A 144,179-nucleotide genomic window follows, 5' to 3' on the forward strand; every position below is an offset into this window, starting at 1 on the left:
TTTATGTTTTTATCTGTGTGTGTGCACCTTTGTCATCAATGCTAACAGTTGTTATTCTTAAAGTTTTGTTTAAATTCTTGTTTGTTAACACAGTATAATATTAGTTTCAGTTGTACAACATAGTGATTCAGCACTTGGATACAGTGCCTGGTACTCATCACAGGTGCCCTCCTTCATCCCTATCTCCTGTTTTCCCCATTCCTGCCTCACCTTCCTCAGGTTTTTATTAGTTTATTCTCTATAGTTAAGAGTGTGTTTCTTGGTTTGCTTCTCTCATTCCCCCTACCCTTTGCCAGTTTATTTGGTTTCTTAAGATCCACATATGAATGCAATTGTATGGTGTTTGTCTTTCTCTGACTCATTTCAGTTAGCATAATTCTTTTTAGGTTGTAAATGGCATCGTTTCATCCTTTCTGATAATTGAGTGATATTCCAGTGTGTATATTTACCACATCTCATTTATCTATTCATCTGTTGATGGATATCTTGGCTGTTTCCATAGTTTGGCTATTGTTGATAATGCTGCTATAAACATTGGGGTGTATGTATCCCTTCAAATCTGTACTTTTGTATCCTCTGGGTAAATACCAATTGTGCAGTTCCTGAATCATAGGGTAGTTCTATTATTAACTTCTTGAGGAACCTCCATACTGTTTTCCACAGTGGCTGCACCCACTGCTGTTTGCATTCCCACCAGGAGGGTAAGAGGGTTCCCCTTTTTCCCCATCCTCACCAATACCTGTTGTTTCTTGCATTGTTAATTTTAGCCATTATGACAGGTGTCAGGTGATATCTCATTGTATTTTTTTAATTTATTTTTTATTGGTGTTCAATTTGCCAACATATAGAATAACACCCAGTGCTCATCCCATCAAGTGCCCACCTCAGTGCCCATCACCCAGTCACTCCCACCCCCCACCAGTCACAAGACCTCCCCTTTCACCACCTCAGTGCCCATCACCCAGTCACTCCCACCCCCCACCAGTCACAAGACCTCCCCTTTCACCACCCCTAGTTCGTTTCCCAGAGTTAGTAGTCTTTCATGTTCTGTCTCCCTTTCTGATATTTCCCACTCATTTTTTCTCCTTTCCCCTTTATTCCATTTCACTATTTTTTATATTTTTATATTCCCCAAATGAATGAGACCATATAATGTTTGTCCTTCTCCGATTGACTTATTTCACTCAGCATAATATGGTGTCCATCGAAAGATGAATGGATAAAGAAGATGTGGTTTATGTATACAATGGAATATTACTCAGCCATTAGAAACGACAAATACCCACCATTTGCTTCGACATGGATGGAACTGGAGGGTATTATGCTCATTGTGGTTTTGATTTGCATTTCCCTGATAATGGGCGATGTTGAGTGTCTTTCCATGTGTCTGGTGGCCATCTGGATGTCTTGTTAGAGACAATGTCCATTCATGTCTTCTGCCATTTTCAATTGGATAATTTGCATTTTGGATGTTGAGATTTATATTTTGGATAATAACTCTTTATTGGATTTGTCATTTACAAATATATTCTCTCATTTTGAATGTTGCCTTTTAGCTTTGATTGTTTCCTTCACTGTGCAGAACCTCAGAACCTTTTTATCTTGATGAAGTCCCAATAGTTTATTTTTGCTTTTGCTTCCCTTGCCTCAGAGGCATATCTAGAAAGAAGATCCTATGGTCAAGTCAAAGACATTACTGCCTATCTTTTCTTCTTTTTATGGTTTTGGGTCTCACATTCAGGTCTTTAGTCCATTTTGAATTTTTTATATATGGTGTAAGAAAGTGGTCCAATTTCATTCTTCGGCATGTGGCTGTCTAGTTTTCCCAAAACCATTTGCTGAAGAGACTATCTTTTAACCATTGGATAGTCTTTCCTGCTTTGTTGGGGAGTAATTGAACATAGAGTTATCGGTTCATATCTCATTTCGGTTTTCCATTCTGTTCTATTGATCTACACGTCTACTTCTTGTGCCTGCACCATACTCTTCTGATCACTAGAGTTCTGTGTCATAACTTGAAGTCTGAAATTGTGATGCCCCCAGCTTTGGTTTTCTTTTTCAACACTGCTTTGGCTATTTTCAGTCTTTCATGGTTCCATAGATATTTTAGGATTATTTGTTCCAGCTCTGTGAAAAATGCTATTGCTATGTTGATAGGGATTGCATTAAATGTGTAGATTGCTTTGAGTAGTATAGCCTTTTAAACAATATTTGGTCTAATCCATGAGCGCTAAATATCTTTCCATTTTGTTTGTGTCATCTTCAATTTCTTTCATCAATGTTTTATAGCATTTACTGTACAGATCATTCACCTCTTTGGTTAGGCTTAATCCTACATGTCTTATTGTTTTTGGTGCTGGTATAAATGGGATTGATTCCATAATTTTTCATTCTGCTGTCTCATTATTGTTACATAGAAATGCAACATATTTCTGCACATTAATTTCATATCCTGCAACTCTTCCAAATTCATGTTTGACTTCTAGCAATATTTTTTTATGGAGTCTTTTAGGTTTTCTACATAGAGTATCATATGATCTGCAAATAGTAAAAGTTTGACTTCTTCCTTGCCTATTTGGATCCCTTTTATTTCTTTTTGTTGTCTGGTTACTGAGGCCAAGACTTCTAGTACTATGTTAAATCGGAATGGTGAGAGTGGACATCCTTGTCTTGTTTCTGAGTGTAGGGGAAAGACTCAGTTTTTCCCTACTGAGCATGATATTGGCTGTGGATCTTTGGTATATGGCCTTTTTGATGCTGAGGTATGTTCTTTCTATCCCTACCTTGCTGAGAGGGTGTTTTTTTTTTCAAGAAAGAATGGTGTATTTTGTTGAATGCTTTTTCTGCATCTATTGACAGATCATATGGTTCTTATCTTTTCTTTTATTAATGTGGTGTATCACATTGATTGATTTGTGAATGTTGAACTACCCTTGAAATTCAGTAATAATAAAAAAAAGAAATTCAGTAATAAATCCCACTTGATTGTGGTGAATAATTTTTTTAATGTACTGCTGAATTTTATTTGCTAGTATTTTACTGAGAATTTTTGCATCCATGTTCATTAGAGGTATTGGTCTGTAAAAAGTGGGGTCCTTGTCTGGATTTGGGATCAAGGTAATGCTGGCCTCATAGAACAAGTTTGGAAGTTTTCCTTCCATCTCTATTTTTCTTTAAACATTTGAGAAGAATACATATTAACTCTTCTTTAAATGTCCAGTAGAATTGGCCTGGGAAGCTATCCAGCCCTGGACTTCCATTTGTTGGTAGAGGGTATTTACCCCAGATCACGATGAGAGCTGAAGGCAGATGCTCAACCTCTGAGCCACCCAGGTGCCCTGTTGTGAGGATTTTGATTGCTGAATAAGTTTCTTTGCTAGTTATGAGTCTGTTCACATTTTCAATTTCTTCCTGTTTTAGTTTTGGTAGTTTGTACATTTTTTGAGATTTGTCCATTTCTTACAGGTCTCCCAGTTTGTTGGCACATACTTTTTCATAGTGTCCTTTTATAGCTATTTTATTTTTGTGGTGTTGATACTGATCTCTTCTGTTTGGTATTTTATTTATTTGGGCCCTTTTTCTTTTTGATAAGTCTGGCTAGGGTTTTTATCAATTTTATTAATTATTTTGAAGAACCAGCTCTTAGTTTCATTATTCCATTCTACTGTTTTGTTGTTTCTGTATCATTTATTTCTACTCTAATCCTTATTACTTCCCTTCTTCTGCAGGCTTTAGGCTTTGCTTGCCGTTCCTTTTCTAGCTCCTTTAGGTGTAGGGTTAGGTTGTGTATTGGAAACTTTTCTTGTTTCTTGTTCTTCTGTATTACTGTGTACTTCCCTCTTAGGACTGCCTTTGCTACATCCCAGAGGTTTGGACAAACACATTTTCATTTTCATTTGTTTCCATATATTTTTTAGATTTCTTCTTTAATTTCCTGGTTGCCCCATTTATTCTCTGGTAGGATATTCTTTAATCTCCATGTATTTGTGGTCCTTTACATTTTTTTCTTGCAGCTGACTTCAAGTTTCATAGTATTGTGGTTTGAAAATGTACATGGTATGTTCTTAGTCTTCTCGTACCTGTTGGCCGATTGGTTGCCCATTTTGTAATCTGTTCTGGAGAATGTCCCATGTGCACTTGAAAGGAATGTGTATTCTGCTGCTTTAGGATGAAATATTCTTAATATATTTGTTGAGTCCTTCTGGTCCAGGGTGTCAATCAAAACCATTGTTTCCCTGTTGATTTTCTGCTTAGATGATCTTTCAATGGGTGTGAGTGGGTGTTAAAACCCCCTGTTATTGTATTACTATCCGTGAGTTTCTGTATGTTTGTTGTTAATTGATTTATATATTTAGGGACTCCCATGTTGGGGGCATAAATATTTACAATTGTTTGATCATCTTGATGGATAGTCTCCTTAATTATGAAATAATGTCCTTCTTCATTGCTCATTATAGTATTTGTTCTTTCTCTTTTTAAAAAAGATTTTATTTATTTGTTCATGAGAGATCCACAGATAGAAGCAGAGGCAGAAACATAGGCAGAGGGAGAAGCAGGATCCTCAAGGGGAGCCGATGTGAGACTTGATCCGAGGACCCTGGGACCACACCCTGAGCTACAGGCAGACACACAACCACTGATCCACCCAGGTGTCCCCAATGTTTGGTTTAAAATCTAGTTTGTCAAGTGTGGCTCCTCCAGATTTCTTTGATGTCCATTAGCATGATAGATGATTTTCCATCCCCTTTCAATCTGCAGGTGTCTGTAGGTGTACAGTGAGTCTCTTGTAGGTAGCATATAGATGGATCTTTTTAAAAAGATTTTCTTTATTTATGAGAGAGAGAGAGAGAGAGAGAGAGAGAGAGAGAGAGATGGGCAGAGGGAGAAGCAGACTCCCCATAAGGAGCCCAATTGATCCCAGACTCCAGGATCATGCCATGAGCTAAAGGCAGACACTTAACCGCTGAGCCATGCAGGCATTCCGGATCTTGTTTTTTAAGCCACTCTGATATCCTGTATCTTTTGATTGGAGCATTTAGTCCATATACATTCAGAGTGATTATTGAAAGATATGAATTTAGTGTCTTTGTGTTACCAGTAGAGTTGGTGTTTCTGGTGATGTTCTCTGGTCCTTTCTACTCTTTGTTGCTTTTGGTCTCTTCCTTTCTCCACTAAAAGAGTCCCCCTTAAAATTTCTTGCCAGACTGGTTTAGTGGTCATGAACTCCTTTATTTTAACCTGTCCAGAAAATTCTTTATCTCTCCTCCTATCGTGAATGATAACATTGCTAGATAAAGACTTCATATTTTTCCCATTCAGCATATTGAATATTTCCTTCCACTTCTTTCTGGCCTGTCAAATTTCTGTGGGCAGATCTGCTGTGAACCTAATTCATCTTCCCTTGTAGTTAGAACTTCTCCCAACCCCCGCCCCAGCCACTTTCAGGATTCTTTCCTTGTCTGTATATTTTGTAAATTTGACTATGATGTGCCTTGATGATGGTCAGCTTTTGTTGAATTTAGTGGGAGTTTTCTGTGCTCTTGGTTTTGGTGTCTGTGTCCTTCTAAGAGAAGTTTACATAATTTGTTCAAATAACACTTCTGCCCCCCATTTCTTCTGGGACTCCTATGATATGAGTGTTACGTTATATGATGTTTTATATGATATGTTGTTTATATGATATGTTTTAATAAGTTGCTGAGTTTCCTAAGTCTGCCTCTCTGGTCCATTACATTTCTTGTTTTTATGGCTTCCACTTGAGACTTCATCTCAGTTATAGTATTTTTAGTATTGGCCTGACCAGATTTTAATTATTTATCTCTACAACAAGGGATTCTCTAGTGTCTTCTATGCTCTTTTCCAGCCCAGCTACTATCCTTGTAATCATTGCTTTAAATTCTAGTTCAGAGATCTTACTTATATCTGTATTGATTAACTCCCTACCTGTGAGTACTACCTCATGTTTTTTTTAGGGGATGAATTTCTCCATCTGATTATTTTGTCCAGAAAAGAAAGAAGAAAGGCAAAGAAAATATAAGAAAAATAACAATAACAAAAAACCCACAAAACTAGATCCTGGGTGTGTTTTGGCCTGCTTGCTAAAAGGATCTAAATCCCGAAATATGAAAGAAAAAAAGTAAAGTACAATGAAAGTAAACAAAGACGTAAAGTATATACATAAAAATTAAAATTAAACAATTAATAAAAAAGATTGAAGAATATAAATGAAAAATAATAAAGAAATAAAGAACAAAGTACAAAGGAAGCTAGATCTTACTTTCCCCACAGAGCTGAAGCTTTGCAGCCCTCTGTGGTCCGTACACTTGGTGGGAGTGAGTTTTCTGTGCGGGTCTTCTGGGGGAGGGGCCCATGGCGCTGATTGTCAGGTGTGCACCTTGCCCTAGTGGAGATGCACCTGCAGGGCTCAGAGGCGGGCTGGGCATAAGCGCCTCTGACCTCCACCAGGCGGTGCTGTGCTGCTCCCCCAAGACTCAGCGCTGATGGGTGGGATGAATGTGGGAGCGCCCGGTTCTCTGGCCCTGGGACTGAATATCCCACCCCCCCCACCCCCCCGTCTGCAGTGAGCCTTCACAGAAGAGCCATCAAGCCCTCTTGTCTCCGCAGTTTCTGTCAGAACCCTGCATTCACCCTGCCTGTGTCTGAGGTTTTTGTTTTGTTTTTGTTTTAATCTCAGGTAAGGGAGAGGCAGGGCAAGATGGCAGAAGAGTAGGGTCCCCAAGTCACCTGTCCCCACCAACTTACCTAGATAATGTTCAAATCATCCTGAAAACCTACGAATTCGGCCTGAGATTTAAAGAGAGAACAGCTGGAATGCTACAGTGAGAAGAGTTTGTGCTTGTATCAAGGTAGGAAGACGGAAAAAAATAAAGAAATAAAAAAGCATCCAAGGGGGAGGAGCCCCCACGAGGAGCTGGGCTAAGGGGGGCGGCGAGTGCCCCCAGGACAGGAAAGCCCAATCCTGGAGAAGCAGAAACTTTACCCATCTTCCCGGACAGAAAGGCACTCACAGGGAACTCGGGCAGGATCCCAGGAGGGGCAGGGATGCCCTCAGACTCCCAGGGGCACTAACGGAGGAACCGCACCTTGGGGAGAGCGGCCACACCCCGCAGGCTGAGCACCCTAAAGGCCTGGAGCACGCGCCTGGTGGGGCCCCGGGAGTAGCTCAGGCAGCCGCTGGGTGGGCAGCTCCACTCGGTGGGGGCTGCGTGGCCCCTGGAGCGCGATTCCAGCAGCGCAGGTCCCGGAGCCCAGGGTGCCAGGGGACACAGCCCAAGATCCAGAGCTCCCTTCAGGACAGGCGGAGGCTGGGAGGACACAGGGCAGCAAGGACACTCCTGCCGCCTGGCAGCCCCAAGCTGTACAGATCAACGGCCCCCGCCCCCCGAGCATCCAGGCCCCTGGGGACTGGGAGCTACCGTAATTACTGCCAGAGCTATCTCCAGAGCTAGAGAGCTGGCCACCGCCACTGTTGTTCCTCCTGGTGTCACCTTGTGCCTGGGACTGAGCAGGGGCCTCACAGGATAAACAGCTCCCACTGAGCTGTGCACCTGGCAGGGGACTGGGCAGCTCCCCCAGGTGCACACACCTGATAATCAGCACAGCAGGCCCCTCTTCCAGAAGACCAGCTAGAAGGACAGGTGAAAAGCAAGTTATTGACCAAGCAGCGCTGGAAAGTTCCAGGGGAAGTCGGGGGTTCACAGTGTATAGAATCAGAGGATACTCCCCCTTGTTTTTTGTTTTCTGCTTGTCCCCCCCCCCTTGTTTTTCTTTTCTCTCTTTTTCTCCCTTTTCCAGTACAACTTGTTTTTGGCCACTCTGGATTGAGCAAAATGACTAGAAGGAAAAACTCACTACAAAGAATCAGAAATAGTACTCTCTCCCACAGAGTTGCAAAATTTGGATTACAATTCAATGTCAGAAAGCCAATTCAGGAGCCAAGAGCAGAATCCCCGCGGTGGGGCGAGACCCACTCCCCGGCGCCGCTCGTGGGGGGCCCAAGTCCTTCTGATCGAGGCCCAGCCCGTGGACAGTGTGAGGCCGGTAGCGCACCCCTCCCCCACGCGCCGGGCTAGGGTCTTCCCGCAGTCGGGTTGCTTGGGAATGCAGCCCAATGCGGGTGGTAAACTCCACCTAAGGCTAAATACCGGCACGAGACCGATAGTCAACAAGTACCATAAGGGAAAGTTGAAAAGAACTTTGAAGAGAGAGTTCAAGAGGGCGTGAAGCCGTTAAGAGGTAAATGGGTGGGGTCCGCGCAATCGCCCGGAGGATTCAACCCGGCGGCGGGTCCGGCCGTGCTGGGGGCCCAGCGGATCTTTCCTGCCCCCGTTCCTCCTGAGCCCTCCACCCGCCCTCCCTCCCCCGAATATTAATCTTTCAAAAAAAAAAAAAAAGAAAGCCAATTCAGAAGCACAATTATAAAGCTACTGGTGGCTCTAGAAAAAAGCATAAAGGATTCAAGAGACTTCATGACTGCAGAATTTAGATCTAATCAGGCCAAAATTAAAAATCAATTAAATGAGATGCAATCCAAACTGGAGGTGCTATGACGACGGTTACTCAGGTAGAAGAATGAGTGAGTGACATAGAATACAAGTTGATAGCAAGGAAGGAAGCTGAGGAAAAAGAAAAAACAATTAAAAGATCATGAGGATAGGTTAAGGGAAATAAATGACAGCCTCAGAAGGAAAAATCTACGTTTAATTGGGGTTCCAGAGGGTGCTGAAAGGGCCAGAGGGCCAGAAAGTGAACAAATCGTAGCTGAGAACTTCCCTACCTTGGGAAGGAAAACAGGCATTCAAATCCAGGACATAGGGATCCCTGGGTGGCGCAGTGGTTTGGCGCCTGCCTTTGGCCCAGGGCGCGATTCTGGAGACCCGGGATCGAGTCCCACGTCGGGCTCCCGGTGCATGGAGCCTGCTTCTCCCTCTGCCTGTGTCTCTGCCTCTCTCTCTCTCACTGTGTGCCTATCATAAATAAATAAAAATTAAAAAAAATATTTAAATCCAGGACATAGAGAGTTCCCCCGCTAAAATCAATAAAAACCGTTCAACACATCAACATTTAAGAAACTTGCAAATTCCAAAGATAAAGGGAAGATCCTTAAAGCAGCAAGAGACAAGAGATCCCTAACCTTTATGGGGAGAAGTATTAGGTTAAGAGCAGACCTCTCCACAGAGACCTGGCAGGCCAGAAAGGGCTGGCAGGATATATTCAGGGTCCTAAATGAGAAGAGCCTGCAGCCAAGAATACTTTAGCCAGCAAGGCTCTCATTCAGGATAGAAGGAGAGATAAAGAGCTTCCAAGATAGACAGAAACTGAAAGAATATGTGACCACCAAACCAGCTCTGCAAGAAATATTAAGGGGGACTTTGTAAAAGAAAGAGGAAGTCCAAGGAAACAATCCACAAAAACAGGGACTAAATAGGTATCATGATGACAGTAAATTCATATCTTTCAATAGTAACTCAACGTGAATGGGCTTAATGACCCCATCAAAAGGCGCAAGGTTTCAGACTGGATAAAAAAGCAAGACCTGGGATCCCTGGGTGGCGCAGTGGTTTAGCGCCTGCCTTTGGCCCAGGGCGCGATCCTAGAGACCCGGGATCGTATCCCACGTCGGGCTCATGGTGCATGGAGCCTGCTTCTCCCTCTGCCTCTCTCTCTCTCTCTGTGACTATCATAAATAAATAAATTAAAAAAAAAAACCAAGACCCATCTATTTGATGTCTACAAGAGACTCATTTTAGACCTAAGGACACCTCCAGCCTGAAAATGAAAGGGTGAAGAACCATTTACCATTCAAATGGTCCTCAAAAGAAAGCAGGGGTAGCAATCTTCATATCAGATAGATTAAAGTTTATCCCAAAGACTGTAGCAAGAGATGAAGAGGGACACTCTATCATACTTAAAGGATCTATCCAACAAGAGGACCTACCAATCATGAATATTTATGCCCCTAATGTGGGAGCTGCCAAGTATATCAATCAGTTAACAACCAAAGTAAAGACATACTTAGATACTAATACATTTATACTTGGTGACTTGTACACAGCGCTTTCTACAATTGACAGATATTCTAAGCACAACATCTCCAAAGAAACAAGAGCTTTAGATGATACACTGGACAAGATGGATTTCACAGATATCTACAGAACTTTACATCCAAATGCAACGGAATACACATTCTTCTCAAGTGCACATGGAACTTTGTCCAGAATAAGCCACATACTGGGTCACAAATCAGGTTTCAACTGATACCAAAAGATTGGGATTGTCCCCTGCATATTTTCAGACCACAATGCTTTGAAACTAGAACTAAACACAAGAAGAAGTTTGGAAGGATTTCAAACACGTGGAGGTTAAGGATCATCCTGCTAAAAGATGAAAGGGTCAACCAGGAAATTAGAGAAGAATTAAAAAGATTCATAGAAAGTAATGAGAATGAAGATACAACCATTCAAAATCTTTGGGTTACAGCAAAAGCAGTCCTGAGGGGGAAATACATCGCAATACAAGTATCCATCCAAAAACTGGAAAGAACTCAAATACAAAAGCTAACCTTGCACCTAAAGGAGCTGGAGAAAAAACAGAAAATAGATCCGACACCTAGCAGAAGAAGAGAGTTAATAGAGATTCAAGCAGAACTCAATGAAATAGAGACCAGAAGAACTGTGGAACAGATCAACAAAACCAGGAGTTGGTTCTTTGAAAGAATTAATAAGATAGATAAACCATTAGCCAGCCTTATTAAAAAGAAGAGAGAGGACTCTAATAAAATCATGAATGAGGGATCCCTGGGTGGCGCAGCAGTTTGGCGCCTGCCTTTGGCCCAGGGCGCGATCCTGGAGACCCGGGATCGAATCCCACGTCGGGCTCCCGGTGCATGGAGCCTGCTTCTCCCTCTGCCTGTTTCTCTGCCTTTCTCTCTCTCTCTGTGTGTGTGACTATCATAAATAAATTAAAAAAAATAAATAAAATCATGAATGAGAAAGGAGAGTTCACCTCCAATACCAAGGAAATACAAATGATCTTAAAAACTTATTATGAGCAGCTATGTGCAAACAAATTAGGCAATCTAGAAGAAATGGACGCATTTCTCAAAAACCACAAATGACCAAAACTGGAACAGGAAGAAATAGAAAACCTGAACAGGCCAATAACCAGGGAGGAAATTGAAGCAGTCATCAAAAACCTCCCAAGACACAAAAGTCCAGGGCCAGATGGCTTCCCAGGGGAATTCTATCAAACGTTTAAAGAAGAAACCATACCTAATGTACTAAAGCTGTTCGGAAAGATAGAAAGAGATGGAGTACTTCCAAACTCGTTCTATGAGGCCAACATCATCTTTTTACAAAACCAAAGACCCCACCAAAAACGAGAATTATAAACCAATATCCCTGATGAACACAGAGGAAAAATTCTCAACAAGATACTAGCCAATAGGATCCAACAATACATTAAGAAGATTATTCACCATGACCAAGTGGGATTTATCCCCGGGATGCAAGGCCGGTTCCACACTCGTAAAGCAATCAATGTGATTGATCGTATCAGCAAGAGAAAAAATGAGAACCATATGATCCTTTCAATAGATGCAGAGAAAGCATTTGACAAAATACAGCATCCGTTTTTGATCAAAACTCTTCAGAGTGTAGGGATAGAGGGAACATTCCACAGCACCTTAAAAGCCACCTACGAAAAGCCCACAGCCAATATCATTCTCCATGGGGAAACACTGGGAGCCTTTCCCCTAAGATCAGGAACACGACAGGGATGTCCACTCTCACCACTGCTATTCAACATAGTACTAGAAGTCCTAGCCTCAGCAATCAGACAACAAGAAGAAATAAAAGGCATTCAAATGAGCAAAGAAGAAGTCACACTCTCCCTCTTTGCATATGACATGAATCTGTACATAGAAAATCCAAAAGACTCCACCCCAAGATTGCTAGAACTCATACAGCAATTCAGCAGTGTTGTAGGATACAAAATCAATGCCCAGAAATCAGTGGCATTTCTATACACTCACAATGAGACTGAAGTAAGAGAAATTAATGAGTCAGTCCCACTTACAATTGCACCCAAAATCCTAACATAACTAGGAATAAACCTAGCCAAAGCGGTAAAGGATCTCTACCCTAAAAACTAGAGAACACTTCTGAAAGAAACCGAGGAAGACACAAAAAGATGGAAAAATACTCCATGTTCATGGATTGGAAGAATAAATATTGTGAAAATGTCTATGCTACCCTGGGCAATTTACACATTCAGTGCAATCCCTATCAAAATATCATGGAGTTTCTTCACAGAGTTGGAACCAATAATCTTAAGATTTTTTTGTGGAATCAGAAAAGACTCTGAATAGCCAGGGAAATAATGGAAAAGAAAACCAGAGCTGGGGGCATCACAATGCCGGATTTCAAGTTGTACTACAAAGCTGTGGTCATCAAGACCTAGACACAAAACATCTGGCACAAAAACAGACACATAGATCCATGGAACAGAATAGGGAACCCAGAAATGGGCCCTCAACTCTATGGTCAACTAATATTTGACAAAGCAGGAAAGACTATATACTGGAAAAAGGACAGTCTCTTTCATAAACGGTGCTGGGAAAATTGGACATCCATGTGCAGAAGAATGAAACTAGGCCATTGTCTTACACCAGACACAAAGATAAACTCAAAATGGATGAAAGACCAAAATGTGAGATGTGAATCCATAAAATCCTAGAGGAGAATACAGGCAACACCCTTTTTGAACTTGGCCACAGCAACTTCTTGCAAGATACATGTATGAAGGCAAAGGAAACAAAAGCATAAATGAATTGGGACTTAATCAAGATTAAAAAGCTTTTGCACAGCAAAGGAAACAGTCAACAAAACTAAAAGACCATCTACAGAATGGGAGAAGATATTTGCAAATGACACATCAGATAAAGGGCTTGTATCCAATATCTATAAAGAACTTATTAAACTCAAGACTGAAGAAACAAACAATCCAATCATAAAATGGGCAGAATACATGAACAGACATTTCTCCAAAGAAGAAATACATGTGGCCAACAAGCACATGAGAAAATGCTCTGCATCACTGGCCATCAGGAAAATACAATCAAAACCACAATGAGATCCCACCTCACACAAATGAGAATGGTGAAAATTAACAGGATGGGAAACAACAAATGTTGGAGAGGATGTGGAGAACGGGGGACTCTCTTGCACTGTTGGTGGGAATGTGAACTGCTACGGCCACTCCGGAAAACAGTGTGGAGGTTCCTCAAAGAGTTAAAAATAGAGCTGCCCTATGACCCAACAACTGCCCTGCTGGGGATTTACCCCAAAGATACAGATGCAGTGAAAAGCCGAGACAACTGCCCCCCAATGTTTATGGCAGCAATGTCCACAGTAGCCAAGCTGGGGAAGGAGCCTCAGTGTCCTTTGACAGATGAACGGATAGAGAAGATGTGGTGTATATATACAATGGGATATTAGTCATTAGAAAGGATGAATACCCACCATTTGCTTCGACGTGGATGGAATTGGAGGGTATTATGCTGAGTGACATAAGTCAATTGGAGAAGGATAATCATTATATGGTTTTACTCATACGGGGAATATACGAAACCGTGAAAGGGATTATAGGAGAAAGGAGGGGAACTGAGTGGGAAAAATTAGAGAGGGAGACAAAGCAGGAGAGACTCCTAACTCTGGGAAAAAAATAAAGGGTTGGAGATGGGGAGGTGGGCAAGGGGGTTGGGGTAATTGGGTGACGGGCACTGAGCAGGGCACTTAATGGGATGAACACTGGGTGTTATACTATATGTTGGCAAAGCGAACTTCAATTATTATATATATATATATTATATATATGAAGGTATTAACTTCCTTGATCATAGAACAAAACAAGGCAGAGAAAACAACACAAAACAAAAGCCCATATCTCGTATATTTCCCAAAATTAAATTGAGTATGTTAAAGGGAATCTAGAAGTGGAAAATATATCTAAGACCTATAATTGTAGAAATATGAAAGTCAAAAAGGAAGAAACTTAAAAATGAAGAGGTGATAAAATATGTAGTTAAGGTGGAAAAAGAGAACAAATATTGGAAAGTTTTAGTGTGATATAAAAATGAGTCATAATGGAAAAAGGCGGAAAAAAGGGACCGTCTAGTTCTATATACTATTCTCCCTCAGTCCTGGAGTTTTCCAGCGCTGCTTGGTCAAGAACTTGCTCTTTCCCTGTCCTTCCAGCTGGTCTTCTGGCGAGGGGCCTGATGTGCTCTCAGGTGTGTATACCTGAGGGAGATGCCCCCTCCCACCCCCACCCCCCCCACCCCCCGCGGATGCCGGGCTCCCTGGGAGCTGTTTACCCTGTGAGGTCTTTGTCCCTTGGCGGCCCCGCCTCTCCCAGGTGCAATGTGAAAAGAAGAGATATTAAAAAAAAAAAAAAAAAAAAAGCTGCAGCCTGATTTCTAGGTCTGGAGTGGAGCTCCCAGTGAGGAATTAACTGCAGTCTCCCAGTCCACAATGGCCTAGATGCTCCTTGGGGCAGGGGCAGGTGCGCTGCTTGCTTGCACAGAGGCAGGAGAGTGCTTGCTTTCCTGTGCCCTCTCCACTTCCTCCTGTCCCAGGTGGAACATAGGATAGCCAGCTTTGTGCACTTCGGGACTTTGGAATCCAGGGCCCTGTGCCACTGGACCCACACTCCCTGGGGCGCCTCTCCCACAGGGAATGGAGTATAGTCGTCTCCATCCGTTGCCAGGTTCTAGGGTAAAGCGAGCTCTGGGCAGGCCTAAGGAACTGGTGGGCTTCTCCCAAATGCCCTAGAAGGTTGTGGCACAGCCCTTTACCAAAGTGGGAACGGGATTTGTGGCATGCTTTACCCTGGGGCGCCCCAGTCTTACAGCGTCTCCGGGAATCTTCACGCTTCATGCCCCTCTGGCGCTTTTGACCAATTTCACTGCTAAACACATTTCCGTCAAGGAAAACTCAGGTGCAGATTTTTAAGTTCTCCTGTGTCGGGGACTGGGCTTTCATGACCCAGAGGCTTTTGCCACTCAACTTTTGCCGGCTAGTCTCAATTCCCCTCCCCAACTTGATTTTTTATTTTTCTGCCTTCCTACCTTGTTAGAAGTGAAAACTTTTCTCTCTGTAGCATTCCAGCTGTCCTCTTCTTTAAATCTCAGGTCAAATTCGTAGGTATTCAGGATGGTTTGAACGTTATCTAGGTAAGTTTGCGAGACCAGATGAGTTGAGGACTCTACTCTTTCTCCGTCTCACCAGTGTTCCTGGGAAAGCTTGTTTATCAGAGCTAACTATATCACATTTCCATCGCACCGCCACTACTACTGTTGAGCTAGGTTCTAACTCCCTTGTGCGAGAAAGGTTAGTTGAAAGCTGCATTCAAGGAATGCCTGTGTCTTAGAGTTAGGGAATATTGCATTTCCATTGCACCTCCACACCTACTATTGAGATAGGGTCTAACTCTCTTATGTGAGAGGGTAGTTGAAAGCTGCATTTAGGAATTTTTGTTTCAAGAGACATGTACAGTGCATTTTTTTTTACACCTCCACATCTACTGTTGAGATAGCATCTAACTCCCTTAAGTGAGAGGCTAGTTGAAAGCTGCATTATTAGCTGTTACTGTTAGTGTGGCAGCAGCTCCTAATCACCTGAGGGAAAGTAATGGTCTCTGATCAAGACTGCCAAGGAATCTGACTTAAACACATTCTACTTACCTCTAGCCTCTTCCACATTTTTGGCATATTTTAGATTTGTTAGCATTTAATTAGGGTATTGCTATCTAGTAGCTGAAATGTAGATATCTGCAAATCCAGGTGAGCAAATTTAATGTTTTAAAAAAACACCACAGCTAAATATCAGTTATAAAATAAACTGTAAAGGAGCATAAGCTTTCAAACATGTTTATACTAATTTGACTGTGAATGTTATATGGTGTATCATACTCAAAAGATAAAAATCCTTCATTTTTCATCAAGTATTAATGAGTGCCTACTATGCTAGGTACTGAAGATTCAGAGAAATGACATAGACCTTCCTTTTTTTTTTTTTTTAAAGATTTTATTTATTCATGAGACACACAGAGAGGGGCAGAGACACAGGAAGAGGGAGAAGCAGGCTCCCTGCAGGGATCCTGATGTGGGACTCGATCCTGGGATGGCAGGATTACGCCCTGGGCCAAAGGCAGGTGCTCAACCACTGAGCCATCCAGGCGTCCCCTAGACCTTCCTTTCAAGGAGCTTTTGGGAGTATTGCGAATAAACAGATGACAAGTGCTCATCATGCTGGTGTGGGACTATATAGAAGGCATGCCCAAACTTTTCTTTCATTCATTCCTTCATTTAGAAAGGGAGGAAATAGTATTTATTGAACACTTGTTTGCCAGACATTATACTGTGTGTTGGGAATAAATACAAGTTCTTTGGAGCTTGCAGTCTACTGAGAGGAATCAGACAGTAAACATGCAAGAAACTATAAACTGTGCCAGGAAGTGTTATGGAGAAAAATAAATCAAAAGGAGGGGGATGAAGCAGATGTTGCTATTTTATACAGGCTGTCAAGAAAGGCTTCTCTAAGTAATAATGAAAGACCTGAAGAAAGTGAGTGAAGTACAGAGGGATGTTGTAGGAAGAAACAACAGTAGAGGTTCCAAAGAAGCAGCAGAGTGCTTGGCGTGTACAAAGGAAGCCAGAGCAGCATGTGCTAGAGGGGGTACTGAGTTTAGAGTTGCAATCAAGATTGATCTAGAGCAGGGTTTCTCAGTCGAGGCACTTTTAACATTTTGGGCTGGATAATTCCTTGTTGTGGAGGCTGTACTATGCATTGTAGGATGTTTAACAGCATCCCTTGCCTCTACCCACTAAATGCCAGTAGCACCTCCGACCCTCCAGTTGTGGCTACCAAAAATATCTCCCAATTGCCAAATCCCCAGGGAACAAAATTACCACCCCCCAGTTGAGAACTACTGATACAGAACCACTTGTCCAAAATCACTTTGAGATCATGAAAATATTCTTTATCTGTGTTGTTCAGTACAGTAACCATCAGCCACATTAGCTATTACATTATAGTTATAATGTAGTTATAATATCGCTAGTACAATCAAGGAACTGAATTTTAAGTTTTATTTGAATTTCAGTTAAATTTTAATAGCTATATATGGCTAGTGGCTACTGTATTGAATATTGCAGATATATACCATTGTATAGAGTTTGGCTCTTACCTTTTACCTGTCTTCATTTTCTGCTATTCTTTCAGTCTCTTGCTCCAAACTAGTCACAGTGGTTCCCCTTGCTACTTGTTCTTTAAGCTTGCCTGTTGTTTTTATTTATTTACTTGAGAGAAAGAAAGCAAGAAAAATAAGTGGTAGGGGAAGGCAGAGAAGAGAGGGAGAAGCAGACTCCCCTCTGAGTAGGGAGCCCAACCCTGGGATCATGACCTGAGCGGACTTTGCTCACTGCACCAAGGCACCGTCGAAATTTAGCATTTCTTTCTTTCTTTCTTTCTTTTTTTTTTTTTTAAAGATTTTATTTATGAGACAGAGAGAGAGAGGGAGAAGCAGGCTCCATGCAGGGAGCCTGACGTGGGACTCAATCCTGGGTCTCCAGGATCAGGCCCTGGGCTGAAGGTGGTGCTAAACCCTGAGCCACCCAGGCTGCCCCTAGCATTTCTAACAAATTCTTAGGTGATGCGAATTTCGCTGCTCCAGGACCACACTGTAAAAATCACTGCTAATAGAAGAAAATGAAACATCAGCCACCTATTCCTACCTTTCATCCTTTGTCTCAAAAACCACTGATCTTCAGGCAAGTCTGACACTATTTGCACATATTAGAGCCACTCATACTCTATATTTGTAGGGAAACCTGAATGCAGAGGAAAAACTGCATGGCATTAGTTTTAAAAAGACACATCTGATTTTTCAATCCCACCTTTCCTGTGTGACTTCAGTCAAGTTATTTAGGTTGTTTTTGAACCTTGGTTTCTAAAATGCAGTGTTCATATCTTTTGAGTTATTTTAACAAATAGGAGGAACACATACAAAATAGCTAGTAATTTAGTAAAACAGGAGACATTTCTCCTCCAGTGTGTAGCACTCATAAATAAGGCATGAACCTCTATCCCACTTTTAGTTTTAATTCTATGTAATACTGGATTGCCTCCATTTGACATCTTTATATAGCCAAAACTTCTAACCCTTTTATTAGTTGATTCTTGAGACTGGTATGGAACTTGTATTTGCTCTGACAAGCAACCTCATTTGTTTTTCTTGGAAGCATATTTAGTAATATTTGGTGACTTTCCAGAATTCCTCAAGTCTCAGAAAAGAAAATATTTACAACCTTATTTCAAAGTGACTTCCCAGTGTTTTTTTTTTTTGAGTTCCACCAGATGCTCTTCATCTTTGAAGACTTACCAACACAGATAAATCCATCCACTGTCTTTCATTTAGAGAGTTCTGAGATTTGTCTACCTATTAAGTTTGCAGAGGGTACCCAAAATAACTTTAGTAACCAGCATTTAGTAACTTGTAATTCCTGCATGTGGACATTAGTTAAAATAATGTCTAAAATGTTTCATGTAAATTTCTAGATCTATTTTAAAATGTTTTTAAAAATTAATCATCTGGATATGAGAACATTAATTGGAATAATTCATTATCTCATAAGACATAATAGAAATTTCTTACTATAAACCTTAAGCCTAATTCCTTTTGAAGCAGTATGCTACATAAAACTGAACACTTCATTACCAACAAGGACAATGTTTTATTGAACAGGTCTATATACAGTACAAAAAATTTCTTGAAATGAGACGCTATTGTTGAATTATTGCAGTTCAATGGCTCAGTTTTAATTTGTACTCTTATAAAATGCAAACTAAAATAATTTAATGTTCAACAAGGAAGCACAAATTTCCTTTCTTGCTGAATCTGTAATATCTTTCACATATTAACAATTCCAAAATGCATATGCAGCATTTAGGCATTCTGAAACGGTGTTTTACAGTACCAAATAAATTAAAAGATAAAACTATCATCCCTTTTAGGTTTTCCATCCATACAACAGTTTAAACCAAACATGAAAGGAGTACGCCTGAACCTTCAAGTGTGATTTGAAAAGAATCACAAGTTCAATGTTTTAAGTTATCTACTCATTATATAATTGGTGGTTTAAAAAAATGAATATGGCTAAAGCCCAAAGTACCAGTGTCCTTGTCCACGGAGATCCCTCTTTTCTGTAATATCTGAGCAGCAAAAATTCATATTTGCTCTTTCCTTGACCTTACTAAAATAGCAAAAAGTTTATATTTAATGTTTTGAAGGAAATTTTTATTCAAAAAAATAAGGATTGAAACTTGGTCCATGTAAGATAAACATATCCTCAAAATAGAAGGAATTGAAAGTAAAAGAGAAGAATCTGAGGAGTAAGAAAGCTTCCTTTTCTTCTGAATCCCAAATTAAAATTGTTGGAAGTTTATGCACCCCACAAAAGCAAAATGATGTTAAGTTTATGCTTTTTAAGACATACATAATAAAATGTACACATACTTTCAATAGCAATTATTTGATTAAAGATAAAGAGGTTTAGAACAGTGTGGTCAAGTAGATTTTTATAAAACATTCCTTGATTTATGAAGAGAATGATTTGATCTGTTTCAGAAACAATTTTCCCTTAGCAACATAAAAGTAGGAACAAAACCTCAAATTAAAGACAAAATTAACAAGTGGAGTATGTATGTTTAAAATATCTTGGTATGGTACAAAATGCAGAGTGAATGAAAATAATGTGCAGAACATGGATTTATGTAAATAACTACAACTTACAAAAAATAAGTTAAAAAATGTGATAAAATGTTAAGTTGTAATTTTAAACTTCTGGAAAATGTACAAAGCAGAAAATTATATTTCAAAAACACTTCACTGTCCAAATGAACTAGTTCCAAACAGACTCTTTATTACATGATGTATTTTATACTGAACTGAAGTAGAACTCAAGCATTATATTTTTAGTATTAGGAAATATGGAAAGCGTTGTGTTGTTTTTGTCTGGTTGGGTTTTTTTTTTTTTTTTAGTTGACTTTAAAGTTTTTAAAATCTGATTGAGTTCTGTTTACTTATCTGTTATTTAAACATTAATTCCACAGCCTAATGTAGGCTACACAAACAAAACAAAAACCTCAATTTGATTGAAATGGACTCGTGACTACCAATTGCATAGTAGTGAATGAATAAATAAACTAATAAAATTGAGCAATTTTTTTGAAATCTTTCATGACCTGGAAATCCCGATTTAATAAAGTCTGGATGCTACTGTGGAAGGATGTCCCCTTCCTTAGTAACTTCATTCAAGAAGCTTTAATACCCAAAAGTTTGTAATAGAAGGGTCCAATAAAATTATCTGCTGAACAAAATTATCGGTTGGAATAACTGAAATATTTGGTTGACCATGGCACATAAGTAGCTCCATTTTTTAATAACTTGCCTTTGCATTTTTGTTCATTTTATCTCCGCTACAGATTAACAGGCTTACAGGTAAAAGAAGGTCTATGAGCTTCCTGTTTTAGAGAATGTACAAGTGGAACATATCTGAGAGAGTATCTTAAAAAATATTTTTGTGTTTTAACAATTCATTGACTAGTAAGTTAAAATCTTCCTTAGGAAAATCACTGGTCATCCAGGAAAATAAAAGCATCAATATATCTTAACTGTGTTCTTGCTGTGCAAATTTTTGTGTAAATATTTCCTTTTATATATAAAAATTACTATTCAGACCAAATTCATCACTAATAAATAAGAAAGCGTGAGTAGTATGGCTTATAGTAGAATTAACTCTCCTAACTGAATAAAACCAATGAATTCTTGACCTGATTCTAGCTGACATTTTTTTTACAGCCAATTATTTTTATAGGACTGTACTTAGATAACTCACATTAATGTCTAAAAGGACCTTACTATGAATCATCAAGCAATGTCCTAACACTACTCTATATACAAATAGAAATATCCCAGTGTGCTTATACCATTATTCACATTGAGTTATTTGCAATTCAGTGTTTTCCTTCAATTAGATAGCCTTTAATGGTCTTAGATTTCTCCCATCTCTCCCCAAAGTTACTGATGGTACTTTTTCTATTTAATTGACACTACTGCCTTTAAATACAATTCACTGGTATTACAAAAATGGAAAGTGAAATGTTCTATCAAGAGCTTATTAGTGAAGCATTGCTGTTTTGTTTTCTTTTGTTTTTGTTTTTTCAGTGCTGGCATGCCATTCATGGAACGCTGTCCTGTCTAATCAATCAACCTGGGAACAACTTACAATCTTTTATGGATAGCATGGTGATAAATCAAGTTTTATTTCATGTATCAGTTTCTAAATTATAATAAACCAAATAGCAATATTCTCTAAATCATGTTTGAAGAGAAGGGAGGACATAATCTGATTATGCATGACAAGAAAACAAATCTCATTTGTAGAATACTTTAACTTGTTTATTGTAAACCAACCCCTTCCCCCCTTTTTTATAATGGGTTAACTTTTCCCTTTCTGTAAGGCCATAGCTGGTTTTTCTTTGACTAGTTCTTTGAACACGATTCTCACATAACTGAAACTGAACATGCTGCATTAAGTCATCAGCTTTTTAAAAAATGTGGTTTTCTGGATAACTGGTACTTTGGGAGTTTTGTAATAACCCTTTTGGAGTCTAAACCAGCACATCTCCTCTCTGAGTTCATTCTAGAAAATGTGCTTTGTCTTTATCTTTAGTAATCCAAGACCGCTTGAAAATTAAGGCCATCAGGAAAATAGCAAATTGATGATGCAATTTCTTGTAGTGCTTTTTTCACACTACTACTTGATCGACAGATCTTCCTGAAACATTTTTATCAGGCACCTGTAAAACAGAACATATCTGTTAATTCAAATTTTATAGTTCAACTGGAATTCTGTAAGTCAGATTCCTGTTTATACTCTTATTAAAAAAATATTGATGTTAGTAGAAAGGCAAGACTTTTGCTCAATTTTGTCTTTTGATTATTTTCTGGTTAAACTTTTGTTTCTGTAAAAGCAGTCAAACTTCACTTGACTTATATTTTGGCATGCAAATGAAAAGCACTTTCATCACAATTACTGTTTCTAAAACTTTTATAACATGAAACTTGGAATGAAGAAATGCCTCAGACACAGTGAATGAGTATGTCAAAGAGTATGAAAAACTGTCCAAGTTCTGTCTTCCACAGAAAATAGGCTATACCTATGCACATTACTTAACTTGTGAAATTTCAGTTGCTTGATCTATAAAACAGGAGTAGTAACATCACCTCATAGTGGCTGCATGGATTAAAAGAAATAATGTATGGGGTGGTGCTTTATTATCTGTGCTATACAAATGTTAACTTTAACCTCATAAAGATCTATGGCATTTTCTATTTCTACAGATATACCTATCGAGAAGATAGAAGACTTACTTTCATCATCTGAATCAAATCCAAAGAGTGTCTGACATTTCTTTTGTGCAAGGTGAGCCTCAAGTGCTTCTGCATTACAGTAGGTGGTCAGGCATTTGCCACATCTTAATCTTTTCACGGATTTTTTACAAACGTTATCTTGATCAGAACAGGCATCTACTCTATCAGTCAGAAATTTTCTGCGTTTTGGCATACTAAGGTACCGTTCATCAAGGTAACTGGGAGGCAGTGGTCTGACATACGGCTTTGTTAAAATTAAGCCATATGAAGTATGTTCACTCGTCAGATTTGGTTTGGAAGGTGCCTGAGATACTGGCAGGGTATTATGTTCTTGTGGTACAACACTGGGTAAAATGGAACCATTTTCTGTCCTGATTCTATTTGTATCAATTTTCAAAGCAGTTTCTGACACAACTAAAGGTGTCTGCTCTATTCCACTGTGTCCATTGACTAAATCACTAATACTACAATTATTTTCAGAATTTGGCTCTATGTCAGGCATCTTTTGGTCTATCAAGCTTATATCAGAAACAGTGTCATCAGAATGTTCATTTCCATTCTGAACTAAACCATCTGTTTTCTTTTCCATACTTTCTGTACATGTCTTTGGTTCTGTGGAATCTTTCCTTGATTTGCTAGTAGAAACTGTCAGACTAATAGTTTGTTTCTCATTACTAGATGAGTCTTTTTCCTGATGATGAGGATTTGAGTCTGTAAGAACATCCCAAACAATTGTTTCACTTGGTTGTGTAGATGATTCTGGTGTTTTACTTAAATAGTGCTGAGCTTCATGTTCATATAGCAGCGGAAGATCTTCAAAAAGCTCATGGCATTCTGGAAAACTACACTGAGCTTGAAATATCCTGTGACTTTTTGTGTGCTGAGCAAGCTGGAATGGTAACTTAAACGACTCATTGCAATTAAAATGCAAACAAAAGTACACATTTGGATAGCTGTGTCTATTAAGGTGATCTATAAAATGTTGAGAATCTTCAAATTGCCTTTGACAGAATTTGCATTTTCCTTTGCTCCACTTCATTACCGTTTGCCGCACGTTTAAATCAGTTGGATGTACAGTCCTTGCGTGTTTATTTAGAAATCCAATTCTTTTAAATATCCTGACACAACCAAGAGCAGGGCATTTGAAGTTTCCTTCTTGATCTGTGGCATATATTTCTTTTGGATGGCACACAGTTCCATTGATTTTATGAAGTACTGAAGTTTCTTGATTCAGGTCATAATCATCTTCTTCATAATCACCTTCTTCATCTTCTTCCTCCTCATAGTCATCCTCACATATAGTCAAAGGCTCTGAGACATTATGTAAAGAAGTATCAGGACTCCCATTTTCAATCATGTTTTCAATAACATCTTCTGATACACTCACGGGAATTTCAATGAATTCAGCCACATGTGCAGGGATGATTTCTTTGTTTCCATCACTGGAAGCAGTAATTGTCTCTATTTCCAAATTCTTATTTTCAGAATTCCCATTTTCAAATGAAATGAAAGTATCAGAACAATTTATTTCTTCCAAAGCAGGGATTTCCTGATCCTCCTGTTGAGCTGCAGCAATTTGCTGTCTTTGTATTTTCTTAACATGATTCTTTAAATGCTTCTGCATAAGTCCTCTGTTTCTAAATTTCCTACCACATATTACACATGAAAAACTGCCCTTTTTCTGATGAGCTTGGGCATGCCTTACAATGTGACCACCTAGAAATTCCTTGTTACATAACATACACCGATGCCTTGGGACATTGTGATCTACTTTGGAAACAGTAAGAGCCATAAGATTTTTCTTTGTATTAATGTGACTCTTAGGTTGCACTTGAGATATATCATCAGGATCAAGCTCTCCAGTGCTCTGATCTGTAAGAGAGTCCAGCCCTTCATCTAAACCTTGCTGTTCCACTGCCTTTTTTAGATTACCTGTAGAATTTTCCAGTGTACTTTCATTTAGAAATCTAACTGCTGACTTATCAGTCAGTAATGCTACACAGTTTTTCTTAATCATTACAAAGTTCCAGAATTCGGGATCAAAAAACAATCCCTTTTTCAAAATTGGAAGTAATTCAAAACGAACACGATTTTGAACACTACTTGTGCCTTCGTTATATTCCTCATCTGGACGTTTATAAAGCTCTTCAACAGTATGATAAGCTTCCAAGGAACGCTCAAGAAAAAATATTGAGAGTGCACAAATCCTGAGGATCTCCAAATCATTTGGCAAAAAATGTGCAATTGTTTTATAAATTAAACACTTAGTTTTGGGATCATCATGAAGATCTAGTTGTAGAGCACAACCACATATTTCGACACAAATTTGTAAGCCATCTTCTTCAACCTGTAAAAGGAAAAATATCATCACTAAATAAATACCTTTGTAAAAAAATTATTATACTTTTATCATTTTAAAATACAACTCTGAAATGAAGGCTGCATAAACACAGTATTCCAAATGTGCAGTTTCCCTCAACAGGTAGCCTTGTTTAAGTCTTTTTTAATATATAAGTAAATCTTTTTTAACTTGAGAATAATCTGGAAGATATAGCAGTTTAGCTTCCAGTTTGTTTAATTTTCAAATTTGATAATCTCTATGAACTATAATATAAAATGGTTCATAACCTTATGGTGATTAAGGTTTCTTACAAATATAGCCCCCTGTGTATTAGGTACCAATCTCACATTTTGAGGCAGAAGGTTAAATTAAATATATTTAAAGTATTTATCAATTTTAACATTTAACAGTGTTGAAAAAGAACTATATACTTTTTATAAAAAACTGCTTGTAGAAATTCATAAATCTGCACTAAAAATATTACTTATTAAGTAATATTATCTCTCCAAGTAAAAGTGTGGCCCACATGAAAAGGGCAATTACAGTCCTTCCAAATCTAATAAAAATCATAATAACAAAACCTACATGGAAGTTATCTGAAAATTATTCAAGCTTTGAAACTTTTACTGATGACTCCAGGATAACTGCATTGGGAATCTACTATCCATCTACCTTAACTCAAATGATAAATAATGGCCCTAGTGATGTGGAATGATAAATGCTTGTTTGAATAGAAAAAGACACAATGATAATATGTCTTTACAAGTGGGTGCTTGTGTGTGTACTGCCTGCATATGGTACACTATGGATGACAGGAACACTACCTTGCCAGCCTCTTGTCTCTTACATGCTGTGTAACCCTGCTTAACTACTTATAGTTCTACAAGCAGACCTTAACTTTGCTCATCATAGTCCCCCTTTACCTAGCCAGTAAATTCCTATCTATATCCTATTCATTGAGAATAGGTTTAACTCTGAAAGTTTTTCTCCTCATTCATTTTGGCCCCAGCCCTGGGACAGAGTTAAACATTTCCTATTCTTTCCACGGAGAGTAGCTTATACTTATTTATAAAAAGCACATACATAATTGTTTTGTAACTGTGTATGCCCCTGCCCCCTGACTTTGAATTCTTAAATCACAGGTAGTATCCTCCCACCATTAGCATAGAAGTTGGCATATAGTAACCTTTGAATAAATGTTTGTAAATGTGAACAGGATCAGATCTGTTCTACTAATGACTATAACTTCCTCCTGTATATCCATCATTTCAGCTTGGAATCCTTTTCTGAATTCAAATTTCTTATTTCTGTTTATCTGTTACAATTAGATATTTGCACCTAGATTTTCCAGATTTAGTGAATTCAAAATTCACTGCTTCGAAACAGAATTCCTTCTCTTTCTCCTACCTTTATCCTTTCTATATCTTTTGTCTTATCATGTATCCAGTTGCTCAAGTCTAAAAATTTTGAGATCATGACAAAAGACAACGGGCTACTTCCTTACCTGAAATCCTTCAACAATTCCAGCACATTGACAGACTGAAGTTCCAGCTTGCAGTGCAGCATGCAAGTCAAGGTCTTAAGGATTTCCAACCACCACCCCTACCCCTGCAACTTCCTGGAGTCTCTTTGATTAGCCTCCTCCCTACATTTCTCTACCCTATTGTTTTTTTTTTTTTCTCTACCCTATTAATGCTGAAGGACAGTTGTGAAAGAACAAGTAATACAAGGAGGCAAAAAATGCTCGGTAAACTACAAAGTCCTCTACATGTTAGTATTAGCCTGCTCTACCATTCAAAACCCAGCTAAAGCATCTTCTTCTGTGAAGCCTTTCCAGATATGTCATTTGTAATGTCTCATTCTTCAGAACTCACACAGCATTGTGTCTCTTTTCAAAGCACTGAGGCATACTGAAGCATAAATGGTCTATTCAATCAGTAAAGATGTTTTTAATAGAGTATAAATAGTTAAGCACATTTTAAAATATTTATTTCATCTTTGAATTTTTCCTCTTACAGTCTTAAGATAACTAGACATGTGAATATAAGAAAGCTTTATGGTAACTTTATGAACTTCACCTATATTGTAAACTTTTTATAACAAAAATCTTTCAATTTTTGGTACAAATAAGAATCCTATGTAAAAAATATACATGGGTACATTTTATTTTATTTTTGTTTTTAAGTTTTACAGGTGATTCTGATGCACTTCATATGTTGAATCCTTTTCATATGTTGAAAAGGATTTCATAGCATAGTTTGGTGTTTGGGTTTTTTTTTCCGTTTTTAATTGGGGGTACAGGTTAACTTTGACAGTGCATTTGAATAAAATTTCACTATTTAATAATGAAACTATGAATACAGATAGTAAAGTAAATAGGAAATTTACAAAACTCTCTGAATGCAATGTTGCTAACTTTATATCATGAGGATGTAATTATACTACATGGTCATACATCTTACAAGTGATAATGAAAGTGGTAACTGCATAAATATATCAGAAAAAGTAAAATATATTATTTAATGGATGCCTCTTATATATTTAAAAGTAACCTTCATAAAGATTCAGCTAAATGGAGCTACCTAAAGTACAGGGTAGTTTTATTTCCTTATCTTTGTATTCAAAGTTCAGTTAATATTTGAGGGGAAAAAGTTAAAGGATCTGCAGGATCCAATTTCACGTCTATGTAAGAGTCTTAGGTTGAAATGTACCCACATTTAAGTGATCCATGAAAAACTTCCTTCAGAACTATTTTTAAAAACAGGTAGTGGATTTCACTATTACTTCAAATATATACTTTAAAAGTTTGTCAGGTTTCAAAAATGCCTCAAAATTCATTGTTCCTTTTCACCTGAACACCAGACTTAAAACTATGAACCCCCATATTTTTCTGTGGAAGTGAGCAGGCATTACCTATGGATATACAAAGTCCATTTGCAAATAAGTTAAGATTCTACAAACAGGATTTAGGACAGTGTTAAAAGTGACAAACATTTAATTTTAAGGGAAGAGATAATAGCTTCTTATGGAAGCAGTTGTTCCATATTAAATTTTAAGTAACACCAAATTGGCAGTTGTTCTCTTTTTTTCAGTTACTTTCACTCATGTATACCCTTAGTACCATGTTGAGAATTTGAGGTTGGGGGAAGGGAAAGATGTAATACATGGAGAATGTGGCTTTAAAATCCTCCTTCCCTTCAAATAAATTTTATCATAAAAGATTCAAGTTTCAGTAAACTGTCATTTAAACTTATTTAAAATTAAGGGATAAAGATATCCTATTTACCTCATCTTTAATGATTTTCATGAAAGGAAATATGACTCTCACATTAGTTGCTGTTCTTAAAAGCTGGTAGCATTGATCTACAAAAACTTGTTTTGAAGGATTAGACTTAAGCTGAAGTTTACTCCATATGAAAATCAACTCCCTGTAAATGAGAAAAATAAGAAATATCAAAAATACAGTTTATTCAAATACAGATATTAGCTATCTTTTGCTGATTCTATAGTACCCTGGCTGGGATGTATACAGAGTGGGCGTAAATGGATATTATGGTAACCTCCAAACTACTTCTGCTACCTGTATGGGACTAATAGAAGTCAGCAGAGGTAGGGGTGGTGGTGGTGGTAAATCAGAAACTGTAATCTTATAGTGGTAAGGAATGAATTCTAATCATTTGCTGATAATTCTAGGCACCTCTAGTATGTGAAAACAAAATCTAATCCCTATGTACCACTATTAATGATACTACTTTAAAAAAATAAACTTTGGTCCTGAATACCTACTTGTAAATTTAGAAATCAGTTTTGTATTCTTTCTGCAAAGAAATATTCATATTTTTCATTTTCAATCTATTAAGATTGTACTATAGGTTACTATAGTTATAGGTTAACCAAAGTACTATAGGTTAAAAGTGTATGATACAACTATAGTACTGATTCTGAAATTTTATGTTTAGGATCATCTGCTCATCTATTAAGATGGGGTACTTTTAAACAGACAAGCTACGGACAACCTAAAGGTAGATTCTCTTCTAAAATATGGCCAAAGTTATTAGATAGACAAGATAGGAGGAAAGGAGTTTTGAGGTAAAGGAAATAATAAGATATAATTGATATATTTAGATATCACATGCTAGTAAATTAGAATTCTTTAAAATGTGTCATGTGACATAAAGCATGATAATATAAAAAGTATTAAAATAACTGACGAAAAAAACTTTTAAGAGATTTACTGAGTATGTATTTTGAGCCCAACATATGTAACTATTAAGTCTGAGATAGCTTGACTACTATCGTGAAGGTGCACATGTTCCAATACAGAAAACACAAAAGAGAAAGTGATAGCAAGCAACGTTGAAGAAATAAAACCAAAATTCTACTTCCATTTCCTTCTCTCTGTGAGCATTCATTTTTCAGTCCACAACCCCACTTTTTTTTAACCCCACTTTTTTTACATACATAAATGCTTACCAGGTTTCACACCTTTGCTCCCAAACCCGAGCTCTGACTTCTCTCCCAATTTCCATTCCTGCATATTTCAATTTACATTGCTATCACCATAACTCACTTAGAATGAATGATACTCCTGCAAAACTGCTTATCTTTTCTCTAGGTGAGTCAATGATACTAAACATTCCTCAAACCTGTTTGGTTCTAATCTGTCAATTTCCCACAGCCTATGTATTTTTTCTTTTCTTTTTAAAGATTTTTATTTATTTATTCATCAGAGACACAAAGAGAGAGGCAGAGACATAGGCAGAGAAAGAGGCAGGCTCCATACAGGGAGCCTGATGTGGGACTCGATCCTGAGACTCCAGGATCACACCCTGGGCCAAAGGCAGGCACTTAATTGCTGAGCCACCCAGGTGTCCCAGCCTATGTATTTCAATTATATTTTTGCCCACAACCATACCATGCTTCTCAGTGCAACTACCTTAGGCTCTCTACGTACTTCTACTGGGGTTGCTAAACTGATCTGTTTCCAGACTTTCAAATCATTTCATTCAGTGCTTATTCCATATGTCATATAGTATTAATAGCAACAGACACATGGGTTTTGGCATCAGAAGGATAGGATTTTAATCCTGGGCACTCTTTGAGGTTAATTAGTTAATGTGCTTTGTTTATTCTCCTTAAAAAAAAAAGATTTATTTATTTATTCATGAGAGACACAGAGAGAGGGAGAGACACATGCAGAAGGAGAAGCAGGCTCCCCACAGGGAGTCTGATGTGGGACTGGATCCCGGATCCTGAGATCACGCCCTGAGCAGACGCTTAACCACTGAGCCACCCAGGCATCCTTTCTTTTGTTTATGCTGATTTACTGTATTCGGGGAAACTACCTCATTTCTAAGATGAGCTTATCTTTCAAAGTCCTTATCAACTACTCGTTCTTCATGAATGCCTTCATGAATACCCCAAACTAAAGTGATAACAGAGGGTCCTTTTCAAACAGAGGGTCCTTTAGAACAGATCTTCAGAACAGATCTTATCCCTCTGGTTTGTTTCATGCCTTTCATATATCCTTATTGATATTTTGTAGGTCCTGCTCCCCCAACTATTACTACATTGTAAATCTCAATGACACATTGTATAGTGGCGGTAGTGGCAAGAACATGAGACTGGGAGTAAGAGACTTCTCAAAAGGGCATTATACATTAACTGGTGTGTATTACCCAGTTCTCAATGAGCCATCTTTCTCTGGAACTAGCCCTACTACACAAGGTTAGAATCCCAATGGCCATATTTCCTATGTGATCCTCCACACTAGGAAACCGACCCCAGAGTTAGGCCAGTCAGAGTCCCTGGAATGTTCTCAGCTCTAAACTATGAAGGCTGGAGACTGTTGACATTCCTTCTGGTCTGCAACAGGAGAGAATGAAGTCAACTGGCAGAAAAGAGAAATCCACATCCCTGGTAGCAGTTATATTTGGGGACCTACTATATCCCTTTTTATGTCATACCCCAGTATTTTTTCCACATGTAATACTTTTTCCCTAAACTAGTTAGACATAGGATGTTATCACTTGCAAACTGACTAATATAAATTCCAATGTCATCTTATTCCTAGCTATGTGGTTTTTCTTTCTTATCCAGTCTTCTTATGCATAAAAAGAATTGAGGTCGGTAAAATGTCTAGTATATACCAATGTTTAATAAATCACCAATTTCCTATATTCTTTCTTTATCTTTATAGTCATAATGGTACCAAGCACTAAGATTTATTCAATAAATATTTGGTAGTTAATAAACAGGTAAAAATAAATATAAATAAAAATATATTCCTAAATGCAGCACTTAGAGGGAGCCTGTTAAAAATATATTAAGAGAAACTACAGACATAGAATGGTATAAAAGATGATGGTGGACATTCTATATAAGGGGTATTTTATGATCAAGGGGTTGAGGAAAGCAGATTAACTGTGTTTTAAAAGACATGCATATCTACAACAGATTTAAAGAGAAAAAATAAAAAATGATATTTGGAAGTTATGGCATTGCATTCATTTTTATACAGATGAATGTTTAACATATTAGAAATGTATATATTCCCCAACTTGTTCCAAAAAATAAGTTGAGATTCCTTTTTTTTTAATTTTTACTTATTTATGATAGTCACAGAGAGAGAGAGAGAGGCAGAGACACAGGCAGAGGGAGAAGCAGGCTCCATGCACCGGAAGCCCGACGTGGGATTCGATCCCGGGTCTCCAGGATTGCGCCCTGGGCCAAAGGCAGGCGCCAAACCGCTGTGCCACCCAGGGATCCCCTATTTTTTTTTTAATTTTTATTTATTTATGATAGTCACAGAGAGAGAGAGAGGCAGAGACACAGGCAGAGGGAGAAGCAGTGAGATTCCTAATATACATCCTTAGGGCACAATATTAGTTTTCTTTTTTGAAGAGAGAGATCTTATTTTCCTTTGTTTCTGCTAATTCAGGATGAAACTTGGTGAACAAAATGTAATCTCAAGAGATAATAAATCTGCCAGGAAAAGGCTACCAATATGGATTTTAGTTTTCTAGCAGGCAAAGAAGAAATATCAGGATATAGTTATGAAGCTCCATTTTGACTGAATTTACAAAAGGGTTCTCAGGTTTTCTTGTATAATGGTTTTTGAAGGAAAAGAAAACACCCTGAAAACCACTGATAGTCTTCTTTGCCTATAAGCAAATACTGTTTATGAAACTTATATTTTCTTTTCAAACAGAGGGTCCTTTAGAAAACATAGCACCTATATGGCATACAAACACATTTCTCAGGTAGCTAACTACAAATAAAATCATCAAGTAACAAGTTGCAGAGAATGCAGGCTATAGCCACCCTTATAACATAGCTTTATATATATAAACTATGTATAGTAAGTAGTATTTAATAGCAAAGACTGTGAGTCAGGCTGCCTGGGTTTGAATCCTAGCTTCATTATTTACTAGGTTAGGCATAATACTATCTACCCCATAAGATTACTGGAATAAATAAGACAATGCAAATACAAAGTACAGACTATGGAAAGCACTCAATAGATATTAGTAGCTGCTGTCAGCAATGGTGAAAGAAATGGGGTTGGTAGCTTGATCCATTGGCTTCAAATAGAACAAAACTGTACTCTGGATCAGGATCTGTTCAGAGCAGGAGATGAGGTTAAGCTGGTTCATAGGGAAGGCCAAAAGGAAACAGACAACACAGAACCTGTAGGCTGGAAAGAATCTTGCTCCTCAATTACGGTGAATATCAATCTTGAAGCAAGAGAAAAGGACCCCACCATTCAAAATATAGAGGAAAGGTAGAAGAAATAAGAGAGCAGGCAACCAGAACTCTGCCTACTCAGAAGGAAGGATAAAGGAATAGTCAGGCAGCTGGGAGTTGCATACCCAGCTTCTATTCTTAGAGGGTGCCAGTGACTGGGGGCAGGAAAGATAGACACTCTTCTATTTTAGGTCCCTCCCTAAACAGTAAAATGGTTAGTCAAAAGAAGGAAATATTTTCTTGGTCTTTTTGTTTGTTTGTTTATACTTGAGATTCCTATTTATTTATGAGTATATTAAAATGAAAAGGCTAAAGATATCCTGTTTAAATAGGTTAATACAGCCATAGTCAGAACATTCCTTTCCTCCTTTCCCCATAGGAAAAGACCTACTATAACAGTCATGACTGTATTCTGTTTCAGAATAACTACATTTCAAGAAATAATAATACTTCCGGGGCACCTGGGTGGCTCAGTCAGTTAAGCGCCCAACTCTTGATTTTGGTCCAGGTCATGATCTCAGAATTGTAAGACTGAGCCATGTGTTGGCATGGGATCTGCTTGAGATTCTCTCTCTCCCTCTCCTTCTGTCCCTCCCCCTCATGAAAGAAAGAGAGAGAGAAAAAGAAAGAAGAAAGAAAGAAAGAAAGAAAGATAGATAGATAGATAGATAGATAGATAGATAGATAGATAGAGGGACCCTGGGTGGTTCAGCAGTTTAGCACCTGCCTTTGGCCCAGGGTGTGATCCTGGAGTCTTGAGATTGAGTCTCACATCAGGCTCCCTATAGGGAGCCTGCTTCTCCCTCTGCCTGAGTCTCTGCCTCTCTCTCTCTCTTTCTCTCTGTCTCTCATGAATAAATAAATACAATCTTTAAAAAAAAAAGAAAACAGTAATACTTTAAAAACTATTTAAAATTTTATGTCTTACCACTTTCTCCTGATTCATTCTATTTAAAATTCCAACTTCATGGTAACTTTTTAATATAAATTTACATAATCTAACTAAAAATATACTCTCCTAGAAGATAAGTCCATTAGTTTCTAGACCCAGCTTTGCTACTAATTAGCCATTTGACTGTATCTGAGTCTAAAGATTTTAATCTCTAAAATAGGAAAATTAAATGAGTTTATCATTAAATCCATCTTCACACTTTTTTAAATATTTAAGAATTTAGGTCCAAGATGGCAACATAGGGAGACCTTGAATTCACCTTCTCCGAGGACATACCAAATCTACACCCATTTATAGAGCAATTCCTCCTGAAGAACTGAGGACCGAATGAAACTTCTGCATAACAAGAGATAGGGAAACCCCATAGAGAACAATAAGAAAGATGGAGACATGGAAATGAAGGGCACCCCCACTCCCAAAACTGTGAACGGCAGGGGGAGGGGTAGTACTGAGGGACTGTAAGCAAATTCATCTGTCCTGAGGCATAAAAACAAAAACAACCAAAAACCAAAAAGCTGCAGTTTAAAAGGGCAACTAGAACTTAAAGGATCTAGCCCTAGAACTTTGCCAAACAGCAGCGACACTGATGAAACTCTCTCTACGTCAGTGGGGCTATCAAACACTACAGTTTACATTCCCTATCCACCTTGACGGCATGGATAGGAGCATGGTCCAAGCCCCCTATTGCCTCAATGAGCCCTGGTTCTCCCATACCAGCCCCAAATGTCCCACCAAGGCAGCCCCAGTACAGTGCACACCAGGACACCTGTAGTCAGTGTTCACTATAACTCCAGACTACTTGACAAAGTACAAAGGCACAAAACACCCTGAAATAGTCCAGGCTTATACCACTTGAGCTCCAGACAACTTGCCAGGGCACCCCTGGAGCACAGCATCCTAGGGCATTGTGCTCCACACCTGCTTCTGCTTCAGCCACCCCATGAGGGCAACCACCTCCACAGAATATCCCAGGACACCTCTGCCTGTACGCACTTTACCATCTGCTGTCACCTTCAACAGAGGAGAGCCCCGGGACCATCTTGCACCCATTTCAGCTTCAGCTGTCCTGCCAGTGTGCCTTCTATGCAGAGAAGCCTAGGACCACCCCAACTCACACTTGCTTCAGCTCTGCCCTTCCCAACAGTGTGGCCCCAGTATAGAGCGGGCTAGCCACACCTCCAGCTAGGTAGCCAATGTCATTAGGCACACACAGTCTACATAGGACATGACCACACACAAGACCATTCCTTCAAGTTTAGTTCCACCTAATTCATAGAAACAAACACAAAGTCAAGCAAATGAGGGGACCAAGGAATACGCTCCAAAGGAAAGAACAAGAAAAAAACCTCATAAAAAGAACTAAATGAAACAGATAATCTATCTACCTGATAAAGAGTTCAAACTAATGGTCATAAAGACGCTCACCAGAGAGGAGACAAGAATGGATGGACTCAGTGAGAACATCAACAAAGAAACAGAAAACTTAAAGAAGAACCTATCAGAGTTTAAAAGTGCAAAAACTTATGAACCCAAGGAGGTCCACACCACTACACATACTAATTAAAATGTCAAAGAGGAAAGATAAAAAAGCAGTTCCTTACTCAGAACTATGCAGTTAAAAGCTCAGAGAGTAGGCACGAAAACCTACATTAAATAACAAGCCCTCTGTGACCATGTGCTTACTAAAGTTTTTGAAGAGCTATTTGATATTAGAATGACAGATTTTAAATTCCTTAAGGTTGCTTAATGCATGTACCAATTTATGTGTATACAGTGGTGTTGAGGAGTGATAGATGGGGTGGAAGAGTACTAAAGTATGATAGACCTGACAGTATGGGAACTAGTTATGAAAATGACAGTTTCCTTGAGGGTAGAGAGTGTGACAATCAGGACAATAGAGAAAAAGATATATGAACAGGCACTGGCTACTAAAATGTCTTATGGTAAAAATAAACAAACAAATAAATAAAATGTCTTATGCTTATGCTGCTTGATGGCTGTGGTTTACTACATAACTCCTTCTGTGAAATAAACCCTATTATGGTGATAGTTTTCAAAAACTATTACGAGAAATAAAGTAGACTGAAGCATATAATGTAAAACATGTACTTAAATTTGACCAATTCCTAAAAGTAATAGTTGCTGTTTTTAGGAGTGTGGTATCCTCTGAAAGCCCAAATATCTCTTGATTCACTATTCTGTATACTTTTTATCACCACCAGTCACTCTCAAACCTATATATAACTTTAACTAACAAGCTGTAGCCACTAGGTTAAACAATTTAATTAAACTAGCAGTTTATCTTATTTCTTAAATTTCTTATCTTCAGTGACATTAGTCCTGGAATTTCTCTCTTCAGAGAAACAAACTTGAAATATAAGACAATATATATACTGAAGGCTTTCTACTCTATTAAAACCTGCCACTAATGTTAAGCTTATCTATTAAAGAGAATGTTTGTGAAAAATAAAATACATATTGCAATCAAAAGTTTTTTTTTTTTTTGCAATCAAAAGTATTGAATAAAAAATGCCTATAGTTGGGGCACCTGGGTGGCTCAGTCAGTTAAGGGTCCCACTCTTGATTTCAGCTCAGGTCATGATCTCAAGGTTGTAAGAGGAAACTGCTAAACTAATGAATGAAATCAAATAACTAAGTAAATGGAGAGATATTCCATGTTTCCATGGATAGGGAAATTCAATTGAATTGACAAACTCAATTGTCATGATGTCAGTTCTTCCCAACCTGATCTACACATTCAATGCAATCCCAATAAAAAAAATGAGGAGGTTGTTTTATGGATATCAACAAATTGATTCTAAGGTTTATATTGAGAGGCAAAAGACCCAGAATAGCCAATATAATACTGAAGAACAAAGTTGGAGGACTGATGATACCCTACTTCAAGACTTATTTATAAAGGTAAAGTAATAAAGACAAGGCTGTATTGGTGAAGGAATAGAACAAATATATCAAGAGAACAGAACAGAGAGCAAAGAAATAGACCCACATAAGTATAGTCAACTGATCTTTGACAAAGGAGTATAGGTAGTACAATGGAGTGAAGATAGTCCCATTAACAAATGGTGCTAGAACAACTGGACATCCACATGCAAAAAAAAAAATTGAATCTAGACATACACTTTGTATCTTTCACAAAGTTTAACTCAAAATGGATCACAGACCTAAACATAAAATACAAAATTGTAAAATTCCTAAAGATTAACATAGGTGAATACCTAGGTGATCCTGAGTATGGTAATGCCTTTTTAAAACACCATAGTCATGATCCATGAAAGAAATAATTGGTAAGCTAGATTTTGTTAAAATTAAACTCTGCTCTGTGAAAGACAATATCAAAAGAATTAAAAGACAAACCATAGATTGGGAAAAAATATTTGTAAAAGACATCTGATAAAGGACTATTATCCAGAATATACAAAGACCTTTTGAAACTCAACAAAAAGAAAACTAATAATTTGATTAAAAATGAGCCAAATAACTTAACCAACACCTCACCAAAGGAGATACATAGATAATAAAAAACAAGCATATGAAAAGATGCCCCATATCATAGATCATCAGGAAAATACAAATTAAAACAGGATACCACTACACACCTATTAGAATGGCCAAATTCTGGAACACTGACAACAGCGAATGCTGGTGAGGATGAACAACAGGAACTCTCATACACTGCTGGTGGGAATACAAAATGGTACAGCCACTTTGGAAGACAAGTTTGGCAGTTTCTTACAAAACTAAACACACTCTTACCAAACATTTCAGTAATTGTGCTCCTTGCTATTTACCCAAAGGATGTGAAAACGTACATCTACAAAAAAAAAATGCGCAAGGATGTTTACAACAGTTTTATTCATAGTTGCCAAAACTGGGAAGCAACCAAGATGTCCTTCAGTAGATGAATGTATAACTAAACTGGTACATCCAGACAATGGAATATTATTCAGCACTAAAAAGAAACAAGCTATCAAGCTATGAAAAGACATGGTGGAACCTTAAATGCATTATTACTAAGTGAAAGAAGCCAATCTGAAAAGAATCTGGAATTATACACTGTATAATTCCAACTATATGACATTGTGAAAAAGAAAAAACAATGACAACATATAAAAAGATCAGTGGTTTCCAGAAGTGAGGGGTGAGGGGTGAGGGGAGGAGATGAATAGGTGAAGCACAGAGGACTTTTGGGGCAGATGAAAATATTCTGTATGATATTTTAATGATGTATAACATTATATATTTATCCAGACCCATACATTATATAACACCAATAGTGAGCCCTAAGATAAACTATGGACTTTGTTTATGATGTAGTACTGTAGGTTCATCCTTGTTTTGTTTTGTTTTGTTTTAAAAAAGGTACCATTTGGTGAGTAATGTTTTTTGTTTTATTTTTGGGTAATGCTGATAATGGGGGAAGCTATGCACATATGGGGATGGGGATATAATGGGAAATGTGTGTACTTCTGTCTCAATATTGCTGTAAACCTAAAATGGCTTTAAAAAATAAAGTCTTGGGATCCCTGGGTGGCTCAGCAGTTTAGCACCTGCCTTCAGCCCGAGGTGTGATCCTGGAGTCCCGGGATCAAGTCCCACATTGGGCTCCCTGCATGGAGCCTGCTTCTCTCTCTGCCTGCCTGTGTCTCTGCCTCTCTCTCTCTCTCTGTGTCTCTCATGAATAAGTAAATAGAATCTTAAAAAATAAAGTCTTGAAAAACTAACACTCCACATTTAATTCAAAATATAATTGTTTCATTAAAATGAAACATACTTTATAATATATACTGTCAATTACTGGTACATAGTAAGACCTAAAAAGGTCTTACAACTTACTGTTGTTTCTTGAGCAATAAATTTTTAAAAAGTAACATTTTCACATAACTTTTTGAAAAACAAAGTCCAGACTCTGCTAACCAATTCTTCTTCTGTTCCTCATCTTATCATTTCAGTTTCAGCACTAGGAACACTTACCAGATACAGTACATATCCCCATTCTGGAGCTGTGGAATAAGAAAGGATTCACAGAGTTGCAAGGCTAACATAGTCTTGCCTTCTTTTTCAGTGTTACAAATGATATCAATCCCACTCTTACAATCAGTTTTCAATAAATGCTACAAAAGGAAAAGAAAAATCAGTTCATATCAACTAAAAATATCTAAAAAGGCTAGTTGCATTAAATATATAAAGTTGACATTCAAGAAAAAATTAGATTTCTGGTTTTCTTCTACAAAGACAATGATACAGAAATATTTTTCATAGTTTTACTACGTAGCACCTACAGTTTCATGACTACTTTTAATCCCATTAATGTCCATAACTTGTAGATAAATAGGTTCTATTATTAGGAAAAGATTAATTATTTCACCTTAAAAAAACCCAAAATAACAAACACGAGCATTTAATTTCTTAGTATTTTATTTAAAAGGCAAAATACTTTATAAAAGTATTTACCCAAAAAGTGCTGAATTTAAATTTTTCTTTAAAATGAATCTCAGTTTTTATTTAACCTCTTATTTGTCACATAAGAAGCTCAACATGAACAATGCTTATTGATGTTTTGTTAATTTCATCATTTATTAATATCAGATTGTCTAATTCAACAGAAGCTCAAAGAATGGTGCCAATGAGAACACATTTAGATAACGTATTCTTAAAATCTTTGCTGTTACTGTAAAAGGAATTTAATAAGAATGGGCTACCTTTTTTTTTTTTGGTAAGGTTAAAAGAGGAATAGGCAAATATAATCTCAAACAATACCTCCCGGAATAGCTGATCTTCTACAGGTGACATAAACAGACATGTGAAGAATGCTTGATGGAAGTACAAGTCTTTGCTGATTTCTGGGTGATTTATACAAGATTTAATAAGAGCCATTGCTTCAGGTATGCGTTCACAAGCAATTAGGTATCTGGCACGCAGTTCAAAAAACAGCGGATTTTCAGAACTTAAATATTTGTTCACTATATTAAAAAGAAAATACTCTTATTACTCTTAAGAAAAGATTCTCAAAGTTGTTTGAAATTTTGCCACTAACATGTAGTATCTAATTAGATTAAGTAGTTATTTAATTAACATTTTCCTCAGTACGAGTTTGTGAAAAGAATTCTCAGTTATATGATTGGAAAAATGAAAATAAGAACACCACCAAAACAGTGCTCAAGAATAATCTATTGATTTCTTTTTAGTCTAAAAAGTGAAAAAAAATTTAAAAGGAAAATAAAATGAAATATTCTCTTTTCAGTTCACTAATATGTTAAAATGTTTCAGATAAATAGGGTCTGGAATTTCTAGTCTATTATATGCTTTATTATTTTACTGCCCAATGTTTTCATTACTCGAACATTAAAAGGCTGAATCCTGATTTGTCAGTAAAACCACACTAATTTATATTAACTATAGAGAAAAGTAACTTAATTAATGAAAATGTAATATATTTTATTATATATATTAATAGTAGTGCCAATAGGACTGCTTATTAATATATGCTCATTTGTCACTAAGAATAATTACTAATACTTGCTTTTACACAATTTAAAAATATATAAACACCTTTTATCTACATAAGTTTATTTAGACCTAACAACAACCTATGGCAGGTATCATACTTCTTTCACAGATCACAAAACTGAGTCTCAGAGAGGTCAAATGACTTGCCCAAGGACAAAGAACAAGTTGGTAGAGGAGGAACAATGACCCATATTTCAAATCCAAAGTGTTTTTATTAGTTGTGTATGTTTAATCAGTAGCTCCTAAAATGCCTATGAGTGATGATTTATTTGGGCTTCAACGTTTGCCTTACAATTCTGTTTACTATATATGATAAGCAGACAGTGATTTGTATAGCTATTTCAAGGATAAACTTCAAACTAGTCTTCACCCTTATAGTCACCAACTAGAGGAGAGTCATCCATGTTAATCAGGCCCCAGAGCAGCTTTTCCCAAAATGAGGTATGCTAGTGGAGGTATGAAAAGAGTATTTACATAAGGACTAGAAAGAGAGAGAGAGAGATGCCATCAGCCCTCATACCAACAACAGATTTGTACTAACTCCTAGTCAGAAAAGCTTCAAAGCTTCCCTAAAAGTCCAAACTTTCTTCTTTGTTCTCACTCCTTTTGGAACTCTTTGTCTAGGTCCTGACTGCTCTGGCCACATTTCCCAGTCTCCTCAGTTTTCTTCAGTCTATCACTGTCCCCGCCTTCCCTACATGGACTCTCAATACTTTTCTTCAGAGATCCAACTCTTTCTCTTCAGTTACAGTTTCCTCCCTCTTCAGTTTTTTTATTCCTTTCTGAAACCCTCACATCAAGTTCTAGTCTCCTTTGTATTCTCCTGGGTATTTACCACTAAACCACTGTCATATGTACCATAGCTCTCTCCTCCTACTCTGATCCTACCTCTCCTTTCCATCCCACCACTTTGCACTACTTCTCCTCATCTTCATCTTCTCTCACATCTTTGTCACAGTCCTCCACATTTGTATCTGGGGTTGGCTTGCTCTTAAGCTGGAGAAGCATAGCCCCTTCTCCACTCAGCTCTACCCAAAGCCCACCTGCAATCCTTAACCTAAGACAAATGGAAAGATCCTAACCTGCTCAGCATACTATGTGGTATGAAGTATCCTCACTGGACCAAGGCCTGAATGGTTCCAAAGCTAGGAAGCCTTATCTTTTCTTTTGCCATCTTATTACTGCACTCCATGGGCTCTCCATGCTTTCAAATCTTCTCCAGTTTTTTGCTTATACTACTGCTGAGTTTACATTCTAGGTTTGATGATCCAAAATGTTCTGGGGCTCAAGAATTATATGGCAAACATTTTTAAAAAGAAAAGTAATTGACAGCCTCCTGCCTCAAAAGGAAATTTTGGCCCACAGGAAACACTGTGGATCTAAGATGAAGAGGAGGTGATATCAAAGAAGTATGCAGGGGACTAAGGGAATATGAGATAAAACTGAATTTCTACTAATGGATAAAGTTTGGGAAATACTGCTCCAGAGTATCTGGAATTGAAATTTACTTATTCATTTACTTATTTACTTATTCATTCAACTAATCACTCATTCACTTACACATTCAACTAATCACTCATTCACTTACACATGGTCATTCATTCAGTTAACAAATACTTATATTGAGCACCTACTTTGTACCAGGCACTGGGCTGGGTACAGGATATATAGTAGTGGTGATAAAAATTGGCAGAGTTCCAGCCCTCACAGAGTTTCCTGTATAAGGGAGATTCCATGTGCTTAAGCAGGGTGTTTTTTTAAGGGTGTTTGTTCCTACTTAAATAGATTTTTAAAATATAACAAGTGGTGAAAACCAAATCTTAGTAACATTTGAATAGTAAAAGTGTTAACACTCTGAATTCCCATTAGAATACATGGGAAGTTACTGGAAATAAATGTACCTAGTCTGGTGTCAAAAGTCATTCTTGGGCTAGGTTAGTATAACAATTTAAACACATTTCATGTGAAAATACATTACTCTTATTCAGTATTAGAAGATAAAGAGAAATCACTATTACTGCTCTAATTAGAAATGAAATTGCGCTTGCTTCTCACAAATGTTGGTTTTGATTTTGAGTCTCCTGAAGTACCTATCTCCTGAGATGCTGGCTGGGCTTTAAGAACAGCTTGCAACACTGGATCTTCCCATGGGCCACCATCTCTAATGATTCGAGTCACCAGTTCCAGATTCACATTTCCATATCTGCGGAGGTGATTCTGGCATTCCTAGGAGAGAAAAATCATTTTGGCTTTGTGAATTTAAAGGGGTTAAAAACTAAACTTGATCATCCTTGTCAATAAAATGACTGATGGTCAATGAGGCAGCTATTAAATTATAAGAGAAAGGGTTGCTATAGTAACCTAAGTAGGGTGTCAAAACCCCATCAGTACACAAATAGGCTTTAATGCCAAAGGTTACAGAGTTTTTACATAATTGGACTTAGAAAATCCAATTACAGTAGGGATGAAGTGTAACCCAAGGGAAAAACTTAAGGGATGCATCATTTCTAGGAAAAGAACCAGGTTGCAAAACCTAAGGGAAAAACTTACAGGATGCATCATTTCTAGGAAAAGAACCAGGTTGCAAAAATGTAAAACTTAAATATTCAGTTAAATTTATGTGAAGGCTCATAAAGCTTCTGTTAACAATGGCAAGCAAGAGCCTGACTATAAGAAGGAGGTAGAGGGGTTCCTGTCCAATACAGTTTGGGGTTGGCAGATAGACACAGGTCCCTTGCTCTGATCCCAAATGTAAACTCTAAGTTGTGGTGAAAGGCTGGATGGAAGATGGAAATTCTATTGCATTTTGTTGTGTTAGCAGATTTGTAATCTTGGGATGAAGAAATGGTAGACTGAAGGAATGAATCCAACCTATAATAAGAAAACTTCACATTTGTTTTAAGATAAAGAAGTATTGATAAGTTGGGCATTAATTGATCATTTGTCCATGCATTTTTCTGGGATGTTTTTAAGATGTTTGAAATGTTTTTAGAGAATGTTAAACTCGTGATTATAATATGAATTATGTAACAAGTTTGTAAACAAATCTTAGTAATTAGGAGAATTTGGCTGACTGAATTTAAATGTATAAAATTTAGATTTATAAAATTTAATTGTTTGATTATGCTTTTTAAATTCATTATATACCTTGGTATTGTTTTTGTAACTGTTTCAGGGAATTTAATGGATAATTTTAAAAGATTAACTGAAGATTTAGTGAAGGTATGACTAGATTTATTTTTTAAATGCATACACTGAGCTTACAGCCTTAAAAAAATTAGATATTGCGATTGGCAATGTTAAAAATCTGAATAAATTGCACATAAATTAAAACAAAAACAACTGCCAAATTTCTTTCTGTGCTCAAAATATCCCTCTGACATTAAAAACATTGTAACAGTTATAAAGCAAAGTTTCAGTATAAAACAATACATCATTACAAATTTTACTTATGACATAAATCATCAGGCTACATATTCAAGGTGGCAATAAACACTTTGCTTTATGTGTCATGTTCTTTAAGTGGCATCTATATACCACTTTTTATTCCTTGTTAAAATACACAAAAAAGAGGTTTTATTTGTTTTATAAGACAAGGCAGTAGAAGAAATCAAGTTTCAAGATAAATAATTATTTAGTCAAAGAAGTCAAAGGATCATTAAATCATAACATGAAAATAAATACCTTCTTAAAGTTATTTAGAATATTCCCAAATTAGAATGAGCAAGCAAGCAAGCAAACAAACAAAAACTTTATAAATTATGGGCAAGTTACTTAACCTCTCTGTGCTCCTTCAGTTAACTCATCTGCAGAATGGATACTAAAAAACCTACTTCACAGGATTGTTGTGAGGTTTAAATATACTGAAAAATGCTTGGTACAGTGCCTGGCACATTGTAAGCACTTCATAAATGTTAGCCATTATTTCTTCTAGTATTTTTAAACAATTTTTAACAAATACCTTAGCATAAAATTAATTTCTATTTCCATGTGTCAAGCATGTTATAGCATTCTCAAAAAGAAGGTATAAAGTTTTTGATCAGCCATGATATGTTTTACACACATGGAACATAGTAACAATCTGTGGTAACAGCTTTATGATTTAAAACAATCATCAATTTCAAACCTAAAGGTAAACAAACAAACTACAAACTCCTGTTACTTTAGACACATATACTACTACCACTAAAATTCAACTACTATAAGCTGGCTCTTGGTCCAATAGAAGCACAAGAAATAAGGTGAGCTGGATGCTAACCCCTGAATCACTGGTGAGCTTTGGCTTGCTGCTGAGCTCTTGGACAACCCATGTTTCTAGCTGTCTTAGTGTAGATAAGGTATTAATTGTACAGCTATTAGTATTGTGGGACCTATAGGTCCAGTTATAACTGGACTTAGGCCCAAGTAAAGATATGGTGCAATAGATCTATTGCTAATTTCCTAAATATGGCTGAGAAATAAGAAATACTTGGAGGTCTTGTTAAAAAACAGATTCCCAGACACCAATTCAAACATATTCAATCAAAATTTCTAGAGGGAAACCCTGAAAAACAGTATATTTAATAACCCCCAACCCACAGACAACTTTGGCAAACTTTTCAATTGTACCTTTTCTACATTTAGAGTGTACTTTCATAAATGTTAATACTAGAAATTATATACTTGTACTCCTATTGACCCTTCTGTTAAAAATTAGCCAATTAGCTGAAGTTCATTTTTCTAAGATAAAATTTATAAGGTAGAGTTTTGATTTGTGTATGTGCACTTCTTGAGCCAAGTGCACCATATTTTGGAGACCACTTTTATGGGAAATAGTTCTGGACAGAAATAGAGATGAAAAGTATATTTCATTTTGGCCTACTTAAAAAAGACATGGGATGAAAGAGAACAAGTAAGTCTGTAAATATCTTTTGGCTCCTCATTCCTTAAGTAGTATGGTGGCTTCTGTGGATGATACGCAACTTAAAAGCCTTGAAAGTGAAAAAGGAAGCACTTAAACCACGGTAGAATTCACAAGTTATCTTTCCTGTATGTGTGTATGTGTGTATATATATATTTTAGAATGCTTCATTAAAAACCTGTACCTGTATATTAACCTGGTCCTTTATTAAGTCGTCCATCTACTATCATTGATATTCACCACAACAATGCTAAATATAATTCCCTCAGAAACTTCCATTCAACCTTGTGTTTTTGCCAAAGGTAGAGAGAAAACACAACTCCTTCCCTCACTCTTTTTTCGGAATCTATTGTGATTTGTTCTATTGTGCCTTTTGGGGACGCCTGGATGGCTCAGTAGTTGAGTGTCTTCCTTTGGCCAAGGGTGTGATCCTGGAGTTGCAGGATCAAGTACTGCATTGGGCTCCCTGCAGGGAGCCTGCTTCTCCCTCTGCCTAGGTGTCTGCCTCTCATGAATATTGTACATTTTGTTCCAGAAGAATTTTCTTCCCTGAACTTGCTGCCTCTTTAGAACTGACACCTACAACATGTCTGCAAAGCTGTAGACCAGTTTTCTGTCCATTCTATATACCTGATCTGAACTCTTCAGCAGCTTATAGGATGACTTTTTTTTTTCATAACATGAAATTCTTAATGTCCCAACTTCATATTTAAGGACCTCTGGATATACCTCCCTAACTCATTCACCTATTGTACATGAATCCTTTCCTCTAGTGTCATGTCTTCCATGTCTCTTAGATTCATCATGCACTTTCGTGCTTATGCTTTTCTTATTATCACTTTCTTTCTCCTTCAACTTCATATAAACCTATCTAAATCCTCCCATAAACCAATCTAAATCTTTTCCTATCTTTTCATAGTCCTACTTTTCCCTCAGAACCCTCTGCTAGCTACCTCAATCCATAATAAGCTTAATTCCTTCTCCTGCCATACCAAAAATCAGTTCCAGTCCACTCTTGGTATTTATTATAAGAGAGGCCTTGTATTATTAAGGGTTGACATCTTACTTCTTAGGTAATCAAAAGCTTCTTCAAACAGAGCCAAGAAAGGAAAGGTATACCAGAGAAACTAAATTCTCAATAATTAACTCTTTAATCAAAATAGGGTTTATGGAAGTCCATGTAACCAGAAGCACTATGAAATATTTATCTTATACTGAATGAAAGGCAGGTTCCAGAGTAAAATTACACTACCATGTCAAATTCAATCATAAAACAAGCTATTGTAGCAAATCAAAGCAAAAATATTTAAAAAGGTCTTCAATGTGGTTAATGTTATAGAAACAGAGCTTTTAAAATAGTAAAACCTTTACAATACTTTGAAATAAGATACAATCATATTTATTATCACACTTCCATTGGTTATCTTATGGCAAAGCATTTCAAAAGTTGTAAAATTTAAAGATATTACATAGTTTTCTTTTACAAAAAGACAATATCACACATTTGCTGTTCTTTTCTGCAATAAGTTCCTAAGGAATATTTACCTGTTTTTAAAAAGTAAGCATTGTGAGTTTGCTCATATAAAGTAAACAGGACAGTGTTAACTGTGAAAAGGTTACTGCTTTTCAAAGAAAATTCTTATGGAGAAAATAATTTTAAATGATTGTTTGGAAGTGTTTGCATTTTTACATCTTTGCAGTTGCCAAAAATCAGTGCGTCACCTATAATGTTTGTATCTGTGCCTGGAGCATTTTAATGGGTTTTCAATTCATACGTTAAAAATGGTTAGTATCAAGAAAACACTGATTTCAGTAACAGTAGAAATTTAGTAGTCAAATTTCGACAACTCTAAATTCGGTGAAAGGAATTTAAAACTAAGTATCATAGTTTACAAGATTTTTCATTTGTATCTACCAAAGGTATCTTTACACCTATGACAGCTACTAAACCCAAGTATCAAAGTAAACTGAACTTAAAATCAGACTATGAATTAATATATGACCTAGGGTTAAAATTTTTCATAATAAAACATATTTAATCTCACTGCTGTCATTAGTTTTTACAGTTAAAACATTGCTTTTATCTTTTTAAATTGTTTATGTTTTAATGTATATAAGTACATGTACATAAATATACACATATTGATAAGTATATATTTTTTTAAAACCTGGATGGCTGTCCTATCAAAAGTCTAGATATCCCTGGTTTTATGTATTATTTGTTTTTATATTGGATTTGGAATCAAATATTAAACTCACTGTCTTCTACTAATCTTAATATTATGTCAATTTTATTTATTATCTGATGTGCTTCTTCCTGTTATTACTAGTGTTACACTCTAAGCCTAGGCTTTCATCTGCTATCATTTAGATAACTCCATTAATTTCTTCTTCTTCTCTCTCCCCAGTAAATCTTTAGAAGATCTCAAAATTTAGAACACAAAGCATTTTATAAAGATAGTAGTATAAATGAAACATTTCTTTAGGGGAGCATGGCTGGCTCAGTTGGAAGAGCATGTAACCCTTGATCTCAAGCTCCATGTTGGATCTAGAGATTACATAAGTAAAATTTAAAAAAAGATTTCTTTAAACCTATTGTTTTGACATTTATTTTACTGAAAACACATGCTTATAACAATTCATAGAACAGATTAGGTGTTAATACTGGTTGAAGCTAAGACTTAGGTCCTTGTTCTACTTCTGTATAAACCTCAAATCCACCAGAGCTTAATTTTCTGATCTGTAAAATAAGGTATTATGGGATTAAACAATTTCTAAGGTGACGCCCAATCTCAAAGTTATAAAAATGCATGAATGCCTATAAATTACATAAATCTGATTTTTTTTCATAAATCTGATTTTTAAAAATAATTAGAATCATGTACTTAGTGAAGTATTTAAGATGCCCCATTTGTGAACTTCAGAAAAAAATGAATATTTAAATATAAGTAATTGTTCCCTTTTTAGTAAACATGATTACATTCTAATACATGTAAAAAATCTTAAGGAGTAAATGTAAATGATACTTAAATTAGCAATTGCAGTTTTATCTGAAGGGGAGGCCAGTCATAAGTACAGCAAAACCTTCAACTGAGAGTATAACCAAATTTCAGAATTGGTGATTGCCATGCTAATGAAAGCAAACCCTATTAACATTTTCAATTGGTAAAGAAATAATATAGACAACAGAGAAGTGCTATTGTTATGGTTCTAACCTATAAGACAGACCCTGAAGCAGAATTAAGGTGTGCACAGGATTTACTTGAATACACGTTCCCACACAAAGAAATATAAAATCTGATTCAACAGATTTAACGTGATTTAACAAGTCACATTCTGGCAACACAACAAACTGGGTAAATTAATCTCCAATAAATACTGAATGGATGAATGAGTGAATCTCTGTGTCCTTGCTTTCATCATGTATTAAAGTTAGGTTGGACTTAATGACATTTACTGTTCTTTACAGCTAAATTTTCTATAATTTAGTATTTTATCTGGGAAAACAAACTACTCCAAGTACTAATATGTCCATAATTCTAGTTATTATGTATTAGGACACTACAGAATCATCTTTCAGTGATCAATGAATACCTTAATGACCCTGATGTGCTTTCAGAGGTATTTTCAAAGCATTAAGCAAAATCACTGATTTTGAAGGCACTTGCCTGTTCATGACAACACAAAATTGTTAAGATGCTCAGAACATAAGATCTTTGTTTATAGTTGGATAATATGGTATGAATAACTATCGATTCACAAGGTTTAATGCCTGCTTTTGAGATGACCATCATCCTTTGTGTCAGGGTATACTGGCCTTTCCTGAGATATGCAACTTATTGATGCTGACAGCTCTTTGTCTTAGAGACTTGCTCTTGTTCCCTTGAGCTTAACTGTCTCAAGTTTATTTATTACATTATGCTTGAAATAACTCTGGCCCTTCAAAACGATTACAGAACTTTAACAGTTGGGGTAAGGTATTTCCTTTTTTTATTATTTCCTGAATAATAATTCAGATTATTAAAAAAAAATACATTGAGAAAGTGAAAATATTTGAGGTGGTAATATACAAGAATTATTAATAGGAGTAACAATTTCAAACATAAAAATGACAGTGAAAAAATACCAAAGCTTTACCCATTTCAACACAAGATTTATCTAAGGAATATAATTTTTATGAAATGATTTCAGAATATGCAACCTTAATTTTAACATCAATCTTTTTCACTCCCAAGTGCTAAATATGTGGCATACTTGTCAAGTATGTTCCTTTCATAGATAACGAAATCTTTTTCCTTATACTTTTCTCACCATTAAGGAGACTTCAATTTCTCTTTTTTCTAACACTGTCAGAGTAGAATCCACAAGTAAATATTTAGTGGTTTCATCCCATAAATGCATTGGTTGATCTGTCCTTCATTTCACTGTACAGTAGTAACCAATGGACCATGAGGTAAATTTCAGAAACTATACCTCATTGTTTCTTGTTTTGTAGAGGTCAACAATGGGATTTTTTTTAAAAGAAAAAAATGTCTATGGACTTCTTTATCCTTCATTTGTGTTGCCAAACCTAGGAATACTGTGGGCTAAGACTACTAAGTGCTAGAGACAAAGGAATGAAAATAGTCTCTACCCATGAGATCTAACGGCATAGCTGGAGAGACGTATCAAACCACAAATAGAATACAGAGGGATTAGTGTCTCAGTAACAGTAAAAAAGCTTGTGGTGGAGGAAGTGGGGTGGCATCATATGTAGTCAAAATGAATTAAGTAGAGACAGGAGAAAGCTTCTATTAGAGAAGAAACGAATATGTGAACACAATTTTGAAACTGCTCCTTAAAATGTCTTGCTATTATTAAGTTGATATGATTGTATTCTTGAAAAGCCTTTTTTTAAAGATTATTTATTTATTTATTTATTTATTTGACAGAGAGAGAAGGACAATGAGTGCACAAGCAGGGGGAGTTATAGATGGAGAAGCAGGCTACCCACTGATCAAGGACCCCAATGCGGGGCTTGATCCCAGGACCCTGCCATCATGGCCTGGGCTGAAGGCAGTTGCTTGACTGACTGAACCATCCAGGTGCCCCTCTTGAAAAGCCTTTTAACCAGTATTACAAAGGTAGTTTGAATACCAAGATTTTTTTCCAAATAGTCTAGGCAGGGAACATAGTCCAGAAGGTTTTAGGAGAAAGTCAGTTCTTCATATTAGGGGCTCCTGGGTGGCTCGGTTGGTTAAGTATCCAACTCTTGATTTCAGGTCAGGTCATGATCTCAGGGTTGTGAGCATGGAGCCCAACACTCAGCAGGGAGTCTGCTTGAGATTCTCTCCCTCTCCCTGTTCTCCTCTCCCCCATGGGTACTCTCTCTCAGACAGGTGCTCTCTCTCTCTCTCTCTCTCTCTCTCTCAAATAGAATAAATCTTTTAAACTTCTCATATTAGCTAAAAATAAAATTGGGGCGGTATACTGGGCTATAATGCCAATGAATATATACTCCGACTTCTTGGGGAAAATCAACTCTTGCCCCAGTGAAACAGATAGACATGACAATTTATTTAAACTTCTCTCCTGTGGCTGGTTCTTTTACTTTTGATTCCTTTTGTTCTCCTTTTAAGATGCTATTGCAATAAGATAGCGTTGGGCCTCCTCCTTTATGGGAGGTTATATCCCTATCTCCTCCCATTAGCTTCCCCCAATTATCCAAAGAAGGACACGCAGATTAAAAAATAGGGTAGAGTCTCAGGAAGGAAAGCTTAACTAAGGCCTACTTCTATTCTGAACAAAAAATATCTTTGTGATTTACACATTGACCCCAGGGATGAGGATAGAGTTTTCACTGAGGTCAGGGCAGGCTTATTAAAACAACCACAAACCTAAGGCTGTTGGATTATTGGTTGGCATTTTGGTGACTACTCCAGGGTCATCTTCTTCTTCTTCTTCTTCTTTTTTTTTTTTTTTAAACTGAGAGTGAGGAGGCTTTATAACAATCTATTTGTCTCTTGATTTATAAAAGTAATACATGTTCTTGGTTAAATTTTTAAAAAAGCAAGAAAGATAAAATACAGACCAATCAATCTATCACTGGGCATTAGTACTTGCATCTTCCAAAAATACTTAAAATTCTACCTAGAATGAAGTTATCTTCTTTCTATAGCCTGTTCTTTCTCCTATAATGACCTTTCTTTCCCCTATGATCACTGCCCACTTAGTGAATGGCACTACTCTATATGGTTACTTCAGCTTAAATGCCCCCAAATATACCTGATTCTTCATCTCCCTTACCTCCATCCAATCAATACCATAATCTGAGAATTTAGTTCCATATCGTTATGTGTGCGCTTGTGTTTTCTTTTTCCAGAATCATTCCTAACACATTAACAGAATTTTCATTGTAGCCATATTAACAACAGTCTACTAATTTTTGCTTGTTTCCTCATGTTAGTCCTATTTTTAAATTCTAAAACAACTCTATTTGTAAATTCTTTGTTTTGACCATTTCTAAATCAGCTGGCATACTTTTTTTTTTCTGATAAAAGACTTGTAGTTGCTTTGTTTCTCTAGTATTTGGACTATTTCTTTCTGTTGCCCTCTCTCATAAACTATAGGGCTTAGGAGCTGTATTATTAAATATTTTTCCCTTGAAAAACTTGATAGACATTAATTTATTCCGGTATTTGTTACAATGGAGAAATTCATTGCCAGCCTGATTTTATTTTTTCCTTTGTTAGGATCCTGTTTTACAGGAGTCCTGCATTTGTAGGAACTTTACCTTATCCTGAAAATTGAAGACTACAAGATATGGCTGCACGTAACTATGAATTGAAAATATGTTTTTAGAGATCTTTTTCCTTCACTAACTCATTTTTTTTTTCTGGAGCGAATCTACTGCTAATCGCCTACTTTTAATTTAGTAGTTTCATCTCCATACAATATTTTACCTCTGTAGCTACTCTAAGTTAGTCCCTTCTTTTCAACTTCACTTCGTTTCAAGGAGGATACCCTGAGCTCAACCACAGAAATAAAACTGGATCTTTTTTTTTTTTTCAACTGTCCTCTCATCTTAACCAAGTAACTGATGGTAACTGGCATTAATCTCTTTATCCTAGAATAGCTAGATCAGAGAGCTATTTTATTATTTTACTAATGGGTAAATAGGTTTTTGTTGACTCCTTTAAGTTCAACCAAGATAGAAGGGAAAAGTTGTAAATTTAATTTGTCAGATCAATGGCCCATGAGGCAGTAAAGAGGAAGCTACATCGGGAGATAGCCATACCCCTTTGCAAAACTTTCTAACCTCTGGATACTGCAGCAGGCTGCATTTAGTTTGGGTCACAGTCTCATTTTCTCAGTGGCTTTGTGAAGAGCCATACATTCCATTTTTAATGTTGACAGCTTAGTTACATTAGTATTCCTGTTCTGTATGCTCTGCTTCACACCTGGTGCACTTTCAAGAATGAGATTGGCCATATACCTAATGCCCATCTGGTATTTCTTCCAGTCCCCACTGTTACAAGCTGATAGGGGTAGGGGGCATTACTGGGTCGCATTTGGAAGATCTCCCCCTCTCCTTCCCCTATTTAATCACATTCAGTTAATCAAATATTTTTTGGCCTATTACTCCAGATGTGAGTGCTTGATACAGATCCTGATCCTAGTTTCCAACATTCATAAGGAATTTTGTTCTCATGTTATTTTTGTCATTTCATTGAGAATCTAAATTTTATTTTATTACATTAATGGGATTTGGAGACCCAGTGTATGAAATCAATCACAAGCCTATGGAAAGCTCACCAATGGACAGATTAAAAATAATAATGAGATAGGTGCATCATATAAGAAATGTGCCATCTTCTTTTTTTTTTCAGTAAAGAAAAATTATTGGAAGATAAAAATTAAGAAAGCAAGCTTTAAGAAGCCAGCAAATGGAACATCTGGCTCTAAGAATGAAATTTCCTCTTGGAATAAGGTAGAAGAAAAATTATAGTCAGTCAATAACAAGATTTAAAATTTCTATTTAAGGGATCCCTGGGTGGCGCAGCGGTTTGGCGCCTGCCTTTGGCCCAGGGCGCGATCCTGGAGACCCGGGATCGAATCCCACGTCGGGCTCCCGGTGCATGGAGCCTGCTTCTCCCTCTGCCTGTGTCTCTGCCTCTCTCTCCTCTCTCTCTCTCTCTCTCTCTCTCTCTCTGTGACTATCGTAAATTAAAAAAAAAAAAAAAATTTCTATTTAAGCAGTTCAGATTTTAGGAGATCAGAAATCAATTGAACAAATAAGAATAAACTCAAGGGCCATGTTTTGGTATTACTGTGCAAACAGAAATCCAGGTAGTATGACTTCAGAGCCCACACCATGACAGGAGGGATAACTAAAATCCAGCAAGGAATGTTAATCCCTGTTAACTCAAATTGTGATCCAAAGGCAAGCACCAGAGGCATCACTTCTGAGCTTGGTGTAGACTCTCAGGCCCCCACCCCAGAACTACTGAATCAATATGTGCATTTTAACAAGATTCCCAGGTACATTAAAGTATGAGCAGCATTATGTTTGTACTACTTATGGTAGAGGAGAATGCACAAGATCTGAAGCTGGTACATATCTTTATGAAAGATAGATAGTAATAAACCACTTGGGGAAATAGGGTTTGCATTAGAAAATATAAAAACAGGGCAATCTGGGTGGCTCAGTGATTTAGCACCACCTTTGGCCCAGGGCATGATCCTGGAGACCCGGGGTTGAGTCCCATGTCGGGCTCCCTGCATGGAGCCTGCTTCTCCCTCTGCCTGTGTCTCTATCTCTCTGTCTCTCTGTTTCTCATGAATAAATAAATAAAATCTTAAAAAAAAAAAAAGAAAATATAAAAACACTTCAAAAAGTGATACTGGGACTATCACGGGACTATCAAATATAAGTCAAAAGGCTGGGGAATTTACAAAGCTTAGCAAATGCAAGAGTTTAGGGAATTGTATATGATGACCTACATGTTGGCCCTTCCTGGGTCCCTAAGGGCACAGGCTGGAAACACCAAATAGCAGATCGGCTTAGAAAATGGAGGATGAAAGGTGGCGAAATCTTTCCTAAGAGGCAGGAGTTAGAGGCTCAAGAAAATTCAGAGTAGGAAGAAAGAAGCCAGAAGTAGGAAAAAGCCACAGGAACAAAGTGGCAGAAGTGGCATAGAGATTTTAAAAACAAAAGAGAACAAAAGGAAGGGTGAGCTTTAGAAATTGAGCAGGCAATAGAACAGGGTATAAAACCAAGAACTCTTTCCTAAGGAATTATTTTATAAACTGTATGGAAACCCTGCTCTAAATAAATAAACAAACAAATAAAATTATCCCTTCACAGATGTTATGATTTCACATATTTAAAACAGAATTCAATACTATCTCTCATCTCTCTACAAACATTGCTTCAGAAGTTCCCATTATCAGTGCTCAGTTAACATCTTCATGAGGCATTTCCTGACTATCTCATTTAATACTGAAATTTCCTTCCCTAATACCACCATGCTAGCACTCCCTATCTCCCTGGCCTGCTTCATTTTCAAGGGAGTCATTTGTCACTTTCTAAAATACTCTTACATTTACAAAGATTTGATTTATAGTCTTTCTGTCTCCACAATAGGAGGGTTTTTCTGGTTGTGGTTACTACCGTTTTTCCCAGAGCTCAGTGCCTAGTATATACTACAGACTCAATAAATATTTGCCTAATAAAAATTCCAGGATGGATTGCCAAGAACACAAGCGACAAAGAAAAAGTGGAGTGGAAAATTACAAAGTCTTAAATAGTGAATATAGACTTTAGTTAGAGCGTAAGCTCCATAAGGAGGTGCCTGGCTGGTTCAGTTGGAAAATCAAGGGACTCTTGATCTCTGGGTCATGAGTTCAAGCCCCATACAGTGTGTAGATTACCAAAATAAATTAATAAATAAAATAAACTTAAAAAAATTAAGCTCCATGAAAATAAGTATTTTTACTCTTTTGCTAAATATAAGGATGGATAAAGTAGAATGTTTAATATAAGTATTATTGATTCAAAGAGGAGTTTTTTTTTAAATATGATGCATTTTTTTGGTTTTTTGTTTTTTACTATTTCTACAACTCTAAAATCAGAGTATGTTTTATAAGCAATGCTATCTTAGAATCCAAGTCAGCCTGGTAATGGTTACAATGTAGTTGTCATTCTGTATCCATGGACATTCAAAGAGACAGCATGAAAACCTGCAATAAGGTATATTGGTGATTCAGAATAAAATCCAAAAGACTAGCAGAGTACTTGTTTAACTCTTGGGAAGCAAATACTATGGGAGGAATATATATCTGGCAATTGATGTAATTTAACAATACTTAAGCAGGAGTCAAAAGCTAGCTGGTTAAACAGAACCATAAAACCAGCTTAGGCTTTTAAAAGCCTAGTGCCAGTGGCTTTTAGTTCTTTCATCAATAATTTTAGGAACTGCTACCTCATCAATACTTTTGATGGCACTGAGACAAAATGGGGTAGAAAAACAATGACTGAGTGGAAAAACAAATCTAGAGTCAGATTCGAATGTGAAGAAGTTTTAGATATATCTTAGCCAATTAAGTCTGCTTCTAATTTGCCTATTTCTATGTACGCACCAGAGTAAGCAATCATAAAAATCTATTTTAATACAGTCTAAAAGCTCTCTTTCAGTAAGTATAAAAATTCTAGGTGAGAGAAAAGATTGCATACTTTTATGTTACTGTGCTGATCTCCTTCCTAAAAATTGACAGTAATACTCCTAGTTGACCATAATCTCTATTAACACATAATAGGAATATAAAATGTCTGAACACTTCACCCCTAGAGGGAGCTCAAAGTACATCTTTCCTTATTCTACCTCAAAGAATAATGAGATAAAGACAAGGACACATTACTGAGCCACAGTTACTAGTTACTGTTTCTCAAGTAAATGGTAAAAAGATCTAATGTTCTTGGGTCTACAGATGAGGTCTTGGATCTTTTTCATTCTTTTGGATTTACTCTTTCCTTTCATATAGCACCTGCCCCCCCCCCCCCCCAAAAAAAATCACCTCCTATCTGGGGGAAGACTATTGAGAAAATCAGAATATAGCCAAAGGTTACAAGTGACAAGGAGACAGGCTATGCAGGAAGAGTCCTTTTTATACTAGGGCTGAATTCTACACAGGGCTTTGAAACCAAAGCCTGGAGCAATAAAAAATGTGAGTATATGTGCCAGATGTGCTTAGAAATCTACAAGGGTGGTAGCAGTAGGCTCTGGTCTAGCAAATGCGGAATTAGAATCTTAATTTGAACTGCTTTTAGAAATACAGCTCGAAGTTAATTTTAAGAACCTTCTTTTCCTCCTAGTAAAATATATTGGATCCTAAGCATTGCCATCTTACTAAGTATAAAAACTTAGAAGCAATAAATAACCAATATACCATTTTTAGGGGGAGAATAAGGCATGTGTTAAATGTAGACAAAATGTGAAGGAGTAAACTGTTTTACCTGGAATGATCCGAGAATATCCTTTAAGGGCTCTTCATAAAACTCATCTCTTCCAAAGAACAACAGCAACTCAAAGAAGCTCCTAGAAAGAATAAGTGAATAATAATTTTCACTGCTTCTTTAATTTTTTTTGCCCCAATTTGAAATATTTTCAAGACATAAAAGCTAAGGAATATCAGGTATTTTGTTTCAAAATAGCCAGATTTGAATCATTATACTGATCATTTAAGATTTATGTTAGAGGACACCTGGGTGGCTCAGTGGTGAGCATCTGCCTTCGGCTCAGTGCATGATCTTGGTCCAGGGATAGAGTCCCATATGGGCTCCCTGTGAGAAGCCTGCTTCTCCCTCTGTCTATGTCTCTGCCCCTCTATCTCTATGTCTCTCATGAATAAATAAATAAAATCTTTAAAAATAGAAAAAAAGATTTATGTTAGGTTTTCAGTAAAGTTTTAATAGAAATGTCTTCAAAGAAAATACAAAGAAAGAAATATACTGAAGTTCTAGAACTATAGAATGAACAGTTATATTACTCATGCCTACCACTGTTCACACACAATACAAAAAAAAAATGTAGTGATATACCAGGTGGCATAAATGTTGCTACATATGTCAAGATGATTTAAAATGGGTCCATTTTAATGGATAAAATTAACACAAAAGTATAAGAAAATTAGAGTCACTGTGAAACTCAGCCAACATTTATATTATAGCAATATCACCAATTAGGTATCTTATAAGTGACACATGAGTTCTCAAACTCTAGGCTTACCTTGATTATCCTACTCATGACAGACTGCCCAAAATCTGTGGTTCTTCCTTCTTAAATAATTGTTTTTGGAAAATGTTGTTACTAAATACTTTATGTGTCTTTAATACTTCATAATTCATACAGGAAAAAAATGACATTTTCTAATCATGAGCATGAAAAACTATGAAAATTATTTAATATTACTTAGTAATCCAAAAGTAGGGCAAAATGACAAATACCTCAAAATCTTTAGCTTTTAATTTACTGACAAGGCACTCAACTAGGAATACCTAAAGTTGTATTTTTTAATCACCTTTGCCTTTAATCCATATTAATCTAAGAATGCAGTTTTTAGCATGCAAACATACCTATGGGACTATAGAGCTTTAAAAAATTATATAAAAGTCCCAAGTGTGGGACACCTTGGCTCAGTGGTTGGGCAGCTGCCTTCAGGTCAGGTCGTGATTCTGGGATCCAGGATCCAGTTCCACATCCCGTTTTGGGCTCCCTGCGAGGAGCCTGCTTCTCCCTCTGCCTGTGTCTCTGCCTCTCTCTCACTCTCTCAGTCTGTGTCTCATGAATAAATAAATAAATCTTTAAAAAAAAAGTCCCAAGTGTTACACAATAATTACAAAGACTCTTCTAAATATAATAACCATGCCCCATAAACATTTTATAAAAATTTCACTACTTAAAAATTTTAAATGTCAACAGACCAAAAAGCATAAATGTAGTCAAAGCAAATGATACACTGAGAAAGAATCTTTGTTGATTTCCTTCATGAAAAAGCTTTAACAGCTGATTTTTACTTTTTTTTTAATTTTTTACTTTTTGTTTTTTTTAAGTAGGAACCACACTGGGTGTGAAGTCCAATGCCAGGTTTGAACTTAAGACCCTGAGATCAAGACCTGAGCTGAGATCACAAGTCAGACACAACCCACTGAGCCATCCAGATGCCTCTGACAAGTAATTTTTAAAGAGTTAACAACCTGGCAAAACACTGGGAGAGGACTACTTCACAGAAAAGAAATACAAGTGAATTTTTTTCTCAAATATGAAAAGATGTTCTACTTTACTCAAATAAGTAAAATTTTATAAAGATGAAATACCTTTTCTATCATATTTACAAAAATGAAAATGTTGATTTATTCTAGGATGACTCTGATGTATAGAAATAGGCTCTGATATCTTGTTGGAGGGATGGTAAGAGGTACTTTCAAAGGGGAACACAGTTAATTGTTATCAGAAAATGTATGATGCACCCACAATCATTTGACTTAGCAATTCCACTTATAGAACTAAAGCAGCCAGATACACACACATTAGCTCAAATAGGGATATCCATCCATAAATGATTTACAATAGCAAAAGAATAGAAACATACTAAATGTCTATCACAGGGGACTGGGAAAATGAATTACAATACACCCAAACAATGAAGTATAATGCAAATGTTAATGAGAATACATATACATATATATGTGTGTGTGTGTATTATATATATATATGTGTAAATAGATAAGGGGAAATTCCAAGATATACTGTTAAGAAAAGATGCAGAAATACATTAATTACACTATCATTTGTGGGAAGGAAGGGAGGGGTAGAAGGCACATGAATACCAACTATCTAGAGGGATATGCGACAAACTGGTAAAAGCAGCTGACACCACATAAGTAAAACAGAATCTGGGTGGCAGGAATATAAAGAATTGTTTTGCATTATTAACCTTTTTGCAATTATTTATTTTACTATCAGTGAATATGAAAAAAACCCCATCAGTGTACCTCTGCAATCTTCTCTATCCTTATTAACAAACCATTTATTCACATTTACTTCATTTTTAAGCTTCTAATAGACCCTTCCTATCTCCAGTCTTGCTATTCCACATTTAAAGTCCATGCTCAATATAGCTGCCATTTTATTGTTCTAAGATACAGAATGATTTGACTATTTAACAGACATTGCAAACTGCTGTCTGGATTGTACCATTTAAAGCAAAGATCTTCAGCTTTTTTTTTTTTTTTTTTTTTTTTTTTTTATTATAGTCACAGAGAGAGAGAGAGGCAGAGACACAGGCAGAGGGAGAAGCAGGCTCCATGCTCCGGAAGCCCGACGTGGGACTTGATCCCGGGTCTCCAGGATCGCGCCCTGGGCCAAAGGCAGGCGCCAAACCGCTGCGCCACCCAGGGATCCCAAAGATCTTCAGCTTTATTCAGTTGTTAATATTTAAAAACTGTGCTACTTCAGATTAATCTAGATTTCTGTAAAAAATCAACCTCCTTTCCAATGTGCCAGTTTCCAACTACCTCTACTACCTGCTTACCTTATTTTTTACTATCATTCTCTTCCCATTCTATGTAGGTATTTGAGATTGTTAATCTAAAGCAGGAAATACAAATTCCTTATCATGATATAAGAACTTTTATGTCTGAATCAAAACTATACTTATACACAGAGCTTTTATCACATATTTCATGTTCTCCAATTACAATAAACTTTTCCCCATTCCCTTAATGCCTGTACTCTTAAGGTACAGGATTTATTGCTTCCTTAAGACCTATTTATACAATTTTACCTAGGAATCTGGTTTAAAATGCCCTTCCTTCTCTCCAAATATATAGCTGATTCTGTCCTATCATATTATTATACTTTATATATATATCTCTAGTATAACATGTTGAAATTTGCACTAAGTAGAAGGGAGAGGGATTGCATCATTGTATTGAATGGATAGTATTGACTGGTAGGGCAATTAATTGCATTGAAAGAAGGCTTTTAGTAGAAATGGAATGTGCTATGTAGTTATATTTAGATCTAAGTATGCAGATGGGCGTGACCTTGTACCAAATCCAATAAAATATGCAGAATTATATGTCTGAATTGTGGCGACATGAAAGGGGAGCCAACATTGTAAAAGATCTGTGCATGACCCAATATCAGCTACCTCAGTAACAAGGCCCAACTCCATGATAATGTTATTAAAATGACAGAAAGTACATGCAAAGTAAGAGTAAATAAAGACAAAACAACATATAATCTAGCTAGCTCTGCCTTAGGGCTTCAGGGAATTAAACAAGTATTTATGTAGTACTGAAATCACTAGGGGAAAAATCTAGATTATATACAGAAGTAGAAACTTCAGGTTTCAAATCTGTTGTATTTCCTATTGACTAGTATAAAGGATCAACTAAACGTTTGGAAATCAAGTCTAGCCCTCATGGAAATAAACACTATATGGTGGAGGGTGAGTCCAGAATAGAACAAAGTAGAACCCCAAAATATATGTAGCAGTCTAAACCAGGGATGGCAGACTACCATCCACAGGCTAAATCTGGCCCAATGACAGCCTCTTGAGTAATGCATGATAGTTAGCTATATTTACATTGTGTGAAAGAAAGAGAGAAAGAGAAGAAAGAAAGAAAGAAAGAAAGAAAGAAAGAAAGAAAGAAAGAAAGAGGATAACCTGGAATAATATTACATGAAATTCAAATATCCTGTCAATAGATAAGGTATTATAAGAAAACCATACCCACCCATTTACATCTTGGCTATGGCTGCCTACACACACTACAGTGACAGAACTGAGTAGTGGCAACAGAGACCTTATGAGCTAAACCTGAAATATTTACTATCTGGCCCTTTAGTCACCCTTGGTCAGGGGCACAGTATTTGAGTTTCAATCTGAGCTCCAGCACTTTCTTGATCTGTAACCTTGGGCAAGTCGTTTACTATTTCTATGTCTCAGTTTATTTATTTATAAAATAGAAACAATAATAGTAACTATCTTTTGTAAAGCACTTAGAACAATCACTGGTAGAGTTATTGATGCTTGTAATAATATAATACTGTTAATTTTTATTAAACTTTATTAATTTAATAAAATTTTTATTAATTAATTTTTATTAACTTTGCCATCAAAGTTCCTCCTTCAATAATCTAACAGGAAACACAAGATCTTCATAGATTTGTTCTCTGCTATGACAAAGTCAATTTTGTTGAAACACAATACACCAATTTTTCCTCACTTAAATTATGAAGATTTTTAAGATATCTGACTAAATTCATCAAAAGGTTTCTAAAAATTTATTAGTGTCTGTTTATATCAGTTTTTAATTTTGAATATGTTTAATGTCTGTATAATAATGTATATTTAATATCACCAGTTTATATTCAAATCAATTTATAATTAACCTTAGTCCAAGTTATGACTTGAAGTTCATTTACATAAACTGATATAATTATTCAAAATAGAATTACTTAAAATGATTTATATAAAAACATTACTTAGGACAAATACATGATAAATAGCATGCTTTTGAATTAAAAAAATTATACCATGTATAATCATACTTTACTTTCTTCAATCAGTACACTACTATGTGTTACACAAGTTTAAATAACTAGAGTATAGCCACAGTCCCCATTTATGAAACACAGTATATTCCATCAGGAGGCTGGGAAGTCAGACTTTTCTCTCATGGAAATGGAAATGAGGTACCAGACTTCCTTAAAATAAGACACACATAGTAGATTGGTAGTTATAACAAGAATTACTATTCTTTTTTAGGTCTCTGAAGCATAGAAGTAATTTTCATCCTGAAATACAAGAATGTGGATTTGTGTATTTATCTACCATAGGAAAATTCCTCTGAATTATGATGCTTAACCTATCCAAAAGCAAGAAATCCACTTACTAATTAGAATAATACAATGTAGAGAGACAAAGAAATGGAAAACACAAGCAGGAACTGGAGACACATGGAATGGAATGTATATGTCTATGATATCTAATTATAGTTGCACAAAAAATAGAGACAAAGAGAAAGAGATGAGGTAAAAATAAGGTAAGACTTTTTCATAATTGATGAAAAATACCAACCCTCAGATCTAGGAAGCCCAGGAAATCCCCTAAGGATTGATAAAAATATGTCTACATTTAGCTAATCACAGTAAACTATAAAACATCAAATACAAAAACAATCTATAAACAACCACAGAAAAACAGAAACTGTTTTCAAATAGATAGAAATTAAATTAGCAAGAAGGACCTCAGATAAAAATTAGTGGATATATAGGCTACAAATTTTTATTTAAGATTTTATTTATTTATTCATGAGAGACACACACAGAGAGGCAGAGACACAGGCAGAGGGAGCCTGCTGTGGGACTCGATCCTGGAACCCCAGGATCATGCCCTGAGCCAAAGGCAGATGCTCAACCATTGAGCCACCCAGGTGCCCCTAGGCTACAAATTTTGACACTATGAATAAATAATTTCATCGTGGCTTTAAAATACAGCAAAAATACATGACATAAATAGCATTTAAGTTGCAAGGAGAGATTTTACCATTATTGTTCCAGTGTCCTTGGACTGGAGGAAGGTAAAGAACATATATAGTATGTACTTGAGTAAGTTAAGCACCAAATTCTCCTTAAGTAATTTAAAAATTTACATACAATAAAAGTTCTTGCAAGTTTTTGTTTGTTTTTTAAGATTTTATTTATTTATTCATGACAGACACAGGAAGAGATAGGCAGAGACATAGGCAGAGGGAGAAGCAGGCTCCATACAGGAAGCCCGATGTGGGACTCCATCCTGGGACTCCAGGATCATACTCTGAGTCAAAGGCAGACAACTGCTGAGCCACCCAGGCATCTCAGTTCCCAAAGTTTTGTGTAGGTAGGCAAGTTGATTATCTAGAAGGTTGAATACCTAGAAAAACCATGAAACAGCAAGAGCAATGGAAAGGAGCCAGCCGATATTAAAACATTTTGTAAAGCCTCTATAACAGAACCAGCATTGTATTGGCAGATGAACAAATAGCCTAATGAAATGAAAAATCCAAAAACAGACCAACTGAATGTGAAAAGTGCATATATGACAAAGGCAGCATCTCAAGTCAGTAAGGAAAAAGTTGACTTCTTCCTTATTAGATACTCAAATGTTCTAAGACAAAATTGGTTCACTCCAGCTTCCAAAAGAAAAAATTCAAAATGGATCAAAAACTTAAATATAAAAAATTAAACAAAAAAATTAAACATTATAAATATCAGATAAAAATCCTATATAACTTGGTTATAAAGAAATCATTTTTCTTTAAATCATTCATAACTAAGATTCAAGATTCAGGAGCAATAGAGGAATACTGACAAATTTTAATTACATTTTAAAATGTCTAAAAATACAAATAACATAAGCAAAATCAAAAGATAAGTGAAAAAATAATGATTTGTAGAGATATGCAAAACGATGTTCAACTTCACTCACAATAAGAAAAACACAAGTTATTGTAATTTTTAATGATTTTATTTATTCATGAGAGACACAGACAGAGAGAGGCAGAGGCGTGGGCAGAGGGAGAAGCAGGCTCCCTGCAGGGAGCCTGATGTGGGACTTGATCCTGGGACTCTGATTCACACCCCGAGCCAAAGGCAGATGCTCAACTGCTGAGCCACCCAGGCGTCGAAAAATACAAATTAAAACTACACTGAAGAGCGCCTAGGTGGTGCAGTTGGTTGAGCATCCAACTCTTGATTTTCACTTAAGTCTTCATCTCAGGATCATGAGATTGAGCCCTGCAATGGGCTCTGCGCTCAACACAGAGTTTGCTTGAGATTCTCTCTCTCTCTCTCTCTCTCTCTCCGTCCCTCCCACTTGTGCTCTTTCTCTAAAATAAATAAATAAATATTTTTTCGATCAGCAAAAAATAAAAAAATAAATAAAAAGTCTTATAACACAAAATTGGTGAGGCTGAATGTAAACAAGGCCTAATTTTGTGGATGTGAATGCAAAATGTTAAGAGCTGTTACAGAGGGAAACTTTGGACTACTCAACAAAATTATGTATCCATTCTTTGACACAGATTCTAGGAACCCACCCCAAAAACCTACTGGCAAAAATTTAAAAATGCATGCAAATGAATATTAATCAGAGCACCACTTAAGTAGGAAAATAATGGAAACTATTCAAATACATATTATTAGAAGATATGACTGAATAAACTGGTATATCTGCACAATAGAATACTATGAGGCATAAACAGGGACTTGAACTAAATCTGTATCTCCAAGGATATAATATTAAATTTTTTTTAAAAATGGTAAAGTGTGTCTGTTTACATAAAAAAGGACATGGGTACAGTTATATACCTGTTAGTGGATCTTGTTTTTTTCTATCCAACCAACTGAATTTTGTCTTTTTTTACAGGTTTTTTAGACCATTTACATGGAAAATCATTTTTGATGTGCTTGGATTAAAACCTCTTCTCTTAACAGTTATTTTCTATTTCTTCTGTCATGGTTCACTATTGCACTTGACCTCTTCTTCCACCTATTTTTGGACTGAGTAACTTCCAAATTTACTCAAATTGATAGATAATTCCATTTTATTTCCACTTAGCCTTAATATATCCAGATTTGTATTCAATGTTTTTAGTGGTTACCCTAGAATTTACAATATATCTTTAACAAATCCCAGCATGCCTTCAAGTATTATACTTTAGGTATAATAATCTTTGTGCTATTCTTGTCATTTATTTTCATTTTAAATATGCTATAAAAAATGCTTCATTATAATTCTTGCTTCTAAATGCTGAGGCATTTAGAAAATATGATCCATAGGCTGGCTACTAGTTTTTGTAAAAGTTTTTTTGAGACACAGCCATGTGGATTCATTTATGTCTATGGATACCTTAGTGCTACAAGAGCAGAGTTGAGTAGTTACAACACCCTATAGTCAACAGGTCTAAAAACACCTGGCCCTTTAAAACAGTATTTGCCAACTTCTGCTTTAGACAGTTTTACAGTGATTAAAAATAAAAATTCAATTTTATATTTTATCTTCAGTTTTTATCATTACAGGCTCTCTTCATTTCTTTGGGTAGATTTTCTATCTGACGTCATATTTGTACTATATCTTTTATAGTTCAGGTCTTCTGGGGATGAATAATTTCAGCTTCTGCTCCCCTAAAAACATCTTTAATTATCCTTCTTCATTGGAGTTTTTTTTTTTCTTTCAGTACTTTAAAGATGTCACTTCATTGTGCTCATAGTTTCTGAGATGTCCGCTGTATTTCTTTAGTCTTCTAAATTAGCTTTTTTTACTCTGTGGCCTTCAAGATTTCTTCTGATTATCAGAGTTTGAATGTGATGCTTCTAGGTGATCTAGGTGGTACTGTAGTGTGTATATGTTTGAAATTATCCTGCTCGTTCTCTGAGGTTCCTGGATCTATGGTTGGATGTCTTTCACTATAGTTGGAAAATTCACAGCTATCCCTTTATCAATATTTCTTTTTTTCTTTTAAGATTTTATTTATTCATGAGAGACACAGAGACATAAGCAAAAGGAGCAGACTCCCTGCAGTGAGCCTGATGTAGGAGTTGATCCCAGGACCCCGGGATCATGACCTGAGCCAATGGCAGACCATCAACTGCCAAGCCACCCAGAGTCCTATCGATATTTCTTCAGCTTCATTTTTCATCACCTTCTAGATTCTAGTAGGCATATATTACAGTTTCATATTTTCCCAAAGTTCTTAAATGTTATTAGTTTTTCTTCTCTTTTTCCTTTTACTTTTAGTCTGGGTAATCTCTATGGACTTATATTTAAGTTTATTCATTCTTAACTGTGTCAACTCTAAGATATGCCCATCAAATAAACTGTGTTTATTTCTAGCATTTCCATTTGAATCTTTCTTAAAGTGTCCCAACTCTCTGCTAAAATCCCCAATATGTTTAAACCATGTTATCAACCTTTTCCCTAAACCATTTATATCTGAATTTAGTTCTTCTAATTGATTTTCTCTTGATAGTGATTTTTCTTTCTTGCTTTTTTTATGTGTCTGTAATTTTTAGATAAAAGCTGGACTTCATGATATACAACAGAACAGACTGATGTTAATAGTATTTATGCCTGGGGATAGATCCCTTTTCTTCCATTACCCTTCATTATGGAAATTTAGTAAATCTAGTCACGAATTAAGTGGGTTTGTGTTATGTTGTTGCTATCACGACCTCTACTGTATCACCAGCTTCAAATTCTTCTATTGTTTTTTTTTTTTTTTAAGATTTTATTTGTTTACTTGACAGAGAGAAAAGGGGAGGGGAGAGTACAAGCAGTGGGAACAGCAGAGAGAGAGGGAGAAGCAGGCTCCCTACTAAGCAGGCAGCCCTCTAGTCAGGGCTCAATCTCAGGACCCTGGGGTCATGACCTGAGCCAAAAGCAGACACTTGCAGACACTTAACCGACACTTAACGAGCCCTCTTCTACTGTTATATTGTGGTTAGGGTGGAGGTTGGCTTGCCAGATAATATTTTAGGCTTGGGAGGCCATATAAGATCTCTGTCACATTTTTAACATCACTGTTTAAAAATGCAAAGACTGGGGCGCCTGGGTGGTGCAGTTGGTTGAAGGTCTGACTCTTGATTTTGGCTCAAGTTGTGATCTCAGGGTCATGAGATCAAACCCTGAGTTGGGCTTCATGGTCAGCAGGGAGTCACTTGAGATTCTCTCTCTCTCCCTCTGCTCCTCCCTCCATGTGCGCGCTCTCTCTCTCTCTCTAAAATAAAATAAATAAATCATTAAAAATACAAAGACTGGGCAGCCCCAGTGGCTTAGCAGTTTAGTGCCACCTTCAGCCCAGGGCGTGATCCTGGAGACCCAGGATCAAGTCCCATGTCGGGCTCCCTGCATGGAGCCTGCTTCTCCCTCTGTCTCTCTCTCTCTTTGTGCGTCTCTAATAAAAAAAAAAAAATCTTAAAAAAAAATTACGAAGACTATTCTTAGCTTGGAAGCCATATTAAAAAGGGAAAGGGGGCATGGGCAGCATTTGACTCATGGGCCATAGTTTGCCAACTCCTAAAGTAAAGAATAACCATGTTATAAACATATAAAAGACTCAAATAAAACTTTTATAGATCAAAAAATAGAATATTTGAGATGAGAAATATATTACATGGATTAATATCAAACCAGACACTGCAGAGGATAACATCAGTGAAAACAAGACAGGGTATTATTAAAATAAAACACACCAAAGGAAAAGGAACTGATAAAAATGAACAGAACCATGAGTAAACTGTGGGTCAACTGTCTATTCTCTTCAAGTATCATCCCTTTAGAAAACATAATGACACTTCCAAAATTATTTTTGAGGGTGCTTGGCTGGCTCAATGGGTATAGAGTACAATTCTTGATCTCAGGGTTGTGGTTCAAGCCCCACAGTTGGTATAAAGATTACTTAAAAATAAAAATCATTTAATTTTTATAAAGAAATATCCCAAATTTGGTTAAAATTATAAATCCAGGGGTACTGGATGGCTCAGCTGGTTAAGCATCTGCCTTCAGCTCAGTCATGATCCTGGGATCGTGAGATCAAGCCCTGTCAGGCTCCCTGCATAGTGGGGACTCTATTTCTCCCTCTACCTGCTGCTCCCTCTGCTTATATTTCTATCAAATAAATAAATAAAATCTTTTTAAAAAAATTATAAATCCAAAGATCCAAGAAGCTTAGGATCAAGAAAGATGAAGGAAACTACACAACACAAATTACAATCAAATTTCTTCAAACCAGGAATAAACTTCAAAAGATACCAATAAGAAAATGAAGACAGGCCAGAGTGGAAGTATTTATTAATTGCTTATCTGATCCTGAATATATAAACAGAATATATAAAAAATCTTATAACTCAATTAGGTAAGTAATCCAACTGAAAAATGGTCAGAAGATTTAAATAGACATTTTCCCAAAGAAGATCTGCAATAGCAAATAAATACACAAAAAGATGGTTGTCATCAACAGCACTGAGGAAATGCAAATTAAAGCCAAAGTGAGATACCACCACACAACTACCAGAATGGCTATTATAAAAAAGACAAAAAAAAGTGTTAGTTAAGATGTGTAAAACCAAAACCTCCTTAGACGGCTGGTTAGAATTACAAAAGGTATAGTCACTTTGGACCTGGTTTGGAAGTTCTAATTTAAAAAAATGTTAAACATAACATAACATCTAGCAATTCCATTCCTAGCTACTCAAGAGAAATAAAAACATCTGTCCACATAAGACTTGCACACAAATGTTCAAAAGCCAAAAACTGTGGAAACAATCCAAATATACATCAATTGATAAATGCATAAACAAAATGTACTATATCCATACAATGGAATAATAGTCATCACAAAAAGGAATGAGCAAGTATGAACCTCAAAAATATTATCCTAAGGGAAAAAATCACATATAAAAGCCTATATATTGTGTCATATTGTTTATATGAAATGTTTGGAAATAACAACTCAATTGAGATAAATCAGTAGCTGCCTTGGGCTGAGGAGGGACTGTGGATTGATTGCAAATGAGCATGAGGAGCTTTTTGGTGTGATGAAAATGTAAAACTGGATTGGGATAACAGCTACACATCTCTATAAATTTACTAAAAATTATCAAATTATACACCTAAGAAGCAAGAATTTAGTAATATGAAATTTATACCTCAGTAAATCTGTAAATGAGAAAAAAGATAACTAGAAATGAGTGAAGAATGGGGATGTACAGAGAAAACAAGATTGATGATGTGTTGATAACTGTTGTGCTGATGATAGGTATGGCAGTTCATTTTAATATTCCTTCTACTTTTGAATAGGTTTGACAACTGTGATAATTAAAAAAAATTTAAATACAAGTATTGACAAATGTGTAGGGAAACAAGTACTCTTAGACTGCTGGCAGTATTATAAATTGGCTCAACCTCCATGGAAGAAATTTGATATTATCTATCAAAATGACAAGTGTCAAATTCAGTGATCTAGCAATTCTATGATACATCTGCAATAGACAAATATCCTTGTCCATATTCCAAGGGCCACTCATACATGGTCATTCATTAAAGTGTTATTGATAAAACAGTAACAGATTGGAACAAAAAGCAAATACCCTTTAATGGGGAACGGGTTAATTAAATTAAATTTCCATGTATCCATAGAGTGAAATGCTCTGTATCCATTTTAATGACTGCTGAAACTCTTTCTGTGTTGATGGGGAAAGATATTCAGGTAACAAAAGGAAGTACAAAAGTGTATGTACTACACATGAAATTTTGCAAAATAGGGGGAAAGAAAATGAAATTTTTTTCTTGTATATGTATAAAACATCTCTGGAAAGCAACCAAAAAATAACAATTACATTGATTTCCTGTAGAAATGTAAACACAAATTGCAGGATATCTTATTGTATACCTACTATACTTTTTGAATTTTGAACCATAAGCATGTATTACCTACCCAAAACTTAAAAAAGAAAGAAAAGGTGATGAAGGAAATTCTTAAAAGTAGCTTCCCAAAAGGGCACATTATATACAAGAGCCACAAAAATAAGAATGAAAGTGGACTTTTCATGGGTGGGGGGGCAAATAAGAAAACAATGGATGGACATCTTTAAATACTAAGGGGAAAAAACTATCCTATCAACCGAGAATTCAATAATCAGTAAATATTTTTTAAAAGCAAATCTATCACTTTTATAGAAGCTAATTAATTGGCTTCCGGTTAGTTTTGGCAATGGTGGAAAATGAAAGACTGGAGAAAGCAAGCAGTGACAAGCCTTTTCCCTCTGCCCTTCTTCTGAGCCATTTTTAGCAGTAATTACAGCTCTTCTAAGATCCCCTCTCATACAGGTCAATGGTTCTTCCCCTCATCAACTATCTCTAATGTCTTTACCTTGTCCTTCCATTTCTATGGCTAACAGTAGCTTATCAGAATTGCTAAGTCTGGGTTCACCATCCTCTCCTCATCTATCCCTCAGATCTTCTAATAATATTTTAAGTGGTTCCTAGGAATTAAATTCCTTCTACTGAATTATCTCATGTGATTTACATTTCCCTAACTAGATCTTGATTGAAATTACCTATATAGGGCAGCCCTGGTGGCTCAGTGGTTTAGGGCCGCCTTCAGCTCAGGACCTGATCCTGGAGACCAGGGATTGAGTCCCACGTCAGGCTCCCTGCATGGAGCCTGTTTCTCCCTCTGCCTGTGTCTCTGCCTCTCTCTCTCTCTCTCTGTCTCTCATGAATAAATAAATAAAATCTTTCTTAAAAAAATGAAATTACCTATATATCTTAATCAAAAAGAAAAAAGGAAACAAATATATGACAAATTATTTTCTATCCCTCTAGTTATAAAATTAAAATGGAAAACGTATTCAAAATATTGTGGTTTAAGTGGCACCTGGGTGGCTCAGTCAGTTAAGCATCTGACTCCTGATTTCAGTTCAGGTCATGATCTTAGGGTCCCAGGATAGAGTCCCACTTTGGGCTCTCTGCTCAGTGATGAGACTGCTTCTTTCTCTCCCCTTCTGCCCCTCCCCCTATGTTCTATTTCTCTCTTTCTCGCACTTTCTCTCTCAAATAAATCTTAAAAAATTTATACATATCGTGAGAAATAGACTCTTAACTCTATGGTCAACTAATCTTCAAAAAAGCAGGAATGAAATATCCAATGGAAAAAAAAGTTTCTTCAACAAATGGTGCTGGGAAAATTGGACAGCCACATGCAGAAGAATGAAACTGGTCCATTTTCTTACACTATACACAAAGATAAACTCAAAATGGATGAAAGATCTAAATATAAGACAGGAATCCATCATCATTCTAGTGGAGAACACAGGCAGCAATGTCTTTGACTTCAGCTGCAGCAACTTCTTGCTAGACATGTCTCCAAAGGCAAGGGAAACAAAAGCAAAAATGAACTACTGGGATTCCTCTCAAGATAAAAAGCCTTTATACAGCAAAACAAACAGTCGACAAAACCAAAAGACAGCCTATAGAATGGGAAAAGACATTTGCAAATGTCTTATCAGATAAAGGGCTAGTATCCAAAATCTATAAAGAACTTATCAAATTCAACATCCAAAGAACAAATAATTCAGTCAAGAAATGGGCAGAAGACATGACCAGACATTTCTCCAAAGAAGACATACACATGGCCAACAGACACATGAAAAAAAGCACCAAGGAAATACAAATCAAAATCACAATAAGATACCACCTCACACCAGTCAGAAAATTAACACGTCAGGAAACAACAAATGTTGGCAAGAATGGGAATAAAGAGGAACCCTGTTACACCACTGGTGGGAATGCAAGCTGGTACACACTAGAAAACAGTATTGAGGTTCCTCAAAAAGTTAAAAATAGAACTACCCTACAACTTACCAATTGCACTGCTAGGTATTTACCCAAAAGATACAAACATAGTGATCAAAGGGGCACTTGCACCCCAATATTTATAGCAGCAATGTCCACAATAGGCAAACTATAGAAAAAGCCCAGATGTCCATCAACAGATGAATTCATAAAGAAGATGTGGTGTATATATACAATGGAATATTACTTAGGCATAAAAAAAAAAGAAAGAAACCTTACCATTTGCAATGACATGGATAGAACTAGAGGGTATTATGCTAAATGAAAAGAGTCAATCAGAGAAAGCTAACTATCACATGATTTCACTCATCTGTGGAATTTAAGAAACAAAAACAGGGTCATAGAAGAGGGGAGGGTAAAATAAAATAAGATGAAATCAGATAGGGAGACAAACCATAAGAGACTCTTAACTATAGAAAATAAACTGAGGGTTGCTGGAGGGGAGAGGGGTGGGAGGATGGAGTAACTGAGTGATGGACATTAAGAGGGCATGTGATGTAATGAGCACTGGGTGTTATTCACAACTGATGAATCACTGAATTCTACCTCTGAAACTAATAATGCATTTTATTGTTAATTAATTAAATTTAAATAAAATAAAATTTTAAAACATGTGGCTTGAGAAAACTGTAATTAATAGCCTCGAGCAAGTAAGTCACATATTTATTATTATTAAATATTTTAAAAATATACATTTGTCTTGGTGCCTTAATCCTTGGGGAATTATTTTTTTTCTGAGATATAATTGACATATAACATGTATTAGTTTCAGGTATACAACATGATTTGATATTTGCATATACCGCAAAATAACGAGTCTAGTTAACACTCATCACCACACATGACACAATTTGTTGTTGTAGTGTTAAGAATTTTCAAGATCTACACTCTTAGCAACTTCCAAATATACAATATAGTATTATTAACTATAGTTGCCATGCTGTACTTTATATTCCAATGATCTATTTATTTTATAACTGGAAGTTTGTACCCTTTGACCATCTTCATGAATCTGGCCCAACCTCCAATACCATCTATGACAACCACCAACCTGTTCTCTGTATCTCTGACTTTTGTTTTGTTTTAAATTACACATGCAGGGCAGCCCGGATCGTGATCCTGGAGACCCGGGATCGGGATTGAGCCCCACGTCGGGCTCCCTGTGTGGAACCTGCTTCCCTCTTTGCCTCTCTCTGTGTGTTTCATGAATAAATAAATAAAAATTTTTAAAAATTACACATAAGTGAGATCACTTTCTCTAACTTCTTTCACACAGCAAAATGCTTTCAAGGTCCATCCATGTTGTCACATATAATAAGATACCTTCTTTTTTGTGGTATCTATAGGAGATATATATACATTCTATGTTTATATAAACATATATATGTTCCACGTGTATATCACATTTTTTTTTTAACTCAAATCAGTGGGCACTGAGGTTCTTTCCATATCTTGGCTATTGTAAATAACACTATAATAAACATAGGAATAATAATATATTTGCAAGTTAATGGTTTTGTTTTCTTTAGATAAATACTCAGAAGAATTGTTGGATCATATATTATTTTTACTTTCAATTCCCTGACAATGCTCCACACTTTTTCTCATAGTGCCTGAAACAATTTATATTCCCACCAATAGGACACAAGGTTCTGTTTTCTCACATCGTTGGAAACACTTATTATTTCTTGTATTTTTGATACTAAGCATTCTAACAAGTATGAAGTGATAACTCGGTGTGATTTGATTTGCATTTCCTTTTTTTTTTTTTTAAGATTTTTATTTATTCATGAGAAACAGAGAAAGAGAGAGAGAGGCAGAGACACAGGCAGAGGGAGAAGCAGGCTCCACGCAGGGAGCCTGATGCGGGAATCAATCCCGGTACTCCAGGATCATGCCCTAGGCCAAAAGCAGGCGCTAAACTGCTGAACTACCCAGGGATCCCTGATTTGCATTTCCTGATGATTAGTGATGTTGTGCACCTTTTCATGTACCTGTTGGCCAACTGTATGTCTTCTTTGGGAAAAGTCTATTCGGATCCTCTGCCCATTTTTTAATTAGATTGTTTGATTTTTTTTACTTTTGAGCTATAGGAGTTCTTTTTAATATGTGGGATATTAACCACCTCATCAGATATATGATTTGGAAATATTTTCTCCCATCTAGTAGACTGATTTTCATTTTGTTGACGGTTTCCTTTGCTGTGCATAAGCTTTTTAGTTTGATGTAAGCCCTCTTGTTCATTGTGCTTTTGTTGCCTTTGCTTTTGGTGTCAAATCCAAAAATATAACTGCCAAGACAATGTCAAATACCGTATCACCTATGTTTCCTTCTAGGAGTTCTATGGTTTCAGGTCTTAAGTTCAAGTCTTCAATGTATTCTGAGTTGATTTTTGTCCATGGTGCAAGACAATGGTCTAGATCCATTCCTTTGCATGTGGCTCTCCAGTGTTCCCAGCACCATTTATTAAAGACTGTCCATTCCCCAACATATTCTCTTGGCTCCTTTGATGTAAATTAAATAACCTTATATGCATGGATTTATTTCTGGGCTCTCTATTCTTTAATGTTAATCTATATGTCTGTTTTTATGCCACTATCATACTGTTTCGATCACCACAGCTCTGTAGTATAGGGTTTTTTTTGTAATATAGTTTGAATTTAGGTCACATGATGCCTCTAGTTTTGTTCTTCCTTCTCAAGATTGCCTTGGCTATTTGGGATCTTTTGTGGTTACATTCGAATTTTAGGAATTGTTTGTTCTATTTCTGTGAAAAATGCCCTTGAATTTTTGATAGAGATTAAACTGAATCTGTATATTTCTTTGGGTGGTATGTACATATTAATAACAATAATTCTTCCAACCTGTGAACATGGAATTTTTCCATTTACTTGTGTCTTCTGCAATTTCTTTCATTAATGTCATATAGTTTTCAGTGTACAGGCCTTTCACCTCCTTGGTGAAATTTATTTCTAGATATTTATTCTTTTTGATATAGTTGTAAATAGGACTGTTTTCTTCATTTCTCTCACAGTTCATTATTAGCACAGAACAATGCAACCTTTTTATACAACAATTTTGGATCTTGCAACTTTGACTTTTTTTTATTAGCTCTAACAGTTTTCTTTATAGTTTCCTATGCATAATATCACGTCATCTTTTTTTTTATTATTATCATGTCATCTTCCATAGAGACAGTTTTACTTTTTTTTCTGATTTGGATGACGTTTTTTTCATGAATGGTCTGGAGAGGACTTCCACTACTATGTGAATGAAAGTAGTAAGAATGGGCATCCTTGTCCTAGAGGGAAGACTTTCAGCTTTTCACCACTGAGTGTGAGTTAGCTGTGGGCTTGTGATAATATGCGGCCTTTATGATGTTAATGTATGTTCCCTCTATACCAACTTTGATTTTATCATAAATGGATATTCAATTTTCAATAGCATCAAGATGCTAAAAATCATTTAGCATCTATTGAAAGAATCATATGATTTTTATCCTTTATTTTGTTAATGCAGTGTATCACACTGATATGTGAATGCTTGAACCATCCTTGCATCCTTGGAAAAGATCCCACTTGATCATGGTGTATGATTTTTTTAATGGGCTACTGTATTGAGTTTGCTGATATTTTGTTGATTATTTTTGTACCTATGCTCCTAGGGATACTGACTTTTATTCTTTCTTTTATTGTAGTGTCCTTGTCTGGTTTTGGTATTCAAGTAATGCTGGTCTTATAAAATGAGTTTGGAAGGGTTCCTGTCCCTTCAATTTTTTGAGAGTTTGAAAAGGATTGATATTAATTCTTCTTTGAATATCTGATAGAATTCACCAGTGGAGCTGTCTGGTCCTGGACTTTTATTTGTTGGGAGGTTTCTGGTTACTGATTCAATCTCCTTTCTAGTAATTAGTCTGTTCAGATTTCTATTTCTTAATGATGCAGTCTTGGTAGATTATGTGATTCTAGGAATTCATTTCTTCTAGGTTCTCAAATTTTTTGGTGTGTAACTGTTCATGGTGGTCTCTTATCCTTTGTATTTCTGTGGTATCAGTTATACTATCTTCTCTTTCATTTCTGATTTTGAGTCTTCCTTTTTTGTTGATGAATCTAGATACAGGTTTCTCAATTTTGCTTCTCTTTGCAAAGAATTAGCTCTTAGTTTCATCAATCTTTTCTTCAGGTTAGTCTCTCTTTCATTTCCATTCTGATCTTTGTTATTTATTTCCTTCTATTAACTCTGGGCTTCATTTGTTCCTTTTTTTCCTAGTTAAGATGTAAGGTTATTTATTTGAGCTCTTTCTTAATTTTTTTTTAATTTTTATTTATTTATGATAGTCACACAGAGAGAGAGAGAGAGAGGCAGAGACATAGGCAGAGGGAGAAGCAGGCTCCATGCACCGGGAGCCTGACGTGGGATTCGATCCCGGGTCTCCAGGATCACTCCCTGGGCCAAAGGCAGGCGCTAAACCGCTGCGCCACCCAGGGATCCCATCTTTCTTGCTTCTTGAAGTAGGTACTTATCTTTATGAACTTTCCTTTTAACACTGCATTTGCTGCATCCTGCAAGCTTTGGTATACTGTACATATATATCCATTTCAATTTGTCTCATGGTATTCCTGGTTTCTCTTTGACTTCTTTTTTAACCTATTTGCTCAATAGAATGCTGTTTAATCTTCACATATTGATAGTTTTTCCAGTTTTCTTCTTGTAATTGATTTCTTTTTTCATACCTCTATGGTCAGAAAAAGATGCTTAATATGATTTCAATCCTCTAAAATGTATTAAGACCATTTTGTGGCCTAACAAATGATCTATCCTGTGCATGTGAGAAGAATGTGTATTCTATTTCTTTTGGATAGGATATTCTGTATTTGTCTTTTTGGTCCATCAGGTCTAATATGTTGTTTAAGGCCAATGTTTCCTTATTTTTTTGTCTGCATAATCTAACCAATGATTAAAGAGGGATATTAAGGCTTCCTACTACTATTATATTGCTATCTATTTTTCCCTTTAGGTCTCCTAATATTTGCTTCTATGTAATTTTGGTGCATCTAAGGGAATGCTTTTAAGATTACTATATAGGGATCCCTGGGTGGCGCAGTGGTTTGGCGCCTGCCTTTGGCCCAGGGCACGATCCTGGAGACCCGGGATCAAATCCCACGTCGGGCTCCCGATGCATGGAGCCTGCTTCTCCCTCTGCCTGTGTCTCTGTGACTATCATAAATTAAAATAAAAATAAAAATAAGATTACTATATAAGGTGCAATGGGCAAAACTTTGTCATCTTTTCAATAATTTCAGAAGCATTTCATTTTTTTTTCTTGTTTTATTCCTTAGTGAAAGCTGACAGTATGATGTGGTCCAGTTCTATGAACCAAAGCTATTAGGAGGAAGAGAAAAAGAGTTTAAAATAGTTCAGATCTGTAGTTTTTCGGGAATCTGGCTTAGCCCAAAATAAATAGATTCAAATTCAGAAAAATTCTAATATGTATTTACACCATTCATGATGACTACATACATTTTACTCTAAAGAATAATTAATCTTCCTAATCGCAGTGGAAATAGTAACAGCTTTTAGTCTACTGCTTTTTCTCTCTAGTTTTTGTGTATCTCCACTGACCAAAAGAATTATCAAGCCTTCCTTCGATTATATTAGAAAAGCAGTAAATACCATTTTATAAACTATACGTGTATATACCTCTAGGTTCTAACAAATGCCAACATGGATGGGAACAGGGTATGTCATCATCACTTCTCATCTCTGTCAATACAAATATAGCATTTAATAATCCCTCTCTCTTTGCCAATAAAATAACTATTAAATGCCAGTAAAATGAAGTCTCAATTGCTTCACCCCAAAATTAACAAATGTAGAATAAAGACCAAAATTATAAGGAAAAAAGATTCTAGGCTACTAGTAGCACCAAATGAAATGCCGAGTTTCTAAACATGGTCAATATAAACGCACACAGGTTTGTCTAATGTTGACTTTAGCTACAACAAATCCTGGAAACAAAATATTATAATGTAATAGTAAAAAAAACAAACCAAACAAACAAACAAAAAAAACAAACCAAAACAAAAAAACAAAAAACAAAGCAATCCTAAGGGGATTTAATACAGGAATTAAATTAAGACCACCAGTTGCGGGGATCCCTGGGTGGCTCAGAGGTTTGGTGCCTGCCTTCAGCCCAGGGTGTAATCCTGGAGTCCTAGGATCCAGTCCCATGTCGGGCTCCCTGCCTGGAGCCTGCTTCTCCCTCTGCCTGTGTCTCTGCCTCTCTCTCTCTGTGTCCCTCATGAATAAATGAATAAAATCTTTAAAAAAAAAAAAAGACCACTACTTGCCTCAAAAAGGAAATAATTTCTTTTAATTAATTAATTAATTAATCTTTAAGTAGGCTCCATGTTCAATGTGGGGCTTGAACTCATGACCCTGAGACTGAGTCACATGCTCTTCTACTAACTTAGCCAGACAGGTGCTTCAATAATCACTTTTTTAGAGAGAGAAAACAGCAGGCAGATAGCCTAGATTTCTCTATAAAATAAATGAGATCACCTGCCACAAATGATTAAATAAAGATAATAGATATAACATTAGAGAAGGTTTTGAATAAGTGTTGGTCAAAATAATTAAAAAGTCAAGAAGCAGTAAGAGTGATATATGTTGCAGAGAAAGGATATACGGATTGGGGCCATAAGACAAACACCTTTTGTAGAGCCTGGCCACAATCCAAAAAACAGCCTTTTATAAATATCCTTTCTTCCTTTAATTTCTAGGCTATCTCCTAATTTAGCTGAAGCGTAGACCTAAGTTATAAATACAACCAAATAACTTAAATCGAAGTTAGACACAAATTCTATGTTTGAAATGTAATTTAATTTAGCAACATAGTCAGAAAAGGTTACTGATCTATCATTATATGTATGGCCTAAAACATGAATGTCTAGCCACTCTAAGTAAGACGCTGATTATACTCACTTAATTCCATGAAAGAGAAGGCTTTGGTCTTCTATTCTAGGCAGTTTGACATATTAGGGTATACGTTTTTAGTATTTGCTACTACACAAAATAAACACTACTAGCTGAACTTAGTTCCCTCTCCAGAGACCCATACATTTTTTTGGACCTAATGGCTGCCAGGCAAATAGACTGTTCATCACTGAAGCCTGTGTGGAATGCTAAAATCTATGAACATTTACTTTCTGTTGGGCTAAAAGTGGTGGGGAAGGCAGCATTAAAAGTTTGCTTTTATTTTATATAAAACTGGTATAGTCTAAGTTCTCTGTCTGAAGATCCACTACTACTTTCAAGGTGTTTGGCTCTGTTCTACCGATACAACAGAATTCAGTGTTTAACGAATCTAAGATAACAATAGGAGAAAAAAAACAACAACAACAACTCAGTTTTGCAAAAGTTCCCTAAGCTTCTCAAGCCTCAATTTTCTTATCTAAAAAGAGATTTAACCTGAGGTCCTTTTTAGTGCAAATACAGATATACGCACACAACAAAATCTTCATTTCTTTAAAAATACAGCTTTCAAAAAGAGTCAACCTAGGTAAAATCGTAATTAGTCAATTTAAAACAACTCTCTACATGACTATATTCATTTCCACAAAATTAAAAAAAATCAAGGATGAATAAAAAGAGAATCCATCTTCCTTCCCTATAAAGACCTTCACAAACTGTAGTTTTTCCCAGTCTAAAGAAGGCACATCTTCACATATGTATAATTTACAAAGTGGAACAGGCTTTTATGAAGATGGACACATGGACCAGACAATATTGCCACAGAATATAGTAATGTATATGCTTAACATATATTATACGTATGTGTGTGTGTATATATATATACACTATAAAACGAAATCTAGTAGATAGTTACTTAATTCTTTAGCTCACCTATATTTTTTAGTATATTAACTAAATTAAAAAGTGTTAAGTACATGATATAGATCATATATAAGAATTCAACAAACAGATATGAATTACAAGGAAATCCATTAATATCTTGACATCCTCTTCAGTCACCTTGAACATCTTATTTGCCATCCCTGGGAGGCTCTTCTCCTTCATCTAATTTATTGCTATCATTCATTCAGAGCTCAGCTCAAATGTTAGCTTACCCAGCAAATTTTCCCTGACCACCCAGACCAAGTCAAGTCCCCTGTTGTACTATCTTTTTGTACCCTGTAATTCTTTCATAATTATAATTATATAATAATGTGATTGCTTATTTAATATATTTTAGCTTTATAAGGTCTTTGAGAACAAGGACTTATCTTATTTTCTATTTTAGCCTAGAACTAAGCACAAGAGATTTACAGAATGAATGAATGATTATGGAATTGTTACAAGAATTTTCTGGTTTATATATTTATTTAAATAAATCAAACACTGTAACAGACTCATTCTTTTAATAGTATCACCATGTTGCTATTTTCTTCCTTTTTCTTCTGGTACTAAAACTACAATTAACTTTTCTGTTAAAGCAAATTCAAATAATGCAGAAAGTTTTCCTTATAAGAAACATTACTCTTTGACAAACCACTAAGATGGTTTACTTTCTTTTGCCTAGCACTCTACATCTCAGATAAGATTTGCTTCTGCTTAATACATTATTTTTTTATTAGCAGTAGTAAAAAAAAGATAGCAAACAATGAAATAGAAATTAATAAATGAGTTAAATATAAAAAAAATAATAAAGTACTTCTGAAAACCTTAAAAGCATTTCTCATTGTAACACTAATGTTAAAAAGATTATATAGATGAAAGGGGGAGGTGGAAATCCAAACAGGCACTGAAACAAGATTAATACTTCTTGCTTACAAATAATGTATTTCTTTTAATACTTTTCCTCAGAAATCAAGAATAACTAAAATGGTTTTAGTAGTTTTCAAAACGACACATAAAATTATTCTTTGTAGCCAACATCTGTTATGTTTGTTTACCTAGCTAGCTAGCTCTCTTTCATACTACCTCATTTACTTCTTGAGGGAACTGCTTACCCCTCCAACATCTCTATGGTTCTGATTGGGCTGTCAATGTAGTATCCTCATTCTTCCCAGCCATGGGGTGAGTTGATCATCAACAGACTCTCCTAAACACGGCTATTAGTCAAAGCAGTAGGCACATAAGTTGGCAGGACTCAAGTTCCCAAAAATATTTTGAGGATTACAAATGGGAGAAGGGATTTCCTTCTCTCTTGGTTAAAAAACTAAGCTTAATCCCAGAACAGTTAGCAGCCATGAGTGAATGAAGACAAAAAAAAAAAGGAAGACACAAAGGGGGAGAACAGTTCTAGAATATATTTTATTGTCTGGATTCAGAAAATCCTGAAACTAGTTCTAGTCCTTGCTATTCCATGGTTTAGTCATCTAATAAATGCCCCCCACACTTCCTCCTCTTTTGCTTCAAGTAGCTTAAGTTTGTCAATTATAATCAAAAAGTCCAATTTTATCTCCCAAGTTGGGCATCATAAAAAAATAAAATAAAATAAAATATTTTTAAATAATAGTTTTCTTTACATTGCATTGCTCTTACAAACTTCTTCTATAAGGTTATATTTTAAATTCTCTTTCCTCCTACATTTTATTTTTCAGTTTCATTAGGGTATAATTGACAAACAGAAATTGTATATATTTAAGGTATACAACTTGATCTTTTAATATGCAGATACAGTGAAATTATCACCTAAATTGAGCTGGTTAACATATCCATCACCTCACACAGAGAGACACAGAAAGAGAGAGAGAGAGACAGAGACACAGGCAGAGGGAGAAGCAGGCTCCATACAGGGAGCTGGATGTGGAACTTGATCCCGGGACTCCAGGATCACACCCTGGCAGCACTAAACCACTGAGCCACCCAAGCTGCTCACTGTATATCTTTTATATTTACTGTGCTAAGCATTTCTCAAGTTGAGTCTGGAAGTTAATGACTTTCATTTCTGGAAAATTATTTTTTCTTTAAAATTTTCCTCCAGGGATGCCTGGGTGGCTCAGTGGTTGAGCATCTGTCTTTGGGTCAGGGCATGATCTTGGAGTCCTGGGACTGAGTCCCACATCGGGCTCCCTGCATGGAGCATGCTTCTCCCTCTGCCTGAGTCTCTCATGAATAAATAAAATCTTTAAAAATATATAAAAATAAAAATAATGAAATTCTCCTCCAATATATTTTCTATAAGTTCTTTTTCTAGAACTCCAACTAGTCAGATAATGAACCTCCTATATAAGGGCACCATATCATTTTTTTTTTCTCTGACACATTCCTTCTCTTGGTTCTCTTTGACATCCTGGATTATTTCTCCAACTTGACTTTCCAAATTTCTTACAGAACTTTACATTTTAACCATCATTAGATTTTCTTAATTTCCACAAATTCATTTTTAGTATGTCATTATTCCATTCACACAGCATGATATGTTGATGTTTTAATGCTACACATATCTCAACTCTCTCTGAAAATGTATACTATATAATTTTTATTTCTCTTAATTTTTAAATTTTCTTCCAATTTTTTTTTGTTTTTACTGTATTTTTTTGCATGTTGAAGGTATTCCTCAACTGTCTGAGGATTCCAGAATCCCCATTAATATTTAAGAATAAGTCCATCAGCAGACTAATTGGGAGCTCTATGAGCATGTCTAGACCTTGACGACTGAGAAGTTTTTCTTCAGGGTAATTAAGTGATTAGTGAGCTGTCTCAAAGAGGAAACTTTTAACTACCAGAACGCAAAGGTCATTGCTCCAAAGTCATTTTAATTCTTTAAGAGGGGGGGAAAAAAGCAGCAACTCTGTTTCCCTACCCCAACTTGGTCCTAAAGTCTGGCGAGTGGCCTGAATGGAAAAACTGCAATTAACTCCTTTATCTGCATTTTCCCAAAGTATCTCATACCCTACTCTCTATTTCATGCTCTGTATATTCAAATTCTACACCTTTTTACGATTCTGGGGGAAGGGGAGCAGGACAAACTGTTTAGACCTTCTATATTATAAGGAAGGGGATGATTCTGTTTTAACTGCTACAGTTTTGTAAAATGTTTTACAAATAATCAAGTATATACATACATAAAAATAAATATATAAAACAAGAATTTCACTAAATAATACTGATCCTACAAGACATTCTCTGATATATTTTCTAATTGTATTTTCTAATGTTGATAAATGATTTCACTACATGTTATTGTGACTTGTGATTTGAGTCACTACAAAAAGCAAGTGAAGTTGTGGACTGCACTGTCATGTTTCAGTAACCACTCTATGTTCTCTCCCCTAGAAAATTTTTTAAATCTTTCCTTCACTGATGGCTCTTCTCTACTTTCTTTTCACTGTATTTCTGTCTTTTACGTCTTTACTATAACAGATTTACGAGAGCAAAAACAATAAACACAAGTGCTCAATGTGATCTTTAACTTGAATTCCTCTACAAGTATTTTTAAAAACCAGGAGTTTCCCCAAGTTCTTTCTGGCCTGATTTGAGGTCCCTCTGCTAACTATGATGGCCTCAATTGCTGTATTTTGGGACTTACCATTAAAGCTAGGGAATTAAAAAAGGAAAGTGATGGTAGTGACCATAAGAATCTATGCAAAAATTCTTATCTAAGTATGTCTTAAGTTTGGTTATTAATTGATAAACTTGGCAGCTCCCACACTAGGGGCATAAATATTCATGATTGTTAGGTCCTCTTGTTGGATAGATCCTTTAAGTATGATATAGTTCCAATTAACTCTAAAACTAAACATAAATTTATGGTTTTATGTTCAAAGTTAAACCTAAAAACTTAAATGAAAATAGACATTTTTTTCTTTTCTTTCCTTTTTTTTTTTTTTTCATAATCCAGGGTTTGGGAAATTTCTTTTCGAGGGAAGACATTAAGAAAGGCTCCTTCCACAGAGAAAATAATCAAAACCCAATTCTCAAATATGTCAAGAAAAATAATACTTTTATAGGAAGTAAAAAGTACTTACAAAGCAAGGCTACTCAAAACATACTGTACGTGCTCACATTCATCTGGGAATGATGCACTGGCTGATGTAAAACAGCAAAGTGCAGTCTGAAGAACCTGAAGCTGTGGCAAAGGGACCTGCCATCTTCCAGCATAATCTTCAACCACCTGATAGGGAAATAATCCAAAAAGTACGTTATTATAGAAAATGTTCTCAACATCTTGAGTTTAAAAATTTGATGAAACAACTAGTTAAATTAAAACATTAATTCAGCATGAATACAAATGATTTAGAGAGGAAAAACATTATTGTTTATTTTAATAGTATACAATTGAAAATAAAATTTAACTATTATCTTTGAAAATGTGGGAAAAATAGCGTATGAATAATTTTACTGTTGAAATGCCGAATCTTTAATTAACTGTACCACATATCCTTCATCTCCCATATCCAACCTTTGTTAAAACATCAATTATAAAATATTAAAATAGCTAGAGAGTAGAATATAATAACAAAATTAGAAATAAACATAATTATCATTACTACTTATTAAAGATTAAATTCTAAGCATTTTGGCACCAATAGGTATTAAAGATATAGTAGCATGATGCTCCAATTATTAAAGTTGAAGTTGTACAACATGATGGAGGAAAGGGTCCAGAATATAATTAGTCTTGGCTCTGTAACTTTACTAGCTTTATTAATTTGGATAGGTCATCTTCCTTCTCTATGCATTAGTTTCCTCAGTATAAAATAGAGATAATAGGGCTGCCCGTTGGCTCAATGGTTTAGTGCCACCTGGCCCAGGGCATGATCCTGGAGAGCCGGGATCGAGTCCCACGTCAGGCTCCCTGCATGGAAGCTTGCTTCTCCCTCTGCCTGTGTCTCTGCCTCTCTTTCTTTCTGTGTCTCTCATGAACAAATAAATAAAATCTTTAAAATAAATTAAAAAAAATAGAATAGAGATAATAATGCTTATCTTGCAGGTTTACTGTGAAGCTAAATTAGGATAAATTATGAGAGAGCATATTAGAACTATCAATGGCTATAAATTGTTAATTATGATTTCTTATATGCAAAACTATTATATTAAAACAATGTATTGTATTTTCAAAATTCATCATATAAAACTGGTTGGCAAACTATGGCCTGCAGGCCAAATCTGGCCTGCCAGCTGTTTTTGTATGATCCACAAGCTAAGAATGGATGCTACATTTTTAAATCGTTGAAAAAAATATTTTGTGATGTCTAACTATCATATGAAATTTAAATTTCAATGTCCCTAGAGCTTTACTGGAACAGAACCAGACTCATCCATTTATATACTATCTATGGCTGTTTTCCTGCTATAACAATCAGTTACATAGTTATGGCAGAAATCATATGGTTCACAAAGCCTAAAATATTTAATATCTGCCCCACTACAGAGAAAGTTTTCCAACTCTGTTTTATTTTATTTTTTTTTTTAATTTTTTTTTTTAATTTTTATTTTATTTATGATAGTCACAGAGAGAGAAAGAGAGAGAGGCAGAGACACAGGCAGAGGGAGAAGCAGGCTCCATGCACCGGGAGCCCGATGTGGGATTCGATCCCGGGTCTCCAGGATCGCGCCCTGGGCCAAAGGCAGGCGCCAAACCGCTGCGCCACCCAGGGATCCCCTCCAACTCTGTTTTAAAAGCTGAAAAAAATAGAAGATTACAAAAGCCAAGACATTCAAGAGCTCAAGGACGTTTCACTCTCATCACTTTCTGTTAGGAGACAATTTTCCTTGGGTCTCTTGTATTTCTAGTTTTTCAAAAAAAGGCCCAACTGCCTTCATTTTTTCAAAGATAATCATAGGCAATAGCCTTGAAAAATACAGATGATGTCTCCCTCCTCAGAAGTGAGCCTGTTTACTATTTAGCACAATCCCAGTGTCATCTCCCTCTAGAGCAAAGGCTAGGCAGACACTCTTGTAAACCATTATAAAAGATTAGGATTCCTTAAAGTATGGCATTGAAAACTCACTGTGAGTAGAGAATCCACCTATGCCACTTACATCACTTTTATGAAAATTGAAGGTCAAGGGAAACCACTGGCCATCATAAGCATGAAGCTCATGCTGCTTGCAGTACATAAGAAATAAAGTCCATTATCTCTGACCCAGGAGTTTCATGTTTTCTGCCAGTATTCATCAAACTCTGGCAGGCTAACTTAGATAGACTCTTAGAACCTTCATGGCTCTCTGACAATTTCAAATTGCAATACCAGAAAGCTAACTTGACATTAAAAATTACTACTAACTATAATGAGCCCAAATAGGACACTCTTCTAAACTACCAAAGGCAAAAAAAAAAAAAAAAAAAAAAAAGAGTTGGATAAACTGTGGTTCCCTGACTAAATTTCCTCTTCACTAAAGTGTTTGACCAGTTTATTAAGCTCTTTTTGGCCACCATAACACCATTCTGATGCCACCTAAAATATAGGTACCTGACAGTCTCATGTTTTCCTATCTTTCATCTCCAACAGTTTGCCCTAATCCATATCTGCTTATAACCTTATTCACTTCTTATTTATGAGATGAGTTTATCTCCTTAGAAGAGAAACTTTCTATTTTCTCAGCTTCTATTCTTATAGCTTTCCTCACTCACCAAGATTCTGCTACTAATACACTGCCTAATCTAGCTGAGCTCAAACCTAACAAAATAAAAGTCCCTGTGGGCAACACCTCCAATAGTTTGCCAGAATACCTTTGAAGGGATATAAACAGAATTATTGAAATTTACATATCTTCTTACACTGTTCAATATCATGCCAGACACTGCTAACACACTATAACATTAATATAACACTTTAAAACTCACTATAACAGAGCCATTGATGCAACCACAATGCCCAAATGAAAGAAGCAGAATCAGCAGCAGCCGCCGCCACTGCAACAGCCCCTGCTGCCAGAGCGGGAGGAGACTGGAGACAAGGAGGATGGGAGTCCCATTGGACCACCCAGCCATCTGGGCTCTCCCCCCATGGCCAATGGAAAGCCTGATGACCCCAAGTCAGCTCTTCACAGAGGTCCTCCAGGATCAAGGGGACCAATGACTCCACCACTGCTGAGCCTCCCACCTCCTCCCAGGGGCAGAGGCCCAATCCAGGGAGGCCTGGGCCCCAGGTGCAACCCATATGGTCATGGCTGGTGGAGGGCCAATACTGAACCTCCTTTCCCTGGACCAGTCCCAAAGGAGGCTTTCACAAAGAGCAGAGAAATCCCCGAAGGCTCAAAAGTTGGTCGGTCTCTTATTAAAAATACCTGCCTGCCCAAGGATGGCCCCCAAGTTATGGAAGACAAATCCAATCACCCTGTCTGCTGACACTTTGCCAAAAAGGGCCACAGTTGATATGAGGACCTCTGTGCCTTCTACCACCCAGGCGTCAATGGACCTCCTCTATGAGACTGTGCTGGAAGGAGTCCTCTGACCTAGCGACCATATATTTCCCTGTGGCCCTGTGATGGCTACTGTGAAGCCAGTCAGTGACACCCACCCCCATCTGCCACCTCCCCCATTTGGGGTCCAGAGTTGTGTTTCATCAATGGTGCCCAGCGTGTGGGCTTTCTTCCGATCCAACCTCCAGACTCGCCTTTGGGACCCTACCTTTGCTCTCTTCAACTGCCTCCTGGATCCTCTTCCCCTTCACTGATTGACTGCTGAACAGGAAACCTCTTTGGTGCTGTTTCTTGTGCATCTGTCCACCCAGCCCTCGGTACTGCCCTCGATTCCTAAGAGCCCTGGAGCAGTTTCCTACCATTCCCTTCTTCTAGCTGCTTGTTTTTAAGTCCTTTTTATGTGACAAACCCTACCCCCAAAGTTGCTAGTTGCTCTGTGAAACTCACCAGGTTGACCTGGGGTCAAGTATGGATGACAGGTGCAGAGTTACTTCCTGAAAGGCCACTCTCCCTGCTTTTGGATTTTGTAGATCCTGCGTCAGTAGCATGATCCCCACCGCTCTGGCCTGTGACCACTGTGCTTTGTGAAAACTGTGCATCCCCTCGTACATAGCCTTTTTCAGTGTCCATGGCAACATTGTGACTTCCCAACACTAGAGTAAGTTTTTCTGCCAAAATGAGTGAGGCTCTTGATGCCCTCTAGACTTTCCACCTCCCAACGTGGGAGAATTGTGAAACTTTCCACAAGACTGCCTCCCTGGTCTCCCCATTCTCCTGGTGTTGGTTTTTCGGGGTTTGACACAAGCCCATGAGATGTCCTCTAAAGCCTCTTACGGGCTATCCTATCTCCTCTCCAGCCCACTTTGGTTAGAGTACGTCATTGTGAGGCCACCAGCCCTTTCATCTGAATTCTGTGAATCTCTACCTGGCCTACCCTTGGGTGGAAGGAACCTTGACGGTACTGTCGCCCTCGTCTAACCTTCTTCCCTTCATCCCTGGCACTCGTTGTTTTCTGTGAAAACGGCAGTGAACAGGTTCGGTTCTGCACTGGCCCTGAGGAAATGTGTCAGGAGTTGTGTGGGCAAGAGGGAAGGATGAGAGCTGTTGGGAGAACTGAGAATGAATTATTTTCTTTTTAGCATTTTTTTATATTAGTAATAAATGCAATGGAAACAAACAAAAAAGACTCACTATAACACTATTTCTCTCTTAAATATTTTCCTTAAAACATGTGAAACTATGAATTATGTTGCCCTTTTATTTTAAATTTTTCTCCTGTGCCATCATAAGCACTCAGCTAATGAGAGTAGACACCATGACATCATAATTTGAACATGCTCTACCAGGCCAAAGTATAGCAAGCAACATATCTTTCATTTTTCTTTCTATTTTGGACTCTAACAAATAACAGTCTTAACATAGTAGCCAGAATAATGTTGTAGTTCCTGCAAACAAAGGAAAAAGCATTTACCTGGATCTTTAAAATCAACTATTGCTACAGTTCTAAATTCTTCAAGAAAATAGTCTAAGAAATGGGATAAAGATCAATTGTCCAGTAAAGACTGGTAAAAAAACACTTTTTTTTCCTTTTTAAAAAAGTATTTTATTTTATATTCATGAGAGATGGGGGGATGGAGGGGCAGAGACACAGGCAAAGGGAGAAGCAGGGAGCCCCATGAGGGACCCAATCCCAGGACTCCAGGATCCTGCCCTGAGCCGAAGGCAGATGCTTAACTGCTGAGCCACCCAGGAGTCCCAAAACTTCTATTTTTCCTTCATTTTGAAGAGCATAACAAACATACTGCAATGCAATTTACTATAATTTTTAGGAACTATATGAATACCGCTAAAAGAAGTTACAGCTGAGGCCAAAAGCATGGGCCTTTATATAAGGGAAGTTGAAGAGAAGCGCAGAGCTACTGCCAAAGATGCTGGAATCCTGCAATGATCCTACAGCACTTTCTCAGCTCTCTCATTTACAGGAACATATACCCAAATCTAAAAGGGATATAGTATATACTACATACTGCCATATCTTAATTTACCAAGGTAAATTATTATGAGGATGAGCATAGATTCATTCTTTGGCAAAATTGTCAAAAGTCAGACTTACTATAAACCCATTCAGTTAAAATTATATTCATTATTTAAGAACATTAAGATACATCATCCAAATCTCTATGGACTGAAATGTGTCTCCCTAAAATTCACATGCAATCTATGCACTGAATGAATTTGCTGACTTTCTAAATATATAAAGTAAACATTACAATGGACATTATAAACATATATTATTATAAACATATAATAACATTTTGTGGTGCCAGAAAGTCATGAAATGCTGAATAAATGATGGGGTATAAGAACACAGGAGCCAACCTGAAGGAGCTCCTACCTGCCAAAGCTAGAATAATTTAAGCAACAAAATAAGTGATAGTATTAAACTTTTAATCCATGGAACAAGATAAATATTCAGGAGTCCACAGTGATATAAATAATCAGAAAAATAAATGTTAGAGATGAGACAGCTCTTCCTCACAGTAAAATCCCAATTAATAAATACAGAAGCAAAGAGAGAGAGAATCAGCATTAGGCAAATACATAGTAATGAATGCTACAGACAAGATCCATGGATCAATACTAGTATTTATGGGTAAAAGTTTGAGGCAATGTAGGATTTGCAGTCTCAAATTATCTCCCCCAAGACATTTATCAACTAAAAATAGAAAGATAGTAACTAAAGTGTATAGAAACCACACAGACCCAAACTTAACCAAATCATCAAGGTAAATATCACCAGTAAGTAATAAAATGTATCATTATCATAAATCTCTTGGTATGGCAAACCAAGAAACAATAGCATTTTTGCGGTACTTTGCCAAAAATGCCTAAACTCATTCCAATCATGAAAAATTATCAGACTTAAGGTTGTTTTACAAAAAAATTAATCAATATTCTTCAAATGTGTCAAAGTTGTGAAAGATGAGAAAAAACTGAAATACTGTTACACACTGGAAGAAACTAAGGGTAAATAACAACTAAATACAGCATGAGATCTAGAAATAACATCCTGGAACACAAAAAACATTAGTGGAAAAACTTAAAATTTTTAATACATTTTTTTAGATTTTGTTTATTTATTTGAGAGAGAGAACACAAAAGAGCAAGAGAGCGGGAGCTGGGGGGAGGCAAAGGAAGAGGGAGGAGAAGCACACTCCCAGCTAAGCTGGGAGCCTGATGTGGGGCTTGTTCCTGGGACCCCGGGATCATGACCTGAGCCAAAGGCAGATGCTTAACCAACTGAGCCACCCAGGTATCCCCAAAACTGAAATTTCTAATAACTATAACTTAGTGATTATTACACACCAATGTTGCTTTCCTATTCCTGATAATTGTACTATGTTTTCAATAAGCATAAAATTAGTTCAATTGTTAAAACTTTAAAGTTTTTTTTTCTATTTTATTTTCTAGACGATATTTTATAACATAAGCACAATTCTACATTTACTTTCCCTACTTTGTTACCTAACTACATACACATCAAGATTTACCCTTATCTATGGGTATCTTTTTTTTAAGCATCAGATGGAAAAAAAATACATCAGATAGATTGGCAGCATGCATAAAGAGTATAGGTTTCAGAATCAGACCTGGCTTTGTCATTTATTAGCTTAGCAAACTTAGCAAAATTATACTTCTCAGTCTAAGTTTCCTGTAAAATGAATTCAGTATCACCTTAGTCACAGAGTGCCTGGAGAAGTAAGAGAATATATTACAATCCTGGATAATTCCTGGCATACTCTAGGAAAACGACAAAGGTAAACTCACTTTTTGACTGTTTCATTGTATCTATGTTAACTGGTTAATTGTTGGTTTCCAAGTGTAATAAATTACACAAACTTTATACACTTTTAGCCAGCAGATAGGCCACTCCCAAATAAAATCTATTCAAAAGCTACTGCCAAGGAGCACCTGGGTGGCTCAGGCAGTTAAGCATCTGCCTTAGGCTCAGGTCATGATCCCAGGGTCCTAGGATCAAGACCCACAACGGTCTCCCTGCTTGGTGGGAAGCCTGGTTCTCCCTCTCCCTCTACAGCTCCTCCTAATTGTTGCCCCCCTTCTCTCTTTCTCTCTCTCCCTGCAAAATAAATAAATAAAATCTTTTAGAAATTAAAAAGAAATTAAATAAGTAACAATTTCAAAAGCTACTGGCTTTCAACTATTTAGCCCAATACTCATTGACAAACGATGAGTATCCTAGATACAGCAATACAAATAAAATGCCTCATGCCTGAGGATACCTGAAGATTCTTCTTTTTTAAGTTTTCTATTGAGAATAAAAAAGGCAAAGAAAAGTTCTGTTCAAAACAAGAGTTACCATCATTTGACTTTTTCTATCAGCATAATCATGTAAAGAAAATCTAAAATTAAAGTCATATTTAAAAAACACCAAAATAGTTCAGAAATAGATCCTAATAAGTTAAAAGTTGTTTGAAATCTCCAAAGGACATAATCTTCAGTAAAAGACAACCTAAAATCCAGTTATTTTGGAGACTCAATTAAGCATATTGTTTATTCAGCTCACTACTCCTTAAACAGATATTTCTGTAACATTAAGGTCTTTAATAGGTTCTGTGAATGTAGTAAGACTCAACCATTTACAAAATGGAAAATGGAGTAAGCACCTCTAAATCTTAATATTCCATACAATCTTTTTTTAAAGATTGTATTCATTTACTTGAGAGAGCAAGAGAGCACTCACACACGCATGTTGGGAGGGGCAGAGGGAAAGGGAGAGAGAGAATCTTAAACAGACTCTGTACTGACCACTGAGCCCAGTGAGGGGCCCAATGTCAGGACCATGAGATCAAGACCTGAGCCAAAATCAAGAGTCAGATGCTCAACTACTTGAGCTACCCAAAGACCCCTTGATGTTTCCTATTATTAAAAGGAATCTTCATGATTATCTAGTCAAAGCTACAAACTAAAACAAAAATATCCATTACAATATCATTCACAGAAAGCTCTCATCTTCCTGAGTTTCCTGCATCCCTATGGCACAAGACAAACCAGGGTCCTCCATGTGGTTGCATGAGTATCTGCTTAAAGATCCAACTTTCTAAATAAATACATACATACATACATACTTACATAAAAACCCAACTTTTCTCTTAAGTTGACCCAAGGAAAAAATAGGCTCATTTTAAATGTTCTAGACAAATTTTGATCCCTATCAATTATTCATTCAATTCCAAACTCATTAAAAAGAATATATTAAATGCTTCTCTCATAAACATTAAAATTGGCAAATAAAAAAGTGAACCCCAAAATATATGCACAAGTGAATGTGTTTGAACATCAAATCAGAATGTAAGATGAAGAAACCTCTGTGCATGCCAGCAGTCAATGGTATACACGTTTTTGCGCACATAAAAATGACTTAACTGGCTTAGGCTACGCAGAGCGCTCTGCATCTGACTTCAATTCAGCATAGCCTAGCCAGAGAGGGTATTGTAGGTATGGCTGAGGCACTGATTTTATTATTGCTTTTTTTTTAATCTTTTAGTCATATAGAGGTTTTAGACATTAATAGGTGGAAAATGTTTTGTTCTTTCTGGTTTCTCAACAATAACTACAAGCCAGAGGAGTAAACAGAAAAGTTGGTTAAATTCCGTATGCATCTTAGAATACTGGTATGTGAATGTCTAGCCTTTAAATTGTTATTCCTGTGGAATATTACTGAGCCATAAAAAAGAATGAAATCTTACTATTTGCAATGACATGTATGGAGCTAGAGAATATAATACTAAGCAACATAAGTCACTCAGAGAAAGATAAATACCATATGATTTCACTCATACGTGGAATTTAAGAAACAAAACAAATGCACAAAGGGGAAAAAAGAGAGACAAATAAGAAGCAGACTCTTAATTATAAAAACAAACTTATAGGTACCAAAAGGGAGCGGACTGGAAGAATGGGTTAAAAAGATGATGGGGATTAAGCCATGCACTTGTCATGATGAGCACCAGGTGAGGTATGAACTTATCGAATCACCTATATTGTACATGTGAAACTAACACTGTATGTTTATTAAAAAAATAAAATTTCTAAATTTGATAAAAAATGAAAAATAAATGAATAAATAGTTCTAGATCTGTTGGACGAACACTATCTCTCTACCTCTTAGTTTTGTTCTCAAAGAGCAACTTAGATTCATGTAATTTGTCCAAGGGCTTGTAAACTCACCGTCACAATATGCTCTCAAGTAGCTTCTGGAATTAAGTACATTACTCTAATCAAGACTGTAGATGTGAAGATTTTATCTGAGTTCAACAAAGATGGCTAGTAAATTTTATCAAGTGTACAGATGAAGAGTCAGATTCCTTATTACATAGGGAAACTTCGGTGGAATTATTACAAATTCAAAGGTCAAAAGAGAAACTTAAAAGGTCCATGTATCAAACACTAACTTTAAGTACCAGGTTTGCTCAGTCTCAATAACTAAGTTTGTTTAAAAATGACACACTTATAATTAAATGACAGTGGGAGAGTTAAAAAACAAAAGGAGATCATATTGATAAAGATGTAAAAGAAGTACGACCTTAAGAATACATTCACCCTTAGAATTAAGGCTAAATGGGGTGCCTGGGTGGCTCAGTTGGTTAAGAGTCTGACTCCTGATTTTGGTTCAGGGTGGTGAGATCAACCCTGAGTCAGGCTCTGTGCTCAACAGGGAGTCTGCTTAAGAATCTCTCCCTGTCCTTCTCCCTCTGCCCTTCCCTCTACCCCTACTCTTTCTCTTTCTCTCTCAAATGAATAAATTGTAACCAAAAAAACAAGAATCAAGACTAGATACATAGGAAAAAAGAAATACATATATGCCAGAACTATGTGCTCTTAAAGGTTGAGTTAGGGGAAAAGGCTATTTTATAGTTGCTCCCCATTAGAAAGGAAGGGGGACTAGTTCCAACAGTATGCAAAAGAAAAAGAGAAGGTAACTGGATGAAAATCTGAGTGAACCAGAGTGGAACTATGGCAAGATGTTCTTTTAAAGAAATAGAAAGTCCATAATAAGAGCAAGTGAAAAACCACACCTTGAAGACCATTATATAAGGTAACATAAAATCTGTCAGATATGAAGGTTTTTTTTGTTTTTTGTTTTTTGTTTTTTTTTAAAGGCCAGGAGATTACCTTAAAATACCAGCAGCATTTCACGGACATTTCAAATTACTAGTTATTATGGAGGGTTGTATGGTATGGCATGGCATCACAAAGGAAAGTGCCCGAGGAACTCAAAGTTAGACATCAGAGAGTGAATAAGGAAAAGCAACACTGAAGAAAAACATAAGAGGTCAGTCCTAGGTCTGAGATTGAGCTGATAAAATTTTCTTTAAGTCAGGGAGATGACAGTGGGCAAAATCTGTATGATAATGAATGCTTTTTAATGAAGTCAGAATTCCTTGACTTTTATCTATGACATTATATGGGTTTGAATGTTCTACAATTACAACAGGTAATTCAAACTTGGGCCCAAAGGCAAAGAGAAAGGAAAAAGACAAGAGAAGCCAACTTAAGAACAGGCTAAAATGTAAACAAAAACAAAAACCAGCTATGTTTATCTGAAATAGCATAACCTAATACTACCAAATGGAATGTGACAAAAAGGAATGTTTACACTCCCAATGAAGTAGAACAAATGATGCAAGACCCAGAACAGTTAAAAGCAGAGTAAAGAGAAAGCAGAGTAAAGAGAAGGTCCAGAGGAGCAAGTGGCAAAAGAGATACTGTCTTCTCTGGGCTCCTTCAAGCACAGACACCAGAAACATCAAAAGCAGCTTCATCTCTGGTACCTGTTTATGGTTATTTTCCACAAAACAGCACTATGGAGCATAACAGGAGTGCTTTTAAGGTTTTAGCTCAACAGGCGGAGGAATTTCAGGAAGACAGCAACAGCCAAGGAAGATGGCAACAGTTAAGGTAGCAGAGGACTAAAAAATGTCTTGGCAGAACGTTGGGGACGAAGAAATCTAGAGACAAGGATAGAACAAACACTGGGTCTTTGCAGATTGCAGGGCTGGAGTCTTGGGGAGATCTGCCTTGAACTTTACACACTGAGTAAGTGATATGCTATTTACAAGAGATAGTTTAGAAGCTGTGACACTAAACAGATTACACACTTACTGCAGCACAGGAATACCGGGACTACACAGATGAAACGGAAACTAAAAGTTTTTAATATGAAAAAAATCTGAGGAGGAAACATCAAACACACTAGTGCCCAGGGCCACCTTCCACAGAAATTTGCAAACTTTGCAAGGCAGAAATTCAGATACACTTTCAAGGAATTAGAAATGTTCAGATTAAGTGCTCCCACTGCCCCCCAAAGTATTGCAGACACACAGTGAGACAATCAACCACTTGACTTAGGTACAAGTTCTAGACTCTGGCAGTTGGTGCAAGTGACTGACACCCTAGAGAGGTTGAAACCAAAACTGATTTTAAACCCTGCTTTCTGTGCACCTATCTTCCCTGTGATATCACTAAACTCTACTGGCAAAAGTAATATGAGTCAACTGGACTATGTACTAAGTTGAAGAAACTACTGTTCTAAATTTAATGGGTATTGGACTGTGTAGAGTAATAAATTTTTGCCCTACTGACTTCTGGATTCTTTAAAAAGTTAAGACACAAAAGAAATTGGAAATGAAAAAATTCTTTTAAAGATGTGAAAAATCTACTCCCAGGAAGCTACTCAGCTACTCCCAGCAACAATAGCTGACTCAGAGGAAGACAACCCAAGCTATAGTTCCTGAAAAATCCCTACCTCTAGCCAGAGGCACTTCTTCAAGTCTATTTTAAAACAATATTTTAAGATTAATAATGGTACTGTTGTGCTTTTAAACCTAAAATTTATATTCCTAAGCCAAGATCTAGACCAATCCATTTTTTCCAATCCTAATATGTATCAATAGTTTTCTGAATATATATGTTCTAGTCCAGTGGTTCTCAAACTTCAGTATGCATCAGATCACCTGGAGGCTTGTGAAAAACACAGACTGCTAGGCCTCAGCCCAAGTTTCAAGACTGTAAATCTGGGGTGGGGCCGAGAAATTTACATTGCTAATAGTGTTCACATTCCTACTGCAGGTCTGGGGAATCACACCTTTAAGAACCACAGCTCTACACAATTAACTACCCCCATACATAAATACATCATGTCATCTACCTTTTTCACAAATTATCTGGTCTACTTATAATTTCCTCCTACTCATACCACTTCCTTTTTCATGTCTACATTTTAATACTAACAATTTTTTTAAGACTCAATTCAAATGTTACCTTGTCCACTAAAACTTTCCGAAATTATGACTATTAGAAGTAGTCTCCATGTGAATTTGTAGAGGACTTAACATACATTGTGTTAGTGGCACTAGCCGTTTCCCTGTTTTAGGTTTATTTACATTTACTCATTCGTTTATTCTAAACTTATTAAGTGCTTAATGTGTATCAAGCACCCTAACACTTTCATTTTTAGTGAAAGGAAAATTGGCATACAAGTATGTTAGCGTTAAGTACCTTGGAAAACAAAACACAAGGTGAACGGAAAAAATGCTAGAGATGTGATACTACTTTATACTTTCTATGGGGTGTTCAAGGAAGACCTCCATCTCTCTTATAAAAAGGGTATTTGAGCAGGGTCCTAGAGCAAACCATATAGATATCCAAATGAAAAGTGCTTCTGGCAAACAAAATAAAGGCCAAGTACAAAGGCCAAGGGCAGGGGCATACTTATTCAAGTTGAAGGAAGGGCAAAAAAGGTAGTGCAGCTGAAAGTAACTAGTAGAGACAAAGAATATTATGAAACTAGTCAAAGAACTAGGTAAGAGCCCGATCATGAAGCACGATGGCCCGCTGCAAGAATTTTGGTTTTGATTCTAAGAGAAGCATGGAAGGTTTAGAAGAGATCTCACTCTTACATCTTTCAAAGGATCACTTTGGCTGTATGGAGAATAAACAGAAAAATTGGAAGCAAGTAAATAAAATAATCCAAGGAAAAGATAACTGTGGTTTGCATCAAAGTCCTAAGAGTGCATGCAGTAGTAAGATATGTCTTTTCTTTCCTTAAGATGATTCAGTTCTGTGAAGGCAGGGGTTGTGACTTTTTCCTTCTTAAATCCCCTATAATCATTAAAATGAAGTTTTCACATAGTTCACAGACAATTTTTTTCTTTTAGGAGTACTTTCTGCAACACTTTTATGGTACTTTATGTATCTAGATCTATGTCTAAAATAATTAAGGCTAATTCAACTGACTGATGTTAAGAAAAAGTAAGTTATATACTGTTGGACAGATACTTATGCAGCATTTTATGAGTGTCTATTAAGTTATAGCACTTAAAACTTGAAGTAACTTCCAAAAATTAGAGAATAGATAATCTCAGGAGTTCAAGAACAAATGATTTCAGTTAATAGAAAATTAAGAAACCATAAATACAACAATTTCTCTTTTTTCCATAAAAATCAATTTAGCGTTAAGAAGGAGTTACATAGTAAGATTCAATGCCAAGAAGGGAAGCAAAAATTGCACATCTACTGTAAGTATAAACACAGGATAACACATAGGAAATCAAAATAATAAAAGGATGGATGAATTTTAAGATTCTCATAACTTAGTTCTACCTATATTTTTTAAAGCTTTCTTTCCTCTTGACCATATTATGTATGCTCATTGTAGTAAACTTGAATACTATATATGAAAACAAAATCATCCATCATTGTACTTCCCACATATAACCACTGTTAACATCTTGGTATATTTCCCTTTTCAAGCTGTGTGACTTGGAGTTAGTTGCCTCACCTCTCTGAGTCTTAGCTACACTATTCAGAAAATGAAGATAAAAATAGTACTTATCTCACAGGGTTGTTGCAAAGAATAAATGAGAATCTAGGACAGGGGCTGACATACTTTTTTTTAAAGGGCCAAAAAACAGCTTATGGACCATATATCCTCTATCCCAACTACTCAACTCCGCAGTTGTATCATGAAAGCAGCCATAGAAAATGCTAAAATGAATGTGCATACTCCAGTAAAGTTGTATTTATAAAAACAGGCAACACTGCTTATCTCATAATGGCTTACAGCAAAGGTTCCTAACCTTTTGGTTTGTTTGGATTATTGTTGGGTTGTGTTTCTTTTTTAGCAAGCTTTGAAACTTTTTTTTTTTTAAGGATTTTATTTATTTATTCAAAAGAGATAGAGAGAGAGAGGCAGAGACACAGGCAGAGAGAGAAGCAGGCTCCATGCAGGGAGCCTGATGTGGGACTCGGATCTCAGACTCCAGGATCACGCCCTCAGCCCAAGGCAGATGCTCAACCACTGAGCCACCCAGGTGTCCCAAATTTTGAAATTCTTAAAGAAAATCTGACAAAAACAAAAGACAAAAGACAAAAAAAAAAAAAAAAAAAAAAGAAAGAAAGAAAGAAAGAAAGAAACCCTCAGACTTACTCAACAAGGAAATGGCAAATACACCTTTTTGCAAATAAGTTCAGAGTTCACAGACTTCTTGAAGTATATGAATGGCTCCTTTATACTATCATCAAAAAATCCTATTTCTAATGAAGTAGCTCATTTGATTTACCTTCACCACACTTTCCTTCTCTAAAATCTGCATGTGAGCACAATGAGACTGCACTAGCCTACATTCAAACTGTGTAATCCTGCTACAAATTTTCCACCTAAATTTTTTATTATTATATTTTCCTAGGTCATTACATAGTCATTGAACACATCATTTTTTTAGTGCTAATAGTTTATGAGGGTTGAAAAGTCTTCAACTATTTTAGATGTTCTGGTTGCTTCTCCATTTTAAATTTATTCCTTTCATTAATTACAATTAATGCTATCATGAACAGCTTAATGTCCAAATTTATATTTCCTCAAAAATTAATGCTTAGGGAAAATCACTAAGCCAAAAGGTAAAAATTACTTTTAATGTTTGTAATATACTTTGATGAATAGTGGTCCAGAAAGGCTGTGATTTTTACCCCTACCAGCTGAAAATGAGATATCCATTTCATTATGCCCTTGTGAACATGGAATATAAATTTTAGATTTGACTTCTACCTGAGAAATCTTTAGGCGAGAATTTTCAAAGCATGGTAAAAGGATAAATAATTAAGTAGAAAAATGCATATCCACTGTACCCTGGATTAGTAAGAATTCCAGATACTATGCAAGGTTGTATCTAAGTAATATGGAAAGAAACATTAAAATTTAATCATTTAGGATAAATATCTAAGACATATTCCACATTAAGATAACTTCAGCTGGTTTGTGATCATCACAACTCTTACATTTTAAAAATAAACACTATAGAGAGCCACTGCTTCTGAGACAAGTATAGCCCACTTAGGTGGGTTAGGAGAAAACAAAAAATTAAAGGGTTAAAACACTCCTTAAAGGGAATTTCTGATAGCTTAAGTTTGATTTTTCTCTCTCTTTTACATTCATAAACATCTTTATTTTCTGCTGTGTTCAGTCTTTTTAAATCAGTATTTCTACCCAGTCCACAACTGCTTTATCAAATATGTATACACAGATGCTACCATAGATACCAAATGTGCATATTCCTAGGTAAAGTTATAATGTATGTGTATATTAAAATGGCTAAGTACACACACAGGTTCCTCATAGTCAGGCTGGCCAGATTCCAATCTAACAATCACAAACTAGCTACAGTGCCTTAGTCAAGCCATTTACTCTCTTGGTCTTATTAGTTTCCTGATCTATGAAATGGGAACAACAGTACATGACCTGTAGGGTAACGAATTAAGTGATAAAAAACGTAAAAGGACTTATCCAGCACCTGATAGCTGGAAAGCATTCAAAATAGGACTTATACATACATATATAGAATATTTAAATAAAATCTTTCAGACATGAAAAATGTAACACACACATCTCATCAGTGACAACAGCGATTAGTGAGTATTTAGAATATTGAAACTTTAAAACTGACAATGGTTATTTTAGTAAACTTCAGTTATAGAAATATATATTAATAAACTGGGTATACATTTTATTGGGACATTATATATACCCACTTTTAATATACATATATTTTCATTGTATATAGAGCAATGTTGTGTACTTATTAATATCTGTAGTACTCCCCCTTTTATCTTCAGGGGATACATTCCAAGACTCCCAGTGGATACCTGAAACCACAGATAATATCCCAACTTCTATATATACTATGTTTCTTCCTATACATCTCTATAATGAAGTTTGATTTATAAATTAGGCACAAAAAGATTAAAAATAATAACTAGGGTCACTTGGGTGGCTCAGTGGTTGGGTGTCTGCCTTTGGCTCAGGGCGTGATCCTGGAACCTCAGATCGAGTCCCACATCGGGCTCCCTGTGAGGAGCCTGCTTCCCCCTCTGCCTGTGTCTGTGCCTCTCTCTCTCTGCATCTCTCATGAATAAATAAATAAAATAAACAAATAAATAAATAATAATAACTATGACATAGAACAATTATAACAATTTCCTGTAACAAAAGTATGACAATGTAGTCTGTCTCTCAAAAATATCTTATTGTACTGTTCACCCTTCTTCTAATGATGATGTGAGTTTATAAAATGCTTATGTCATTAAATGAAGTGAGGAGAATGACATAAGCAATATGACAGTGTTAAGCTACTACTGACCTTTTGACAATACGTCAAAAGGAGGATCATCTGCTTCTGGACTACAGTTGACCTCAGGTAACTGAAATCGCAAAAAATGAAATTGGATAAAGGGGGCTACTGTACTGACATAACCACTTTTCTACCTTTTTTCTTTCCTCCTTTCACTTCTCTGTACCATGTTTTACCACAAATGGAGCCAGAAAAGGAGCTTATACTTTTTTTTCTCAAAATTAACTGATCAATTACAACATATCACTCAACCCCCAATGAATATAATCATGTTCTCCATGCCTTCACCTATGCAGATAAGCACCGCTGAACAAAAAGTACAGACTAATGGTCGCTCTACATTCATAATCAGCAAATTCAAATGGTTCTGTAGGTCAATTCAACATACCTCTCTAAGAAGCTACTATTTTAGATCTCCATTTACCTTAAATCTCCAATCAGCATCATGTATTCTCAAAAGAAGAACTTTCCTGCTACCCAAAGGCTCCTATATAAAGCAATCCCATTTGTGCTTTGAATCGTAACCTTCCTTTCCGTTTTGGAATCTTATTTTATAGATTATCCCTTCTTTCTTTTGTAGATTTACCTCATCCATTCAAATAAATCACTTTCATCAGATTTTCAACACGCCAAATTCTTAGCACTTTATTTTTTTAAATCCTCACCTTTAATCCACAAGTTCTCCAACTTCTGCTCATACCTTTCCTTCTCCTTTATGTTATCTTTACTTACTGTCTCTCTTTCTTTGCCTCTCACTCCTCATACTCCAGTCTGACTCCTGTTCTCATCACTACATCAAAACAGGTCTGCTTAAAGTCACCAAAGACTTCATGCTAATTCAATGGCTGGATCTCAATACCTTTCAATGTCAAGTACCATTCATTCATTCGATCCCTTGATTTCTGTGACACTATAGTCACTTGGAATTCTCCAGCCTCTTTAACTGATCCTTCTCAGATTTCACTTGAAGACTCAATCTTTTCTACCAGGAAATTTAACTGTGGATTTGCTAAAGGTTCACTTCTAAGTCTTCTTCTTTTCCCATTCCATATTATCTCCCTATGCTAGCTTATCCAAACACATGACTTCAAATATCATCCAACTACACAGCTAGGCTGACCAGACCTCACTTCTGCATTCTGGAGTCTGTAAATCCAGCTATCTTTAAGATCACTCCTTGGCTAAGGAAAGGCATCTTAAATTCAGCATGTTCAAACTAAACCAAAAAAAATCTCAGCAGACTTCAACTTGCCCAAGAATCCAAAAATAGGCCTCTTATTAGCCTCTATTTTATATATTGTATATCTTTTCTTCATAGAACTTAAGAAAATTATAACTGTATGCAAAAAGTTTTTATTTTTGTTTTGTTGTTTTTGTTTTTATTATATAATGGTAAGCCTATTTCCTTACCACTGTGTACCCAATGCCTTATATAACTGACAAACTTCAACTATAATACCAATGACTCTTTTCCCTACAGCCTAGATGGAAAATCTTTTAGCTACTTTCATATTCACTTCTGCCTTGAAGGGTTGAGTATACCAAGTGCTTGGTACAGTGTCAGTGTACTGGAATTTAGGATCTTAAGTAATGAATTCTACTGACAGACCTCCTCTCATGTTTAGTTTGCCACCAGTATTCCACCGTGGCTCTAACCAGGAAACATTGATTGGGTCTTATACTAAGAAACAGACCCATACTGCTGAAATAATGAGCTGACCTGTCAAGAGAAATAGGGAGCTAAGAAATCAACATGATATATACTATATGAAAACTAAAGATTACCTATCTAGTGTTAGATTTATTGTAACTTAAAAATACTTTCTACTTTAATTTAGACTAGGTACTACTATAAATGATTTATAACTAGAACATTTAAATAAATTACCTTAGATTTTAAATGGCCCACCATCCTTACCATTATATATTAATATGCATTTAAAATGGTATACTGGGGGATCCCTGGTGGCTCAGCTGTTTAGCGCTTGCCTTTGGCCCAGGGCATGATCCTGGAGTCCTGGGATCAAGTCCCGCATCGGGCTCCTTGCACAGAGCCTGCTTCTCCTTCTGCTTCTCTCTCTCTCTCTGTGTGTCACTCATGAATAAATAAATAAAATATTTTTAAAAATAAAATAAAATGGTATACCAATTAACCATATTTTACTGATCGTATTTATGTTTTCAAATAACTTATTAGACACGGATTTTACCATAGCTTTCTCAAATTTAATTTAAAGTTCTCTTCTCTTCTTTTGTTTGTAATTGCTAAGGTATAGTTTAGCACTTTTTGGCAGAAAAATCAAGATTCAGTGCCAAGAATAATAGTACAACTGGTGCCTCACTTCTGTTTAGCAGAACAGCAAAATGATGGTATCATTAAAATACTTAAAAGCAATGAACTTCATTTAAAAATATTTTCTCTACCACTTTATCTACAAAATTAAAATTGAGATTGATTTTTTTAAGCTAGTATGAAGGGTGGTTATTGGAAAGCAATATGGGCACATTTTTAAATGCAAGATTGTATATAAAGAAGTTATGTAAATTTAGGGTCTCATTGGTTAACCTAAAATGACCTTTAAAAGTTCACTCAACCAATTCATTTTTAAAAAATTCACGTATTTTCAGGAAACAAGTAGTTAAAATTTCATCATACTCAAGTAACCCAACATTTACTCCATTTATTTACAGAAAATAAGTAGGATGGTAGAAGAATAAAAAATAAAATGTGTTTCTTATACTTTATTTTTCCTGATTATAAAGGTAGTTGGTTTAATCAAGAAAATATAAAAAATTAATAAGTATAAAGAAAATAACCAAATTCAGCTATAAACATCACTAATAAGTTATTTGCTATCAAATTTTTGGTATATTTCTTTTCAGGCCTTTTATTTACAAAAGTTAAATTACCTGCTTCTTATGTCTTTTCAGTAATTATACCATGAAGTTTTCCGTATGAATAAGTATTATTTAAAAACACGAACAGAGGATTCTACTATATGTAACAACTCCCCTAACTTTGGTCATTAAGGTTATTTTCAAGGATCTGTTATCATAAATAATGTCATAAGGAGCAATTAGTACCATTCACTCATGAAAGTCAACCTAAAATGCATTAAACAACATTAACAAAGCATTTAGCTCCCCAAATATAGCCATCAAGATCTAGGGTTCATTTTAATTTGTTTTTCCTAACTATAATACATAAATGTGTTTCCATGAAATTCGCCTTTTATGAACACTGGAAATGTCCCAAATGTGTCAAATTTTCAAAGCCATATTTTAAAAGCTAACATTTTAACTTGCAATTTAGTAATAAAAATTTATTTGCCAAAAGGAACACATAAAGTAAATCTGTGTGATGTTATTATTTCTAGCTCTCAATATTCACTATAGAGTACGTCAAGAAGTAGGATACTCTTTTCCAGAAGTAAATAAATCACTATGAATTAGTTTCAGTTCTTTTCCCTTTCATCTTTCATGTCTATTTTTCTTACTGAGCTGAAAAATTAATTTGAGACTTCTAGTTAAATGTGGCATATTGAACACACATTTCTGCTCCTACTTGAGAACAACACTGAAATACCAGTAAAAATATTTTTGTTTCAAAGGACCTAAATCCACGAGGAGGACAATGGAAAGGGGGAGATGACAACATTTAGATTGCTATTATTTAGAAAGGAGGGAGGGAATTCGGGAACAGGTTAATTTGTACTGAAGAACACCAGAAAAACTAGGAATCTGAAACACCATGTATCTCCAAAAGTGGAGGTGAAAGTTTCCTCCAGATCCCTTCCCATACTAGATCAATGGAATCTCTGGATTCTCTGGAGAGGCTGAACCTGTAAGAGACTCAAGAGACTCAGGACAGGGAGGGGAGGAAAGGGTCAGAAGGAAGGGAAGCAATACAGAGGAAAAGGGGGAGGAGGGGTGGTAAAATCAAAGTGTACAAACTGAACAGTGAGACCATAAGGTACTCCCTTACCTCCTCCATCAACTAGGCTAACTGATCATATCTATAATAAGGGGAAAAGTTATAAACATGGAGGTAAAAATCATAAGAGCTCAAAGAGTTGTAAGTGATTACCTCCAGAGTATTAGTGGGTTAAGAATGGGACAGTATGACTTCTGCTTTTTATGATAAACTGTTGGGTGTGTGGGGGGGGGAACTGTTGTCTCTCTAATATTTATTCTTGTTTTCTTCTTCCTTACAAGCAGAATCACAGACATGTGTTCATCAGGAAAAATAGCACAAAAAAATAAGACAAAAAAATTCCTAACATTTTTTTCAGATGGCCATTGCTAGAAGATGGAAATGAAAGTCAATGAATAGGATTTGGGCAATATATGTTTGGCTTACACCAGAGACACCCTGTTCCTGCCACTTATAACTCAGATGTGATGACTGGAACTCCAGCAACTACCCTGAGTCATGAGGCAAACTTGAGATAAGACAAGGATGACTGAGGAGAAAAAGCAAATGATGGTTCTATGATGATAAAGCCATCATGTCATTCCTATACTATCTATTCAAGATTTTTCACATAAAATATAAATGTATACAACTTAAATAAACTTAAATAGTTTTATTTAAGTCAGGTCTCTATTAGCAGCAAAATGCAATTCCTGATAAATAAGCCCTGTAGGATCTTTTAAAATAAATATGTATGAAACATTTATAAAAATTCAAAATAAATTTTAAAATAATTCCAATTAATAGCAAGAATTAATAATGTATTCTTATACCCTAAGAAACTACTCAAAGAACCATAAATACATGTAAATTCTATATTCAGACTAAGAAAAAAAGACTATATTTTCCAAAAGCAATTAAATTCTAATTTTTCCAGGAGCACCCAGCTGGCTCAGTCAAAAGAACGTGCGACTCTTGATCTCATGGTCGTGGGTTTGGGCTCCACGTTGGGTGTAGAGGTTACTTACATAAATATCACCTTTTAAAAAAAGCTTTGGGACGCCTGGGTGGCTCAGTGATTTAGCGCCTGCCTTCAGCCCAGGGCGTGATCCTGGAGTACCAGGATCAAGTTTCACATCAGGCTCCCTGTGTGGAGCCCCCTTCTCCCTCTATCTGTGTCTCTGCCCCTCTGCCTCTCTCTCTCTCTCTCTCTCTGTCTCTCTCATGAATAAATAAAATCTTTTAAAAAATAAATAAATAAATAAAAATTAAAAAGCTTCAATTTTAATTTCTCTAAAGTAAGAGACATTAGCATGTGTTTTAAAAAATACGTATTTGCCATTTGTATCAGTATTACAGACATCAAGTATTCACTGAGCTCCAAAGCAAGGGTATAGTGGGATTTCTCAACTTTGACACTATTGGTATTTTGGGCCAGATAATTCTTTGTTGTTGGGGCTGCCCTATGCCCGTTCAACAGCCTCCCTGGCCTCTACCAACAATATGCTAGTAAGTAGCAACACCACCCCCCATGAAGACAATCAAAAATATCCCCAGACTTACCAAAGGTCCCCTGAAGGAAACAAAATCTCTAAGAAAATGCAGTATTTTTTGCACATCATTTAGTATTTAATCAAGGTCTTCTAGTTAAATAACAATTTTAGAAATGTAACATTCCTAAATTTTCTCTAAATTTTAAATGTGGGATGCAAATTATAAGATTATCTCTAATGTCTCTCTTAAACCTTCAGAGGATTTCAGACAACAGAAATATTAACAGCTTCTATCTATTTAATCTTCTCTATGTGCTAGGTACAGTATTGAGCACTTCAGGTTCATTCTCTTCTTTCATACTCTTGACATCCTCATGGAATAGATATTAATCCTATTGTAGTAAAAAAAAAAACAAAAAAACAAAAAAACCAACGATTTTAAATCTATTTTAATCAATGTATCCAAGTATTTCCAGAAATACTTCTTTATCCCTCACTATAGTGTTCCTGGCACTAAACTAAGAAGAAGTACCTTAACTCACTAGTATACAATTTATGATGAAAACATTTCAATATACCTAGCAACAAAGTAGGTTGAATTATTACGGCCTTCAAGTATTTACGTAGTTCACAGTACCAAAGTCAGAGAAATAATAACTATTTCTTGAAATATTTTTTATACTGTGGCATAATGAAAGAGAACTTTTAGAAGCAGGCTCTCTGACGAGCAGGGAGCCCAATGTGGGGCTCCATCCCAGGACCCAGGGATCATGACCTGAGCTGAAGGCAGACTCTTAACTGACTTAGCCACCCAGGTGCCCCTAATTATTTGAAGATTTATTTGTAATTTCAACCTTTCAGTAGAAATTTAGAGCTGGTTCAAATCTCAGCTTGCCCACCAACTGGAACTGAAGACAAGTTAACTTGTTCAGGCCTCAATTTCAAATATGTAACTTGCATAATAAGACCAATATGAAGGCCTTAAGAGTTAGTAGGCCCTCAATAAAATTGACTTTTCCCCCTCTAACGCAAAGGAAGTATCAGTTAAGGGCCAGTTCTATTTAAGCATTTGTTCAGAGTCTACTAATAAAAGCCAAGGGAGGATATGACAGAAGCAGTCCAACATTAGACCATATAACTATCTGGAAACCAACACTTTGAATCTCTCAAATCCATCATCTCGAAAATTAGCTGAAACCTCAGGGTCTATTCCCTTAATTTGAGAATCTATAATTACTGGTATTGCTTCTCAAACAGAAAAATATATCGCCAACTATTGAGTGTAGGCATAATTTATCAACATACATTACCTATTGTCTTCTGTTTTACTTTTCCTTGTGGTAAATGATAAAAGACCTTTCCTGAAGTGCTCCTTCCTCTCTCCCTTCACCCACAAAACTAACTGCCAAGAAATTTTTATTCATATTTCTTTCTAAGAGGAAGATAAATTGGAGCCTTTCTTCTCAACACGACAAGGCTCTGTGTTTAATTCATATATTTAGTTAACTGTCACCCACCGAAGTACATATTATCCATTTTATAGATTACTTATGATTAAGTAATTTACTAATGAATATAAGTAATTTAAAATTATTCTTAGTAAATATTAGGAGCCCAAATACTTAAAAAGAAACAATCTTTGGAAATTAGATTATATGACCCACTGCTTCCCTTACTGGCAAATAAAACAGAACTACTATACTAGAATTATACTAACCAATGGATAAAATTCAAATTAATACAAATAATCCTTTATTCCATCTTAAACTTTTAATACAGAAAAGAACTACACAAAGCTCACCTGGAAGGTGGAACTAGGACAGGAACCCTAAGGACATAACTACTGGTAATCTAGAGTACTATAAAATATGTAATGACGTTTCAGGTAAAAGTAACATGAAAGTATGCCAATATAACTTAACTCATAACTTAGTAATACAAAATAAAAATTCATTAAGTATTTCCTGTTTAGTTTATTTTCCTGGATATTTAGGAGGTAGTTAAGCTTTATAGAACCATCAACTTCATTTGTTCTTAAAATAATTTACTGTCACTGTTCAGATGCTGTATTTTAGACTAAATTTATTCATTTGTTCTTAAAAATGTTCTGGTCCTCAAAATTTCAACTTCTACAGCAAATAACAGTTATCGGATCAAGTAAATTAACAAAACTAACTGTAATCAAAACCAAGTTGCTCATTAATGTTATAGGAGGGAAAACAGAAAAAATGAAAAGACTCGCCTGTGAATATATTAAAAAAAAATCAACTGTAACCTAATTTTCAGAAGTCTAAAATTACCATAGATACAAAGTCTACCCATAATGTGATTTCTACATGTAAAACATATAGTTAGAAGTACTGTAAAGACACTGAATAATCCTTAAATCCAGTGAATCACAATACAAAAAAAATTCAAGAAAGTCACTAAGCAGACAACAATGCCAAAGAAAACTGACACACTTTATACCAAGACAATTTCCACCTTCAAACCAACTTATCTATGGAGGTGGGAGGAGGGAGTCAAGAAACTATTTAAGCTAAAGTGTTAAAAACACCTGAAAATGTCAACTCCATCCTTTTTCTTTCAATGCTTGCAAAAGCATAAAATCAAATTTCAGCAAACACAATGCCCACTTTTTGTTAACTTTACTCCTACTTGTTACCACAATGAAATGAATAGCTAACTTTAATTAATATGTGAAGGATTCAAATCTTTTACTTATTCACCCACTTAATTACTCTCGTTTGGCAGAAGAGGAAACTAAGGCACAAAGAGATTAAGTAATTTGTAGGTTACTTAGGTTACAAAGTAACACAACTAGGAAGTGGTGGAGCCATGATTTGAACTGTATACATCCAAGATGATGATAAAAAAAAGGGAATGGAAAAAAAAAAAAAGGAATGGCGTGTTAAAAGAGAAAAAAAAATCCAAAACAGTTCGCAAAACAAAAGTGTTGTGTTGTGAATGAGAACGAAATGTTTAAACTATAAACACATGTAGATGTGAATGTAAATTACAAGAATTTTACACCTAGACAAGCACTTTGTTGCTATAATATTTGATCATATTCAAATTCTAAAGTACATAAATCGTAGTGGCAGACGACCAAGTAAATAATTTACAGTCACCGTTCGGACGCTGTAGTTTACAGGCTGCGTAAAATACATTGTAATTTAAAACACGGAAGGGGGTGGTGAGGTCACCAGAGCAGCACTTTAGGGAAAACTACTTTCTCTATCAGCAGTTCATTAGAAAAGAGAGTACGTGTGTCGGGAAACCAGTGTAAGAGAAGGAAAGATGACAATAACACTGCCATAACCCCCACCTCCCGAAAAAGTAACTAACAGTGGGTCAGCTCCTAAGCCACCTGGAGAACCGGCCCAGTGGGATCCCGAGAGGGGATGACAGGAGACCCTAAGCAGAGGGGGAGGGGTGGCGATGACAGGAGAGGGGGCGGTAGAGAGATGGCATGCCACCCATCTCCGAAAAAGGGGAGAATGCGGGGGGCAAGGGGCGGAGAAGGGAAGGCAGGAAATGTTGCCAGAGATTCCAAACGAAGTGAGAAGGAACAGGGTAGGAAACCCAATGAGGCGGGACCCTCGGGCAGAAAGGGGTCTACTCGGAGCAGAGGAGGAATGTCAGCACACAGCTTTCCTGCCAGCTGACCCTTCTTCTCGCCACCTCTCCACCCCTGACAAACTCTCACTTTCTAGCAACCCTAAACCCGCGGGTCATCCCAGCCCCGCTCCCTGCCCCCCACCCCAAGCCGGATAGGTGGAGAAGGGATCTTCACTCTCTCTCCTTGTTGGGCTCCGGGAGCGAACACCGGACACAGCCCTGATTCGAGAACGAGAAGGCCAGGAAACGCAGGGAGGCCCAGGACCCGGGTGACAAGTCCAGGCGGCCGACGGGCGCCTCACCTGACAGAAGCGTCGGCAGTAATCCCGACTGCTGATCCCAAAGCCGCCGACACCGCAGCTGCCGCCGCCAGCGCCACCTCTGCCGTCGCCCGCAGCTCTAAACCCAACAGGGCCTGGCGGGGACTCCACAATGGCCACGAGCTCTTCTCCGAGGCGTTCGGCCTCTTGATCGCTCTCTTCCTCCGCCATGAGGCTCTCGCCGCCCAGCGCGTACCAGCCCCTACGCCGCCGCCGCTGTAGCTGCCTCGGCTAACCTCCTCCTCCTCTAGCTCCCTCCCCCTTCCCTCCGCCCCAGCCGGACAGGCCTCTCGGCCGTCTCTACTTCCGGCTCCGCCCACCCACGCCCCCAGTTTTCACTGGAGAAGTCTGGCCGCCAATCACACACATGCCCGCCCTTCAACTCCCATTGGCCAAATTCACCGTCTGTTTGATAGACTCTCGGTCCGTTGGTCGGTGCTGCTCGGCGGTTGCTGGGGCCCGCCTACGAGCTTTGCAGTAGGCGGTGCAAGAGGACGGGGCGCGGCGGGGGACACGGCGGCCGCCGCGGGGCTAGATCGGGCAGCGGCGGCGGCGGCGGCGGCGGGTCTTCCGCCTTCGTTACCCCCGTGCTCCTTTTTTCTTCCTCCTCCTTTCCTTTCCGGCCGGGTCTCATCCACTTCCCCTGACGGCGGCCCCGATCCTACGGTACCGAGGAGCTAGGGAGAACGAGGGTGGGCCCGGCCGTTGGTGCGGGGTTTGGGCCCGGGGCCTTCCGTCCTGAAGCGGGAGCCGGGGGCGGGGCCGGGGCGCCGTTGTCGGCGGGAGGAAGAGGGAGGAGACGGGAAGCCTGACAGCAGACGCCTCCGCCAGGCGCCTGCCGCCTCCTCTCCTGAGACTGCCGCCAACTCCGCTGTCGAGTTCCCGGGCCCACGGCTCGGTCCCGGCCCTATCCGGCTAGCCGGGCAGGGGTTGTGGGCGCCAGGGTGCTGAGCTCGGCGCGGGAGAGGGAGTCCAGACGCTGGGGACGCCCCGCGCCCCGCCTTTCTCCCCCGCCCCCGACCGTGGGGCCTGGGTCGCGCGAGGAGGTGCCAAGGGGGCCGGACAACTAAGAGAGGACTGGTTGGACCGTGTTGAGGTAAACGTTGGGATCCGGATTGGTTGTGTGGAGTCAACCTAAAGAGAGCGGTTTTAAGGACACCTCCGTGGTGGCTGTGTCGTTCTTGTTCGTCTTTTTATCTACCCTTCTTTCCCTCCCCTCCCCCATATTTTCTTTCCATTTGTTTTTCTTGTTTTACAGTAAAGGCATGACTTCCCGGCACCGCAGGGAAAATAGGGTGCAAGCCCAGGAACTATTTCCCCATCACCACTTGTTGAAAAACTGATTTGAAGGCGGCTCCGGATTTGAACAAACGAAAGTGCCAGGATTTCAAGCGTCTCTGGTTTTACTCTGGAGACCCTTCACTGCTAAATATCAAGACGAAAAAAACGGGAAACTGATCGGGTAAACATTTAAACTTGAAAACTTGTGAGTTTGATTTCGGTCTAGTAAATTTGCAGCTTCTCTTTTGTTGGCTAATTCCTGCGCTTAACTTCCTCGTTTAAAATATCTTTACAATCTGTTGAAAACACTTTTGTTATTCGGGTCTCTGTAAAGTCGAGCATCCTCTACTGGGTGGATATTTCCCTCTGCAGTAACACAAACAGATTTTTGAAAGTTATAGGCAGTGAATGTATATAGGCCTTTCACATTAGCGCAAATGATAGAGCATTTTACGCTTCAGAGAATACTGATCATGTTTGTTTTAAAGTTTGAAATACAAATTTTAAAAGACAGAAGACTGTCACATCACAAGATTTAGGCGTTCCTAAGCACAGATATTTAATGTTTTTTATAACTAGGTTAGAACAAAATTTATCATAATTTTGACTGATTTGTTAGAGGAGTAAAAAATACATACCACTGATTTAAAGTACAAACATATGTAATGGTAACTGGTTTGGGGGCAGGAATCATATCTTCTTGGGGGCAGATATCATATCATATCTTCTCTGCCATTGAAAACCTATAGCCTAGCACAATATTTGGCACGTGAGAGTCGAACATTGAATAATTTGTTAATTGGAAGAAGATACAGTTAAATGTATTAAAACCTAAACTTTATCATACTTTCCAGAATTTCTGTGAAACGTTATGTCTGTCTCTTGAGTTTATGTCCATGGGTTTCTAACGCATTGGCAATTTAGCATTCTTTTGAGAGAGAATTCCTATAACCCAATAATAAATTATCTAATATAGATTAAGGGAATACTTCCTTATTGCTGGTTACACTTTTAAAGGATAGTTATTCAGAATGTACTTAAGAATTTTTGTCTAACGTGTTTATAGAGAACAGAATTCCATCTTGAATTCTATCAAATTCATTTTAATTTCTTATATTTGGGCTAATATAAGAGCTTAGCCCAAAGGCATGGCTCTAGAGAACAAATGGTTGTCACTGACAACATTTGTTCTTTATCTCAGGTTTTCAGTGTCCATAATGTAACGTCATAATTTTGGCAAAGATCATAAAAATGTTTTTAGGGTAAATTGAGAAATTATTAAGCTGCTTCTGAGTTAAATACTTGGAAAAATAACAAAAATAATCATTTACTTATTCCATCAACAAATGGATTTATAGACTTATATACTAGGCACTATGTTACCTTCTTAGATTTGTTCTAACTTACCAAATGAAATAATATAAGTGGAATAAATAATTAACAAATGCATTCATCTTTAAGGGAAACAAAAAGAGGGAACAGGTGTTAGAAAAAGCACTTTGCATATCTTGATCATCTTTTAGAAAACTCGGTAGAGATATATGTGCATTAAAAAATTATTTACTTTGAGCTCTGTATCTTGGCTTTAACATTTTATGTCATTGTTGCTGCTGTTAATTGCATTTGGTCTGTGTTCTTTTTCAGTTTTTGCTTTTTTTCTTCTCAGAACAATTTTGGACATTATACCCATCTTCATATAGAATTAGGGCAATTTATTGGCCCACCTGTTTGAGCAGTTTTTGAACATAATTTCCTATAATTGTGTTCCTAAAATCAGTTGCCCAGAACTGTGAAGGTAAAAGAGTCTTTTAAACTTCAATACACATCTAAATTGGATGAGACTAATATAATTAATACCCTAAATATTGATATCAGATTGAGTTTTCCTAAAACATAGTGACATCTGAATTAGTTGCAGTTCTTTTGTCATAGTTTTAACTTACTTGAATTTCATCAAATTCAAGGAATGGACCTAGATGTTACTAGTAACTTGCTCTGGTTTTGCCTTCCTATACATATTTCAGGTAAGTTAAGACTTAATGGACACACAGTTTATTAATTTGAATTAAGTTTTCCGAAGTCTTTACTCTTGAAATGTTTATACCTTTTATTGTTAATTACTCTCCAAACAAACTGTTGTTATAACACTTACCTCTCTTTCTCTTGAAAGAACCTTATTCAGTGTCAGAATGGAAAGATTTGTAGTGACAGCACCACCTGCTCGAAACCGTTCTAAGACTGCTTTATATGTGACTCCCCTGGATCGAGTCACTGAGTTTGGAGGTGAGCTACACGAAGATGGAGGAAAACTCTTCTGCACTTCTTGCAATGTGGTTCTGAATCATGTTCGCAAGTCTGCCATTAGTGACCACCTTAAGTCAAAGACTCATACCAAGAGGAAGGCAGAGTTTGAAGAGCAGAATGTGAGAAAGAAGCAGAGGCCCCTAACTGCATCCCTTCAGTGCAACAGTACTGCGCAAACAGAGAAAGTCAGTGTTATCCAGGACTTTGTGAAAATGTGCCTGGAAGCCAACATCCCACTTGAGAAGGCTGATCACCCAGCAGTCCGTGCTTTCCTGTCTCGCCATGTGAAGAATGGAGGCTCCATACCTAAGTCAGACCAGCTGAGGAGAGCATATCTGCCTGATGGCTATGAAAATGAGAATCAACTCCTCAACTCACAAGATTGTTGACAAGGAGGTTACCACCATTGTGATCAAGATAAATGTGGAGTATTAAAGTTATGTGTTGATTGTGTGGTTCATTTTTATATTTATTTCATTTAAAATCATGTGATGCAGAATAGTTTTGCAATGTGTATATAGTTGCAGGCAAAAAAAAAAAAAAAACCCTCACTGCAAAACTTACTGTTAATTTTAGTCACCAATGGTGTAAAGCAAAACTTAGGGTTTAGAGTATGCTAGGATACCTGAAACCTGATGGTTATCTTTAAAATTAATGGTTTTTCTCCTGAAATGTTTGTGCATGGAAGAACTGCCCTGCTTTTATCCTGTTGCCATATATGATTATTCCTTGTGAGATTACTTAATTACTTGGATTGAACACTAGCCTAGGAAATTGAAGCTGCTGCCAGGCAACACCACTCACAGTAACATAAAGGAATTATTTCTGATTAGAATTATCTCTTCAAAAAGGAAGGGATGGTGGGAAACTGTTCTGGTATCTTCAGATCCCTTGAAGAAATGACTATTTCAAACTATGTGTGCATATGATGTAGTTACCTTATCCTTCAGTTCCTCAGTCTTTTTTACACTCTTCTAAAGGCTAATTGTGTTTAGTAGCAGCTTCAAGTGACGGAAAGACTAAAATCTTTATTTCAATGTCAGTGCCAAAAAGCCATGGGGAATTTTGCAGTGACATGATTTTAGTGTCTCTTACTATAAACAAATTTTTGAACCATAAATTTCATTTCAAACATCCTCTTGAATTTGCTTTTTTTTTTTTAGTGTCTTGATGTTAAAACTTTTCAAGATTGACATTTTAATTTAAACAGGTAGACATTTTATGATTGAGTTTCCTGTTTTTACAGAAAGCCAGTAATTACTTTTTGGTGGACAGATCAGATAATAAGGAAATTACTTTCTATACATTAATTTTCCCATATGATTTATAAGACTTTATAAATAGACTAGAAGCAAGCTTACTTATTTTCATTTTATGTGCTTTGCCTCTGGTAGTACAAGGTTTTTAAACATGGATGGTAAACAATTGCCTAGAAAGACTGGCAATATTTTTGTAGTAGAGACTGGCAGTATCCTGCATAACTGAGTGAGGAAATAATCAGTTCTGTTAAGGGTCAACCATGCTCAGGAAATGAGTGAACCTCACCATCCTGTAAGGTCATCAAAGTAGCTTAGCCCAGTTATGTCCTCTCTATTGAAGACCCAAAGTATATTTTTAAAAAACTAAATAGCTGAAGACTTGGACTAGAGCTTTAAAAAAAAAGAACTTAAATTCATTGAAAACATTAAAATTTAAAATGCTTAGAAAATACACTTCTATTACAAAGCACTGACATGAATGCCCAATGTGACTTGGGAGTTTTCTTTGAGGTGGTTTTACCACAAATCATTTAAGATAAAAAAAAAAAAAGCCAAAGTGAAAAAACGTTCTATTTTTCAGAAACAGCTTTCCATGTCTGAGTTTCTTTGACAGACTTAAGTTCCTAGTTCAGGTTGTCAAAATGCCCATCTGATTTTTAGAACTTATGTGGGTTTTTGTTTTCATTTTTAAATAAGCCTGCCACCAAAAAAAAAAAAAAAAAAAAAAAGATTTTCAGACTGAATGAGTTTTTCTCGTGTTTAGTTATGTAAAGTAGCACAATAAATGCCTGGAGTAGTGCTGTCAATGCTAAAGCACATACATGAGACCAGCACCAAAACATAACCAAAATGTACTTTGCTTTTACTTCCCCTAGTAAAGAATTTGCAGGCAACCATGTTTAATTTGAATTACTTAAGATGGTAGAAGATCTAAGAAGCCAGGAAAATAATTGAGCTTTATAACATTTTCAGAGTACAAAACTAAGGTTAGATACACAATCATTCTAATTTTTCGAAATTCCATGTGATTAAGACTGCTCTCTATTTCAATATTAATTCACACTAACAGCAAACGTAGTGGCAGAACAGTTTTGAGTAGTCAAGTGGTAAACTGGATGATGTTGCACTAAAATTTGAGTTTCTAGTAGCTATTACTGATTTGATGATCATTTAGGTCCCATATGTCTTTATTTCTCCAGGCTCCTAACTATTCCCACATACACTCTTATCTAGGGGCATAATTCATCCTCCTGTTAGGATTATATCATGTCCTTAGAAGCATTTTCCAACCTTTGTGGAAGTTTAATATGTTTACTGATTATGAAACCTTTTGTTCCCTGAAATTGGTTAACTTTGTCTCATAGTTAAATAAACATGGCAGAGTGATTATTTTAGCCTGCCTAAACTGGTACAAATCGGTGAAACCATGGTTGGCGTATGTTGGATAACAAAGGAAAATGTCTGAGGCCTATGCTGCTGTGGAGGTGTAGTGGACATGTACAGAAGCTTTCGATCTTAACTATATAGTGTTAGTGTGATGCTATACTATTGGAAAAATAGCTTTTTTTCTATTTTATAAGTTGTATGCATAAACATAAGATTTGTAATGTTTCATTTATAAACTGCCTTCAACACAAGCTTACCTGTTAATAGTGTTTTCTTGAAGTATGGTAGTCTGTCTTCCAGAATTTCACTATATGCTTACAGTAAATAGTTACTAGCTTGTTGAAATGTTAAATTTCTTGTTTTGTTTTGTTTAATTCTGTAGGGCATATAGCAAGCCTGAAGGACATTGTAATCATTTCTTACAGGGTGAAAATTTAGAAAGATTGTGTACAAGAGCCTAAATAGTTATTTTATTCATTATCTTCTTTTAAGACTTTTTTTTTTTTTTTTTTTAACAAATGCTATTTCCAGTTAATGCATTTGGCCCTACTGAATTTTGGGGGACCAGAAAACTTTTTAAAAAAAGCTCTGCATCTTACAATTGTAACCAATTAAGTATCGGCTTGGGATTGTTCTGAAGTATTCATTGCTTAAAAACTATTGTAAGTAACAGTTGGCAAGATCTCCAAGAAGAAAGTTCTATGTTAAAACTTTTGCCTGAAGGAATTTGTATGTGAATGTTAATGGAAAACACATTTAAACAAAATAAAATTTAAAGTGGCTCAAAATGAAAGCCACAAACATTTTGTCATTTGGTGCTTAGTCTTTGTGAGGGCTCTCTGTGGTTTGACTTGCCCTGACTGCCTTTATATGAGTACAGATCACCTTAAAACATATTCATTAAAAAAGAAGATTCATCTTATAATTTCATTGAAATTCTTAACCCAAAATAAATTGCTTTAGTTTCTGGTCAGCACTGATTAACTTGTGAATAGTAAAGTGGCTGTCCTAAACCTTCGTTTATCTCCAACCATACTATCCTAGACTTCGAAGGTAAATACAGTTCTTACCTAGTGGTATTCTACTTGTATCCGGAATATCAGAATATTGTATTCATTAAAATTTTACTATGTCTATTTTTGTATTCCTGTTCTTTTCTTTTTCTCAAGCATGTATCCTTAGTATAAATGTGTCACTTTTAAAGTTTTGTCTCTGACTTTTGGAAATAAATTTCAAAAAGAAATTGTTTCAGAAGTTTTTGAAAGCACATTTTGTGAGTCAGTTAACATCTAGATATTTTTTAATTATTTAATCTCTGCACCCAACATGGAGCTCAAACTTGATCCCAAGATTAAGTCACATGCTCTACCAGCTGAGCCAGCCAAGTGCCCTATATTTAATTTTTCTTAAGTAACATAGTTAAAAAATACCAACAGAATTTTACTGAGTTTTATTTTTCTACTACTTATATCTCTATAGGATTATTAGCCCTTAAGCTCAATATAAAAGCATATATTCTGTCAAATCAGATTCACATCATAGCTAAAAATAGCTCTTTTCCTTAAAAATTACGTAGGTAATAGTTAACCTAGTAAGTGCTTTTAATTGGAAACTTTAATTTTCTACCTCTAGAAATATTAATTATGAAAGACAAGGGCCTAATTTGCCTTCTATATGTTTCATTGGGTTTTTCAATGATTTGCTATATTATTCACCACTGAGGTTAAAAAATGCTAGAAGTTGAAAGTTGTCTTGCCTTTTAGTAGTTTTATATAGTTTTGAGGGCATACATTTCTCCTATTTGCTTCTTTCTGACAGAAAATTAATGAATTTATAAAGTATATTTCCTGGAATCAAAATGTTAGGAAGGACCTTTAAAAAATCAGTCAATACTTCAGCTTCCTGTTTAATATCAACAAAGCATCAAAGATCTGTCTTTACTTTTCCTAAAAAAATCTCATTAAAATCTTTATTAAACCTTTTTTAGAGGTGAACCATTTGAATATATGTACCTGTGGGTCTCCTAACAGTTCCTATTTTTTTTTCTGTGTCTGTGTAAGTTGAGTTGTATTATGTACCTATAACACAGTATGTCATGATGCAAAGAGGCTCCTGGGTTTAGAGTAGCTAACCTATCCCTGTGAAAGCTAAAACCAGGTGGTACAATAGGACTACGGGTGATCCAATGCATTTGATAATGTAGGGCATGATTTCCATCTGACTACCTTTCTATATGTTACTTGATTTTAGCTGTTTTATGGGCATACTACAAACAGTGAATGTATCTTACCTCTTGTTTAAATGTTGAAATAAGATCACTTAAAAGTCTATGTCCAGGACACCTGGGTGGCTCAGTGGTTGAACACCTGCCTTTGGCCCAGGGCATGAGGAATCCTGGGATCAGTCCCACATCGGGCTCCCTGAGGGGAGCCTGCTTCTCCCTCTTCCTATGTCTCTGCCTCTCTCACTCTGTGTCACTCACAAATAAATAAAATCTTTTTTTTTTTAAGTCTATGTCTTCCAGTTCTTGGTTAAATTTGAATAATATGCAATCAACTAGTATTTACTGAGTCCCTATCCTATACCTAATACTACTCTAGCCACTGGGGACACATCAGAGAAAATAAATCCATGCCTTCAAGGAGCATACATTTTAATGATAATACAGTATCATAATTCATTGTCATAAATAACACTGTGATAAGAGTGAAGGTGGACATATTGTGTTTTCTAAGCAGCCTCTTTAAACATTTGTCATAGGACTGGTTAGCCAAACAGTTATTACTGGTTTTGTTTTGATTCTCAAAGTCTTATTTTGTACAAGAAGAGTAGTAGAAATTGAAAATTTGTGGACTAAATGGTCTGCATATCCTTTGAAAATCTGGTGGTTTTTGTAATCCACAAAATAGATATTTTCAGATTAAAATATATTAAGCAATGGAATTGACCTATTTAAATAACTGTACAATACAAACCTGCCTCACATTTTAATGCAATGCCCATGGTAAATCAAGAGCTTCTATTGAATATTGGATATTGATAGTGGTATACCTAATCACACATTAACTAATGATTATCATAATCCAATGCCCTGGGCTGGTGGTATATACATTAGATGATAGATTCTCCAAACTTTTCTTTTTAAGCATCACATATATCAATGTGTGATAGAAAACATTGTTTGGGGGCACCTGGGTGGCTCAGTGGTTGAGTGTCTGCCTTTTGGCTCCGGTCGTGACCCCAGGGGGTCCTGGGATTGAGTCCCACAATCAGGGTCCACCCAGGGAGTCTACTTCTCCCTCTGCCTATGTCTCTGCCTCTTTCTCTGTGCATCTCTCATGAATAAATAAAATACTTAAAAAAAAAAAAAACCAACATTGGTTGGGTTTTGTTTTTGTTTTTGTTAAGATTTTTATGTATGTATTCATGAGAGACACAGAGAAAGAGGCAGAGACACAGACAGAAGAAAAAGCAGGCTACCTGTGGAGAGCCTGATGCAGGACTCAGTCCTAGGACCCCAGGATCATGACCTGAGCCAAAGGCAGACGCTCAACCCTGAACCACCCAGGTGTCCCAAAAACATCCTTTTTATTTTTGTTTTTCCTCTGAATTTTTTCTTGCATTGCTCATGTAGTACCTATTCAATAATAATAGTTTTATGCATTCTTTTTTTAAAAAAAAGATTTTATTTATTTATTCATGAGAGACACACAGAGAGAGAGACACACAGGTAGACAGAGAAGCAGGCTCCATGCAGGGAACCCAGTGTGGGACTTGATCCCGGGACTCCAGGACCACGCCCTGGGCCTAAGGCAGGCGCTAAACTGCTGAGCCACCCAGGGATCCCCTATGTATTCTTTTTAATCTAGCAAATTCCACTTCTATTAATATATCCTATGGAACAAAATTGTCAATAATATGTAAAGATATATGGAAAGGAAGTTCATTTTAATATTATAATAGTAAGCAACTGCAAATACTATGAATGTCCAGCAATAGGAGAATGGTCCAAAAATTATGACACATCAATATTACAGAACTTTTCAAGTGATCTTAAAGTATGGATCAGAAGAAATATCTACAATATTAAGTAAAAGAAATTTAGTGCATTTTCTTGTTTTGGAGGGAAAAAAACACTGCAATAGAAGTGCACTATGTATGAGGTGGACAACTTGCACCTATGTCAAGATTCCTGATGGGTGGTGATATTGAATGAGGTGAAAGAGAATCCTTGCTTTTTTTTTTTTTTTACACCTCTATGTGTTGACTTATTTACAACAAGCAAAGTTATCTTTGTCACACATACATATGTGTGTAGAAATATGAAGTAGACTTTTATTGAAACCTGTGAACACAATAGTTATATCCAACTGAAAGAATAGCAATATCATGATACATTTACACTATTAATGAAAACATTAAAGAATTTGCTGAACAAATACTTTAAAACATCTTTTTTTGAATTCTTAAAATTGACTTTCATAAAATTTAGTTGCACATTTACAAAGTTAAATCATCTTTCTTTTTCCCAAGTTATTCATTATTAAGTACATACTGGGGAGTTGGGGAGTTAATTTCAAAGCTATACCTTTAATATCCCTGTATTTTTCTTCTATAGATAGCCTAAACTTCCTAGTTGTTCACAGTAGTTGTATACATTACTCCACTGTGTTTCAAAAATGCCTATAATAAACATAAATTTAATCACTGCTAAAATTCCATCAACGTGTTTTAAAATCTGTCATCCAGTGAGAATAAAAGGAATCTCATATCATCAGGTAGTTCTTTACAATATATAATGTCTATGAAACACTTTAATTGTCTATTTCAGAAAGCCAGCATTAAGTCAGTACTGAAACTCCATGTCTGGTCATTGTCATTTAACTCTATTATTCTCCATGAAGGTAGCTATTCTGGAATTTAGTCTTTTGAAAACTTTCTGGTGGGGGATTGCCTAACATCCCCTTGCTTATTGGCACAACAGTAATTTCTTTACTATTCAGTATCACAGTGACAGAACAACCAATGTGCAATCTTTCCCTATTCTACTGGCCATTTGTTCTTAATCTTTCTTATTTTCTTCTTTCACCTCTAATGCTTCTTCATCTCTTCCTCTTGTAGATTCCTTATGCTGCACCCTTGGCTAACACAAAATATTATCAACTTAAAAAATATAATAAAAACAAGAAAACCAAAATATCAACTCATGGACATCACAAGAGTCACAAGTAGGAAATTCATGTCTACAATCCATGTAGTTATTAATCCACATTCTTAGGAATACCCATAAGATGGAGCTGATTTTTGTAATTCAAATTGCAACTACTGGAGCAACTGAGTGGCTCATTCAGTGGAGCATGTGACTCTTGATCTCAGGGTTGTGAGTTCAAGCCCCACGTTGGGTGAAGATTATAAATAAATAAACTTTTAAAAAAATGGTAAAATGATAAGTTGAAAAAAATTGCAAATACTGCCAGAACACTGCAATCAGTATCCTCATGGAGTCATACATACACATGACTAGATTCTACATTTCTATAGGTTTTACAATAAAATGCTCTGTCTTTACAATTAACCTTTAACTCATTAGGTGTATATTAATGTGTCCATCACATTGACTTTTATGTTTGTTACTTGTATAAACAAGGAAGCTAATAATATAAGTATCTGATCAACCTGATTGTTTTCTTAAGGCTGTATGTAGAGTACCAGTCATCATACCACATCTGGGAAACATATGAATATGTTTTCAAATTATTATCAGTATATTTTGGTGTTTTATTTGTTTCTGTATTCTTTTTTAAAAATCTGTTATTTTTGTCAAAATAACACATGCATACACTTTTAAACATCTGATAATGTAAATGATTTATAAACAGTAATCCCTGCCTCACCCTCTCACCCTTCCCTATTCTTCTATTCTCCCATCACCTACCTTGAACTCTTTTACCTGTTTCTTCTTCTATTTTGGGTACAATATGCTTATGTTACAAATTTGATTTATTAATTTTAGACAATATGCTTAAAAATGAACATTTTGTTGTTTTCCACTATCATTTCACACTTTCTCTCACCATATTATGTAGTTAAAAAATTAACAAAAAAGTTTCCATTTTCTTTAAAAGTTTCCATTTTTATGGCCCTGTAGATAACTGTTCACCACTGAACCAAATAATGTATTTATTTCCTTTTTCAGAGGATCTCTGGGTGGCTCAGTGGTTTGGCGCCTGCCTTTGGCCCACGGCGCGATCCTGGAGTCCCAGGATCGAGTCCCATGTCGGGCTCCCGGCATGGAGCCTGCTTCTCCCTCTGCCTGTGTCTCTGCCTCTTTCTCTCTCTATGTCTATTGTGAATAAATAAATAAAATCTTAAAAAAAAATTTCCTTTCCTCAAACAATTTTTTGATTTTTAAGAAAATTTTATAATTTTATATCATTTTATTATGTTCCCTTTTTTCCCAAAGAGATATGGCAATATCTATATACCTATTTATAGCAGATACCTTAGTAATGCAAAAATATGTCAAACTATTAATTATATTTATTTTCCTAGAGACGTTTCTCCTCAGCCTTGTTTCCTCCTGCTCAAATTTGTTTTTTTGTTTTTTGTTTTTTTTTTGTTTTTTAATTTATGATAGTCACACACAGAGAGAGAGAGGCAGAGACATAGGCAGAGGGAGAAGCAGGCTCCATGCACCGGGAGCCTGATGTGGGATTCGATCCCAGGTCTCCAGGATCACGCCCTGGGCCAAAGGCAGGCACTAAATCACTGCGCCACCCAGGGATCCCCTCCTGCTCAAATTTGAATCTGCTTTTCTTTTTTCTTTTTTCTTTTCTTTTCTTTTCTTTCTTTTTTTTTTTTTAGGCCCAAAACAGTGGTCATCCTGAAATGTCTCTTTGCTTTGCTGCTTGTCTGGCTAGATCCTTCCTTTCTTATAGTCCACAACCTATGCTTTGCATAATCCATTGCTTGGCTTAAGCATATCATCAAAAAGCTTCTCAAGAAAGATTGTATGGAAGATTTATTTCTTGATATGTTGTGTGACTAAAAATAACTTCATTGTTGCATCACAATCAAAATTTTGGCTAAGAAGATTGCTTTACTGTCTTTCATCATCTATTGCTATATTAATAAATCTAGAGTTTTTCTCAATATTGTTTCTTAGTTTATAAGGTGGTTTTATGTTATTTTTAGATTGTAAATATTTACTGTCAGAAAAGCAGCAAAGAGACATCCCAGGATGACTACTGTATTGGATCTAGAGAAAAACAGGTTGAGAGTGGAGCAAGAGGAAAAAGGGTTGGGAAGGTTTCCAGGGAAATAAATATTATATATATAATTTCACATAAAATTCGTGTACATATATTTTCTTTTCTCTTTAAATGTCATTTATTTATTTGAGAGACAGAGAGAGAGAGCATGAGCACACAAGCTGGGGGAGAGGCAGAAAGAGAAGAAGAAGCAGATTACTGAACTCCAGCTGAGCAGGGAGCCTGATGAGGGACTCCATCCCAGGACCCCAGGACCATGACCTGAGCCGAAGGCAGACACATAACCTCTAGGGCCATACAGGCACTCCTCATGTATATATATTTTCATATATGTTTTATTATGTATATTTCATATTATATTATTTCTTTGATAATCTACTCTTATTTATTCTATCCTGCTTTTGATTTCTAAGACCACTTTCTTTTTTTGGAAACATTTTCTTTTCAAAACATCCCATTTTAAATTTATGATTGCAGGGGATCCTAATGGGTTCAGTGTGTAGAGCATATGATTCCTGATCTTGGGGTCATGTGTTTAAACTCCATATTGGGGGTTGAGTTTACTTAAAAAAAAAGATAAGGGATCCCTGGGTGGCGCAGCGGTTTGGCTCCTGCCTTTGGCCCAGGGCGCGATCCTGGAGACCTGGGATCGAATCCCACATCGGGCTCCCGGTGCATGGAGCCTGCTTCTCCCTCTGCCTGTGTCTCTGCCTCTCTCTCTTTCTCTCTCTGTGACTATCATAAATAAATAAAAATTAAAAAAAATTAAAAAAAAAGATAAATTTATGATTGCAGTATTTTATCTCTCTGTGATTATTAATTATAATTTTTAAAAAAGCTTTCTTCTGATACTGCATTATGTCTGTTTCCTTCAGGGCTTTATATTTCTGTTTCCATTTGTCTCTTCCTTATTGGAAACACTACTTAGGTACCTAGTGATTCCAGGATGCTCATTTCATATTTAAGAACTAAGGAGCTGATTGGAAGCTCTGTACATGTGGGTGAGACTTGACAACAGGTAGAATAAACTGAAGCAAAATGCAATCTTTGAAGAACTACAAGTGTCAGGTTTTTTTAAAACTTTTTATCTAGGTTCTTTTAATTTTTTCAAACACACAGGGAGAAGGGTGACAAAGATGTGTTCAGAATATCCAATTATTGGGATCCCTGGGTGGCGCAGGGGTTTGGCGCCTGCCTTTGGCCCAGGGCGCGATCCTGGAGACCCGGGATTGAATCCCACATCAGGCTCCCGGTGTATGGAGCCTGCTTCTCCCTCTGCCTGTGTCTCTGCCTCTCTCTCTCTCTGTGTGTGTGACTATCATAAATAATAAATAAAAATTTAAAAAATAAAATAAAAAATAAACCGTTTAAAAAAAAAAGAATATCCAATTATTGGAATTCTGAGAATAGGATAAGTAAGGGAACTTTATTGATTGAATTATGTACCCCCAAATTCAAATGTTGAAGTCTAAACCTCAGTATCTCCGAATGTGACCTTATTTGGAAATAGGGTCACTGTAGTTTTAGCTCTTTAAGATAAGGTCATACTGAAATAGGATGAGCCCCTAATTCAATATGATGGTCCCTTGTGAAAAGGGGAAATTTGACTACAGACATGCACTCACGGGAAGAATGTCACATAAAGATAGAGGCAGAGATTGGAGTGATGCAGCCTAAGCCAAGGAATGTCACAGATTGCCAGCAAACCCCCAGAACCTAGGAGAGAGACAAACAGATTCTCCCCCACAGTACTCAAAGGGAACCAATCCTGCCTACACTTTGATCTCGGACTTTTAGCCTACAGAGCTGTGAGACAACACAGTTCTGTTATTTAAGCCACTGACTTGTGGTTTGTGGTACTTTGTTACAGCAGCATGAGGAAACCGATACAGGAGTTATAGCTCAGTATGTAATAATTCTTTTAATTCCATGCTGTTAGCCCCTTGCCTCACAACTACCCTCTATTTGACCGACTTTTCCTGAATCTAGAGTTTCTTGGACTCAAATTTTCCGGAAAATAACCTTCTGGCCCTTTGATTCATGAGGGGTGGAGAAACATGAGTAGGGAAATAGTTACCTAGTTGTGTGGTCCTGGGAAGTAGGCCTGCAGCAGGCTGAGAACCCCATTTTAGCTTGTGAATACTGAGCCCCTGAGGGGTTCTGTAGAGTGAATGACGTGCACCTCCTCCACCCCAGGCAGTCACTTATTACCCACCCGACCGCCCTCTATCTTTTGAAAGTTGGCTTGGGGAGTCTCCGCCAGAGAGTCGCCGCGGTTTCCTGCTTCAGCAGTGCTCGGACGGAACCGGCGCTCAGAGCCAGCCTCTGCCCCTCCACGCAGCGCTCTCGGACGCGCCCAGGCCCAGGCCCAGGCCCAGGCCGCCGCCGCTCTTCAGCCGCCGCCAGGACGCCGCGGCCCCCTCGCAGGTGCGCCTTCTGCCACCAGGACTCGAGGCCGCCGTCCACCGCCAGGTCAACGTGGAGCTCTATGCGTCCTACGTCTACTTGTCCATGTCTTACTACTTTGATCGTGATGATGTGGCTCTGAAGAACTTTGCCAAATATTTTCTCCACCAATCTCATGAGGAGAGGGAACATGCTGAGAAACTGATGAAGCTGCAGAACCAACGAGGTGGTAGAATCTTCCTTCAGGATATTAGGAAACCAGACCGTGACAATTGGGAGAATGGGCTGAATTCAATGGAGTGTGCGTTACACTTGGAAAAGAGTGTGAATCAGTCACTACTGGAACTGCACAAACTGGCCACTGATAAAAACGACCCCCACTTGTGTGACTTCATTGAGACGCATTACCTGAAGGAGCAGGTGAAATCTATCAAAGAACTGGGTGACCATGTAACCAGCCTGTGCAAGATGGGGGCTCCCGAACCTGGCATGGCAGAGTATCTCTTTGACAAGCACACCCTGGGAAACAGTGATAGTGAGAGCTAAGCCTTAGGTTGTCTTCCCATAGCCACAGGGTGACTTCCCTGGCCACCGAGGCAGTGCACACATGTTGGGGTTACCTTTACCTTTTCTATAAGTTGTACCAAAACTTCTTTCATTTGTATCATTCCTTCAAATAAAGTAATTTGGTACCCTTCCAAAAATAAAAAATAAAAATAAAAGCTGGCATGGGGCACCTGAGTAGCTCAGCAGGTTAAGCATCTGACTCTTGATTTTGGCTCAGGTTGTGAGACCAAGCTCTGTGCTGGGTATGGAGCTTGCCTAAGATTCTCTTTCCCTCTCTCTGTGTCCCCATTACTCTCTCTCCCTCCTTCTCTAAAAAAAAAAAAAAAAAAAGTTGGCAAAATTTACCATATATTATGTGTCCTTTTTCATTTCATTTGCTCTTGTGGGTTTTTTTAATGTTCTTTTTTTTAATTTTTAAAAAAAGATTTTATTTATTCATTCATGAGAGACATAGAGAGAGAGAGAGAGAGAGAGAGAGAGAGGCGGAGACACTGGCAGAGGGAGAAGCAGGCTCCTCGCAGGGAGCCCAACGTGGGACTCGATCCCGGGTCTCCAGGATCAGGCCTTGGGCCAAAGGCGGTGCTAAACCGCTGAGCTACCCGGGCTGCCCAATTCACCTTTTTAAATAAAAACTTTGGACAAGGTTTTTTTTTTAAAGGAGTTTTTAAAAAAAATAAATGGTTTTTGATTTAAAAAAATATTTTTTTATTTAGTTTTTCAATATAAGCTCTACACCCAATGTGGGGCTTAAACTCACAACTGCAAGATCAAGAGTTGCATGCTGTACTGACTGAGCCAGCCAGACACCCCACTAATTCACCATTTTTAATCAGAAATTCTTTGTTTCTGGTCATGATATGTTACATTTAAACAGCAAAGCCAGAGAATGGATAGATATAATAAGCCAAACACATATATTTGCTTCCCTTTATGTCTCAAATCCCCTAAAATTTGAGAAGAAATTCATAGAAGTATTATAAAATGAGAAAGATTTCCATGAATAGATAAGACATGTTGAGGAATCTCTGAATAATGGCAAGACTGATTATTTTGGACGATTAATTGTATGAAAAATGAAAAGTAGATTGTATTAGATTGAGAAGTGACACAGTGAGAAAAAAACAAAGCCCAAATTCTTTGAAGAAAACCACTTCAGAATTTAGAACAGATCCAAGAAAATGGCAAGCTCAAAGTGAACAAATGCAGAGAAGAAGATGTTGTGTCTGAGTAATCAGCAGGGTAAATGGGTGATAGATGTCAGACAGCTAGAGGTCAGTACCTTGCAGGGCTGGGAAAGTGTTCTCCAGAAGGCTGTATATACCCTGAATCAGTATCCAATATATGGCACTGTTTCCCCCACAAGGAGTGCAAGGAGCCAAGGAGTGGAAATGGAATTGGTATCACTTACTGTTACCCCCAGTGACCCACTAGTAAAATATTTGCTTCCTGTTCTCACGACTCTGTGTCCTGCTGGTCTAGAAGTCTTAGTTCCAAGGGCAGAAATGCATCCACCAGGAGATACAACTATGATGTCCATTGAACTGGAAATTGAGACCACAGCTCAGCCACTTTGGACATCTTATGTATCTGCATCAACAGGCAAAGGAGAGAGTTCCTGTGCTGGCTGGGGTAATTGAGCCTGATTACCAAGAGGAAACTGGACCATCCTCCACAGTGGAGGTAAGGAATGTGTGGAATACAGAGATCCCTTAGGGTATCGTTTAGTATTGCCATGCCCTGTGACTAAGGTCAATGGAAAACTTTGATAACTTAATTCAGGCAGGGCTACTAAGGGCCAGACCCATCAGAAATATAGGTTTGTGGGATGCCTGGGTGGCTCAGCTGTTGAGCCTGGGGTGTGATCCTGGGGTCCTGGGACTGAGTTCAGCATCAGGTTCCTTGCATGGAGCCTGCTTCTCCCTCTGCCTGTGTCTCTGCCTCTCTCTCTCTGTCTCTCATGAATAAAAAATAAAATCTTAAAAAAAAAAAGAAAAGAAAGAAAGGTTTGGGTCCTTCAGCCAGGTAACATGACCAGCTGAGGTACTTCCTGAAGGCAAAGAGAATACAGAGTGGACAGTGAAAGAAGATAGTTATCAATACCAGCAATGACCACATAACCAATCACAGCAATGAGGACTGTAAATTGTCACTGAGTATTTCCTCTTTATTTTGCTACAAATACATTTGTGTGTTTGTATATCTATATCTATTTCTTTGTTTTTTTTTCTTCTCCTTTTCCCTTATCATGGCACATAAATGTATTAACTTTATATTATACTATTTATGTATTAATTTTACATCACAGAATTTAAGTTAAAGGATATTAAAGAGAAGAGTAAACCTCACTCCAAGTTTTAACCTTTTCTTCTAAGAAAGGGTTACTATGTTTTTGGTTGTACACGGGATAGTTGTGTCATGTTACATGGAATTATGACCTTATTATTATCTTTATTTGGGGATTAAGTATGGTTTAATGAGCTGTGTATGGGTGCCAAGTTGACCAAGGGCAGATTTGTGATGGTCAATTTAATGTGTCAACTTTATTGGATCATGGAATGCCTAGATATTTAGTCAAACATTACTCTGGATGTGTCTGGGAGGGTGTTTTTGGAAGTTAACTTTTGAATCAGTAGACTGACTAAAACGGATTGTCCTCTCATCCAATCAGTTGAAGGCCTGAATAGAACAAAAGAGCTAACACTACCTCAATTGAGGGGAAATTTCCTCTTGCCTGGCTGCTTTGAGCTGGGACATCAGCTTGTCCTGGGTCTCAAGTCTGTCGATATTCACACTGGAACTAGAACATTGGCGCTCATATCTACAGCTTACCAACTGCAGTTCTTAGGACTTAAATGAGCCAATTCCTCATAATAAATCTATCTATCTATCTATCTATCTATCTATCTATCTATCTATCATCTATCTATCATACATACATACATGAAAACAGGAGTGTATTCTCTCACAGTTTCGGAGGCTACACTTTTGTTTTTTTTTTTTTTTTTTTTTTTTTTAATTTTTATTTATTTACGATAGTCACACAGAGAGAGAGCTAGAGAGAGAGGCAGAGACATAGGCAGAGGGAGAAGCAGGCTCCATGCACGGGGAGCCCGACGTGGGATTCGATCCCGGGTCTCCAGGATCGCGCCCCGGGCCAAAGACAGGCGCCAAACCGCTGCGCCACCCAGGGATCCCGAGGCTACACTTTTGAACTCAAGCCTGTCAGCTAGGCCATATTCCCTCTGAAGCCTATTGGGGAGAATCCTTCTTTGCTTCTTCCTAACTTCTGGTGGCTTACAAGCCATCTTTGACTTCCAGCAGCAGCAACACTTCAATCTCTGCCTCTGTTGTCACATTCTGTCATTCTTCCAGTGTGCTTGCACTTAAATTTCCCTCTTTTCTAAGAGAGGGGAGGGGCAGGAGTTGAGAAAATCTTAAGCAGGCTCCAAGCCCAGCACAGAGTCCTATGTGGCTTGATTTCAGGACCCTGAGATCATGACCTGAGCCAAAATCAAAAGCCAGGTAATTAACCAAAGGAGCCACCCAGGAGGAGCCCCTAAATTTTCCTCTTATCAGGATACAGTCATGGATCAGGGCCTATGCTATAGTGATTTCATCTTAAATTGATTATATCTGCAAAGACTATTCCTACATAAAGTCACATTCACAGGTATTGAGATTAGGGCTTCAACATGTCTTTTTGGAGGACACAATTCAACTCATAAGAACAACTTACTCATTAACTTAGTGCATTGGTCAAAAAGTTTAACAGGAGGGTGCCTGGGTGGCTCAGTCAGTTAAGTGTCTGCCTTTAGCACAGGTCATGATCCTAGGGTCTTGGGATCAAGCTCCCTGTCCCGCTTTCTACTAAGCGGGGAGTCGGCTTCTCTCTCCCCCTACCCTGCCCCTCCCCCTAACCCCCCCCCTCTTAAATAAATAAATAGGGATGCCTGGGTGGCTCACCGGTTTAGGGCCTGCCTTTGGCCCAGGGGCATGATCCTGGAGTGCCAGGATCTGAGTCCCACTTCAGGCTCCCTACATGGGGGCTGCTTCCTCCCTTTGCCTGTGTCTCTGCCTCTCTCTCTCTGTGTCTCTCATGAATAAATAAATAAAATCTAAAAAAATAAATTAATTAATTAAAAATAAATAAATAAAATCTTAAAAAAATACCAGTTATTTGACAAAACCAAATGTCCATCAGATGATTCAAAACACCAAAAGAGAACATTTAAAAAATGAACTAATTCTCTTCAGACTGGATATCATACAAGAGAACACTGTATTCACAAAACTATAGCCTGTAACAAAAATATTGCAATCTAAGGAAAACATAATTCTTCCAAATTAAAATTAATAAAATTTAATACATGTGATGAGGGAGCAGGGCTAGCTGAGGACAAACCACAGGTGATATCCCACAGGGTGGGATGTGTGTGACTTCTTCAGGAAGCTTCCAATTGTCTTAATGTTAATGCCTTGCTAGAGGGGAAAAGCAATCTTTAACTTGACAATGACATGGCCTCCAATATCTTGTAGGTCTTCCTTAGCATATGAAAATCCTTTTGGAATTTCCCTTTTGCTTACCTCCCCCAAAACCTGGGTATATAATCATCCTTCCCTCATAGGCCCAGGGCGGCAGCTCTTCCTGCCCATGGATCCTGTCCCCCTGTTTTAATAAAATCACCATTTTGTACCAAAGACATCTCAAGAATTGTTTGTTGATCGTTGTCTCGGGACCTCACCTATATTCCAAAACTTCATCACATGGACAATCAATACTACATGTTTGATTTGGGAGATAAAGTCACAGAACTCTCCACAATTGAAGAGCAAAAGGCAAAGAGAGAGGTGCCCTGAGAAAATAAAATTAGAAGCGTGAAAGAGTAGTGAGTATATATTTTGTCTGTCAAATAAAAGTTCCAGAAAGACAGAATAAGAGAATCTGAAGGGAACAAATAATCAAATATGCAACTGAAGGAAATTTTCCATAATGCCCAAAGCCACAAATGTTGAGATTTATAAAAGTGCTCAAATGTTTTTTTTTCAAATGTTAACATCATAAAAATCTTTGCCTTAGACAATTACTTCTGAAAATTTTTTTTAAAATTTTTATTTATTTATGATAGTCACAGAGAGAGAGAGAGAGGCAGAGACATAGGCAGAGGGAGAAGCAGGCTTCATGCACCAGGAGCCCAGTGTGGGATTCGATCCCAGGTCTCCAGGATTGCACCCTGGGCCAAAGGCAGGCGCCAAACCGCTGCGCCACCCAGGGATCCCTTACTTGTGAAATTTCAGGACTCTTAGGACTCAGAGAAATTGCTGAAAGCTACCTAAAAGAAAAACTACTATCCAAACAGGAAGGGATACATTGCAAACTCTCAGGGCATCATGACATTCCCTGGGATTGTCCCAAGGTGTAAAAATGCCTCCAAGGAGCTGAGCAATACTTTAGTACCATGTAATACTAAAAACTGGGTAACAGAAGTCAATAGATCAATACTGTGGTATAATGAGAACTATATTTGGTCTTTATCCCTGGTTCATAGCACAAAGCTCCTAAAACTCCTATAATTTCCTAAGAGATAGGAGCATCTTTTGTTATTCATGTCTAGCCCTTTTAAGCATACCAGAGCTTATGTTAAAGAGGTGACTTAGGGTGGGGCTGGTCACTGGAAAGACCAAGTGATTAGAAGGCTGGAAAGCAGAAGAAGGGTGCTGCAAATTGAGCTCTATACAAATCTTGGACATTGAGATGTGATGAGCTTCCAGGTTGGTGAAGGCATCCAAATGCTGGGAGGGTGTTGCATCCCAGTTCTATGGGGACAGAAGCTCCAGCCCATGAGAGCCCTCTGGACTTCACCTATGTACCTCTTCATCTGGCTATTTATCAATATCCTTTATATAATAAACTGATAAACATAAGTAAATGTTTCTCTGAGTTTGGTGAGCTCCTCTAGCAAATTAACAGAATCGAAGACAGGCTTATGTGAACCTCCATTTATAACTAGTCTATCAGCCTGAACTTGTGATTGGCATCTGACATGAGGTCAGTTTTATAGGACTGAGTCCTTAACTTGTGGGATCTAATGCTATCTCCAGGTAGTGTCAGAATTGAGTTGTTTGTAGGACACCCAGTTGGTATCCACTGAGAACTGGAGAATTGCTTGGCGATTGTTGGAAAATACTCCAGCAATACTTTTCAACTGCTGAGTATGAAATATTCTGAAAACACAAATATGTACCTGTCCAACTAGAATTTGTTCATTTGTTTGTTTATTTATTGAAAGTAATCTCTATATCCAATGTGAGGCTTGAGTCCATAACCTTCAGATCAAGGGTCACATGCTCTACTGACTGAGCCAGCCAGGCACCCCTGTCCAAACTAGAATTTACATGTGAGATCAAAATGAACATTCTGACCTGCAAAGGCTCCAAAAGTTATCACCCACAGAACCTTTCTGAAATAATTACATGAGAACACATAACAAAATATTTTAAATGAATATAATAGAAGATGTGATATACAAGAGCAGCACATCAATACACAAATTTTAATAGAAACAGTTAAAAATATGGTTCTAAAATTCTTGATGGCAACATTTAAAGACTGGGATGAAGGGTTAGAGTAAAAATCAAAGTAAATAAAACCTAAAACCATGCAAAGATCAATGCTAGTTAGTGCTAAAATTAGAACTTTTTAGATGTTGCTATAATTGACTATAGGTATTGGTTAAAATGTAAATTTGCATATTAATGAAAGAACAGGAACTGTCTGTGTAACTTCCAATCCCTTAAATAGAAATGAAATTAAAAAAAAGAAAACCATTCAAACAAATCAAGAAAGGAATAAAAAAGAAGAAAGCACTGCAAAAGATAAAATGTGAGGTGGCAGGAATGCTTCCAAATTTATCTGTCATTATCATATAGAAAAGTTTGTTATTGAAAGAATACTGGATTTTTAAAAAGTAACTTTGAACTTCACTGAAATTTTGAATTAAAACTGCACCAAAAGCTTAAAAATGATATATTAATGAGAGGCTAGGAAAACAAGAACATTTTTGACAATATTAAAATCAAGAACAAATAGAATTCATAATTGTAAAATGGAAAAGAATAGTTTTTTGATATTGACAAAATAAATACTGTGTCTCTTTCTAGCTCTCTACTCTTCCTTTTCTCTCTCTCCTGTTTAAAAAAGATTTATTTAGGGATCCCTGGGTGGCACAGCGGTTTGGCGCCTGCCTTTGGCCCAGGGCGCAATCCTGGAGACCCGGGATTGAATCCCACGTCGGGCTCCCGGTGCATGGAGCCTGCTTCTCCCTCTGCCTGTGTCTCTGCCTCTCTCTCTCTCTCTCTCTTTCTGTGACTATCATAAATAAATAAAAATTAAAAAAAAGATTTATTTATTCATTAGAGACACAGAGAGAGGCAGAGACACAGGCAGAAGGAGAAGCAGGCTCCCTATGGGGAGCCTGATGTGAGGCTCCATCCCAAGGCAGAGGCTCAACCACTGAGCTACCCAGGCGTCCCTCTATTCTTCCTTTTCATCAAAGAAAGAGCCAACCTCAGCTCAGAGGCTTAGAATTTATAACATTGTTTTGTTTTTAGTACATTAGTTTTTCTAGTTAAGTTCTATTTATGGATATTTCACTTTGGCTTTCCAATTATAGTTTTGTTAGTTTTCTTCTAAAATAAACCCTTAGGGAAGAGTGAGTGGCTCTGCGGTTAAGTGTCTGCCTTTGGCCCAGGGTGTGATCCCGGGGTTCAGGGATCGAGTCCCACATCAGGATCCCTGTATGGAGTCTGCTTCTCCCTCTGCCTGTGTCTCTGCCTCCTCTCTGTGCCTCTCATGAATAAATGAATAAAAATATAAAAATAAAACGAATCCTGAAGTATAAAAAATAAGTGAATGTAAACATACCAAATAAATAATAGCATATATGAGACTTGGGTAGAGCAAAATACTCCAAGGCACTGTGTGACACTACAAAACCCCAAAGGCCATGCATGCGGCACAGAATGGCTAGCTGCTCCCCAAACTTGCATACAAATGGACTGCATTTCTCAGGCTCCTTCTCCAAGTCATGGCATGCTGGCCAGTGGAACGTGAGTGGAAGTCAGATGTTAACTGTAGAGGCCACTTTTAGGCAACAGGCTTGAGCAGTGGAATTAGAAAGGGCCAAATGGTTCCCCACCCCCTGGCTGAATAATCAGGCCCATCGGGAGACCTACCTCAAAATATCTGTAAGCTGACCAATGGGTTACATACAGTTGGACACAGGCACCAAAAAAGGAAAATTCTACATATTTCCATACCTTTTCACCTTCCTGCTTTAAATACAGATCCCACTCATTGCCTTGTGGCAGACAGCCTCTCTTCTGCTGTCCTGCCTCCAATAAACTTCTAACTCCTTTGTTCTGCCTCAGGTAAATCCTTTGCCCCTGCTACCAGCTTCCACCTAGCCGGGTGGCCCCATATTTGGGAGCCCCCATCCAATTGGGAGGGACACCATATTAACCTTTCTCATTCTCTTTCTCCTCTGCTGGCTGAACCTAATGGAAGAACTGACAAAACAAAAGGAGCTTGTGAAGTTGAACTGTGTTCTCATAGAGGTAACATCAAACGTTGACACTGCCTCATCATCAAGGAAGTTCACCCTCTGGAAGGTCGTCAGAACTGTGAACTTTTTCTTTCCTTCAGCTGGGTTGTGGTATCATGGAGAGACACACACACACAGTTATACACCAACTCACTCTGCACAGTTATGCTTTGTATTCTGCTGGTTTGGATTAAATTCCTTCATCTAACTGAGGCTTTTATTATATTATATATGATTACCATATTTTTGTTTTGTTTAAATTATTTATTTATTCATGAGAGACAGAGGCAGAGGGAGAAGCAGGCTCCATGCAGGGAGCCTGATGCGGAACTCGATCCCAGGATCCTGGATCATGCCCTGAGCCAAAGGCAGATGCTTTTAACTGCTGAGCCACTCAGGCGTCCCTGCCATTTTTTTTTTTTTATCAGCATTTCGATAATCAACAGAATTCACTGTATTACTCTAAGAGAATACACTTTTTGAGGTTTTAGCAATGAATTTAATATATGCAAGGGAAAGCTCTAATTATATATGCATCTCATCTGTTCATTGCAGCAGGCCCATAAATAGGCTTAGAAAGGAATTTAGAAGCTCCTGCTTCAAGTTGTGGGGGTATATTCATAAATTAGTAAAACTACATTTAAAAATTATACAGGTAAGGATTTTAACTACATTAGAATGATCTTTTATCTGTTAGTCCCAAAGAAAGTTCTTCTATTATACTTTTGAAAGAATGAATTATTACGGTTATTTATGTGTGAATTATTCCATTGTATATTTGTGTGTGAGCATATAACCAATTCCTAATTATGAGTGACCTCTGCTCACTGTCTTTAAGTTTCTGGCCTAATTTTTTCTGATGTCACCATCATTTATTCAACAAACATTACTGGGTACAAACTCTGCTCTGGGTATTGTAAGAGACACACTACTCTAGACTTGAGGAACACAAGATTCAGTTGATAGCAAGCTCAAGAAACTCTAATAGGGTAAGAATTGAGGGAAAAAAATCCCAGTACAAGCATAATATATCAATAATATAGATATTGGATATATCTATTTAAATAAATGAAAATTGAAGTACCAGTGAGATAACAAGTTTGGCTTGTAAAGATGACTATTATTTTTAAAATGTTATCAGCATGTGGGAAAGATAGATATCTCATATAATGTTAAGAGAATAAAAAATGAGAGGGGAGCCTGAGAGGCTCAGTCAGGAAAACATCCAACTCTTGGTTTTGGCTCAGGTCATAATCTCAGGGTTCTGAGATTGAGCTGCACATCAAGCTCCCCACTCAGTGGAGAGTCTGCTTGTCCCTCTCGCTCTACTTTTGTCTCTCCTTGTGCCTGTGTGTACATACACTTTCTCTAATAAATAAATAAATTAAATTAAATCTTAAAAAAAAGAAAATAGGATAAAAATGGTAGATTCTGGATATAATTTGAGAATACACAGTAGAAGCCTTAAAATGTGCAAATGTTTTGGTTCAGAGATTTCACTTCTTTGATTCTGTCATGAAAAATAGTCATGAACGTATATAATGAATATGCTTCTAGTAGACTCATGACAGCATTTTTTTAAGAACAAAGAAGTAGATTTATTTTTTTTTAAAGATTTTATTTATTTATTCATGAGAGACAGAGAGAGAGAGAGAGGCAGAGACACAGGCAGAGGAAGAAGCAGGCTCCATGCAGGGAGCCCGACGCAGGACTCGATCCCAGGTCTCCAGGATCACACCCTGGACCGAAGGTGACTCTAAACTGCTGAGCTCCCCGGGCTGCCCCAACGAAGTAGATTTAAATGACCAATAATTAGTACATTTTTATGAACCAGTAATAGGGTAGAATGCTACACAACTCTTAGAAAAAGATGCTGCAGAAGAGGATTTATTTTTTTTTCAGAAGAGGATTTAGACATGAAAAAATGTTCACATTCTATTTTTATATTAAATGAAAAAAATAAATTAAAAAATTCATCCTGAGGTATTCACATTTGTCTTTGGGTAAGAGTAGAATCACAGGAATTTTTATTTTCTTGTAGATGCATATTTATGGTTTCTAACCTGGAAATGTGAGGCAGTTAATAATGTCCCTGCAGCAAACAGCTGACCAGTGGGAAATGGGAGCCTATCAAATTTGTTACAAAGATATTCAGTTATGTACATGCTGCTGTTTGGCTGAGAGAGGGCCTCATGATATGTTGGTCATATGAATTCAGAATTACAGTCTTAAGGATCTGTGTAGCAGGTGTCAAAAGTTTCATCGTATGCCTGTTACTCTAATAACTCAGGATATACTCAGGATATATAACATTCTGGCATCCTCTTTCTTTATCCAACTGCTCCTACAAATGGTGCTTCATAGCTCTGTCAGGTGGAGTAGTGTGTTAATTGGTTTATTTAAAGTTTTGTCTTTATTTTCAGCATTACAATAGCTAGAGCTTATTGATAGTGATTCCCATAAAGTCAATGTTATTTCCTCCATGGGGAGAATAGGCTATAGGAAAAGTATAGTAAAAAAAAAAATTTCAATTAACTTGTGTGGTTTGAGAGGGTTGGTTGTCATCTTGAGTGGATGAGATTTATAATGTCCTTGGAGTAAGATTTCTTACAATGACTATTATTTCTTCTAGTTATTTGTAAAATCAATTATTAGCATTAATTACAAATGTTGACATTATAATTTTATTTACTTGATTGCACTTATCACCTATATCTTTTTTTTTTTAAGATTTTATTTATTTATTCATGAGAGACACAGAGAGAGGCAGAGACACAGGCAGAGGGAGAAGCAGGCTCCATGTAGGGAGCCCAATGTAGGACTCGATCCAGGGACTACAGGATCATGCTCTGAGCTGAAGGCAGATGCTCAACCGCTGAGCCACCCAGGTGTCCCTCATCTATCTTCACTATCAGGCAAGCAGTCTGAGGAAGTTCAAGATACTATGTTGCCAATAAGTTAAGATGGAATCTGAAGTTGATTTGCCTTTTATAGGTTTTCTACTGGATATTTGAGGTATGGATTAATTATGGTAGCACATTCCTATAGAAGGAAAATACATTATGTTTTATACAAGAAATTATCTTGAAAACAGTTAGGAGCCTGTGGTCCCATTTGGCTAAAATGACCAGAACTGTCTTATTTTTTTTTTAAAGATTTATTTATTTATTTATTCATGAGAGATACAGAGAGAGAGAGAGGCGGAGACACAGGCAGAGGAAGAAGCAGGCTCCATGCAGAAACCCGATGTGGGACCGATCCCGGAACTCCAGGATCACACCCTGGTCCAAAGGCAGGTGCTAAACCACTGAGCCACCCAGGGATCCCCCAGAACTGTCTTAGAGACAGGAAGGACCTAAGAGGTAACCAGAAGAAGGACAAACGGTTGGGCAGATACCTTTAAAGAAGGGAAAGGAGACAAGGGGATGTTAGTTTAAAGACACACACACACACACACACACACACACACACACACACACACACAGAGAGAGAGAGAGAGAGAGAGAGAGAGAAAGAGAGATATGAAGACCACAAATAGCATTTAGACTGAGTCTTGTGACACCTATTGATTGACTAATAGTCTTAAGTGTTTTGGTTTTTTTTTAAAATATTTTATTTATTTATTTTGAGAGAGAAAGAAAGACAGCATGCATGGGCACCTGAACATGCAAGCAGAGGTGGGGTTGCAGAGGGAGAGAGGAATTCCAAGCCGATTTCATGCTGAGCATGGAGCCCAACACAGGTCTTGATCTCACGACCCTGAGATCATGACCTGAACAGTTTTAGTATATGTGATGCTGAAGTGAGCACTCATGACCTGAACAGAAATCAAGAGTCAGATGCTCAATAGGCTGAGCCATCCAGGAACCCCTGTTTTTGTTTTTGTTTTTGTTTTTGTTTTAAATCTGCCTTCAGGACATTCACTAGTTTCTATGGTTTGGTATTCTGTTTGATTAATTTGGCATTTTAAAAATAGCTTTTCCTTTTTAGTTTTCAAATGAAATTCCCTTTGAAAAAATACCAACACAAAATACGTATACCATCAGTACAACTGAAGAGCACCAGCACCTAGATGCTAGTTCCAACTTACCTATAAAATATTTGCATGATTTAGACAAGTTAATGTAAAGTTCTCTGAACCACAGTTTTTTTTTTTTTTTATTTCTGTGAAATGTCAAGTCTAGTCTATACAGTCTCCAAAATGCTTTTTGGCTTTATACTTTACTGGTTAATGATAATGAGAAAAATTCTGTGTACACTGAGATGCTAGTAATGGCAGCACAATCAGACTCCTCTTAGAAAAGCAGAATGGAGGGATCCCTGGGTGGCGCAGCAGTTTGGCGCCTGCCTTTGGCCCAGGGTGCGATCCTGGAGACCTGGGATCGAATCCCACGTCAGGCTCCCAGTGCATGGAGCCTGCTTCTCCCTCTGCCTGTGTCTCTGCCTCTCTCTCTCTCTCTCTGAGACTATCATAAAAAAAATAAAAAAAAATAGTTAAGCATTAAAAAAAAAAAGCACAATGGAGTGGGAACAAAAATAAGCACTATGAAATTTCTGCATGAACTGTCCATTCATATTGGGATATAAACAACATGAGGGCATAAATGTAAAAATACCTCGGTGTCAACTTAAGAAGCAGTGATAATATATATACAACAGCCATAATACAAGGTATAATATCATATGGCTACAGGAGTAGCAATCTGAGAACAAAGAGGAACAAAGTTTCCTTTCTTTTTAGTTTAAAAAATGTATTTATTGAAGGATATAATTTATAAGCAAGAATTACTGAAAATTAATTGGGCTGTATAGTGGATTAAAAATGGCCCCAAATGCTTTGACATTCCTGTCATCTAGAAATGAAAGTCTGTGTCCCCTCATCTTAAGTCATTGTGGGTTCTATGCCTGATTTGACCAATAAATCATGGCAGAGAAAACATTGTGCCAATTTCCAGGACCAGACCATAAGAAACTGGCAGCTTATACTTTCTGGTTCTTGAAAAACTTTTTTTGGGACCTTGGACTGTCATGTAAGAGATCTGATTACCTTGTAACAGTCATGCTAGAAAGGCCATAAACAGGTACTCTAGGCAACAGTTACAGCTGAACTCAGCCTTCTAGATTTTTCCATCAAGGTATTAGTTATGTGGGTGGAAGGCCTTAGACCTTCCAGACCATCTCACCTACCAATTTATATAACTCAGTGATCACAATCAATCTCAAATGGAGCAGAAGAGTTGCTCAGCTGATTCCTGCTCAACTTCTTGCCCACAAAATTGTGAGATACAGCAAAATTATTTTTTGAACTGCTAAATATTGGGGTAATTTGTTCTGCAGCAATAGATAACTGACAAACAATTGTTAGGAGTAGGTCATTTTTCCCCTGAAGTTTTATTTGGTTTATGGTATGCTGGGAAGGCAGTTTATAAAATCAGAACTTCTAATCTTGGGTTTTGTTTGCTGACTTGAATGTTAATATTCAGATAGAAAATTGCATTAATTCTACACTCCTTTTTGCTTCTGCTCCTTTCTGTTTTTGGGTGGTTGAATGCCAATTAAAGGACCAGAATTCCCTTAGGTCTGTCACCTGGTAATCCAAACTCCATTAAGTAAGATCCAACCACCTCCTGTTCTAAGCAGTCAATTTTCCCCCCAAATATCCCTGACTTCTATGGTTGACACCATGCCAGGATTGAGAGAAATTCCGTATCTGTCTTCTATCAGCTGGAATTAGATAAAAGAGTTGCAGTTTTTGAAAGAGATTTTTTTTTTTTTACTACTTATTCTAATCCTGTTTCACCTTAGGCAAGTTACTCAAACCCTCTGAACACTGCATTTGCTATTTTCTGTTTTGTTTTTAATAAAGCAAGGGTAATAATTCCTACTTTATTGTGAAGTTAGTGGCAGCATATATATAAAAAGCATCCACGGGATCCCTGGGTGGCGCAGTGGTTTGGCGCCTGCCTTTGGCCCAGGGCGTGATCCTGGAGACCCGGGATCGATTCCCACGTCGGGCTCCCGGTGCATGGAGCCTGCTTCTCCCTCTGCCGGTGTCTCTGCCTCTCTCTCTCTCTATGTGACTATCATAAATAAAAAAAAAAAAAAAAAAAAAAAAAAAAAGCATCCACCATAAAATAACTGGGCCACATAATATGACACTGAACATAGAACAAATTTGGTGTTTAGAATAAGTTTTTTTCTATATTCCAATCTCAAATCTGCTGCTCTTTCTGTTCAACAATTACTAAGTACCTGCCATAATGCAGGCTCTAATCTTGATACTGGATATACAAAGATGAATAAGTCACAGCTTCTGGCCTTGAGGAGGAGTTCAGAGGTCAAGGAGGAATTTGAAAATTCAATCACATATGTAAAACCACACAGCTCACATCTGAAGAGTTGTAAGGGCTCATTTACATATAAGAACAAAACACAAATCCAGGGAAGTTACTAAGATACCAAAGCATCAATGTGAAACTGAGCAGGAGAGATTCTGTGCAAGCACCAAGTGAGGCAAGGGACAAATCATGTTCTTAAAATCACAGAGTACAAGTTGAGAACAAGAAAAACATTGTTAAACAAAAGCTGGGCAACAAAAAACCAAGTAAATTAAATATGCAGAAAAACATAAGTCTCCCAATGGAATTTTATAAAAAGTTTCATATAGGATACTGTTCTTTGTTACAGAGGTTTACAGGAAGGGAAGTTTAAATAGTTGGTGCCAGTAGTGCAATACACATTGCCAAACCGAACCATTACCCTGTGAGAAATGGAAAGTGAAACTAACTGGAATAAATTCTCAGTAGCTTATTTACATCAATGCATACATATGTATATTTGCATCTGATCTACAACAGCACTAAACATCATGAAGTCTATACCCTCAAGGACATCAACACCTCCTGTACATATTTAGCCAGAGGCCTATTATAGGTAACATGAGGAGCAATAGTAGAAAAAATTTTAGAAGTACAGACAAAACTTTCACTCAGCCTCAACTGCACTACCCTCCAGGCCCTATGTCCTACTTTTTGAACCTTCCTATCACTTCTCCAGACAAAGTGCTCAGTGAAGGATATTTAAAAGGAAATGATGTTCTGTCATAAGATGTGTTGGCCTTTCATTCATTCAAAAGTTATAATTGGGGCAGCCCCGGTGGCGCAGCGGTTTAGTGCTGCCGGAACCCCGGGGTTTGATCCTGGGGACCCTGAATCGAGTCCCACGTCGGGCTCCCTGCATGAGCCTGCTTCTCTCTCTGCCTGTGCCTCTGCCCCCCTCTCTCTCTGTGTATGTGTGTCTCTATGAATAAATAAAAAATAAATAAAATCTTTTTTTTAAACTTATTTTTTATTTATTTATGATAGACATAGAGAGAGAGAGAGAGGCAGAGACACAGGCAGAGGAGAGGGAGAAGCAGGCTCCATGCACCGGGGAGCCTGACGTGGGATTCAATCCCGGGTCTCCAGGATCCCGCCCTGGGCCAAAGGCAGGCGCCAAACCGCTGCGCCACCCAGGGATCCCCTAAAAAAAAGTTTTAATTGAATATCAGCTACATTTCCAGTATACTAAGTCATGTAAATTTTATTTTAAACACAAGTGATACTTTTAATTATAGTTTTTATGAGCTATTTTAAGGTCTCTTTCAGCCTTAACCCTGGAGACAAGTTTTCTTTGGATTATTTTTGTCTAAGGGAGAACTTTATTCTATATCCACTCCAAAACTAATCACCAAACTTAAATATGTCTGTTTTTGGATAAAACCATGTTTGGCATAGGACAAAGCTATTATCAGTATTCAAAATATTGGAAAATACATGAACGACTTTGGTTATTCTGTAAGTATCCAAAACAAAGATAAATTGATATCATTGGGAAAGATCTTACAATCATAAAACATACACTTTAAAATGCACAAAATGTATATTTTATAACATAAATAAATAATATTTAGATTTGACCTAAGGATGTCTTCAGGTGCATCAACTTTAAAAATCATTAAAATATTTTAAGATTGGGATGCCTGGGTGGCTCAACTGGTTAAGTGTCTGCCTTCCCCTCAGGTCACGATCCTGGGATCCTGAGGTCCTGGGATAGACCCCTCATTGAGCTCAGTGGGGAGTCTGCTTCTCACTCTCTCTCTGCCCCACCTCATGCTCTCTTTTAAATAAATAAATAAAATCTTAAAAAAAATTTCAGGTTAAGAAAGGGGAATTGAAACATTAAAAATGTAGATCTAAAACTAGGATTTTAGGATCAGATAATACGATTTATTATTTTCAGGATGTTTTGAAATTTGATTATATATTTTTCCTTGAATTTCCAAGTTTCCTATTTAGGTATGAATCTTTTTTTAAAATATTTATTTATTTATTTTAAGATTATTTATTTATTTATTCATAGAGACACACAGAGAGAGAGGCAGAGACACAGGCAGAGGGAGAAGCAGGCTCCATGCAGAGAGCCCGACGTGGGGCTCGATCCAGGGTCTCCTGGATCATACCCTAGGCTGCAGGCGGCACTAAACTGCTGCGCCACCAGGGCTGCCCTGAATCTTTTTTTTTTTTTTTTTTAAGATACAATTGATTCTGATGTAATTTCGGGAATGTTTTATTCTGTTAGTATTTATTTTTAGATTTTTTTAAAGATTTTATTTATTCATGACAGACACACACACACACACACACACAGAGAGAGAGAGGCATAGATACAGGCAGAGTCAGAGGCAGGCTCCATGCAGGGCACCTGATGTGGGACTCGATCCCGGGTCTCCAGGATCACTCCCTGGGCTGAAGGCAGCACTAAACCGCTGAGCTACCTGGGCTGCCCCTTACTTTTATTTTTTATTTATTTTATTTTTTTAAAAAATATTTTATTTATTTATTCATAGACACACAGAGAGAGAGGCAGAGACACAGGGAGAGGGGGAAGCAGGCTCCATGCAGGGAGCCCGACGTGGGACTTGATCCCGAGTCTCCAGGATCACACCCAAGGCTGCAGGCGGCGCCAAACCGCTGCACCACTAGGGCTGCCCTGCCCCTTACTTTTAGATTTTAATTTTGATGTTTACTAGGACAATGTTTCCTCTCAGATTATGCAAATAAATGTTGAGAATTTAGAAATATAGAAATTTCTGTCCAGAACATTTGATACATAGGAAGAAATGCATTTTGTTTAGATATCTTTAAGTGTAAGACATTTTCAGAATTTTCTTTTTTTTTAAATTAATTTATTTATTTATGATAGTCACAGA

At 36.9% G+C, this 144,179-nt stretch overlaps 3 protein-coding genes and 1 pseudogene across 7 annotated transcripts; 3 read left to right on the forward strand and 1 right to left on the reverse strand.

The window, feature by feature from the left end:
• Positions 1 to 18,808: 18,808 nt before the first annotated feature.
• Positions 18,809 to 110,089, reverse strand: ZNF654 (zinc finger protein 654). 2 transcript variants are annotated; one of them, XM_055314135.1, is made up of 9 exons: positions 109,838 to 110,089; positions 83,403 to 83,548; positions 56,480 to 56,561; positions 42,176 to 42,311; positions 39,336 to 39,538; positions 38,550 to 38,689; positions 28,143 to 28,284; positions 22,516 to 24,862; positions 18,809 to 21,941 (listed from the first exon to the last, which is right to left on the reverse strand). In XM_055314135.1, the coding sequence occupies exons 1-9, from the start codon at positions 110,024 to 110,026 to the stop codon at positions 21,934 to 21,936; spliced, it is 3,393 nt and encodes a 1,130-aa protein (XP_055170110.1). In that variant the 5' UTR covers positions 110,027 to 110,089; the 3' UTR covers positions 18,809 to 21,933. The 2 variants fall into 2 exon arrangements, with proteins under 2 accessions (XP_055170110.1, XP_055170111.1); XM_055314136.1 differs by lacking the exons at positions 42,176 to 42,311; positions 83,403 to 83,548; positions 109,838 to 110,089.
• On the forward strand, positions 86,240 to 86,809 carry LOC129502495 (proline-rich protein 3-like; annotated as a pseudogene).
• A 166-nt stretch (positions 110,090 to 110,255) lies between the features above and the next one.
• CGGBP1 (CGG triplet repeat binding protein 1) lies at positions 110,256 to 116,891 on the forward strand. Of its 4 annotated transcripts, none has more exons than XM_055314336.1 (3): positions 110,256 to 110,521; positions 111,114 to 111,341; positions 113,307 to 116,891. In XM_055314336.1, exon 3 carries the CDS (start codon positions 113,326 to 113,328, stop codon positions 113,827 to 113,829), a length of 504 nt encoding a protein of 167 aa, XP_055170311.1. In that variant the 5' UTR covers positions 110,256 to 110,521; positions 111,114 to 111,341; positions 113,307 to 113,325; the 3' UTR covers positions 113,830 to 116,891. The 4 variants fall into 4 exon arrangements, with proteins under 4 accessions (XP_055170311.1, XP_055170310.1, XP_055170312.1 ...); XM_055314335.1 differs by having other exon boundaries at positions 110,334 to 110,521; positions 111,114 to 111,317; XM_055314337.1 differs by lacking the exon at positions 110,256 to 110,521 and adding an exon at positions 110,553 to 110,951 and having other exon boundaries at positions 111,114 to 111,317.
• Positions 116,892 to 123,325: 6,434 nt separating this feature from the next.
• On the forward strand, positions 123,326 to 126,341 carry LOC129502449 (ferritin heavy chain-like). The gene is made up of 2 exons (XM_055314054.1): positions 123,326 to 123,384; positions 125,597 to 126,341. Exons 1-2 carry the CDS (start codon positions 123,326 to 123,328, stop codon positions 126,306 to 126,308), a joined length of 771 nt encoding a protein of 256 aa, XP_055170029.1. The 3' UTR covers positions 126,309 to 126,341.
• The last annotated feature ends 17,838 nt before the right edge of the window (positions 126,342 to 144,179 follow it).

This window comes from Nyctereutes procyonoides, unplaced genomic scaffold (assembly GCF_905146905.1).
Source record: "Nyctereutes procyonoides isolate TBG_1078 unplaced genomic scaffold, NYPRO_anot_genome, whole genome shotgun sequence".
Lineage (NCBI taxonomy): Eukaryota > Metazoa > Chordata > Mammalia > Carnivora > Canidae > Nyctereutes > Nyctereutes procyonoides.

Bases quoted from the DNA above. Each gene is read 5' to 3' on its own strand.
- ZNF654 (XM_055314135.1), bottom strand. From the start codon at position 110,026: ATGGCGGAGGAAGAGAGCGATCAAGAGGCCGAACGCCTCGGAGAAGAG. The intron at 39,539-42,175 runs GTACTTCAGGAG...TTTTTAATATAG, and splicing joins GCCAGCATCTCAGGAGATAG to TGAACAAATATTTAAGTTCT. The intron at 24,863-28,142 runs GTAAATAGGATA...TTCCTTTTACAG, and splicing joins TGAAAATCATTAAAGATGAG to GTTGAAGAAGATGGCTTACA.
- CGGBP1 (XM_055314336.1), top strand. From the start codon at position 113,326: ATGGAAAGATTTGTAGTGACAGCACCACCTGCTCGAAACCGTTCTAAG.
- LOC129502449 (XM_055314054.1), top strand. From the start codon at position 123,326: ATGACTACTGTATTGGATCTAGAGAAAAACAGGTTGAGAGTGGAGCAA. The intron at 123,385-125,596 runs GTTGGGAAGGTT...ATCTTTTGAAAG, and splicing joins GTGGAGCAAGAGGAAAAAGG to TTGGCTTGGGGAGTCTCCGC.